At 42.6% G+C, this 144,179-nt stretch overlaps 1 long non-coding RNA gene across 2 annotated transcripts; it reads left to right on the top strand.

The window, feature by feature from the left end:
• The first annotated feature begins 9,248 nt into the window (after positions 1-9,248).
• On the top strand, positions 9,249-81,867 carry LOC112920532 (uncharacterized). Of its 2 annotated transcripts, none has more exons than XR_011995683.1 (4): positions 9,249-9,434; positions 41,871-41,915; positions 62,074-62,223; positions 81,648-81,867. It is a non-coding gene; the product is annotated as an uncharacterized lncRNA (long non-coding RNA). The 2 variants fall into 2 exon arrangements; XR_003235086.2 differs by lacking the exon at positions 81,648-81,867 and adding an exon at positions 62,321-63,202.
• The last annotated feature ends 62,312 nt before the right edge of the window (positions 81,868-144,179 follow it).

Here is a 144,179-nt window from a genome sequence, read left to right on the forward strand (position 1 = left end):
TCTGAATCAGCTCCACACTGCAGACCCAGGTGGGCCATCTCTCCTAATGTGAAGACATTATACCAAGTGTTAGGGAATAGCTGTTATAGTCTATTAGGGCTGCGCTAACAAAAGTACCACAAATTGGGTGGCCTAAAGAACAGAGATTTGTGGTCTTACTGTTCAGGACAGGGGCTGACTCCTTCTGAGGGCTATAGGGGGGCTATTCCATGCCTTTCCCCTGCTTCTGGTCTGGTGGTGTTTCTTGGCTTGTAGATGCACCACCCTAATCTCTGTCTTCATCTTCATATGATGTTCTCCCTATGTGTACGTGTCCATGTCCAAATTTGCCTTCAGTTATTTTTATGTACGTGTAGCAGGTTTGATTAACTTACCTCCGTAGATGGATACATGTGAACTCATCTTCCTTTTCTATAAGGAACGTTTGTGTTCTTTCAAATGTCCCTTCTACTCTGGGGCCTGGTTTCTTAAGCACATTCTGCTCTGATTCCATCACATTTCATGCATCATAATGACCACATTAGATTATTGAGATTCTGATCTATTCTTCCCTGGATAAGGGGATTTGCTTTTGGAGTATGGTAGATACTCTACAGGATCCTCCCAAATGTACAACTAGGATAGTGATTACAGAAGGAAACATCTTTTCAAATACATCACCCACCCAGCTGGAATAAAAATAAGAAATGATTAATGTCTTCTTTTTATTTATTTTTTAGATTTTATTTATTTATTCATGACACACACACACACACACACACACACACACGCACGCACACACACACACACCGAGGCAGAGACACAGGCAGAGGGAGAAGCAGGCTCCATGCAGGGAGCCTGACGTGGGACTCCATCCCGGGTCTCCAGGCTCACGCCCTGGGCCGAAGGCGGTGCTAAACTGCTGAGCCACCCAGGCTGCCCCTGTCTTCTTTTTAAATAAACTTTTTATCTTGGAATAATTTTAGATTTACAGAAAAGTTACAAAGATAGTACAGAGATCCATTCTCAGTTTCTCCTAAGGTTATCATCTTACATCATGGTAGTATGTTTGCCAAAACTAAGATAATAATGCTGAACTCCAGATTTCATACAGAGTTCACAAGTTTCTCTCATTCCTGAATCCAGGCCAGGGAACCACAGTGCATTTATTTAGCTGTCATGTCGCATGAGTGTCCTTCTATATGTCATGACCTTGACAGTTTTGAAAAGTACAGGTCAGGTATCTTGTAGAATGTCCTTCAATTTGGGTTTGTCTGATGGTGTTCCTAAGATTACAGAGTTTAATTTTTATTTCATTTTCTTTTTTTAAAAAAAATTATTTGTTCATGAGAGACACAGAGAGGCAGAGATATAGGCAAGGCAGAGGGAGAAGCAGGCTTCCTGTGGGGAGCCTGATGTGGGACTCGATCCCAGGACCCCGGGATCATGACCTGAACCAAAGACAGATGCTCAACCACTGAGCCACACAGGTGCCCGGTTACAAAGTTTTAAACAAAGAGAAGTGATGCCATAAAATAAATGAGTACGAAGTATCTCCAAGACTTACTGTCAAACCTTGATAACTTGAGATCCTAAGCATTCGTTTTGCTGGACTCATAGGGTGTGTATGACAGGATATAAAATCTAGGGCTTTCTCAAGGTAAGCAATAGAATAGAATAACACTGTCTACCCCTCAATCCTCCCATCCCCATGTGAAATTGGGAGCCCAAGGAACTATAGTCTCTGCTATAGTAAAGACAGTAAAGAGAAATAAGCTCCACCACACAGAAAGGGACCTCAAGAAAACTTGTTCATCATAACCCTAGGTAGTGGGTGGAGGAAAGCGCTCCCCATGAGAACCTATAACCCTAACCCCACTCTCATATGTGCTTTCAGTCAGAATTCACTCTGCATTGGTGGGCTGAAAGAGTGTTACACATGTTAAAATGTAGTATAAAAAGATCTTGGGCTAGAATCACCACTGGGTATATTTAGCATTATTTTAATGTATTTTAATATATTAGTATGTAGATAGATAATTTAGAAACAAAACATATATAATAGTGGTGATCTTAAAATCAATGATAAGGCAGGCTAAAGAAATCGAAAAATTACGAGCCAGAAGATTGATCTAAACAAATCACTCAGTCTGCGGTCCCATGAAATGAAGATTTAGAAAATGTTCAAGAAAGATTAAGAGAAAATATGAATGGAACGAAAAATTTTGTCAGTGCTATCCAACAGAATCTTCTCCAGTGATGGAAATGTCCTGACTAATCACATGTGGCCAGTGGCTATTACCTACTATGTTGAACATTACAGGGTTAACCTCTGTCGAATCAATGTTCTAGAAGGAGATGGTTAGGATGGGGATAAACAATACCCAGAGAAATCATGGCTGAGAACTTTCCAGAACTGTTGAAAGACACTGATATTTATTCTAGGAAACCCCCAAATCTAAGCGAGATAAAACAAAATACACACCATCAACTACTACAGGCAAAGTGTGGAATACCAAAGAGAAAAAATGAGATTTATCCAAAGTAGCCAGTGAGAAAAGCCAGATCACTTACAAAGGGTTGGCCATGAGACCCATGATGGCTTTTCATCAGCACTGGTGGAAACTGCCAGACAAAGGAACAATATTTTCAGTGTTCTCAGAGAAAACTTGTCAGTTCACAATACTTCATCCTGCAAAACTAGCTTTTATGGATGAGGATCCAACAAAGACGTTTACAGATAAACCACAGCTAACAGAGTTTACCACAGAGACTGCCACTGAAGCAAATTCTGGAAAATTATTTTGGACAGGAGGAAAATGGTTCCAGGTAAGAGGGCTGAGATAGAAGTAGGAATGACAAGCAAAGATGCAAATAAACCTAAATAAAAGACTTTAAAACAATAAATATAATGCCTACTTTGTGTGGACGGTAAAACCCAAGAAGTGAAAATATTACAGAAAGACAGCCACAAATGTAAGATGTGAAAAAATGTAAGATGGGTGGGTCTTGATCGCAGTTTAAGAGGTATAATGGTCTTTGTCTTATTTAAAAGGAAGAGCAAACACTAGGGGATATAGACCAAAATCTTTAACTTTCTTTTTTTTTAATTTTTTTTTAAATTTATTTATGATAGTCACAGAGAGAGAGAGAGAGAGAGGCAGAGACACAGGCAGAGGGAGAAGCAGGCTCCATGCAGGGAGCCTGATGTGGGACATGATCCCAGGTCTCCAGGATCACTCCCTGGGCCAAAGGCAGGCGCCAAACCACTGCGCCACCCAGGGATCCCCAAAATCTTTAACTTTCAATCAACCTGAGGCTAACCGTGGAACAGAAAATAAAAATAAAATAAAATAAAATATCTCATCCAGAAGGAGCAATATGAAAGGGTTGAAAAGCACAGTTAGTGACCTTGATCGAATGGACCTGGATAGAGCCCGGTGCCCTGCTTTAGGAGAAAATACCTTATTTTCAAAACACATGAAATATTCATGTGGGCCATGAAACTGGATTTCGAAAGACTGTGCTCACCCATACTGTGGTCTCCCACCACAAATAAATTAAGTTAGAAATAATATATTAATGTGTAGAGAAACCACATTCATTTGGAGATTAAACGTATATACATGACATGCACACAGGCATCCAAATAACTTATGGTTCAAAAAATGAATCCTCCTTAGAATTTAAAAATACTTGAGACTGAATAATTAATATCTTGGAAATCAAAACTTGGGACTTTCCAGGACTTAGAAAGTTAATGCTTACATCAGAAAATCAGGACGGGTCAAAATTACTGAGAGAAACATTAAATTTGAGAAGAAAAAGAATAGCAGAGTGGACCCCCCAAAAGAGTGGAAAGGAAAGAACAGATGATTATCAGTATCACACGGTCTGATTAGGACTCTTACTCATTCAATCATTCAGCCAACATTTATTGAGCACCTGATGTATACCAAGAAGACAGAGTTCCTAACCCTCCAGCTTCTTTTCTAACGGGGTAGCAGGCGGTGCGTAAGAAAATGAATGAATGAGTGAATGAATGATAACAATTTCAAGTAGTGAGAAACACACCCGAAGCTGAAGAACATACAGCAGAGTACAGGAGTGGAGGCTGAGGAGAGGTGGTGTGTTGGTGGTGGCTGTTTTAGGAGTCAGCATTTCTTCCAAGGACAGGAACCCATGTAGCCATTAGGAAATGGAAAAAGCCCACATCCTAAATAATAGAGTGATGATGGGCTCCCAGCCGGATGCCCTCTGCACATGGCCATTTGCGGCTGGGCCAGGGTGGTGGGTAGGGAAGCGGCCAATATGGACACCACGTGAGGCAGGTGGATAATTGCTCCCCAGGTCTCAGGCTCCAGAAACTCTTTGCTGAGCCCTTTGCCCAGCGAGTCTCCTGGCTCTTAGGCCCACATCCTCATGTTACTCCTGGTGGTCCTGCCAGGTTGTAGCCCCTCCAGCCTTCTTTGGAAGCCCCCCATGCTCAGACCCTTGTGTTCATCTGCAAGATGTGAGGGTCAGTACATGCCCCCTGGGCGTCCTTTCAGGGCTCTGATCCCACGATACCAGGAAATTAATCTGTGCTAAGAAATACCTAGGAATGCAGTGAAAAGGGGAAAATGTGTATCCCTCCCAGTGCACACTTAGATGTTAACGATGCTTTTCTACACCTTAGCCCACCCCCCGTAGAGTTCCATCAGCTTTCCAGGCAAGGTGAGGAATGTGGACGGGGGAAAGGCAATGCTAGCATTTGAGAACCAGTGGCCTCCCAGAGAGCAAAGAAGCCAAAGCATAATTGGATCAAGGATCAGCCAACATTTCATAGAGAAGGCAGTATTTGAGAAGGAGTTTGAAGGACACGTAGGAGTTCGGTAGGTAGGGAAAGGCCTTCCAGAATAAGGGAGGGCTGTGAGCAATAGCAAGAGGGTAGGAAAGCGGGTGGCATATATGCCCTGTTTCGGGTCCCCCTGGGCAGGGGCAGGCAGTAGGCGAGTGTCAAGAGAGTGGCTTGCAGAGGGAGTGTGGAGTAACAGCAACTGCACTTTGATGCCAGGGGCTGTTCTGCACCTTCATACCTTTAACTCCCCAGACCACTCCTATGAGACTGGGTGCTACCGGAACCCCATTTCACAGATGCTGAAACCGAGGCCTAAGGGGGACTGCCCAGTGGTAAAGCTGGGGCTGGGAGGCAGGCCTGGCGTAGAGAAGCCCAGGGAGGTGAAACAGGAGAGGGTGCGAGCTGGGGATGCCCGAAGGTGGGAGTCAGCAGGTGCACCCCGGGTCTTGAGTCTGCCGACGGTGGTGGTTTAGTGCCTCTTCGCAGTGAAAATGCTCATAATGAAAGTTCTGCTTGACAGATGATAACGGCTCTGGAGGGAATCATGAGGGGAGATGAGTGTGTACTCGGCATCCTCCCGAATGCGGTCACTGCAGGGAGCGGGAGGGCTCGAGGCTTGTCACCCGGTGTCTCTGGAGTAGGGTGCGGGGGTGCGGTGCCCACTGGCCGGGCAGCTGCTCTCGGACAGACCTTAATTCCCAGCTTCTGCCCGCTGGGTGATGCAGCTAGTCCTCCCCCCCCCCGACATGGCTGATTTCGGGGTGCTGTGATGTCACCGCACGTGGGGCTGGGAGGAGAGGTGTGCAGCCACACAAGAGCATCTGCACCCTGGTCTGGGATATGTCAGACGGTGGGGTTTGGGCCCAGGCCGAGATGCCACAAGGTGGGGTATCTGATGCATTGCCCTTTGCTCCTACATCTTTGTCTCTGACAGGTTTGGGCCTCTTTCCTTTCATGGGAGCATTTGCCCGGGGGGCTGAAGAGAGAAAAGACAGAAGGAGGTGAAGACAACGAGGCTGCAAGAAAGAGTAAAAGTGTAAGAGACCTGCCCGCACCCCCCAACCATGGTGGGCCCGCCTCCTCGCCTGCACAGCTTGCTCAAGACACGGCCCTGAAATGAAAGCCAGAATGCATGAATGCACCCGCCCCTGAGAGGCTCGACTTGCCCCTCCACGCCACGCCCGCTTGTGCCAAACCCGGTGTTTCCATCCAGAGGTTATGGGTGTGCCTCCAGGAATTGGGTGGTGATCAAGAGCACAGTCCTGGATGGGGACGCCCTGGGTGTAAGCACCAGCTCTACCACTTATTAGCTGTGCGGCCTCCGACAGTGATCTGACCACTCTCTGCCTCAGTTTCCTCGTTTGTAAATGGGAGTGGAGGTCTTGCTTCTCAGGGCTGTCGTGAGGGTTCAGCTGTGCTGTGTAGAGGCCTCAGAACAACGCTAGGCACAGAGTGTTAAATGCGTGCTTGTCACTGTCATCATCATCATCTGTATTTATTACGCTCATTTGCTGCTTCTTTCTCTTCCATGTAAATGGAAGCTATAATTAGCATGCACAAGTTACAATTTATTTTCATGTTGGTATGCCTTAAAAAAAGTCTCCCAGGTTTAAAGTAACTTCTCAAGTTGAACATTCCTTTAAAAAAAAAAAAAAGATTTGTTGACTTATTTGAGACAGAGAGAAAGAGAGAGGAGCAGACTCCCCGCTGAGCAGGGAGTGGGGCTCGATCCCAGTACCCTAGATCATGATCTAAGCTGAAGGCAGACGCTTCACTGACCGAGCCACCGAAGTGCCCTTCATGTTGAATATTCCTTAAATATAACTTCTCCTTCCTGGGGCTCAGAGCTGACCATCATAGCCTGGATGCCTTAACCATCTGATATGAACATTTGGGTGGTGAATGAGTGATTAAAGTTTTAACACAGAACGTTAAGTTCAGCATCATTTAATAAATGTGCAGCCATTTCTTGTGGTAGTGGGGGTCTAGAGGATAATCTGGATAGATGGAAGACACCAATAATTCCCAGGCCTCATTTGGCCAGGACTTTATTATCTTTCTCTTGTTAGGCTTTATGATTTTTTTCCTCACCTAGAACTCCAGACAGATGTTTTAATGACTGGCTTTGGACGGTCCTCCTTGTCCATCCCTGCTGTGTGTTCTGGGGCTGCCCTGAGAAGCAGCAGGCAGCCTGGAATATCTCCCCTTTGGACAAAGAGCTGGTGGGCAATTGAAGGTTAACTTACCTCTGAAGGAAACCCAGTTTCACTACCAAGATACCAGGAGAACACTCTCATTTAAATAAAACATGTAGCCGAATCCCGTTCAAATTAGCCAAGGGGTTTGGTCCATGACACCAGGGCCTGGGGATATCAGAGAAAGCAAGTGTCATTTTCCTGGATTAGATGGAGCCAGACACAGTTAATTAATTGCTTACATTTTCACAATCTGGCTGGGATAGGATAGCATGGGGTGGAGTAGGTGGGTAGACTAACCTCCATGCCCTGCCTCCAAAGCCCTGCAATCAGGTTCAAACTTGGGCTCATCTGTTCAACAAAATAATTGAGCTATTCACAGTTTCAGGCACTGAAGATACAGTAATGAACAAAATAGATAAGATGCCCGCCCTCATAGAGGTTAATTTAGAGAGAGAGGCCACAAACAAGTGACATTTATATACATATAATATGATTTCACACGGTGGATCAATGAAGAAAAAAGAAGCAGAACAAAGGGTAGAGAAGGAAGGAAATTCATAACTACATAGATGAGGTGGTAGTAGGGAGCTCTGAAAACTGATGTCAGTTTGGAAGCAAGTCATGGGATGATCTGGGTAACAGGGAATAGCAGGTGCAAAGGCCCGGAGGGGCAACAGAGCCTGGCACACTGAAGGAATGATTAGAAGACTAACATAAGTCGTGACATTTTAGTCATAGCATGATAGTATCTGTCCTCCCACTTCATCCAGTTTTATTTGATGCCTGATTTTCCTACACAGCATCCCTTGTAGTGAGCACCCAGCTTCTGCCCTAGAGTCAGTGATGGACTCACCTTCCTGACGAAGCTATTTTCAGACAGCTTATTGCTAATACTTGGTTCTACAAACGGAAAGTCCTTCAGCCCTCCCAAAGCTTCCAGGCACTTGTTCTTGTTTAATCACATTGAAATACACAATATAAGTCTGATTCCTTTTCCATAAGACAGGCTTTCAATTATTTGGAGACGGGCATCTTATCCCTCCGTGTCGTTTCTTAATAAGCAAGACGGTTCCTTCAACTGTTCTTTGTATAGTTTGGTTTTAAGTTCCTTTACTTTGCTGGTGGATCTCCCTGAAATATATTCCAGATTGCATGCCTCTCTCCTACAGTGTGGAACCCAGAAACAAATGCAAAGATCCGGGCATGACCTGGGCAGCAGAGTACAGGGTGACCAGGCCCTCCTTCATGATAGACTCCTGACTTTCATGGTGCTTTGTCATTTTCAGGTAGTTTTGTGGTTTGTTTGTTTGTTTGTTTTCAACCACATTGCTTTTAATTGAGATTGAATTACTTGTTGACAAAAACTCTCAAAGCTCTTAAGAAACATCAGCTGCCTTTATTTTTTAAAAATTTTGTAAAGATTCTATTTATCCACTCATGAGAGACAGAGAGAGAGAGAGAGAGAGAGAGAGAGGCAGAGACACAGGCAGAGAGAGAAGCAGGCTCCACGCAGGGAGCCCGACGTGGGACTCGATCCCAGGACTCCAGGATCACGCCCTGGGCCAAAGGCAGGAGCTAAACCGCTGAGCCACCCAGGGATCCCCTGCCTTTATATTGAATTTCTCCCTCTACATATACTGTAAGAATTTAGGACTCAGTACTAGACTCTTAACCTTATCAAATCCAATTATTTTCAGATTTTGCCTCTCATTCCAGCCCCTCCCAAATCTTCTTAGACTCTGATTCTGCTATAAAATAACTACATAGTCACACCAATCTCTGTCTCCCGTAGAAGTGGTGAGCAGGCCCCTAGAATGTTCATCTAGCTCACTGATAAAGATATTGAGGCATGCACAGGGCTGTGAACTATTTCCCTGGCAAATCACCAGGACACTAGGAAGCCCTCACCGGTTTTGACATCAATCCATTAATGAGTGTTCTTTAAATATGACTCCTGAACAGTTAATAACCCACTAAAATGTTCTAGCATCCAACCCTTTCTTCTCTATCTTAACCAGAAGTATATCATTAGAGACATCGCCAATTGTTTTGCTGAAGTCCAGATGCCTGAATGGAAATGTGTGTACATTGTCTTTATCTGCCAACCCCCCACCGAGGAATGGAAATGGGCCGGACTAACAGGACTTGTTCTTGTGAGCTCATGCTGGGTCCTATAATCACTTCTTTGTCATTTGGGTGCCTATTATAACATCGCTTTAGTAACACATTCTGGAATCTCGTCTGAGATCCATATCAAGCGCAATCATCCGTAGTTTACAGAATCCATTTTCTACCCGTTTTAGAAAATTGGAAGGATATTTACTCATTTCCAGCCTTCAAAGTTCTCTCAACTTCTTTCCCAAGCAGCATGCCTATCCTGTGTCTGATCTCCAACTGGTCCCAAATACAGCTGAAAGGTATTTTGCTTTTTTTTTTTTTTTTTTTTTTTGGCTTTTTCATTTGTTTGCCAGCCTTAGGTCATTTTGATAAAATTCCATCACTTTTTTTACACACTCCTTTGGTTTGAGTGCTGCTCCACATCCTGTCCTTTAAAATTAGAGCATCCAGAGCACTGCTTTGCAACCATAATTAAATATTGGGATCACATGGGAAGAGTAAAAAAAAAAAAAAATAATGACTTAATGCTGATTTTTTGCCCTGGACAAATTGAGTCAAAATTTCAGGGAGTGACGGAAGTATTTGTTTTGTTTTAAAGTCTCCGCAATGGACAGCCAAAGTTTGGAACTGTAATGCAGTGACACACTAGTTTTGTTTCTGTTTTTGTTTGCTGGGTTTTATTATTTATTTTAGATTGTCTCTTTATCATTGACATCACCTGTGTCTGCATTGTGAGACTTGAATGTTTAAGAGATTCGTGAAGCATTTTGAGTACAATGGAACTTCCTTCCTCATGCCTTGGAATTATGCTTTTCTTTACCTCTGAATTTTATCTCTGAATCATTCTATCTTTGTCTGCTGGCTCACACTGTGTGAGCTCAGTGACCTTTTCCCTAAGACTCCTTTCTCATCGTCTTTGATAAACATTACTTTATCCTGGTAGGTCAGAATTCAGTCTAGGACAGGAGGTTCTCCATTTGCATGCTTGGTCTTTTTTTTTTTTTTTTTTTTTTTTTTTTTTAATTTAGCACGTTTTACACTGTTCTGCTTTTGGCCAAATGAGGCTTCTAGTAGTTGCTTATGAAGTTGAAATCCCCCATGGTTATTAAATCATGCCTATCTGGCTCCTAAAAATAATGTGGTAGGAACCTACTTCTCTTTATACTCATCTGGCCCAATGACCCAAAGTGTACTAGGGAACAAACCAAACTGATCCTCAGGACTACTTACAGTGTGGTAAGAATACAAATTTTAGGATCCTACCTCAGAATTTATGATTTATGAGGGGCTCAAGAAATTGCTTTCTATTTATTTATTTATTTACTTACTTACTTATTTACTTATTTAAAGATTTTATTTATTTATTCATGAGAGACACAGAGAGAGGCAGAGGCATACGCAGAGGGAGAAGCGAGCTCCTTGAGGGAACCCTGGGATCAAGCCCTGGGCCAAAGGCAGATGCTCAACCACTGAGCCACCTAGGACACCCAAGAAATTGCATTTTAAAGGTCCCCTAAACAATTTTGATGATTGGCAAAGCTTAAGAAACCCTGACCTGTAACATAGCAATATCCCTTCTGTTTCTGTTTCCTTATCTCTTTGCTCTTTGGTATGTATCCATCCATAGGACTATGGATTCCCACAAAGATGTCTGTCTTCCTGACAGAGTATTCTAGCCAATCTCTTCCTCCAGCAGGCCTATTTATCTTGAGTAGAGCATATGCTTCCATCAACATATTTCAATTCTATGTCTCCTCTTTTCCAAGCTTGGTGAAACAAGGTCAGATTTATTGCCCTATCTTGTAAGAATTTCTTTCAAATTATCTCCAATCCATTTTGTTACTCACGCACTGCTGACTGGCATAAAATAAGACTTCCAAGATTATAATAATTTTTTTCTGTCTCCCCTGCTCAATTGCTTTCTGGTAAAAAAATTAATAAATAAATAACTGGACACTACTCATTCTTCTTTGCTATAGCTATGTTATATCTGCTGATTTTCACAACAGTTAGTTTAATGAATTTATCTGGGCATTTTAATTTCTCCTCATCTATCCTTAAAGTTTTAGATGTCTTTTCTCCCATTTCAATTCTCTTTCCTTAAAAAAAAAAAAAAAAAAGCCTTTTTTATTATGAAAATGCTCAAAAATACCCCAAAGTAGAGAGACTGATAAATGAAACATGGACATCATGTGGCTTCAACAATGTGTCATTTGGCTCCTCTGGGAAGCAGATATTGAGATGGCATTAGGAGTGCAAAAGCCTTACTGGGGAGTGACATCCATGGAAGGACGTGAGAGGAGGCAGAACTGCCAGATGGTGATGGGGATCCAACAAAGTTTTTCATAATCTAACAAGGAGGACCAGGACTAAGATTGTCTTGAGAGAAGTCTCAGGTTGACAGAAATGGCTGGACCCTTAGACTTCGTCAGTGGCTGGGACCTCCCTGAGAACACTATGACTTCTGGTATAACTAAGTTTGACTTAGTATGATATTCTCAAAGTTCAAGGAATTAACAGCTAGATGTCAGCTGACCACATTCCTCCAAGCTGGGCAAATACACCCTTGTCAAGCTACAGTTGCTACTCTTCCATTTACAATCACAATTGAGCAAGGCTGGACCAAGAGGCGTCTGGGTGGATCACTGAGTCTGCTATTCCCTTCTGTCTCAGCTGTTAGTATGGCAGCTCTATTTCCTCCTGCTGGCCAAGATCAACTACTATTGCCAAGGTGTAACTGTTTTGCTTGCCTGCTGGTCCCTGGGGCGTTCAAAGTGCCCAGGCAGTAGTCCTAACTGGTGGTTTAATGGGACCTTTGGAGATCATGCCTTTTAACAATGAAAAGCCCAGAATTCCAAAAACAGGGGGCACAAAGATTCCCAGTGGGTCACTGGGAATGATGACGAGGAGTAGCCTACTTGCCAAGAACCAAGAGTTGCATCTCTTGGTTCACAAATTTTTCCTATTCCGGATGCAGCATTGTATACAGTCATATGATTCACTATGTATACCACATCCTAGAGAGTCTTTGCAGATGGCACTCCAGCTGCTTCTTCAGCAAGCCATTCCAAACACTTTCTGCAGGGGTCAAACTGGTGAATGAAGTAGAGCTATGGTAGGGACCATCACCCTGCATATCTAGATTTTTTAAGAGAGACACTAATCTGTCACTCCCACACAGTGATGATGATTATTATTTTTGATCTCACTGTCTTGGCTGAAGGAGGAAGGGAAGGCAGTTACAGAGCCTTCCACATTTTTAATATTATGCTAGATCTTACTCCAGACCAAAGTTTTAAAGTGAGGATGATCCCAACTTCTGAATATGTCAATTCCAACTACACCTTTGGGGATTGGAGAAATGGCTACGAGGGTGTCCTTGGGCTCAGGAGACTTACTGTCACCTGGACTTTGGCAAGGAGGTTCATTATTTCTCTATGTCAAAGATATCTATAACACACAAACTGGATGGGGTGGGCTATGCTGCCAATCAGTTGTGATTAATCCAATACCTAATTCCAATCTCCAAAAAAAAAAAAAAAAAAGCATTTAACTGCAGCAAAATAGGCATAACTCAAAACTCACCATTTTAATTATTTTTAAGTAAATTATTTAGTGGCATTAAGTACACTCACATTATTGTGCAACCATCACCACCTTCCATCTCCAAAACTCTTTTTACCTTGTAAAACTGAAAGCCTGTCCCCATTAAATAACTCCACATTCCTCTTAGTTCCTGGAAACTACCATTTTACTTTTGTCTTTGTGAATTTGACTACTCTAGGGACCTCATATAAGGAATCATATAGTATTTTTCTTATTGTGACTGGCTTAGTTGACTTAGTATGATATTCTCAAAGTTCATCCATGTTGTAACATGTATCAGAATTTCCTTCCTTTTTATGGCTGAATAATATTCCAGTGTATGGATATACCACATGTTATTTATCCATTGATCTGTTGATGGGCATGTGGTCAAACCCCATCTTACCATCTGCCTGCTTGGATTGCTCCTGGAACCACTTCTGGGATGAGGATGCTAAGGTGGAGTTAGAAATGCAACACACCTCTGAAAGGCAAAGAGAAGAAACAGAATTGGGTAGAGGAGCTCTCAGACTTCCATGCACATCTGATAGAGTCTCTACCAGCCCCATGGAGAGGCCTGGAGTAAAGACTACCCATTCAAGAGTCCTGTGTTGGGTTTAAATGGCTGAGCCCTTGGACCACAGTCTTATTTAATCATTGGCATGGCCTTGGCTCAAAAACTGAGGTGAACCTGAAAGAGTTAACATTTGGGGGCTGTCTCCGACTACCCTTTTGTAGTTGAGTCAGGTGTTTTAGAAGTAATCAGCATATTTCTGTGTCTGCCCTAGGAAGATTATCAATGTTTTGCCAGTCTTGAGTTATTAAAATACTCTTGATTGGGATAGTGAGTCTCTGGGCAAATTCTTTCCGTCCTGTTCTCATGAAATGTATTCTATCCTCAGCCAAGAGTTCATCATTTTTCCTTAAACCATGGTCCAGCAGTCTAGATCCCACCCACGATACTATCTGCAGAGCCAGCTGCTCACCTCTCCAGCTTCCCTCTCTCCTCTTAAATTCCAGCTAGTAACATGAAGGAACAATGAAAACACCACCTAGGCTTCCAAGTCCTTCGCTTTCTTGTTTCAGATTTTATAACCCTTAAAAATATATTCCTTGTTATTTCAAATGACATTATTAGTACCCTGAAGAACAGTATAGATGGATTTGGTTTGTAAAATTAATAGAGCTTTGAGAGATTTCTGTCACATCTCACCTTCTTAATCCAAGAAATTCCATCATGGCCATTTTCCGAGGACTTCCCTCCACTTCTCCACATCAAGTCTTAGCTCCAAAGCTTGCCTCTTTTGTCTTACACAATTAGGGAATTCCCTTGCATTCATCAAGCATGAATTCCCTTACATTCATCAATTCCTTTGCATTTATCATTGATGCCCTACTGGCCAGATTCCTCATCATTCCAACTTTTCTCCAGAAGTTTGAGCTTCATCTTCACAAGACCAGAGTCTGCAAAGCTCTAATGATGGAGGATTTCTTTCCTCGGCTTTTTCTCTCTCTGCCACTTGTCCCTAATCCTTGTCTCTTGACTCCAGTTTTAATTACTCCTCCTACATTTTGAATTTACTACTTTGCCTTTTGTGTTATCTCTTGCATTTTCTCCAAGATTATCCCCAGTATATAGTGTATGAAGAGATGGTTTTGTGCCCTCCACCTGGTTCTGTTTTGAACACTGGTTTGCATTTGCAGTGAATGCTTCCATTTGTAAATATCCCATGCAGTGGTCACAGGGATAATTTCTGCTAGCTTCCACTTTTTCTGGTTTGGGTTGAGAGTCCAAAGACAAGTTTACCCATCCCAGACTTGCTATCAGAGCTGCTTTTTACAGCCACCCCATCATTCTATATCTCTCATGGGTTCCCTGGTCAGAGGGAATCACTTGGCCACTTTGCATCATCAAATTACCAACAATGACAAATGTTTGTTTAACGTTTATTGAATTGTCAATAATTAACACCCCTCTGCCAGAGCCACCAGATTGTAAAACGCTGAGGAATCAGAGAGAAAAACTCTAAGGATTTTAGTGATTCATTCACCTTCTCCCACATGCCAGCCTCTGCTGCAGTGTCAGATTTAATTTTTGTCTCCCTGGGCCTACGCCGGCAAGAACAATTCTTCTACATTGACTATCTCCACATGCAAAATGGGATCAACATTTTCGTCCAAGTTGAATAATCAATTCTTACAAAAAAGTAAAACAATCAGTTTGACTCTTTTTCTTTCCACTTAGTTGCTGAGCTGGATTGACTGATCCATTAGTGACAGATTCTAAGGTCATGGGAAACACTGTTGGCTCCAGTCACGTCATGTGGTGAGCTCTTCTGCAGGAATCCTGCCAAATTCCGTATTATCCTGCCTAGTGCAGGATGTTTGAATACTTCCCGTGATGGGGAGAACTCCACTTCACTGACACCCTACTGAATCCATTTATTAATAATTCATCCAGGTCAAGTTGTCCTGGAGTTGGTATGGAGACATTTAATGGACACACATCTTAGTTTCACCAAAAAGTGCTCCCTTCCACATAGTGCCCTAGAAAAGAGCCCAGAAATTATCGTTTTGTGCCTATCTGGGACACTTCATTCAGTGTCCACAGTTTTGTTCTGGAGTATGCTTCCTAAGGTCCCACAACCAACCTTACCCCCATCTCAACAATCCCTAGGAGCTTTTCATTGTTTCTTCCAGAACCGTCTGGACTCTATGCATATAATTCTATAAACTCTTCCTTGTGGGCTAAATATCTGGATAAGGACCTCTTGAATACCCACTAAACCCTCCTATATTCATGATCTTCCTGTGAAAAGGGGGCTTGGGGGGGCACTACCCCTATATTATAAAAGGGAGTGATGAGGCTCCCTGACATGATTGCATCATTGGGCCACTGTCACCAACAACCACTGACAGGCATATCTTATTGATTTATTCATCCACCCATTCATTCTCTCTTAGAATTTTAAGGCAACGTATATAATGTATATAGTAAGAAAAAAATTAAAAGTGGTTGTCAACCCCTTGGCTCTTCTCCTCCTGAACTCACACACCACCACCACTACCACCAAACAACATCAAGAGCAGATGCTAAGGGTGAAAAAAAGATGAGACTAAAACCCAAACAGGGAGACGGCTAAGAAAAAAATACATAGAATAATATCCTATACTTTTGTTTATAATTATACCGCAAGTTTTCCTCTGAGCTTTCCAGTAGATGCTCAGTTGGTAATTAACAGGGCCCGTTGATGAGTTCTTACTGCATACTAACTGTTTACTTGGCATAATGTTGGGCAACGAATGACATTTTGAGTTATAAGAGTCAGCTATAAAAACAAGGGTTTCTATTTTTCAACCATTTGATTGGCAAAGATAAGGAAGAGTGGTAACGTCTGGAATGAAGTGTGGGACATAAGCACACACAGGCTCAGCTGTGGGGACAGGAAGTACTGCGGCTTTGCTGGAGGGATGTATGTCATCTTGCATCAAAAATGTACATATCTTGGGGCACTTGGGTGACTCAGTTCTTTGAGCACTTGACTCGATCTCAGCTCAAGTCTTGATCTCAGGGTCATGAGTTCAAGCCTTGTGTTGGCCTGCATATAGTTTTTGGCCAAGAAATTCCATTTCTAAAAATAAATCCTAAAGAAAGAAGTGGACAGATGTACAAAGATACATATCAAATGATATTATCAATGTCTTTTATCTTTTTTTAAGATTTTATTTATTCATTTGAGAGAGAGAGAGAGGGAGAGCAAGTGAGTGAGTGCGGCGGGAGAGCACAAATCAGAGGAAGGGCAGAGGGAGAGGGAGAAACAGGCTCCCTGCTGAACAGTGATTCCCCACACAGGGCTCCATCCCAGGACTCTGGGATCATGACCTGAGTTAAAGGCAGACGCTTAACCAACTGAGGTGTCCCTTGATGTCTTATTTTTTCTAGTGAAAATTAAAAAGAAGTTAAATGGATGTGCTGAATAGAAAACTGTGCAATGATTGAAAAAAAATGTAGCAATATCAACACTGACCTGGACAGACAGACATCCATGATATATATATATATATATCATATATATATATATATGATATATATATATAATTTGAAAGGCTAACAGATTATGTATAGTGCAATCACAGTTTTGTAAAAAATGAAAGCAACTATTGGCAAAAGTATTTCAAAGAATACACATCTAAAAGTTAAGAGTGGTTACTTCCAGATGGTGAGAACTTGGAAGAATTTTGTTCTTTACTTCATACTTTCCTGTATTGTTGTAATTATTTCACAGTGAGAATCCACATTACTTTTATTATCAGAAACAAAAAGATCCCTTGTTTGTGGCTCTGAGAAATGATAAAGTCTATCTAGTTCAGCTTCTTTATTTTATAGATGAGGAAAATGTAGAATAGAGAGGTAGTCACCGGTTTTTATAAGATTTCTGTCCGTTGTTATAATTAGTATTCTAACTTCTGGGTAGTACTGTCAAGGTATATATTAAAGGGGTACTTTGGCCTATGCTCATTAGCATCCACATGACCACAGATTACACTTTGGGTTTTATGCTGGATGAGGGAAGGGGCTCTGGAGATTTGATGGAGTATCATGTTTGTATTTGCACCTTGGTTGACATCCAGTAGCTAATGATCATAGGAATGAAGCATCCCCGGTGGAGACTTGGCCCCTATCCCTAAGGTGCTATGCATTTCTGGGTTGATGCCGTACCCCCCTCAAACAATAATATATGCTTAAGGGAACCAGACTCTGTTTTGTATCTCTATGTCCTCATTCATATATCAATGCAGGGCAATAGTAAGAGCACAGTGGCCTGGAAATAGATAAACTGAAACAAAAATTCTGTCTCCAGTCATGAATATAAAATAAAAGTTAGCCTGGTGTCCCTGCATAATGTGGTCCGTTGGGAAGGTGGCTTCTAAGAATTGATGTGACCAAGACTTAAGAAACTGTCCTGATTCTCATTCTATAAAAATGTGTTGGGTTGGGGTTAGATGGCGGGGGTGGGGGTGGGTGCGGGTAGGGGCAATCTTTAGGTTTCATAAATCTTGGCTTAGAGATACAAGCAATTCTTCTTTTACTTTTATAACACTGGTGAATCATTTATTGGGGCAACCTTTTCATTCTTCCCTTTTAAAAAACGTATCTCCATAAAGCATTTAGGAGTAAATAAACTGGTCTAGATGGGCTGGTACAGGCACCAAGCTTTACTGATAGGACGCTTCATTGTGCCTGGGTTTGGTCTTGGGAATCCTAAAGTTATAGGGAGTTCAAGAAGGTAATTGGCAAAGATGTCTGCTCATGTTATTTTCCTAAGAAGATGACTGGTTATGGGTGGGGCCAGGGGCATGGGCTTCTTGGGCTGAGTCAAGTTAAGACCTGAATATCAGGTCTAGTCCCCAGAGAAATGAGAGAAACCCAGACAGAATGTTGCTTATCTGTGCTCTGAAGGATCCCTGCAAGCTGGACCTATCGATGTGCAATTTCCAGAGTTTGAAAAAAATCGAGAAAAGTCCTTTGAGTTTGTCCTGACCCTTGTAGACCAAGGCCTTGTAGAACTGACCTTGGAGACCTACTCTTCCCACTTCCAAGAACAGCTGAAGCATGGGGAAGATCCCAGGCAGTTTTGTATCTTCTTTGCCCCCACTGCTCCCATGCCTGAGCTCTGGAGAAGCATGCCATTGCTTTCGCAAATATCCTCATGGATCAACCAGCAGAGATGGAAGCGTAACGAAGCTGCGAGCTGAATGGGTTGGAGGCAGTGGAAGAAAGGACGAAAAGATACCTTCCCCCTTTTCTCTCCAAGTTCCACATAAGAACCAGCTCATAATCTCAAGAAAAGCAATCACACTGCACAGTAAAAAGTCATCCTTAGAAAATCAACATCAAGGGACAAGAGAAATACATGAATGTATACACACAAGCGTATATAAATACAGGCACAGATCATATTCAAAAATATTTCCCGCCCATACCTGGTGCTAGCACTTGGCATTTCCTTAGTCATGCACTCATTCATCCATTCATTCATGCATGCATCCACTCATTCATTCATTTATTCATCCATCCATCCATTCATTCATTCACTCATTCATGTATGCATTTGTTCATTTTATTCACTTACTCACTCATTCATTCACTCTTTTGTGTGTCAGGCATTACGTGGCTGGGGACGTGATAGAAACAAACCTGATCCTAACCCTCATAGAATTTTTACAGGCTAGGGAAGAAGGTAGATAGTAACCAAAGAATTGCAGGATAAGTACATAGTTTAAAAATGCTGCGAGTGTACAGTGGAGAGGTACTTGATGCCATGGTTATAAAATAAGTATATTGACCCTCCCAAGCAGGTCCAGGGAAGGAGTGACCATTAGCATTTGCTCCCTTTAGTTCAAGGAACTTATTCCAGTTGAGATTGACAAGGCCTGGCTCAGGTGACACTCAGAAATGAGGGAGAGACAGGTGTCTGATTTGTTGGGTGCTGTATTTAAAAGGCATAGTTTCTTCCTCCAATGGGTCTTTCTCCTGTATGTTGTCTTTACTACTCCCACAAAACACTCACATTTCTGACACTTCTGGTCACCAAATATGTGGGGTCTTCCCCCACACACCAAGCAATTCTCTGTGACACCAGCTGCATCTGCCACAATTTAAGGCAATTCTTTCACCATCTTCCTGGAGTTAGGGTCAGATTCTGCAGGTTAAGGGCTCAGTCCCCAAGACTGCCCTCCCCCCACTTCTAATACCATTCTCCAGCCTGGGCTGTTACCAATCAGCTACTAGGGTGAGGTTCCCACGAACCCCTCCTTAGGTTCAATTAATTTGCCAGAGTAGCTCACAGAACTTGGGGAAACATTTACTTATATTATCAGTTTCTTAAAGGATATGATATTGGATACAGATGAATAGCTGGATGAAGATATACAAAGTGGGGCAGTCCAGGTGGCTCAGCAGTTTGGCACCTGCCTTTGGCCCAGGGTGTGATCCTGGAGACCCAGGATCGAGTCCCACGTGGGCCTCCCTGCGTGGAGCCTGCTTCTCCCTTTGCCTGTGTCTCTGCCTCTCTCTCTCTCTCTCTGTGTCTCTCTCTCATGAATAAATAAAGAAAATCTTAAAAAAAAAAAGATATACAAAGTGATTGGCAAGTGCAGGAGCTTCTGTCCCCATGAACTGGGATCTGTCACCTTCCTGTTCACCCCTTTGCAAGCTCTTTTAAGTTATATATTATTAGGATTTTTTAGAGGCTCCCTCAAGAACACACTCACTCACTCATTCACTGCCCTCTCTGGAGGGGAGGTGGGCTGAAAACTCTAAGCTTCTTATTGTGGCTTGGTCTTTTTGGTGACCAGCCCCCAGCCAGGAGCCATCTAGGAGCCCACCCAGAGTTACCTAAGTGGAACAGAAGAAGCTTCTAGTGCTCTTATCACTTAGGACACTATAAGGGTTTTAGGACGTCTGCGCCAGGAAACAGGGGCGTGCTCAATTTGAATTTTCTATGATTTCACAGATGTGTCCTATGTGTCAGGCATTTGTACCCTTGTCCACTTGAGTCCCAGAAGGCCTGTGAGGTTGGGCCCATTATTCCTTTTTTGTTTTTAAGATTTTATTTATTTATTCATGAGAGACACACACACATAGAGAGGCAGAGACATAGGCAGAGGGAGAAGCAGGCTCACAAGGAGCCTGAAATCAGGACTCAATCCCAGGACCCAAGATCCCTGGATCACAACCTGAGCCAAAGGCAGACGCCCAACCACTGAGCCACCCAGGTGTCCCGGGTCCATTATTTCTAACTGAAAAATGAAAACCTGAGTTGAGAATGAAGGGACTTGTCCACGGCTGTGTGCCTTGTGAGTAATTGTGAGTAACAGAGTTAAGGTTTAAGCCCAGCACATTCTGTAGCCAGTGGGATTGATTTCTTCCCTAGTGCATAGGAGGCATCTGGGGAATCCTTTTTCTTTTGGAGCATTAGGGAGGACGTGGGCACCCAAGGGTCAGAGGAGAGAACAGGATCCCCGAAGAAGGGAGAGGAAGAGGGAGGGTGCAGAATCGGGACTCTCGTGGGTTTAAAGAAAGCATGGACTGCACAGTATGGCCAGTCCTGGCCTGTCCAACTGTCTGAGGGCTGAATGCAACAGCTGAGAGCTCGTGCCACAGGTGGAGCACAGCTGCGACCAACAGAGGGGAGAGTAAACATATTTACCCACTAACAGGGCATCGGCACCAACTCATCAGAAGGGATGGCAGCTCAGAGCCAGAGGGCATTCGGTCAGAGAACTGAGGAGGTTTTCTGGTCCTGGGGAAAGGGGCAGGCACTGGGATTGGGGACGCGGGTGAGGGCCTGTGTCCCTTGGCCAGATACTTCAACGTTTCCACCACTGTGCTGGGCCACCTGTTGAATAACAACAGCCCTGGCTATTACTGCCTTCATGGCAGCGTAGCCAGAGGTAAAATAAATTAAATCAATCAATCAATCAATCAATCAATCAAACAAACAAAACCAACCAAACAAAAGCCAATATATCAGTGTTTCTTTGATGGAGTCTGGCCTGACATCTTGTTTAATCCATAGAGTAATAAGAAGAAACGTAGGCCAACCTTCAAATTGGGGAGATTCAAAAGTCTTAAAAGCAGAAACAGATGATGAGGGCTGGCGTCCAAGGTCCCTGGGGCCCAGGGTGTCCACCCCCCGCGTTCCGGGCAGGCTCCCAGGTCATCCCTCCTTTTGCCCAGCCCCGAGGCCGAGCATGGGCAGCTGTTCAGCCTGCACGCTTGTCTCATAGAGAGTGATTTCCCTGTGTCTACATCCAAGTAGAAAGCAAGAAAGCAGGTTATTTCAGGAAATAGAGGTGAGAACGTCTTTCCGGACGAAAAGAAAGCTCTTCCTACACATCGTGGATATTACAAAATTGTGTCTGTGCCAGAACAGCAGGCTCGTTGTACCTCTGCACCTCCTTCCTCGCCTGGCTTCTCTGGGCGCTGAGCTCATGACCCATCCTGGTCTATGTTTCTGAAGCTTCTTTTGATGCCTCCTCTGTGGCCCAACTCGGACAAAGCTGGAGATGTGGATCTGCATTTCTTTTTAATTTTTTTATTTTATTTTTATTTGTAAAAGTATTTTATTTTTTTTTAAATTTTATTTATTTATTCATGAGAAACAGAGGCAGAAAGAAAGAGAGAAAGAGGCAGAGGGAGAAGCAGGATCCAAGCAGGGAACCCTACATGGGACTTGATCCTGGGTGTCCAGGATCACACCCTGGGCCAAAGGTGGTGCTAAACCGCTGAGCCACTGGGGCTGCCCTAGATCTGCATTTTATTTTATTTTATTTTATTTTATTTTATTTTATTTTATTTTATTTTATTATTTATTTAAAGATTTTATTTATTTATTCATGAGAGACACAGAGAGAGAGAGAGGGAGAGAGAGAGGCAGAGACACAGGCAGAGGGAGAAGCAGGCTTCCTGTAGGGAGCCCAACGTGGGACTCGATCCCAGGACTCAGGATGAGGCCCTGGGCCAAAAGCAGCGCTAAACCACTGAGCCACCCGGGCTGTCCTGCATCTGCATTTTAACTCAGTGATTCTCATGCAGGCTGCCCACGTGTCATCCTTTGAGCAGGGGCTGGCCAAGTCTTTCTGTAAAGGGCCAGATAGCAAATATTTGAGGCCGTGTGGCCCATACTCTCTGCCACAACGACTCAGCCCTGCCAGGGTATTTCGGGAGCCTCTAATACAGAACATAAACAAACGAAGCTGATCGTGTGCCAATAACACTTTATTTACACAACAGGAGGTATGGGGGGGGGGCAGGATTTGGATCCCAGGTTGCAGTTTGCTGACCTCTCTAGGGGATAAAAATGAGATAGTTTAATGACAGTGCTGAGATGTCTTAGCTTCAGCTCCCCCAAAAGCAGAGCCTGAAGCAAAGTCCACTATGCCAAGTGAGTGGCTTAATCAGTAAAAAAATCCCAGGAAACAGGGCTGGGACAGGGTCACCACATAGGGAGGGAGGGATTTGAGGCAAAGATGGCACGAGGACATCTGGGGGCTTACTTCCCAGACCCGGTGAGAAGCCTGATGGAACCGTCTCAGAACGGCTGGCACAAGAGTCCATGTAACAGATGACTCCCATCCACTGTCCACTGAGGTTTGCCTCATGAGTTCCTGACTCTCCTGCCCTTGCAGGTTGTATGTGTGGGCACAGAGTGGACTCGGCAGACAGCCTCAAGTCAAGGAAGCCCGTAGATGGACGTAAGAGGCATGAGATACGTGGCTAGAGTGAGGCATGATGAGGTGGTACCGGCAGGAGACCTACACAGGTGGGTCATCTGGAGGACGAGGTGAGGCCAGAAGGACTTGAAGCAGTGGACAAGCAGGGCCTGCTTCAGTGACCATTCAGTCCTGAAGTCAATCAGCATTTCAGTTCATTGTTCTCAGCAGGAATCTAAGAGGACAGCGATGGCCTCCAGATTGTCATGTTTGAAATGATGCCACACTGGGAGGCCTCCTGGAAACGGCAGCTGCAGAGTTGTCCACTTCGTTAAGGTCACAGCATTAGCTGATTAAAATACATAGACATTTTGGGATACCTGGATGGTGCCGTCGGTTAAGCATTGGACTCTTGGTTTCGGCTCAGGTCATGATCTCAGGGTCAGGAGATGGAGCCCCAAGTTGGACTTCGGGCTCAGGGAAGGAGTCTGCTTGAGACACTCTTTTCCTCTCCCTCTGCCCCTCCCCTCCCTTAAACAAATAAAAATTTAAAAAATTGTAGACATTTTTTTTACTTCTTTTTCAACTCTATTTAATAATTCACTCACAAATATTTATTAAACATGAATCACCACACAGCAATCCTGTAAAACACTTATTGCCGTCCCCATTCTACAGATAAAACTGGGACACAGAGAAGTTCCAGAGCTTGCACAATTTTGCAACTATTTCTTGACCTGGTCTGAGCTGAGGTCCCTCAGACTGGCAGAGGGAGATCTTAAATCCAGGCCTTCTGACACTGTGGTCCTTGTTCTCTCTCCTGCCAGTTTGAAAGGCATCGGAGAGACCATTTGCTTTGGCTTTTCACTCAGTAAAATAGTGTTGAGGGGAATGATGACTTGCCTGCCAGCTTATTTTTCTTTTAAAACGTTCTTAGTGGGTGCCTGGGTGGCTCAGTTGGCCGAGCGTCTGCCTTTGGCTCAGGTCATGATCCCAGGGTCCTGGGATCGAGTTCCGCATCAGGCTCCCTGCTCCACAGGGAGCTCTACTTCTCCCTCTGCCTCTGCCTGCTACTCCCCCTGCTTGTGCTCTCTTTCACTCTCTAATAAATAAATAAAATCTTAAAAAAAAGAAAATGTTTTTGGTATGCATTTATAGCTTTCATTGACTGCAGATTAGAACCCATCTGGATATAGAAGAGGATATTGAGGTAATTGTCACCCAGCCAGAGGGTGCGCCAGCCAGCCACGTACAGGGCATGCATGCACAGGGTTCTTAGAGACAGGCCAGGGCGTGAAGGAGCCCAGGAAGCTGCAATAAAGTAGGAGGGTGAGCCCATAGTGAGCAGAGCTGTGCAGGGGCCTCAGAAGATCTGGAGCCCTAGGATAACCATTGTCCCCTTCCAAAGTCACCTCTGTCGGGCTGGGGAAAGTCCCTGAGAAGAGAATTCTGCTGGAGTCACTCCTGCAGAGTCCTCGGAGCCACACTTAAAATTAGATGGGGCGGCAAAAGGGCAGCTCAAGGGGAACAGTATCTGTGCGTAAATTAATGCCGACCTTGTTGGAATAACGTGCAGTCTTCAGCGTTCGCAGCTGTGGAGTCCCTCGGGAGTTGTCTGGCTACATGTGATTTTACATATCTGACAGCTAAATCAGAGATCCAAATGCCAAATCCGGCACTCAGGAACATTATGTGGATTTGTGACACTCCCAAGGGGACTTTGGATCCATAAAGCAATGAATGGATTACAATGAGGCATAAATATAGCATTTTCATCTGTGACATACAATCCCGCTCTATTATTTCTCACATTGTTATGTGAAGGAAATCTATACCCACTCTCTCAAGTCTCTTCTCACAGAAATTAAAAATTTTTTGAAAAGAGAAAAGAAAAGAAAGCTCTTGATGCATCTGGAATAGACTACGAACACAGCAGGGTGAATGTGAGAATCACTGAAGTTATTTACGACATAGGATGAACTCCAGGATCACACACGTCGTCAGGCAGCAGGGATCCCGGGCTGGTGTGTCAGCTCTGTCACCAACAAGCTGTGTGGCTTTGAGCAAATCGCTTTGCCTCTCTGGGCCTCAGTTTACCTCATTTGTCCAGGAGATTCTGAAGTTCTGTGTGTACACTTTTATGGTGTGGTCAGAAGCAGCCACCGTGGGGTACAGGAGGAAAATACTAAAACTTTCTTTGTATATTTAAAGTGTCTAATTATGAATGTATTTTCATAGTGCATGTTATATATCAGCATAATAGAATACATGGATTGTTTATAAATGAATAAATATGCACCTACAGGGAGGATGCACTGAATAATGCTTTACTGCTAGAAGTATGTGAACAAAATCTTTGGAGGCCACCGATTTAATGGCCATCATCCATGATCATTCCATAGATTGATGGGAAGGCTGCTTTGGATCTAACAGTCCACGATTCTATGTACTTGAAGAGCACTCTGTTTTTCTAGATTCCTCCCATTAGGGTTGAGTACATCAGCTGTCCAAGGAAAAGAGTTTGTGCCCATTTGGTTTGGGTCTGTAGATATGTGGGTTCAGAAACTACACAATGCAATTAATGGACCCCTGAGAATGGTGCCTTCCATAGTCAGGCTCAGTGGTGTTCTATCTTTGCAAAGAATTTTATTTCCTCACATTTGTTTCTTACTATAGAGTTCACGGATCGACTTCAGAAGTAATCTTATTTGTACAAACCAAAACAGGGCAGGCATTGTTTTTCTGTTTTACATGTGAGGAAAGATTTCCAGAAAGGCTCAATGACTTCCCCACAGCCACCCAGCTGGTACATGACGGAGCGGCCACTGAAATTCCCATTCTGATAAGGACTCCAGGGCTCTTTGCACTTATAACCAAGTGCAAATGTGCTCCCTGGATCCCAGGGAGAATTAGGTGACAGTGTAGGAGTGAGCCAGTGTAAATGCAACCCCCAGCTACTTAAAAAACACGCAGAGCTTGGGGCCCACTGTTGGCAGATCAATAGCATCATTCTTGTGTACACAAGACCTCACATTATTCAGGGAGGCCTGGCAGAGAGAGAAAAGCAGATGCATGGGCTCCTCATGCCACCAGCTGTCATGGCTTGCTCTGCTGCAGTTCCTGACAAGTGCTGTTGTGACAGTCTTTCTACACAGTTGCAGGGAGCAGCTTGATAGGAACAGGAGCAAAAAGCCTTGTTTACAGAGGTGTGAGGGAACAAAGAACACACATGTACTTAAGAGAGTGTAATTTTAAGAAGGTCTTTGGTCCTGCCAGGTGTGCTGGCCCTGGAGGATGCCAGGTATGGCCACACCCTTGAACCGACGACCCTGTGCTCCACCACCTGCCACTCAGGAGAGGCGCTTTCCCCATGGCGCTCCTTCACACAATCATGTGATACTGACCAACAGAGACATTTTACCCGTTTCTCCCTGAAATGACATCACTGTTGGTAAGATCCACAATGCTGTTTTGCTAATCATGATGGTGCTGGTGGGGTTGTTATAGAATGTAAATGTTTACTTGCCTGTTTGCCCCTCAAAATTGCAGGTCCCTTGAAGGCTGAGATCTGTCTTGTTCATTTCCCTCTCCTCAGACCTTCCCTCTGCCCCCAAGTCTCATCCACAGAAGACTGGTGATATTTGTCTATTGAATGATTGAATTGTAACTCACAGGTTGGCCATCCCTCTGGGAAATCTCTCTTTTTGCCCTCCATTAGCCTTAAAACAGGACTCAGAACCTCTTAAATTCACCATAAAGGATTACTTTAATTAATATTTGCCACAATGCCTATCACCAGCAAAGGATTACTATCAGAATATGTAAATAGTGCCTATAAATTGACAGGAAAAAAGACAATCTCTTTGAGAGATGGATAGACCTAGGATTGTGACAGGAAATCCACAAGGGGGAAAACCCAAATAGTCCATGAAAATATGAAAAAAGGAAAGCTTTTCCTTACAAGTACTCATGGAAATGCAAGTTTGAAACACTGAGATACTCTTGTGTTCCCTTCAGTGTAAAAGCATAAAAAAACCCCAACTGTACGATTTGTTGGCGGTGGCAGGGAGCAGCGGATCCCTCACATTGTTGGTGTGAGTATAAATTGGTACAACCACTTTGAAGAGCAATTTGGCACCATCAAGCAAAATTGAAATTGTACGAACCCAGCAGCAATTCCACTCCTAAGATAGATCCCAGCAGTCTTCAACCATTTATGCAGAGAATTAAGCCCTAATGTCCTGAGGCATCATCGTGTGAAATGAATTAACTTCTCATTTAATGCATCTAGAATGGCGCTAGTTACATACCATCCGTGGGAACTCAAGAAAATAGTCATTGCAATTACCTTCTGTATTCTGTGGTTCAGAGGAGGAACCCTGATTGAGAAAGGCCTCCCACTTGGCAAGGCACGCGAGAAGGCATGAAGAATGTCAGGACTGTGTGGTTTGAAAAAAAAAAATCAGAAAAATCTAAATGTCTGTCAGGAAGGGAAAAAAAAATGAATCGGGGTATATTCCTGCAATGTAATGCTCTGCAACAGTAGCAAGGGTAGATGACCTAGAACCACTTGTATTGATAAGGATGAATAATAATAATAATAATAATAAAAAAACCTCACAATGAATGAAGAATCAAATTACAGTAAAATACATGCAGTACGATTCCATTTATATGAAATTTTAAAATACACAATTTGCAAAAAATAAAATAAAATGGGCAATTCTCTATCTATTGCTCATATAACTTACATGCATAGGAAATAGTATTAAAAAATGTGTTCAGATGAACCAACTCCAGAGTCAGATGAATGGTTATCCTTTATATTATTTTTTATGTTATGATATAATATTAACGTATCATAATATTTAACCATGCATTAACACATTCTATTTTATATAATATATAACATTACATTATATAAATATATCTTATAATTATATTGCATTATATAAATATATAATATAAAACATAATATTGTATATCATTAATATTGTATATCACTAATATATTACTCCCTTTTTCAGGATGTTAAAGTAGATGATTTCAAGAATGCACCATGTTAAAAAAAATAAATGGAGTATCCACCGCCCCCCACCTCCACCCCAACCCCTGCCCCTATCCATCTGCACTAAAGCAATTGTGTTGAATTGCTTCTCTTTTGGGAGACAGAGGAAATTTTTCTTGGGATGATTTTAGACAGAATCTGATCATTTCACTCTCCAGTTCAAAAACGTATGCTGGTTTCTGAGTGCTGCTGACAAAATCCAAATTCTGCAGTGTGGCGTTCAAAGCTCTCCACAAGCTGGCTCCAGACCACTTTAGAGGCAGTTCTTCAATTTCTCATCTTTAGGCACTTTACATTCCATTCAGATTGGAGTGCTTGCTATTTTCCAGATATTCCCCCATGCTTTTCCATTTCATGCTTTTGCTTATCACATTTTCACTTCCTGAGAACCCCTTCCCTTCTTCTTGTGATTTGATGTTATATACCAAAGTCTTAATAACGTGCCTACTCTTGGACAGAATGAGTCTCCGACAAAGAAATAGTTCAAGATGTGCCTAAAGATTTAACTTATGAATGCTTATTGTAGCTTGTCTCTAATGCTAAAATATTAAAAATAACCTTAACGTCAAGGGATCCAATGCACATGGGACATACCACATAAAAGCAGAGATTCTGGAGCCAAAGGGCAGACTAGCCGGGTCAACTCCCAGTTCTGGAACATTCTGGCACATTCCACCTCTATAATTTTAGCCTTTCTGTTCCTATGTACTCCAGTCTGTAAAATGGGAATAAGCCAGTACCTCCTTCACAGAGTCATTAGGGGGAATCACATACCTTAATATTTGTTAAATTACATAGAACAGTGTCTAGCACATTGTAAATTTGTTTATAAATGGCAAATTCTGGAGATATATCATTTGCAAACTCTTGAGGAGTTTGGAACATCGGTGTCACAATCTAGTGTCCTAACCTGACCACGATACTTGGTCTTTAAACCTAGCATCATACTTAGCACAGTTAAAGGCTTAACACCTCTGTGTTGAATCCAAGAATCGCTATTATACTAGCTGAGTGTTTTTTAATTTTGGGTTCTCAAGTAGTGAATAGGTTTTGAGGGGTCAAGTAGGAAAACCCCAAGGGTTAAAGAATGAGTCTTATAAGGAAAGAGAAAAGGAGCTAGACTCGGATGGAAAACTAAAGAGAGGACCAAAGGAAGAAATCCATTCTGGATTCTGGAGTCACTCACTCTGACTCTGCCACTAACCTGAAGCTGTGGCCTGAGGCCTATATATTCCCCTAACCTCCAATTCAGATTTCCTCTCCCATCAAAGAAGGACAGCAATATCCACCATCATAAGCTCGTTGTAAAGTTTAGAAATGATATAATTAGTAGTTGGCATTACTCCGTGCCAGGTACTGGTCGAAGCTCTTCTCACATGTTCCCATTTAATCCCCTCCAACAGACTCATGGGGGTACTGTTGTAGGTTGAATTTTGTCTCCCAAAAAGATACGTTGGCTTCTTAATCCCAAGTATCTGTGAATGTGACTTCATTTAAACAGGGTCTTTGCAGAGGTGATTCATTAAGATGAGATCATACTGGATTAGGGTGAACCCTAAATCCAATAGCTAGTGTCCTTGTAAAAAGAAGACATGAGGACACAGACGCAGAGAGGATGTCACATGGGGACAGAGGTGGAAACTAGGGTAATGCATCTATGAGCCGAGGAACACCAAGGATTGCTGGCAAACACCAGAAGCTGGAAGACAAGGCAGGATGTTGCCCTAGCGCTCAGAGAGAGCATGGCCCGGCTGAGGCCTTGGTCTTAGACTCCTAGCTTCCAGAACTTTGAGAGAATACATTTCTGTGGTTCTGAGCCACCAAGCTGGTGGTAGCCTGTTGCAGCAGCCCTAGGAAACTAATCCAGATGCCATTTTGACAGATGCAGAGATGGGGGACCAGGGGTAGCCTGATGGAGCACGCGCACAGCTGGTAAGCTAGCTAGGATTCCAAACCAGGGCTGATTCTGGGGTCTGTGCTCTTCATCATGAGATGATATTCAGCTGAGTTCTGGGTTTACTTGGGGAGCACCAAAGTTTTTATTTTCAACTCTTGCGTTTTAATATACTTCACCATCCACTGTCCCGGAGGCGTGATTCTGTGGTAGTAGTTTTGTCACATGGCTGTCTGAAGTTTGACCTCATTATCCCAGCTGAGTTTATGTTCAAATTATGTGATTTTCACAAGCTTCACAGAGCAAGGTCCCCAAGCCCAGCTGGGTACCGCAGGCTGGTACCGAGATGCTTGCTCCGTGGCTCCTGGGGAGAATGCTTCAACAGCTATGCTCCCCCCACCCCCACCCCCACAACCGGAACCACAGCAGAAGCAAGCTTCTACATGCAGAACACTTCATAGCCACTTCCGGGGGGCCTCACTGATGTGAAGAGAGAACAAGGAAGTGGATAAGTGAAATCTGAATTGCGCCGCAAATTCCCTCTTGCCCAGGAAATGTGCCTTCTTTTTCCATCAAAATGATTCCTTGGCTTGCAAATATTAGAAGGATTTTTAGGTTTGTGCATCATCTTCATTTATTTCATTCCTTCCCTCTCTCTCCCCTTCTCTCTGTCTCTGAAGATATCAAATGCATGCATGACCAGAAGAGCAGAGGCAGTCCAAGACTGGATTTCCAGCGCTGGTGTGAGCTAGGCTTCGTTTAACTGGTCATACCTTTGAAGACATGAAAGCCTGCCGGGGAGCCACCAGCGACCTCCCTGGTTCTTTTCGCTCTATGACCTGTAGATTTACTGAGAGCTTCCCTGACCGGAGTCTGCAGCAAACACAGCAATACGATCTATTTGGAAGCACCGGCTCCTCGTTTTCAGATGCAGGGCCCAGAGAAACCCATTCATCCACCTCTATGGGCTCTGGGCCACCACAGGTTGTTATTCAGGTTGATAAAAGCTTCCATCCCCGGGGGGAAACTCCTCCATCCTGGCAACCGTGACCTTGACTCAAGAGTGTAAGCTGAGCCCAGGCACACCTGTACATCTGACAGATGAGCCAGGCACAGAAAAGCCTCTGCTGACAAGCTTATCGGAGAGCAGACACCTGCAAGGGGCGCCCACACCTTTTTTCGTGAAGGCTCCGATGGCAGTTTTGATCCAACAGGTCTGTGCACACGGTCAAAGAGAGATTACTTGGAGATTCACAAAGGAGTTGGATTATGCCAAGCCTGAACGTCACGCTTGGAAGGAAATACAACCACCCATTCATAACACAGGCTCTCTTTGATGGAATCCGTTGTACACTCCTCACTGGTTTTATTCCACGTAAAATACTATCGTTGTCTTGTGAAATGAAAGTGAGGGCAAAGGCAATTTAGACATAGTAAGACTACTATGGGCCTACACGGGAGTGCGAGCTGCATATTTAGCATTCTCTTGAATAGGCCTAAAGACCCATCCTGACTTTATAGACAAAAAGACCTAACTTAGAGATGTTGAGTCACTTTGCAACACAGCATATCTCATTAGTGGCCAGGCAGCATTTGAAAAAGAGTTCTTCGAGGGTTTTATGTCTATCAGCAGCTGTTTCCAAGCAAATCAACCCAGAGAATCTGAGGCCCAGGGGTTTGGGAGCAATTAATTCTGTTTTGGGGTCCTTCATTAGTGGGGCTCGTATTGTTACACATTGGCTCTATGGAGGGTCACTGGGCAGGCGTGACCCTGTCATCCAGGACTCTAGGCAGATGTGCAGAACAGCTTGGGATGACTTGAGTCAAAGCCAGCGGGTTGTGCCTTCGACTCTGAGCTAGTCTGAACTAGAGGCAAATGGTCCCATTCTATCAATTGCTTTTTTCCCCCAATTCTATCAATTTAGAGGCACATCAGTTCACACTTTGAAACAATGCTCCTCAGCTGGGGGCAATTTTGTCACCCAGAGCACATTGGGTAATGTCTGGAGACATTTTTGGTTGTCATAAATGTGAGTGTGCGCTACCGGCATCTAGTGGGTAGAGGCCAGGGGTGCTGCTGAGCATCTTACAATGAGCAGGACAGCCCCACAAGAAAGAATGATCTGGCACAAAATGGCAGTAGTGCCAAGGTTGAGAAACTGCTTTGAAATCTTATCCACTCCATACATGTGAAGTTCTTGGCACAGGGGCTGGCAACAAATGGTAGCTTATTTATCATCATTCCTCTATTTCCAAGCGTTGCTACGTGATGGCTGACTGTGATCCTGAGTAGTTGGTCCCTGGGGCTTAAGGAGGAACTGGATCCTGCCTCTTCTGGGTAGCTGCGCCGGGCACTGGGAGTCAGCACACACCAGAATCTGGCCAACGGGCTGCTTCTCTAATGCTGGTTCTCCTGTTAGCTCGTATACTCTTCATGAATCCTTGCCTTCACTGAAGATTTTTTGTTCTGGTTTTCTTTCTTTCTTTCTTTCTTTCTTTCTTTCTTTCTTTCTTTCTTTCTTTCTTTCTTCCTAATTTTTTTTTAAAGAGTTTATTTATTTATCCATGAAAGACACATAGAGAGAGGGAGAGACATAGGCAGAGGGAGAAGCACGTTCCCTGAGGGGAGGACTGGATCTCAGGATCCCAGGATCACGACCCGAGCCATTGGCAGATGCTCAACCACTGAGCCACCCAGGTCTCCCTGTTCTGGTTTGTAGGTATGTATATATGTATGTATGTATGTACGTACTTATTTATTTTTGTTCCTTTTTTTTTTTAAATGGAGGAGGCAAGGTACATGACTAGCTATGGAGGCGTGGGCTGATCTCTAAAAAGACATTTACCAACTTCTGAAGTTTGGGGGCCATAGCGTCTGTAAAGAGCATCATCCTTGGAATCCAAACTGACTTTTGAATCGTAGCTCAACCCCTTCTCAGAGCTGCTGTTTCCTCATGTGCAAAACAAGAGTGATAATTCTCACCCTCAAGGGTTGGTGTGAGAAGTAATTGAGGTAAAGAGTGTAAAGTGCCTAACCCAGCGGGTGGCATGATAGACACTTACATGTACCCATCTCCTGAAAAGATTAGGACAGGCTGACCTTCCAGGTTTGCTTGCGCTGAGTGAGGCTTGTTGGTTAAAATAGTGACCCAAAGGCTGTCGGGAGGGCTTGCCCACCTTCCTGCTGGTCCCCATATACCCAGGCACTTGCCTGACACGGTTTGATTGGTACCATGGGTTGGGGTGGCCTCTCTAGGGCCCCTAGAACTCTAGGGAGTTCTCAGCAGGGGACATGAGCCACCCTTTGCTGAGACAGATCTAGATGATTGAAAACAGATTCCTGAATCACTTGGGGGAGTGTTCCAGAGGATGTGGGCCATGACCCCGTTCTCCCGCTACTTGTCCTAGGGGGCAGCTGTGATGTAGGAGATGGTATGTGACTCTCAGCTCCACCCACACACTGTGCCACCCTAGGCACATACTGCTGGAACCTCGATTTTTTTCCTTGCTACAATGGAAAATATTGACTACTTTGTGATAGTTATGTAAGGTCCATGATGACTGTGAAGGCAATGTTGATAAGGATAAATGATCAAAACAAAAGTATCTGGCAATTGTGGGAACCTGATAAAAGTTAACGTATTTGCTTTTGTTCTATTTATTTTTCTTTCTTAAGGAGTAGCTACATTCCTCATGCAGGTGAGGATCGGCCTTCATGGTTCTACTTCACCTGCCTAAACATTCCCTCATTACGACCCTTTTGCCCTTCTAGGCAGCCTACTCTCTCCACATCCATTCTCACTGCCCACCTCTATGTCTATGCCAGTAGTGGGCTTCCCACACCAGCCTCTCTCTTTCCATCAAACCTCCCTCTCTTGAAGCACAGCACAGTCTCTTCTCTCCTGGTCACCCCATCTTCCCCAACAGCTTCTCTCACCAGCCCCTGAGCACCAGAGAGTGACCACCGTGCCAAGGAGGACCACCTCACCTCCTGTGGCTGTCGTGGAGGGCCAAGAAGAATTTACAGCCTTCCCCTTTGTTTCAGATGTTTGCATCCAGGGATTTCTACTACACAGAGACAGTTGATGCTCGCTCCTCTCCTACTGTATCTTATAATTCCTTTCTTTCCCGACAAGAAACACTTCTTGCTACAAAATACTACTTAGCCGAATTCAGCATGCCTACGTAGCTCTTTCCCCCTCTAAGCCTCGGGGGCCTTGTGATATTTGAGTTTGTATCTCTGGGCTTTAACAGTCATAAATAGGGTCAGCCGACTTAGCAAACACTGAGCAATGACGGAACCAATGTAAGATTTTTGTGATAACAAACTTCCTTCTTGGCCACCAAATTGCCCACTTCAGAAAGGTCTATACAGAGGACCAAAGGTGTGGATGGGCAGACAGCCCCGCCTCCTCACAGCGTTCCTGAGAATCACACTCGAACCTCTGACATCTGAGGCCCACCCAGCAGAATCCTGATCACAGACACATCTCCCTGTTTTCATGAGGGCCAGAGAACTGGGGGTTCTTTTTCTTCTCTTCTCTGGAGGGTTCCCTGGGTAGAGAGGTACTCTGCCTTCTAGCCATGCATTTTTTTTTTCCACCAGCCAATCTACAGGCTATTATCCAAATTAAATGTCGCACAATGCCCCTGACCTCTAGGGACTCCCTCCAGTCGTCCGGCTCTTACAGTTCAGTCTCTTACCTATTCATTGAGAACTTCATGCTGGCTCTCATTATTCGTCAAGTGGCTTTGTTTATCTAGTCTCTGTTTTGTTTTACTTTTTTGCTCCTATTTTAAGTGCATTCTCCTAGACTGAGGCTTTGCTCTCAGAAGGCACGGATGGAACTTGTCACGGTGTCTTTCCCGGCAAAACACAGGCCAAGGCAAATAGCAGTTGTCAAGTGTTGTGGAATCTGGAGGAATCAAACAAACCCCTCTGTTTCTAACTCATCTTCTTCCAAGGTTACCCTGGTGGCAAAGGCCAGAAGGTAGCAAGGTAACCCTGAGTGGGGTTTTTAAAAAGGAAAAAAAAAATCAGGTGCATCGAAGAGTAGAGGATGGTCGATAGAGGACAGAAGCCCTGCAACCACCCCACCTGCCCCTTCAGCTCCTGATAAAAAGAAACTGATGCCATTCGATTCACTTCAATTGCTCTCCGGGCCTGAAATGGCTCCCTCCCCCAGGCCCGTAGGAAAATTCAATTAAAAGGTCCATCTGCGAGGCAGCAGCTAAAGAGGAATGACTATAGGGAGGCCTACGTTTTCATCAAAAAGAGCCAGTGTCCTTCTAGAACGCCCCTCCCCTCTGTGCTCAGCTCCCCCTCTTACTTATTAGGCCCACCCCTTACCTCGCCACCGCAATTCTGTCCAATTAGGCCAGCTCAGAGAAGAGGCTTTCATCTGCTCCTTTCAAATGCATGCATGTTAAAGACGTGGTACATCCCACAGACACGGGACTTGCTGGGAGAGAGCAAGAAAACCCACAAAAAAAAGCCCGCAGAGGTTGGGGATCGAAAGCCTCCTGGCCCAATTAATCCCATTGCAAAGGCTTGGCTTCATGGCCAGCACAGCGCAGTGCCTGGGTCCTGCAGGCGCCTCCAAACCAAAGGCAGGATGCATTTGAGAAAAGAATCACCATTAGGCAAAGTTTCTGGGCTTCAGTAAGAAGCAAAAGGAAAAGCAGAAAAGGAGGGGTTAAATGGAGTGACACCCCCCCCACCCCACCCCCCCCACCCCCAGAACAAGCCTTGGCCTTCCAGAGCCTTCTAACACACAGGGCTTCTTCCTTGCTTTAGTGTTTGGTTTGGATGGAGGGGAGTGGGCCACGCTGCATGCTGCAGGTACGGTGGTTTGGTGGCCAATGGGTGGGTAAGAAACCCACCATCCCCTGGCTGAGTGCTGTTCTGTCAGAGTTTGCTGAGGCTTCCTGGTCAGGAAGGATGGTCCTTCCAGAGACCCAGTGTCTCCTCCTTCCCACATTGCCTTCAAAATGAGCGACGCTCACGTCAGGGTCTGTGGGGCAAGACTAGCATAGACCCCACGAAGGCCCCTCAGCTCCACATCCAGCAGTGTTCCATTGTCCTCCAAACGACTCCTTGCTCACCATGGGGTCTTCTTGAGCCCCTGTCCCACCTCCTTCTGCAGCCTCATGATTATTTCTGATTACAGAACACAGGGACAAGGGCTGCTGGCCACCTTTCTCTATCAACTTCAGTGAGAAGATGTGGAGTCGTTCTGGTGAGAGAGAGAGTTGGCTTACTAATGCGGGCCATTATTAGCAAGGTGGGGCTGGTCTCCCCCAAGGCCTCTCTCCTTGGCTTGCAGATGGCCACCTTCTCCCTGTGGTCTTTCCTCTGTGTGTGTCTCCGTCCCAATCTCCTCCTTGTGTAGGGACACCAGTCATATGGGAGTAGGGTCCACCCTACTGACTTTTTTTTTAACTTAATTACCTCTTTAAAGACCCCGTCTCTTAATACAGTCACATTCTGAGGTGCTGGAGGGTTAGGACTCCAACATAAGAACCTTGGGGTGGAGATGATGGGACATGGTCCATAATACATGCTTTTGTTCTGCCTAAAAATGATTTGTTATTGGCCAGTTTAATCTTTGTTTCATTTCAGGACTTTTAGGACTTTGAGGAGGCATCAATGTTTCAAAAGACCAGAACTTTGTCAGGAAAGGCCCTCAATAGTGGGTAAACGCACACTCCTACTTTGTTAAGTGTAACATAGAGTTAGGGGCACAATTTATGACTATTATGTAAAATTGGATTGGAGAGATTCCATTAATGAACAGCATTAATTGGGTCAGGAAGGGTCTGGAAGATCCGTTTCCCACTCTGAAGTGGTTAAGAAACCTCACAGGCAAATATAAGTCGAGCGAGAGCCACCCTGCCTCCAGTTCCATGTTCATACCCATCAGGCCCTGTCAATCTCACCAAGACTCCATCTATTCTTCCAATGTGGCCTCACCCAGCGTTCCTGAATCCAGGCCTCTGCAAGGGTCGTTCTCTCTTCCTGAAATGCCCTTTGCGTTCTTGCACTGTGGAGTATGGCGGAAGGAAAAGAGAGAACAAATTAGTTTTATAAACATTCATTGATTTCCCTACTGGGAGAAACAGTGTTTGTACAAATAGAGCCAGTGGCTCATGTTCCTTCCCCCGTTGGCTGGTCCCTCCTCCCCACTCCCAGTCACGAATGACTCACTCTTGAGTGGAAAGACGTAATGATGCATCACCGTGCTGTAGAAACGTGTGCTGCCTTGTGCATCTTCTTAGTCACTGTCCCCTGAGCATAGCTCTTCCCAGGGGTCTGAGTGAAGCTCTTCTGCTTCCAACTTCTTTTAAGAGCCAAAACCACACATGCCTTAAATCAAATTAAGTACACTTCTCCAGTTGTCGGCTAGATTTTCAGTTAGATGTTGGCCTGGACAGATTTGAACTCTTTTATTCTTCTGGGAGGGTCAGTGTCCCAGGGTTCCAGGGAATGCTTGGCCCATGCTTTCATGTGTGATCTTCTCAGTTCTGGGTGAGGGGGTGTACGCAGGCAGGCCTCGGATGACTGTGAGCTTCAGCGTCTTGCTCATCCTGCTCCTCCTACACTCTGGGCCTCAGGCTCCCTGGAGCTTGGCTCCTTCTGTGAGACGGGCCAGTAAAATAGCTAAAAATTTAGGCTCCCTTTCAGATTGTCTGGGTTCAAACCTGATTCTACGCTTTTTAATTGTATGCTCTGATTCACTCACTTAACCTCCCTGGACCTCACTTACTTGTCTAGAAAATGGAGGAGAATGAGAATCTGCTTCGTGGAAGAGCAGAGCATGTATTCTATGCATTCTCGTCGTTGTTGTTAATGTATAGTAACACTGGAAACTCCTAGGTCTCAAATGACTTTAAGATCTTTTGAATTTCAACAAATCATAATTTGGAATGTTTGGAGATGGCATCGGAAAGAAGCAGCATTCAAAACTCTCTGATGTCATGTTCTATTCATTTACCTTCGAGCAAAGCAAGTCAGGAAACCCTTATCTCTCATGAAAGCAGATAACTACCATCTGCTCTGCTTTTAGAAAATAGCCAGGGCCCCAGGTATAGCAAGGGTCCTCACAGTGCTTGCCTGAGACTTAGTCAGGTTATTTGCTGAATCCTTTGGGAATTTGCATGACTGTCATATGTCATACCACGTGGCTTTTGGTGGGAGCAAGAGAGACACAGAGAGGACAGTGGGGCTGTATGGTTATATGATTTGTATGAGACCAGGATGCCTGGGGGAGAAGCATGGCATCTGTTCCTTACCATGGCACCTGGCCTGGCTTGGGAACTTGATGAGGAGAGGACCCAGAAGCTGAAGGAACCATTTTCTTTCTTTCTTTTTTTTTTTTTTTTTTAATTTTTATTTATTTATTCATGAGAGACCCAGAGAGAGAGAGAGAGAGGCAGAGACATAGGCAGAGGGAGAAGCAGGCTCCATGCAGGGAGCCTGATGTGGGACTTGATCCCAGGACCCTGGGATCATGCCCTGAGCTGAAGGCAGATGCTCAACCGCTGAGCCACCCAGGCATCCCTGAAGGAACCATTTTCATGCAAGACTGTATGCTTTGGAAACAGCTAGAAGTTGGCAGGGAAACCCTTCTTGCCACTTTTGTACATATTCCAGTGCTGCTCTGGCTGTTCAAAGGTGATCAGCTATGAGGACAGGAAGATGCCGAAGGGTTGACAGGGACATCAGTCATCTGATGACGGCCATGGTGTGGTGGGTGGGGATGACCCCGAAGACACAAGCCTGGGGGCCAGACAGAGCCTACAGGCTGGCTCATAAGGGACTCCCAGGGGTCTGTGGTGAGCAAGAGGGAGTATCAGATAAAACCCTGTTGGGCTGGACATTCCTGCTTAAGCAGGTCACAGTTTTCAGGGAGTGAAACTTAACATAATTTGAATCCAGGAGCTCTGGCACCCTAGGGACATTTGAGTGACGTGTGTTTCCAGTGACACCATCTTTTTCCTCCAACTTCCCTCTCCCCTCCATTAGAGAGGCATGTCCAGGAGGGAACGCCTGTTATGACAGAGTCTAGAATAAGGAGAAAGGAGGAAGGCTGTGCTGGTTGCTGACTTCATTACCCCAAGAATGTGTTCACAAGCACCTCTTTGTGTATCTGTGAGCCTGACCTTCAGTGTCCATCGTCCTGCTCTTCGTTGATCTTCCCTCTTCCCCTCTGGATAATTAGAACAAAAGACGCAGCAAAGATAAGGAGGAGGGGCTCTCACTGCCATGTAGGGCCAACATTTTCCCTGATTGAAAATGAGACACAGATCTCCTATTCCTTTCCCTCTGGCATTTTGGGTTATCTACAAAATGGCTTTACGATGCAGTAGCTGATGATAATATACTTGTAAAGCCCAAACATGCTTGACCTATGGTTCCATAATCTTGTGTTCAACCTGCACCCAGTGATTCTAAAGTTTCAAGTCATTCACTTCAGGAAACACAGAGTGAGTGCCTGCTGGATGCCAGGAACTATGCTAAATGGGGTTTTTAAAGAAGCAGCTCATTTAACTAAGTTACTTAACTAAGTTTCTCCATCCATAGCTGCCTCTGTGTTCTACGCAGCAGAGGCATTAATACACGCAACGTGATGGAGTAGGTACTGAGTTTATAGAATGTATAGAATGTAGAGGAAAAACATACGCACATGAAGCAAGAGATCTGGATTGCCCATGGTAAGTTCATGGGCCCCTGCGTACGTGAGAATTGATGGCATTTTCTTAATTCTTAATTGAGGTATAATTTACATAGAGTGAAAAGTAGGGATCTTAAGGGTAGAATGATGTGAGTTTTGACCAATGACACACCTGTGCAGCTCACACCCCTATCAAAGTGTAGAACACTACTGTCATCCCAGAAAGTTTCCCTGTGCCCTTTCTCAATCAATACCCAACCCATGTTCATCTCTAAGATTTCTAAAATATCTCTTTACTTAGGTGTACCTCAGAGATATTGTGGGTTTGGTTCTAGGTCATGGCAATAAGGTGAATATTGCAATAAAGTGAATCAAATGTTTTTTTTTTTTTAAGGTTTTATTTATTTATTCATGAGAGACACACAGAGAGAGGCAGAGACATAGGCAGGCTCCCCCCTGGGGAGCCTGATGCAGGGCTTGATCCCAGGCCCCTGGGATCAAGACCTGAGGCAAAGGCAGATGCTTAACACTGAGCCACCCGGGTGCCCCTCAAACGAATTTTTTGGTTCCCAGTGCATAGAAAAGTTATGTTCACACTCTAGTATAATCTAGTAAATGTGCAATAGCATTAAGTCTAAAAAACATTGTACACATCTTAATTAAAAAATACTTTGTTGCTAAAAAGTGCTAAACATCATCTGAGATTTCAGTGGGTTATAATCACTAACCACACATCACCATGACAAGTGTAATAATAATGGAAAAGCTTGAAATATTGCAAGAATTACCAAAGTGTGACAGAGAGACATAGCAAGCAAATGTTTTTGGAAAAATGGAGCCCATAGGTAGACTTGCTCAACACAGAGTTGCTATAAACCTTCAATTTGTGGGAGAAAAAAAATGCAGTACCTGCAAAGCACAATAAAGCAAAGTGCAGTAAAATGAGGTTTGTCTGTATTTTGGTTAATAAGTATCCTGGACACTCATGACACTTACTAAGTGACCCTAAGATTGTATATGTTTGTTTGGTTGTGTTTAGGTAGCTGTATAGTACTTGCTTTGGGTATTCTGAATGAGAGCTTCACTGAGTGCTGCTAGCCATTTCTTCTTGGAGAGGGGATTCATAAAATTGACCTATTGAATTAGGAGGAAATCATCTTTCTCCTTTTGGGTTCATCCAGCAAGAATCCCGCAGCAGACTTTGGTAACTGTATCAACTCAAAGAAATGAATACACTTGGTCACTGCTGAATTCTGACCCTTGGATTTGCTCCTCTTTTATTCATGAAAAAGGTAAAACGTTAACAGGTTGCTCTTGGAAGACAGTTCTCCATAGGTTGCTCATATTTCTGCATGTTTTGCAAACAGAGGCAGGCACAGATTTTGTTCTGAAATTATTTAAAAGATACTTGTAGGGCAGATAGCCAGAGAAGATAGAGATAGTGTCTCATTCCCAAGCAAAAGGAAGATTTGCCCAGTAAAACAAAGATAATGTCTCTGTTCAGGGCAGAGAACAGGATGCTGACAGCCTATTATAAAAGATTCAGACTCCAGAAACCAATATCACACTATATGTTAACTAACTAAACAAGAATTTAAATAAAAACTTGAAACAAGACATAAACCAAAAAGAAAGTAAAAGATTCAGATTTTTCCAAGTTGAAATCCTCTCCTGCAATGCCAGCTTCTAGGTGTCACCTGGCCTTCTGCAGATTTTCCTATGGAAATTGGGGCTCAGGGACCCTGCACAAGAAAATGATGATCCCCTGGATATCAGCTGTGCTAGGAGAAAAACCTGCTCTTTACCTGACTCCGAGGTCTCCTGTCTTCTTGCCAGCATCTAGGATTTTGTTGCAGGCTACCTGATTCATTTGCAGGTAGAGTGAAATCTCAGACTCCTTGCAGTTCCTGACAGCTACGAGTCAAAACTGTGTCTCCAGGATGTTCTGTTGTAGTTAAATCATAACTCAATTTTAACAGTTGGCCAGAGGGGATGCTCATGGGCTAAGAACATTCACTTTGAGTTCAAATCTCAGCACAGGTGTATGAATGTTCTTTCTAAAGCAGAAAGAAGCTGAGCACTTGGCTGTAGAGACAAGGCGTAAATGGCCTGGGTGGGGTTAGCTCCAGCTAACTCCAGCTCTGTCTCCCCCTGTCTGATTCGTCTTCTGCAAATCTTGCTTTGCTTCTTCTTCTTTTTCTTCTTTTTTTTCTTGTTTTTTCTTGTCTTCTTGCTTTGCTTCTGATCAAAACTGACACCACTCTCACTTGGGTTCTCCACCGTTCTTGTTCACTAGGTCTTCTGGGAAAGCAGATCACAGAAGAAGTACTGCACTGAGACCGTGAGTAGAATTTTTAATTTGCACCACAACTTTTGTAGCTTTATTGTTTTGTATACTTGTAAACATAAGACATGGTGATTATAAGAAAGTGAGATTGGGAAAAATCACAGAAAAGTAATATAGAATGCTCGTAATCACGTTCTATAGGAAGCACTGTGAACATTTTGGTTATATCTTTCCAGACATTTTTCTATACATATACATATTACATTTTTCTTTTAGGTTTCTTTTCTTCACTTTTCTTGATCTTTTTTTTTGACATAGAACTCTTTTTTTCCCTTTTAAGAGCACAGTGTGGATGTCTTTTAATAGTTTTTAACTGTTTTTAAAATTATTTTTAGTATTATATGATATAGATGTATCCTTACTCATTTAATCAGTGTCTTTTCTGTGGATGTGTAGGTTGTTTGTCATTTTTTTTGTTTGTCATTTTTCAATATCATACACAATGCTTTTATGACCTTCTTTCTGTGTGTGTGTGTGTCTCTCTGTATTTCTCTGTCTGTCTACCTATCTTTGTACACTAGTTAGAATGTTTCCTTAGAATTTATTTTCAGGAATGGAACTACTCAGTCAACTGCATCCAAATTTTTCCTTGACCCAAGCTTGTTTTCCTTCTGTTCCAATAATCCTTTTTTCAGATTTTAAGATTGGGATGATTTGTCTAGAGAAAACAAATAGGTATATTTCCTCGTTATTGGGTAGGTTTTGTTCAGTTAAAAGAGTAGAAACAAGCTCATACTAACTTAGGAAATGAAGAAAGCATTAGCAGGATCCCAGTCTATTCTTTTGACCTGACAAAGGGACATGTCTGGGCTTTAGAAACAACCAGGAGGGAGAAGTTCAACGCCATGAGACTCTTGTAACCTCACATCTCTGTTCATCTTGATTCTGACGAATTGGCTCCTCTGTTTCTACAAGTGGTAAGCAGGGGAACACATGGTATCCAAGTTCTATATCATACAGCCCCAATTTTGAAAATCCTGGCGAAGGAAATCATTGACCTTGCTTGGTTCTACCATCTGTCATTGGTCTGATCAACCTCGGCCATGCGTCAGTCACATTGCTCTAACGCAGCAGATCCCATGGCAACTATAAAGATGGGGGAGGGAGACATTCTTAGAAAAATCATGCTGGGCAGACAGCTCCTTAGGTATCTGCTAAATCTTCTACAAACATGTGCAAATCCAAAACGTAGTTGAAGATCTATTTAGATTTCTTTCCCCAACCACCTTTCTCAAATTGGAGGTGGCTTTTCAAGTGAAAAATTTCAAATGAGAAAATTTTTAAAGTCACACTTGAGATTATAGCAGAATGTGAGATAAGACAAGGAGAAAGTGTATGGAAGAACATTGTAGTCACACATATGAAATAATATGTGTAGTTACATGTATGAAATACCTCCTTTCTTCCTTTTTTCCAATATGTCACCTGTGAGTCTTCATAAATATCTCATTCCCAGGAAGCACCCTAGTCTGTGAACAAACCTCGTTCATCCTGCCTCTATATCCTTATTTTAGGAAGTAATCCATCCTCTCTCTTCTGGAGACTTCATGAGTTTGGGGATTATAAAGACCTAAACTCTACTCCCAGTTCTATCATTAAACTGGGCACCCTTGGTTGGTGCTTATATTCCCTAATTCGGTTTCATGAACTGAACACATCAAGAGTCTTGCCCCTTCCCTCATTATTCATTCCAGATTGCTCAAAATTTACCTCCCCTCTCCCACCCCACTGTAATGGTGCTCCTGCCTCCACTGTTTGAGTGTATTCAACACCTGGCATCCCTGTTACTCATTTAGAAGCTAAAGTTTATTGCTTTGCCTCCAGGGTGATGGTAAAAATATTTAACAACCTTCATGGTCACTGACCAATTACAATGGACAGGGTGGTGATGGACAGGGTTCTGGGGGAACCTGCAGTGCAAAGCATTCCTGCTTCCGTTGCTGATCCCAGAGTGAGCGAGAGGTCTGGAGCCCAGGGGGAGGAGCCAGGAACACAGTGAGGGAGGAAGACTCTCAGGAGACTGGAGGCAGTTCAGAGGGAAGTATTTCGATAATTGGACAACTAGTATGACAATAACTATTTAAACAAACATAAGTTCTATCAATTTTATTATGATATATGCAATATTTCTTTCCATTTAGGTTAGAAATCCCTTGAGGCCTAAAATTATGTCTCAAACTTCTTGGTGGTCTGTGGGATCCAGCCCACAGTCATCCTGAGATTATGAATGGTATTTCCATGTCACAGTGTTCAGGAGATGTCAGTTTAGGGAAAATCCTTGGTGCTCAGAGATGGGCAGTACTTGACCTTAAAAGTCAGAACTTAAGACTGACCCTTCCCATATGCAACACTTACAAGGATTAAATTTTCTATTTCCTTTGATATCTGGGCCTTTGTGGGACCAACTACCTGAGCAGAACATTGAGAACATCTAAAATATGAAAACCCTGGAAGGATTGCTTCTTTAATGAAGAAGAGGATTGTGAAGAGTTTTTATTTATTACTATTCAGGAAGAAAGTTGAATTGCTAGTGCCCAGAAGCAACTATCACACATTCTACAGCCCACTTTTTCCCACTTGGGGTGTTGGCAATGGTGTCAGAGAGGAAGGGAGAAAGATGCATTTAGAATATAAACCTGTCAGGCAATACTGAGACCCGGAATGCATCCTTTATATATGGGATGTGTTTTGGGGAAATAGGTAAAAGAATATCCATACCACTTCAGGTATATTATGGATATTATATTATACTTTTATGGAGTTGGCCTGGCAATTTTGCCACTACATAGAACATGACTTTCTCACTTGCCACATCTCTAAAAGTAAGACATTGGACTCTGTTTCAGTTATCTGTTGCTGTGTTGCCAAAAACCCCCAAAAGTCAGTGGCTTGCACCAACAACCATTTATTTATTCATAATCTTGCAGTTGAGCTGGGATTAGCTGAGTGGTTCTTCTGCTGGTCTCTCTGGTGTTCCCTCATGCAGAAGCAATCATCCCAGACAGCCCAAGATGACCTTATTCACATGTCAGCCAGGATGCCTTGGTCTGTCTCTGTTGTCTTTACAGCAGGATATTTTGAGTTTTTAACCATAGTGTAGCACTGTTCCAAAAGGAGCGTGCCCCGATGCATAAGCACTTGTGGGCCTTTTCCTGCACTGTGTTTGCTGATGTCCCATTGGCCAAAGCAAGATCTGTGGCTGAGCCCAGTGTCTACATGGGAGGGTATAAGTCATGGAGGCCATTAATGTCGCCATCCATCACAGGCAACATCATCTGTAAAGTTCTTTCAGCTCCAACATCCTATGTTTTCCTGGGGATGTGAGCTCTCATTTTTGAATATTCAATTTAGAAACATGCTACCAGAGCACAAGCAGCCTGGAAATTCCCTACTATCACCAAGATGACAAAATGGGGGTAATTTCCCCCCTTTGAAACACATCACTTTCATTCATATAATCACTTTTAAAATTTTTTAATTTTTGGCTCCTTCAGATTGCACTATGCATTCATTTTAGTTCAATGTCACTTGTGCAAAATGGTAGCAGGAAGGGAAGAGTTAAAGAATGAAACTAGAATTTGTGTGTTTAGGAAATGTTTGCACATCATTCTGTACCCGAAGTGTATTAACAAAATCATAGAATCTATTTTCTCATTCATGATAGCAAATTGAACTCATGCATATGCTTGTCCTCTCTCACTAAATCTCCCTGAAATTTAAAAAAATATATGTTTTAAAAGAATAAAGCCCTAAGTGCATTGGGAAACAGGAAAGGGCACACTCCAATAAAAAGTAGATGGGATTAGATCAGGGTTTTTCTAACTCAGCACTATTGACACTTTGGGCTGGATAATTGTTGTGGGGACTGTCCTGTGCATTTCAGGATGTTTCTCAGCCCTTCTGGCCTCTCCCTACTAGATATTAGTGACAACTAAATGTCTCAACTTGCTAATGCTCTTGGAGGGGTACAAAATTGCTCCCAGTTACGAATCACTTGATTAGGTGGATTGGGAGAATTGGAGCCCAGGACACATGCAAGAGGAGGCTGCTTCAGAGGTAAGAGATTTCCAGAAACATCAGCCAACTACTGCTAGCACAGTTTAAGTGAAGTAACGAAAGGAGGCTTGTCTGTGGAACAGCCAGGACAATCACAGCCTTCTCCCTCCCAGCCCACATCCACTGGCTAGCTTCCAGGGAATGGCTCCCAAACCAAGGCACCTAGAGATACTATTAAAACAAATTGAAGGATCTGGAAGGGAGAATCTCTAGTTTAGATGTTGAAGCTGGAGAGAGAAGCTGAGACCCAGATGTTTACCACAGCATGGAAGGAAAGAAATGGAAAGGCAGCTCTGTTCAGAAATAAAATAAAGATCTCAGCACAAAGGCTCATTTCCTTGAAAATGGCGGAGCCACTAGTCTTTGTACCAGCTCCCCACAGGTATTGCTCGTTTCCACCAAAGCCCCTCCAGTTCAGGGGAAAGACAGAGGAAAGGAAGATGAAATGACGCAGAAGAAATGCAATCCAGCCACTGATTCTGCTGTATTTATTAATTCATTCATAAGTAGGAATGATCAGTATGATTATGAGACATTTGATGACATCAATACATACAAAAGAGAAAAAGATGAGCAAAAATGAATACTAATAGAAAGGTTTTTTTTTTTTTTTTTTTTTTTTTTAAAGGAGTGCCTGGGCTTCTGAGTTGGTTGAACGTCTGACTCTTGATTTCAGCTCAGGTCATGATCACAGGGTTCTGGGGACTAGCCCTCCATCGGGCTCCACACTCAGCAAGAAGTCTGCTTGAGATTCTCTCTCTTTCCTTCTGCCCCTTCCCCAACTTGCACTAAATAAATAAATAGCCCTTTTAAAAAGTTTTTTTTTAACCTTATTAATAATGAATGCAAATTAAAACAGGGAAATGCAAATGAAAACATCTCTTTTGATCTATCAGATTTATTAAAAAATAAAAAGAGTGATAACATCCAGTGTTGGTAAAGCTATGAAGAAATAGACACTCAGATACTGCCACCAGTGAGATGGCAAAGCCCTTTGAGAAGTTACTTTGAAAGTACCCATCAAAATTGAAAGTACCCAAACTCTTTGCCCCAGAAATGCTTCATCCAGAAACTGTCCCACAAAAGTATGCACGTACATGCTCCAAGGTGCATGCTCATGGTAGCACTGCACGTATTATAAAAAAAATACACAACCTGGGTGGCTTTCAATAGAGGAATAACTATGATACAATGATTATGTAGGATATTATGCAGTCCATTAATAGGGTGACACAGATCTGAATGCACTGATAAGGAAAGATGCGTTACTAAGTGAAAAGTGTAAAGCTTGAACAGTATATATTATAATGCCATTTATGTATCAAAAAGATTTCTGTGTGTTCACATGTGCACTCGTGTGCACATACACGGTATATAGAAATACATGAGGGTCTAGCAGGGAGAGGTAATAGGGAGAAGGCCTTTTCTTAATGGGCACATGATACATCTGTAAGCTTAGAAACAACTTTTGCAAAGAAAAGTGAACAAGGCAGGTTAAATCTTACAGATTTCATAAAGATCCTATCTGCTCCCTTTCATTTGAGACAAGGAAACTCGAGTCCCAATCTGAATCAGGAATACCAATGTTCTGATTTGTATTCTTACACTCTTCGAATTGATCACCTTCCTTTTAAGCTACAAAGTGTTTTATGGTTTATTTTAAGCCATTTCTCACAGTTGTTATCTTAATCGTAGAGTTGCTTATTTAACAACCAGTGCTGCTTATAATGTATTTATTTAATACAGTTTATAGAATCACCGTGCCCTTTACAGAGATTCCAGTGTAATCAAAAAATCCTCACATAATTTATTTCTCCAAGCATAGAGTTTCACATGATTTTTAATCACGGTTCTCCTGCAGCAGATCAAAGAGTACGTCGGTTTCGGGGATGAGTGCAAACATGAGGGGAGAGAGGTGGGCAACAGGAGCAAAGTAGAGCACCTGAGGACAGAATCCTGTTCTGGATGCTTTGGGGAGACTGGGCTGCTCTCAGAGATCACAAGAGTGGGTTTTGTGTACCCTTGAGAAAAAAATTGCAAATATTCTTATAAACCAAAGGACCATTAAAGACAAACAAATATGATCCTGTCTGAGAGTGTAGGAGATAAGGGTGGACAAGGTGGAGATTTCATTTCAAAGATCTGGGATATATATCCAGAACTGGCTTCCAGGTAGGTAAAAGCTGAGCCAGACTTTGAAGGGAAAGCTACTTCGGGATGGTAGAGGCTCTTCCTCTCCAGGAAGAAAGTCATATACAGGATGGATCTGACTTTTGGACAGGATCTCAGAGCAGGTTTCTTTCGCCTTCACTTGCTCAATAAGGCTGACTCCAGAAACCTTGTGAATTTGAGCAGAAATGAGCAAACAGGAAAACCATGGCTGACCCACTTGGGAGATGTAGAGACTTTAGTAGATGATTTTTTTCCTAAGACATCGACCAAATTTTTTTTCAAGGCTAAAAATGAACTCTCTTTAGCCTTGAGAAAAAGTAACTCAATATTTTAAAGTGGATGCAATTTCACAAAATTACTTAGAATTTGACCAAAATGTCTAATACTCACTTGCCACCTTTGATCTAGCTTGAAAATTACATTTCTATTTTCAAATGCAAGTGAATTCGAAGAACTCAAGGACAGGACAAAATTGGGTATATTTCAGAGACACTCGCCTCTTCCAGGGGGGACTTCTGCTCACCTCTGTGCAGAGTCTGGTGTCGATGCTGATGAAATGTGCTCATGCAAACATATATGTTCCATGTCATTATGCTGGAAACTTCTCTAAAGAAGATCAGTACAATCCAGGGCTGTCAAAATAGCATCCAAATGCTCCATAGGGGGAAATATCATGTGTTATGGGAGCTTTTTTCATTTTCTCCTTTATTTTCTTTACATTACATGGAATGCTATCAAGACACACTCTTCAAAGGAGTGAGGCTTCTGCTTCCCTGAAAGCATCCTGTTTATTTGGGGGTACGGAGTCTTTGCTAGCTGGTGCTTGTTGCCCTCAGAAGTGCTTTCTGGGTTCACAGGCAGAGAGGAAGTAGATGGCTGTGCAGATGTCACTAGCTGATAAAACCAGGCAACAGCCCAAACCTGCAGATCAATAGGGATGCAGATGGCTGCACCAGGCTGTCTTCCCTGATTTCGTATCCTCCCTGGTCACAGCCTATCACTATGTCATGCAGGTCAAAGGAAAGAGTATGCCTAGGTTTCTCTTGTCCTTGCAGAGCTGACTATGATGAATTTCTAATGAACAAATGAAAACTGTGGGTCTCCACCCCAATCCAGACAATCTCTTCATCAGAGCGTGGACCCAATAGCCTTGCTTTAGTCAGGGTTGGGGATATCTCCAGGCCAGCTCCATGGGTGTGAGACCCCACTGGCACACTTGGATTCCTGACTCTGGCTGGACAGGGAGGGGTACTGGTGGTGGTGGTGGTGGTGGGATATCTTGGGAGGGTTTTGGATGCTTTATCAGAGCTTTCTCGGAGCATTAATGCAAAAGGACAAGGCTCTTATTCTCCCACCATGGCTCTTCATGTTCAATGAGAATTCTCCAGACAGGCCTTTTTTTAGTGCTTCTACCAATGAACAGTATTTAACAGGACCTTCAGAGTGTAGGCTCAGAGGTTCACAGAAGTCTTGGAAGTAAGGGCTTATCTGAGTTCTGGACATCTGTCTTCCTCAGGTGGACGCTGCCAAAACCCCAGACTTGGAAGCATCCAATCATCCTGGAGCCTCCTAGACATTTTATTTCCCAAATAGATGATTTCCACCAATCTGAACAATTTGGACTATTTAATTGAATTTGGATTTATAAACTGGAATTAAAATAAACAAAACTGAAATCTCTCATTTTTTGGTCTACAAAGATATCCTTACTATATAAACTCTACTATTCAGTCAAGTAGATGAGAAACAGGACATTGAGAAGGCTGTGACCTACTCTCATCCACTATTTAACGTCGCTTGCTTGGAAGCTTAATTAAGACCTTTTATCTACCAGTAATGTTCCCTTTCCTGGTTACAGGGTGGAGACTTGTCAGTCCCTGAGCCGTTCTAAAACATCAAGACATGGGCTACCAGAGCCAGCTGGTGGGCAGAGCTGAGATAGTCCTTAAATTTAAAAAAAGGATACTCAAAACTTCTCTTAAAAAGATTTGATCATAATTTTAACTTTTATCGACTTAATATATGTACGTAAATTATAAGGTCAAAGAGTACTACAAGGCACATAAAGAGAAAAGTATTCCAAACCTCTAAAATCATCCCCGTTCTTCCACCCCAAGCAACCAATTTTTAATTCTTTTAGTGTTTAACACTTCCTGTACTTAGTTCCACTTTTCGAATTGCCATGCTTAGTATTTCTTTATTTTTCCAATCTAGATGGTACTTATTGACTTATTGTATAAAAGGATATGGGGAATCTTATATGGAAAATCTTACAGATACTTGCAGACCCACATACTGGTACATGTTCTCCCCACATCCTCTTCCTATGGTAGTACATGGGCACTTTACAATTAGCTGTTTACATCACTATGACTATAGAAATTCTGTTCACAATGGAGATGCATAGACATAGCATGTTTTCTTTCTCCTACTTCCTTTCTCCTTCCCCACTTCTTCTCTTCATCCTCCTTCCTTCCTCGTCTTTCTTTTCCTCTCCTCCTTATTTTTTCTTCTCCTCCCATTCTCATTCTGCTTCTGCTTCTTCTCCTTCCTTCCCTTCCTTCTTCCTTCTACAACTTTCCTGGAGTTCATAATTGTCTGGTTTCCTTACTGTTTACTTTTCGATGTTCTATAAGTAATATCTCTACTAGATTTCTCAACAAAAAAGATCCTTTGATTTTCTTGAAAGTGTCCCACCTGGAGCTCCAGCTTCTCTAGAATTGATACATCATTATTATCTTGCTGTCTTTATCAACCTTCTAGAAAATTTCATTTGCCATCCTCATTTTGGGGAAACCCCTGTTCCTCCACCTCCACATCTTCCTTTCTTAGTTTATTCTCTTGTTGTTTTTTTTTTTAAGATTTTATTTATTTTTTGGTGAGAGACACGGAGAGACAGAGAGAGAGAGGCAGAGAGACAGGCAGAGGGAGGAGCAGGCTCCATGCAGGGAGCCCGACATGGGACTCAATCCCAGGTCTCTAGGATTATGCCCTGGGCGGAAGGCGGCGCTAAACCGCTGAGCCATCCGAGCTGCCCCTATTCTCTTGTTTTGGTGGAGCAGAGGCACCAAGCCATTGAAGGAAGGTACAGTTTCAGGCACTGCATATTTGAAAATGTCTTGATCGTGCAGCTCAAACAGAACTTTTGGCTAGAAAAATTCACTCTCAAAATTTCAAAGGCATTGTTACACTGTCTTCCAGCTTCCAGCTTTGCTGTTGAGAATCCACTAGTGATCCTGGTTCTTGATCCTTTGTAACTTGCTTTGAAAGCTTTGGGGCCTTCAGGGTTGTCTGATTCCTCTGTTTTTGTGTAGCATCTCATCTTACCCTCCTTTGTGTCTGCTATCCTCAAGCTCAAGGCTACTTTGCTTGAATTTCTCCAGAAACTAAACCTTCTCTTTCCTTTTCTGCAGGAGTGGGGAAGTGAAATCACCTGGCGCTGTAAGACTTTCCGTCAGCCTTCCTGCTGGCACCTTGATCACAGACTATTGTCCCCAGAACTGTGAGACCATAAATTTTGGCTATTGAAGCTACTTTGTTTTTGCTACTTTGTTATAGCAATCCCAGAAAACCAGTGTACCGTCTGAAATTTGACCTACTCCAGAAAGGCTTATCAATAAGAATTATGTCTGTGCTCATAATCAGTTTGACCAAATTCAGTTTAAAAAAATAACCATCGATTAGGGCATACCAGTGAGGGTTCCTGGGCATGCACTTCTGCCTGTTAACCCAGCATTGTCACCAGACCCTGGTGCAACAATTCTGTCCCATTGAAGGGGAAGAACATTGTCCTTCCCACTCTGACCAGTTCCTCTGATGCTGGAACAACTGAGCAATCAAGGCTCCCACCTCCTGGAATCGGGCAATGTGTTACAGTGTGCACTGTTCACTGAGCCCAAGGGCTTGGTAGCAGGGCACAGTGAGAAGCTCAGGTGGCTAAGCCATGGTCTTCTTAGGATGGACATGAGCACATCAGGCTATGATGGCACAGTAGGACTGAGTGTGTCTAGTAGGAGAAGTCAAGATCACATGCAAGTACACACATGCAAGTACACACATGCAAGAATGGACAGAAGAAGCAGAGCCAGCAAAGGAGGCTGAGAAGCAGTTGGCAGAAGGGTGGCAGGAAAATTAGGGAGAAGAAGTCTCAGAAGCCTAGGAAAAGGGAGCTCATGGGGAAAGCATCCCATGCCCCAGACAGTTCACAAGATAAAGACCAAAACAAAGACTGAATTTGCAGACTGGTAGCCACTGGCCTTTAGATAAGCCATCTCTGTGCCATGGAAGCTAGGTAGGCATAGAACAAGAGGTGAACCAGAGGTGGTGGAGAGGAGACAGTAAGAGTGGAGATGTTGAAGGGATCTCACGGTACCAGGAATGAAAGAGATAAGGCGGCAGTTTAAACAGGAGGCTGCATTATAAGGAGGATTGTTCTCATGGCTTATTTTATTTTTAAGGTTGAGTAAAGAATGAAATATTTGTATTATGAGAAGAGAGGAGAGATTGAAGCAACAAAAGAGAAGAGATCATTTAGAAAGAACAGCAAGGAGGTTGCCTGGGTAGCTCAGTCAGCTAAGTTGATTTTGGCTCAGGTCATCTCCCGCATGAGATGGGGCCCTACATTGACCTGCATTCTCAGTGGGGAGTACACTTGAGATTCTCTCTCTCTATCTTCCCCCCCCCACACTCATGTTCTCTCTTTCTCTCTCTCTCTCTCAAATAAATAAATGAATAATTTTTTTAAAAAAATCACTTAAACAAAAAGCTCCAAGTAACTCATGGGTTGAAGACATTGCAGTGAGAAATTTTAAAAATACAAAGGACTTCATGATAATGAAAACACTGAATATTAACACTTGTGTAATGCAATGAAGGTGGGACCACAGTCAATTTAAAGCATTAAATGCTTTCAGGAGAAAAGAGGAGAGTCTGGGAAAGGATGCCTTGTTGTTTAGCTTAAAAATTTAGAACCAAAGAGTAAGCCCAAGGAAAGTAGAAGGAACAAGATTATAAGAAATGACAGTGGAAAGCAATGAAGTGGAGGCCATGATTCAATAGAGAAGACCAATAAAGCTTAAAGACAATTCTCTGGAAAGATGAACAAAATAATCTCTGACAATCGTCATCAAGATCAAGAGAAGACAGGAGCATTAGCACTGTGAGTAGAAAGGGACCAGGACAGATGAGCAGGATCAAAATGCTGAGCAGTGAATACATCAAGTTTATGCCAACAGATTGAAAATGTAGACAAAGTGGGCAAAACAATATATTTTGGGGGCATCTAGATAAATGGGATAAACCACTTTACTTTTAAAAAGTAAAGCAATGAGGGGTGTCTGGGTGGCTCAGTCGGTTAAATGTCCGACTCTTGACTTCGGCTCAGGTCGTGATCTCAGGGTCATGAGATTGAGCCCCATGTCGTCAGGCTGTGAGCTCAGCAAGGAATCTACTTAGGATTCTCTCTCCTCTGTCCTTCCTCACCCACTGCTTGCATGCATGTGCACCGTCTCTCCCTCCACCCCCTCCCTGTCTCTCTTAAAAAGAAAGAAAGAAAGAAAGAAAGAAAGAAAGAAAGAAAGAAAGAAGAAAGAAAGAAAGAAAGAAAAAGAAAGAAAGAAAGAAAGAAAGAAGAAAGAAAGAAAGAAAGAAAGAAGAAAGAAAAAGCAATGATAAACCCCAGCTACAGTTCTACAGTTCAGCAGTTACCTCTGGTGAGGGGATAGGATGGGAAAGAAGGATATAAATCAATGTAAATTATTGTCAGTGTTTTGGTTCTCATGTTGGATGAGAGGTACAGGGGAGTTTATTAATATTATGATTAGTTACTTAATTCTTTGGTAATAGGGCCACATGTGGGCCAATGATCAGAGTGTTTCAATCACCAAGAATTATAATGCATCCAAATCTGTACCCTTGACGCCTGAAAAGAAAATTCAAGAAAGAAAGTAGGGTCATTTCCATCAGACCAGGGAGGGTGGTAAGGGGCTGTAGAGCTGTAGTGAGGAAGGAAAATTAAAGTATAGGGTAAACTCAGAGAAGAAAATGGAAGGTGTCAAGTGGCTAGTACGTGACATGTAGTACAAGACGTGTTTCATGGTGTAGAAGGACGCTGTGTTGGACGGTAAGCTGGTATTTCCCCCTCTGTTCAGCTTAAGTGATGGTTCGGCTGTGCAGAAGGCAAGTTATCACTGGCACAGTGAATGGAACTGCCTGCAGGCAGCTCACTACTGCCCTGCAAAGGGTGTGTACTAAGGATCCTCTATTAGCCTGCGAGGACAGCCATAAAACAGTTCCACAGACACAGGGCCTTGAGCAACAGAGATTTATTATCTCACAGCTTTGGAGGCTCCAAGTCCAAGATTAAGGTGTAGATAGAGTTGGTTTCTCATGAGGCCCCTCCTTGGCTTGTAATGACCACGTTCTCCCTGTGTCCGCACACACAGTCTTCCCTCTGTGTCCACATGCTCCCAATGCCTGTCATCTTTTCACAGACCCCATCTCCAAAAGCAGTCACATTCTGAGGTGCTATGTTGAGGTTTGCAACACAGCAGTTTTGGAGAGACAAGATTTAACTCATAACCAATCCAATGGAGAAGCTTCCAGACTCCAGGAGGAGACTGGGAAGAATGAAGATTTTGAGGGTCTGGCATCTGTGAGTTCCCAGACTGTTCTGGTCAAGTATTCCAGGATGAGCATGCACCCCAGAAGGTGAGCAAGAATGAGGGAATACATAAATGAGAAGAGGCTGGAATGGAGATGCTGACCAACTGGATCAGTCCTCCAGGGCACTAGCGCTTTGCCACCAATGCTCTCATCATAGCCACAGTAGCAGAGAACAGACCCGAATTCCCCACGCCCCACATGGATGGGGGCTGCTGGTTCTAGCACTAGGCACTTCTATGGGATGGGACATACTGGTTACATGGGGAACCACACAAGTGACAAACACAATGCGCTGAGCGGATAGTTATTGTCCACAGGGGGCCATTAAAATAACTTGTATCTCAATGAGCTCATGTAAATTTCCAGAGTCCCAGACCTAGTAAGTGAAGGAACCAAAATTCAGTGTAGACCTGCCTGACTCCAAACCCATAGACTTTCCTGGGCATTCATAGAGGCAGTGCTTTCAAGATTTCAGAAGATAATCTTAGATTGTGTGATAGTGGATTTTTTTATGTCAACCTGGCTGGGCCATGGGGGCCCAGATATTTGGTTAAACATTATCCTGGGTGTGTCTGGGAGGGTATATATGCATGAGTTGGTAGACTGAGTAAAGCAGATTGCCATCCCTTTGTGGGAAGGCCTTATCTAATCCCCTGATTGCCTGACAGGACAAAAAGGCTGAGTAAAGGAGAATTCTCTCTCTGCCTGACTGGGAGTGGGTACATCAGTCTCCTGCCTTTGGACTCAGACGGATCGAAATGACATCATCGGCTTTCCTTGACATTCATCTCTCCAACTACGGGTTGTGGGCCTTCTCAGCTTCCATAAGCACATGAGCTTATAATACTTATAATAAATCATAAATATAAATCTCTCCTGTTGGTCATGTTTCTAGGGAGAATAGAGACCAATACAGAATTCTAAACACCTTATAAAGGTGTTTCCACATTATCAATGGGTTGATAAGCTCTTTACAAATTATTCTTGTTAGCACAATAAAAAATAAGCAAGATGTAATTTGATGAAGTATTTCTGCTTTTTAAAATATTTTATTTATTTATTTGAGAGATAAAGCAAGAAAGAAAGAGTGAGAACAAGTGGAGGGAGGGGTAGAGGCAGAGGGAGAAGCAGACTCCCCACTGAGCAGGGACCCCCCCTACCGCCCCGATGTGGGACTTGATCCCAGGACCCTGGGATCATGACCTGAGCCAAAGGCAGACGCTTAACCGACTGAGCCACCCAGTCACCCTCAACGAGCTGTTCCTAATTATAATATCTAATTGAAAATACTGCTGCCCTTAAAAACTGTTCTTTCTTCCAGAATTTCATGGCTTAAGACTGGCTTTTCCCTAAACAAAGGTGAATGCAACAGCTTTTTCCTTTTTCTTTTGATTCCTGATACCAAATACGTGCTGATCAGGTAAGAGAATGAGACAGATATTGGCTGAGCAGCTATTTGGTGCCAGCAGTTGATGAAGTCCTATCACACGTGATCCTCACAAGCATCACCTAATTTACTGTCTCTCTGGTGCCCACCTACAGAGGAGGGGGTGGATGGCATCCATGGAAGGGGGGCAGTTACAGAGGGAAGCAGCTCCTTTGCCAGGAGCTTGCTCCAGTTGGTCAGGATTTTATAACTCTGCGGAGTATCTTTAGCAACCATAGGGCTAGATTCCAAATAGGGCTGGATCCGGATGAACTTCTCAGGGTTTTAACAATCAGACACGTGGGAGACAGCAGCATACCTCGTGCAAAGAATCCCAGCAGAGCCATTTCTCCCAGATGCTCCCCTCTCCATCCTGCTGCGATATCTGGTTTGGAAAGCGGCGCACGTGTTAAGGACCTCCGACGTAGGACGACATCCCTGTAACTGCCCCAGCCCTGTGGTTGTCAAGACCCTGAGGTGTGCATGCCGCCTCGATCATGGCCCTCTTCGGCAGCACTTACAAATGTAGTTGATGAATTTAACAAGAAACACATGTTTTCATTTAAATTACAATTAGCAATTAGAGAGTTGAGTGTGCCCTAGATAGAATATATAATCGTTGTCGAATTTGTGGCATAGCTACTTTACTGTTGCCATTCTCCTTTTATGCTTTGCTCTATGATTTTATAGTAAATTTATGCAGAACCGAGAGAAGCCCAAGCTAAATAAAGCTGCTGGTTTGGAGATATTTGGTTTTTTTAAAAAAAAAGGTCACCAGGCTAGGCCCACTGCAGACTCATTGCCTGGTGTGATTCTTTTTGTTTTAGGGTATGTGAGAAGAGGAGGCATTTTATTTACCCTCTTGGCAATTTAAGTTGGACTATTTGGTGGTGAGGGTTCCCGTGTCACTGGTGTACCTCTTTTTTTTTTTTAATTTTATTTTATTTATTCATGAGAACCACACACAGAGAGGCAGGGACATAGGCAGAGGGAGAAGCAGGCTCCCTGCGGGGAACCCAATGCAGGACTCAATTCCAGGACCTGGGGATCACGACCTGAGCCGAAGGCAGACGCTCAAGCACTGAGCCACCCAGGGGCCCCCACTGGTATACTGAGTCATGACAGATTGACTCTATCTGCCTACTGCTTGGGATGAGTTCCTGAAAATCCAGAAAGGGAGAAGCAAGTGCTCTTCTTCTGGGCTTCAGGAATGCTTCAATGAGAAATTAATATTCACTTCTGCTTTTCAGTTGAAATTGTTAAAAAAAAAAAAAAAAAAACCCAGGCCGTGAAAAGGTGCCAATACATACAACTGGGTGGGGGTGGCGGGACACATCAGGTGCGTTCCAGATGGTGGGGAACCGGCTAATGGAATTGCCAGGGGGGAAATCCATAGGGCTGTAGAGCCACAGCATAGCCACTCCTAAATCACAAAGGGTTTCTCCAGCAGGGCAAGTTGGCAGTCTTAACGAAGCCGTCTAATGAGAAAGTAATTTCTGGAAGGGTGAGGAGCCCCTCCCTCCAAATAAAATAAAATAGAAGGCGAGAGGCATGGTTTATGGTGAACTTACCACTGGGGCTGAGTCCAGTATAGCTCATACCCAAGACACACAATTGTAGGTGGCTGGGAGACCTGAATATATAACTCCTTGGCACCGTCTAAGGAACCACAGTTTTGAAATATTAGCAAACCAGACACAGAGGTGAGGGGAGATTGCTGCTCAGGGATACTGTTAGGAATCTAAGATTTTGGCAGCCTTCGCTGTAGCTGGCGACGGGGAGATGGCCACTGGTCGACACTGGGGAGAATCATTTCTGGATTTCTTTGAAGGGGGAGGCAAGTCATATGGGAGTGAGGGGGATGCAAACAATCTCTGGTTTCTACAAAGCAACCAGTGCTTTTATTTGCACTTCTCTTGTAGACACATAGACCTAGTTGCTCAAAATGACCCAAATGGAGAGTCTCTCCTTGTTTCCCGGGGTTCAATAAGTGTTTCCAGGTGGAAATACTAGACAAAACAAAACAAAACAAAGCACCTCAAGTTTCCCTGTCTGTCGGTGAAGGAAGCAAGTGGTTCGTTGGGCACTATGTTTACCCAACTGCGCTGCTGCGTACGTAGAATAAAACTTGCTGGGGACCACACCGAGCCAGGCTCTACCTTCTGCTTCTGTGCTGTTTTTCATTCCGTGGAATTGTTTGTCTTGAGCATCAGAGACAGGGAGTAAATTTTCCTCCAAGCACTGACAGCCCTCGTGGAACATGTGCATAACGATGGAATTTATTTTGTTCATTATGACTGCTGCATCGCGCCGGGCTTTATTTCACTCCTACAGACTAGTTCTGCTTCCATAAATTATCCGGCTTGCTCTCTGCGTAAATGGCCAGCGGTCCTGGGAGAACTGGCAAGTAATCTCTGAGTTGTCTCCGCTTCTTCATTTTGGTTATTTCTGTGTCATAAAAGTTATGACATATCAGACAGAAGAAGGCTCAAGAAGGCCTCTAATAAATACTTTTCAACAAGCTTGAGACAAATCTAATAACTGAGCCACTGAAGCTTCAAAGAGAGCTCTGAAGGCTTCCCCGGCCCCGAGTGCTCAAAGGCAGCTGCGTCTTTCTGGGGGAAATCGGTGCCCATTTCTGCTCCAAGCACTTTATTTTGTGTGTATTGGTGGAAACTTTATCTTGCTCTCTTGAAACACTATCCAGTTCTCCGGTAATCTTTCTGTTCCTGACAACAGATCTCCCCGCTTTTGAGTTTTTGAAAATGTATGGGCCATGAGTCGAAGCAGTCCATAAGTACAAAAACAAACAGGGACTGCTAAGTTTCTGGACAAAAGTGTGACCCAGGCAGGTTCTCCTTCAGGTGTTCCATATGGATCAAGGCCTCACATGGCATTTTCTTCCCCATTTACCTTTTTTTCTTAGGATCTGGCACAAAGCCCACAAGCCGGGGGGAGAGGTGATACCTTAGTCAAGGTTCTCCAGAGCCTTGCTCTGTTCTCCAGAGCAGAACCAGAGAGAGATCGATAGACAGAGACCCTAGGACCCTAGCATCAGAGGCAGAGAGGGAGAGGGAGTGGAGGGGATTTATTAAAATGAAACGGCTCAAGAAGCTACAGAGGTAGACAAGCCCCAAGGTCTGCAGGGTGAGTTGGCATCCCAGAAGAGCTGACGGTTGAGTTCCAGTCCCAGGCCAGTAGGCTCAAGACCCAGAGAGAGACAGTGTTTTCACTGGAGTCTGAAAGCAAAAAGTCTGAAAGAGCCAGTCTCAAGGCAGTCAGGCAAGAATTTTCTCTAACTCAGGCTACGGTTTACTTTTTGTTCTACTCAGGCCTTCAATGATTGGGTGAGGCCCACCCATGCCCAGGAAGGCAATCTGCTTTACCCCATCTATCAATTCAAAATGTAGTCTCAGCCCAAAACAGTCTCACAGAAACATCCAGAGAAATGTTTTACCAAAATATTTGGGCACCCTGTGGCCCAGTCAACTAAAATATAAAATTAACCACCCTGGGGAGGAAGGGTGACATGAAATTAGGTCCTAGGGAGTATGTTCTGTGTCTCGTTTACCTGAGACTTCCTGGGAACAGAACCAATGGCAGGATAAATTGGGGAGATAGTTGTCTATCTAAAGAGATATTAGGGGATCCCTGGGTGACTCAGAGGTTCAGCGCCTGCCTTTGGCCCCTGGGGTCCCGGGATCGAGTTCCGCGTCAGGCTCCCGGCATGGAGCCTACTTCTCCCTCTGCCTGTGTCTCTGCCTCTGTCTCTGTCTCTCTCTCTCTCTCTCTCATGAATAAATAAAAATAAAGAAATAAAGAAATATTAGCAAGAAATCATGCTGCTCACCCCCTAGCTCCACGTCGGCCAGAAATAGCTAAATGCTTCTATCGTGAAAGGCTCATTTTATTGTGGAAGTTTTTGGACTACTGGATTATTGGTTCTTATGGTCTCAGCATTCCAGGATGGAGTAGGGATGGATTAAAGAGAAGGCAGGGAACAGGGGGGCTCTTCTTTGTCTATGGGGATCTTTGTCTTCATGGCTATTTTTCTACTGCGTGATGTTGCTGCTTTGTATCTATTGGGCAATACTGCGATAGCATAGAGACCTCCACTGAGGCACTCCGAGCCATGAAGCATAACAGTGAGTTCTCCTGGGTAGCCACCCAGCTGGAGCCATGGAAGGGCTTGCTGCCTCCCTGGTGTAGCCTAAGGTCCAAGCTCTAGTCTCCCATTATTGACATGACTTTGGTCCTCTGCTTCCTCTCCCCATTTTCCTCCTGTCCTCTAGATATTTATCTTTAGGGTCAGTCTTGTCTGCTTATTCAACATGAAGACTCATTCCCCTAGCTGAGCCTTGACTTGCAAAGGAAAAGTCTGGCTGTCAGTTTTCTTTAAATGTAGCCCCGGAAACATGACAATCTACTGACTCTCTATGGGGCAAGCATGTCCAGAACTCAAGATCTCAAAGACTCACAGAGATTCCCAAAGACGTGTAAGTAGGGGTAGGGGGTGGGGTGGAGGAGAATGGGGAGCAGAAATCAAAGAGGCAGAGATCAACAGCAATAATTATACAAATATTATGTGGTTATTATTACCATTTCTCAAGCTCGTCCTGTTAAACCTTCCATATATCACATATGACACACGATGCTTTTAGTTATTTTTTTTGTTGATTCGGTGTAATTTTATGAGGCAAATATTTCCCTCGTGCTATGGATCAGGCTAGGGGAGAAGTTACATTTTTCATTCTAGGCACTGTGCTGGGTACTTTAGATACCTTTTCATGAGAATTTACGGCCCTTTCACACAGGTCAAATTATATCCACTTTACAGATGAGAAAGTTGAGGCAGCAGTCCTCTGTTCAGGAATAATGCAAAAAGTTTATAGCTACCAATTTGGTCAACACTACTGGGAAGGGCTCTTAAATACTGGGACTTTGGGAAGTCAGCTTTAGGTTAAGGTGCCCTGGATAGTCCAGTCTCCTCCTGGGGATTCTTCTGGAATTTTCTCTGAATCAGTGTCCCTGGTATCTTCCAGTGTGTGCCCTCAAACCTCTGGGGGTTGTCTGGAAGTTAGGAAGGACAGTAAGAGGGGAGAGAGGATCCACTTCCCTGTAACTCACAGACCCCATGATACACATTGGAGGCAAATGAATGCTAAATGAGAAATTTTATTTTTCATTCTCGCTTTTGTCTGCTGGACTGCGTTACTCTCCCTATGGTGCAGCAATGATATTATATAAAAAAGACTGCATGATTTCCTTTCATCATCACTGAACACTATTTATTGAGTGTCTATGCGGATGTGTTAGTTGCCGTGGAAAATCATGATATCTACTGATTGACACGTTCATAACGTGCACATGAAGCTAGGGCCTCTGGGTGCCTGGATGCAAAGCTGCAAGTTTTGAAATAATAAGTATTTAGGAATTCCTTTCCCAGAGCACCAAACCAAGTCATCTGTCCCTTGCCAACCCAAAAGTCAGAATAAACAGGGCATATTCCCCTCCCTTCCCCCACTTCAGATCTAAGGTGAAACACTAGGCTATTTGTTTCCCCCAAAACCACCACGTGAACTTTTCCAGCAATGGCAGGCAAAGGTATTTCGCTCCCTGCCTCCTCTATCCCATCCCCTTCTCCAATTAATACCAGAGGTTTCAATTATACTGGAAACCTGAGCTCTGGTATGTTATTAGAATCCTGTTTCAGGAAAACACACCTCCCAAGCCCCCAGGTCCTATGGAGATTTTTCCATTCTCTAGAAGCTGCTGGGTTAGGACTGTTATCTGAGATACTTCTCAGGAGTTGGTTTGTTTCTCCTCTTTTCCTAGGAAAGAGCAGGATTCTGAGATGATGGGGTCTGGGCTACCTGGTGCTTAGGAACTTTGGGGAGCTTGAAATTACCCTCCTGGTGGTTGAAGCCATGAACCTCAGCGGACCTGCTTTCCCTGGGTGCACCTGACACTCTTCACTCCCAACCAGTAAGTGTGATGCTCTTGAGATGCATCTTTGCAAAATTAGACTTTTCTCTTTGTTTTTGTTTTTCTTTTCTAATCTATAGTATAATGTTTCTTAAAGGAAAGATCAAATACAGAGGCACCTGGGTGGCTCAGTCAGTTGAACATCGCCTTTGGCTCAGGGCATGATCTTGGGGTCCTAGGATCCAGCCCCGCATCAAGTTCCCTGCTCAGTGGGAAGCCTGCTTCTCTTTCTCCCTCTGCCCCTCCTCCTGCTTGTGCTTTCTTTCTCTCTCTCTCATTCTCTCTCTCTCTCTCTCTCTCTCTCTGTCAGATAAATAAATAAAATCTTTCAAAAAACCAATCAAATATTTTATCTATTTTTTAAGAAGAGTAATCAGGAACTAAGCCAAAGAGATATGAACCAAAGGAAACCACAAACTCCAAACTAGAAAGAATTACACTCATTTGTGAAAAGTATTTCATTTAACTTGAGTAAACACCTGCAACAGGATTGCTTAAATAATCAAAACTCAGCACTGGACACACATAATTTCTTTTATTTTCTAAATAATTAATATCAACTTTGCTTCTTAAGACTCATTGTTATGGACAGACCAGGAAAAAAAAAGGAAAATTTCCTAGTTAAAAATACAATGGCCTTGGGATACTTGGGTGGCTCAGCGGTTGAGCGTCTGCCTTCGGCTCAGGGCATGATCCTGGAGATCCAGGATCGAGTCCCACATCGGGCTCCCTGCATGGAGCCTGCTTCTCCCTCTGCCCATGTCTCTGCCTCTCTCTCTCTCTCTGTGTCTCTCATGAATAAATAAATAAAATCTTAAAAAAAAATACAATGGTCTCTTCATATGAACTTCAGAACCCTCCAGGAACTTTCCAGTTTCTTCTGGTTCAGTCAAACAAACACTTTTCTGGTGATTTTTCAGTCAATTCACAAATAAACTCACCACTCAGCCTTCAAGATGGCCCCCAAGGATCCTCAGCTTCTGGTGGTCACTCTCGTATGTTATTCCCCTTCCACATCACATCAGGGTTGTTCTTGCCGTCGACAGAATATAGTAGAAGTCCTGGTGTGTGACATCTGAGATTAAGCCTCTTAAAACATTGGTGTTTCCTCCTTGGTGTTTGAGATCACCTTCTCTGCAGGAAGCCAGCAGCTGTGTCAGGAAGACACCTAAGCAGCCCAATAAAGTGTGACTTCCTCTCAACCACAGCAGTGACTTGCCAGATGAGCGGAGGGCCTGTCTTCAAAGTGGATTCTCCAATCCCGGTCAAGCTCCCAGATGACTGTCATTCTGGCCCACATCTTGACTGCAGCCACACCAGAGAGCCTAAGCCCGGACCCTCAGCTAAGCCACCCTAGAATTCCTGACTTATAGCAACAGTGCGAGATAACAAAGATTTATCGTTTTTTAAGCAACTAAAGTTTGGAGTAATTTGCTACACAACAATAGGTAACTAGTATAACTCTGGGGATACTCCTACCTCTCCTCCTTGTCTGGCTAGAGACACGGGTTTAGAGCTGAGTGAATGCCAGTGTTGTCTGGTGGGTCAGGCCAGGAGTTTTAGGACCACATTGGTGAAGGCGAAGGTTCTTGGGTCTGTGTGCTAGCCCTAAGATACTCCAAATCAGTTAGATGATCTAAGCAGGGCTGGGGTACTGGTTGGATCTGATCTCTGCCGATGGAGATTCTGTAAATGATTTTTGTGATCCATTCTCTCAGCTCAGGCAGAGCTGGTGGTTCACCATGACTGGTTCAGCCCACTTAGCTCCTGCCAGCACTATAGATCCTTCCTTAGGATCAGGTTGTCCTTCCTAGTCAACCCCTGGTCTAAAAGTTCTGCAGCATTAGAGGTTACTGGTCACTTTGCTGTGGCAACAGCCACCTTCCTGGCAGATTGTCAGCCAGCTCTTTTGGCTCCCTTTCTTGTTTCCCACAGGGTAGGAGACCCTTCTGGATCCTACCATGACCCATGTGCACTAAGGAGGGCTCAGGAGTGCTACCTCAGACTTTCACTCTGACAGTACCACACCATCTTTTTAGCTCTCGTTCAGCAGGTTCATGTTACCACAGGCTCATGTTGTGGAACATTCGTCTTGTGGAGTTCCAAAGAGGGAGCAGGGAGCTGGATCCTCTGCTTTGGGCCTCTCCATTGGCTCTGGCTTGCTGGAAGGTCAGAACACAGATTCTCCATCATTTGTCCCAGTGCCTCTTGCTACACTCCACAAGGGGATAGGACAGGTTCAATTCTGTTACACCTCGCTTTTTTCCCAGCATAGCAAACCTCCCAGGCTGGCAGTCATAGGCAGGAATAACTTCTGTATGTCACAGAAGAAACCTGAGTGAGCCTGCCAGACTCTCCTCTTCATTTGAGAGCTGCAGTGCAGCAAGGAACAAGGCTGCTGAAGATGAGAATGAATGATTTAATATGCTCAAATTATTATCCTAATTGTCCACTAATTTTGATTGCATCAAAGTATAATCCATTTTCCCTCAATAAACAAACTCCACACACACATTCACACACGCATGCACACACACGCACACATGCACAGTTCAAGGTGGAACTATTCCATATTTCCTTTTGACAAGTTCTCCCAAAACAACTAAATCTAGAGGATTAAAATCACCTCCAGATTGAACCTGAACTTTGCTGTAATTCATGCAGTTCCAGACCTTGGTCCCACATCAGACTGGTGTGGGGACAAGCAGAGCCATGATGCATATGGACCTTAGACCCTGGGTTGCCAGGAAAGTGAATAAACTATGAAGGGAACATTACAGCCTCAGTGAAAACCTCATACAGTATAGATTTTGAGGTCTGCTTGTGAAATCCTGTGCGTGGTAAGATGCACCTAAATCAAATTTGTGGAATCCTCCGAAATAGCTTCCCCCCCCACACACACACATCTACTAGGGTTCATTAGAACTGATTTGAGCAGAACAGAAGAAGTAATCCACTCTCCAAGCATAATGCAGTTCTCTGCTTTTTCTCTGCCTTTCTGAGTAATCAAAACACAGTGTCCTTTACCCGAGTCATAAATAATTTTCTATTTCTGTTACTCCAAGCCTTTGAAAGATGTCATCAGGAGAGTGACATAGGGACAACCTAACTCATGAAAGTTAGTATTGATCTGGATGCTCAACAGGAGCCGAACCGAGGGCCCACGTTTCCTCAGGCTTCAGCAACACTTGTGTGTGGATGAGGTCCCAGCAGCAGCAGCACCTAGGATTCTACAGGCAGGTTACAACTGCCCAGATGATGTCCCCAAGACCTCCAACCTCCCCAGCTACATCTGCATGGCTCTAGGAGCCTCACGTACAGACCTGAGAACAGTCTTCCTAGATTCCTTGTCCAGGGTAATAGCTCCCTATATCCTTACAGCTATAAACCTGTGCCATTAATGTAAGACAGCGTTCCCTTCGGTTCTGCTACAGTAAAGAGGGGCAGAAAGCCCCCTCCCTTGTTGTCTGCCATTTTGTCACTGAGGCTCTGAAGCAGAGTCCCTCAGTGAAACCTGCCCTTTTGCCAATCCCTCTTTCTTTAAGGACCTCAGTGAGTCTCATGTCAAACTCTGTCTGCCCTTCCTGTGTTTTTTTCTCTCTTTCCACAAAAACCCATGCACAAATTCTCCTCTGCATGGGAATCCTTTCCCTCAAGACAATCTAATACTCGAAAAGCTTCTCACAGTCTACTGGCCCATCAGGCCAAATCATCCCACAGGATGCTTTTGATCTCATTCCAGGCTCACCTGGAAACCATAGCTAAATTCAGAGAGACAGTAGTTTAGATACGCCTAGAGCCTTTTTTAAGTTGGCCATCCTCTTCCCCAACAGCAAATCCCCCTATGGGAGATTCTAATAGGTTCTAGATTTTTTTCTTCATGCACACCTTTTTTTGTGCCTGCAAATTTTAATTTGATTGTTTGCAAACGTCTAGTTGTATCTGATAAAATCATTTAGAAGAAGGAGCTGGTGGTGGGGAAGGGTGAGAAGAGGGTGTGAAGAGTAGGGGCTTTTGCACCCTGGTTGTATTAGTCATCCTGGGCTGCCAAAACAGATACCTGAGACTGGGGACTTAAACAGCAGATGTTTTTTGTCCCACTGTCTGGAGGCTGAAAGTCCAAGATTGGGGTGTCAGCAGGGTTGGTTTTTTTCTGAGGCCTCTCTCTTTGGCTCATATATGGCTGTCTTCTCTCTGGGTCCTCAAATGGTCTTCCCTCTGTGTGTGTGTGTGTGTGTCCTAATCCTCTTCTAAGATGCCTTATAAGGGCATCAGCTATATCAGACTGGGCCAAACCTATTTGACTTCATTTTGACCTAAAGGTCCTGTCTTCAAATACTATCATATTCTGAGGAATTGGGGTTAGAACTTGAACATATGAACTTTGGGGAACACAATCCAGTCTGTAACACTGGTTGTGGGGGAAGTCAAAGGATGGTGAACACAGTGAAGCAGGGTCTGAGGCCTACTGGGCTGAAGAAATCTCTGTGGGTCAAGAGGCTGCCTTGGTGAAGTGTGTACCATCTTCCCCTATGACCAACTACCAGGTTATTATGGGTAGAATGGTCTGTTTCAAGGAAGGGTTTGGAAAATTCCCTGTGAAATATTGTGCTTTTATTAAGTAAAGTCTTCCCAAAGATTCATGTTCCTTAATCAAACAGATGACTCTCTTTGTGACCACAGTGAGCCCTGAGGGATGGGAACTGATTGGTGCGCATCCATAGCCTCAAAACTCAAGATCAGAAAGATAAGGTGTTGGGAAAGATGCGGAACGTGCAAACCTCTTCATGGTATCAGTATCATTAAAACCATGGGATGTGAACATTCTATAGGGTTTAGAATAAGTGAGGAACAGCAGATGGAAATATGCCTAGACCATATTCTCATTTAAGGACTTGTAAATGTCAACCACAACCTATTGATTTATTCTTCCATCTTTATTGCTTTACGTTACTAAACCTCTGTATGAAATGTAATAGACTGACTTGAGAACTTTGTGCCCAAACTCTAAACTCTGTTTTCTCTAAGAAGACTTTAAAACGTCACCTGCTCACGTGTAGCTGTGGATGGGAGAGGCCTGGGTGGTACATTTTGAGATCCAAGCCCAAGATACTGTTTTGGAAGGGAGGAAGTTGTAGGCTTAAGACATAGGGTCTTACTTGTGGTTTATGGCTCAGACCTTAAGATATACATATTTCATTTTAATTTCAGAATCAATGTAAAAACATTTTTCAAGCACATTGAGTACTTAGGATAGACTGCAGTATTACTATTAGGAGCAGTGAAATACTCATAATGGTATGTACATCTCACAGCCCCAGTGCATGCCGATCCAGTCTTGACTCATTCATTCCATAAATTTTTATTAAGTACTTTCTATATGCCAGGCACTGTGTCCCAAGCCATGAACACAACAGATAGGCTCCTACACCTGGGGATTTATAGAGTGTTAAGTGTCCAGGGTGACATCATAGAGAGCCACGGAGAGGAAGCAGCAAGGAGGACAGTTTGAAGCAGAATGGATAGGGAAGCAGAAGCTGAATCATGCTATGGGAGGCCCCAGAATGATTTAACACATGGGAGAGGTTCCAATTCATATTTTTAAAAGATCATTTGGACTACTGTGTGGAAAATTATTGTGTGAGGTTGATTTTGAAGAAAAGAATGAGCTAGGAGGTAGCAGTGATCCAGGTGAGAGATGACAGAGTCTGGGAATAGGGTGGTGGAGGTGGTGGGCTTGCACAGGGTTGGTGCCAAAGTGAGAATTTTGCCCACAGGTGGGAAGGACTACTTGGAAAAGAGAAAACTGAAATTCACAGAAATGGGTAAAATTTAATTTAGGCTATGAAAGATCTCTTCATGGCAAGGGCTACTTGGTTCTGAAACAAGCTACAGTGGAAAAATAGGTGCATCCTTCGTGAGGGACCCAGGAAAGGGGCTAAAAAATCAGCCACATGTTGAATGATGGAGGGTGGCTCTGTGCAAAGACAGGTACTGGACCGGGAAGTTGAAGTTCCTCCAGGCATAGATCCCAATCTGCCATATTTCATGTGTGCATTGGCCCAGCTCCTTCCTCTTCTGATCATGTTGCCCAGATGATAGTCACTAGCCATAGGTGGCCCTTTAAGTTTAAATTTAAAATTATTAAATTAAATTTAAAATTCAGTCCTTCTGATACACTAGGGACATTGGAAGCCCTTCAATACCACCTGTGGCTAGTGGCTACCTCATTGGTTAGCACAACTATGGAACATTCTGTCACAGGATGTTCTCTTGGACAGTGCTATTATAGAAAGTTCTCACTCCCCAGGTTAAATATCTCTGGGGATATTTCTAGGTCATACCTGCTAATCTCAGTTCCATCTTGCCAGTTCTCTGTTGCTGATCCTTTTGTTTTGTGTATTAATATGACTTAAATGCCTATGTCCAGCCCTCATCTTCCTCCAATTCACAGGTTAAAATTCTAACCCCTGTGATGAAGGTATTAGGAGATGGGGCATTTGGGAGGTGATTAGGTCATGAGTGTGGAGCCCTCAGGAATGAGATTTGTGCCTTTTATCAAAGACCTGAGAGCACTCCCTTGCCCCTTCTACCATGAGGACACAGTGAGAAGATGGCTATCTATGAACCAGGAAGTGGGATCTCAGTAGATACCAAATTTGCTGGGGCCTTGATCTTGGGCTTCTATCCACCAGAACTGGGAGAAGTAAATCTCTGTTGCTTATAAGTCACTCATGCCTTGGTATTTTTTTATAGCAGTGCGAACAGACTCAGACAGGTGCCCTGTCTGCTGTTCAACTGCTCCCCTAGACCATCCTCAGTGTCTGACTCGCCCTCCCCTGGGGTGTGGATCCCAGGTTCTCTCTAGTCCATGTCCCATGGCCACACACCAGAGTCCTATCCACTCTTAGGCCAAGAGCCAGCTCTTGGACCACCTTGGGCTTGGGCTTGAGCCCCATTTGCTAAGTTGAGTAAGCTGCATATTCCAGGAGAGGCTGTGACCCAGGAAGCAGAGCACCTGGGCTGAGGGTGGGAGTCACGTACTTCTGCTCAGTCTCCAAGGAGATTGATTGGATGTCTTAAAGAAGAGTGTTGATGTGTTGTTCAGAGACAGCATCCCAGAGGGGAAAATGGTCAGAGAAGCAATGTTATTTCTTGTGCAGCAAAGAAGTTGGGGCTGCAGAAGAGGAACAATAAATAGAAGAGTAGGTGCAAGGATTTTGTGGTTTCCCTGTACTTTAGAAAGCAGGTTTCATATATATTTCAACACCCGGCATGCTCAAGAATGGAGCAGACATTCACGTGCCTGCAGAACCAAAACACAGCTGGTAGGTCTAATTTTAGGTCCCTAAGCATTGACAGTGTAGCTAGACTCAGCTGAACTCACTGGCAGTCCTGTCTAAACCATGGGACAGCACCTTTCTGAGCCTGGGCTCCCAGGAGGGGACAATGGGGGTGTGCTTGCTCAGGTGTGACATCTCTGGGTCAGGGGATTGGGCAGCCCTTCTCACTGGTCTGCTTCTGGGCCTCAAATTGCTTTGGACCCTTTTGAAAAAGAGCCTTGGAAAGAAAAATATCATAATACCAGGTTTGTCTGGTGGGCTGAATGGCAACATTCTAGAAGATAATGTTTGCCTGGAATAATGGTTCTGTGGAATATGATTCTCCATTTTGCCCAGAATGATCCAAGAAATAGGAGTCCCAGCTGACAGAAGCTTCTTGAACCATGTGGCTTGGGTTTGAATCTGTCGTGTCATCTATTAGTTGTATGACTTCGGGTGAGTCACTGAACCTGTGTCTTGGTTTCCTCATCTGTAAAATGATGCTTCTCCTAGTGTCTACCTCATAGCCCAAGCCTGAAGCATTGTCATAAAGGTAGCTGAGATGATGTATGCAACGTTAGAATGACTCCCAGCACACAGCAAACATTTAGTGACTGTAACTATTTTAATTAACTGATTATTCTGATCTGAGGCACTTAGCATTCATTGATAATATAACAAGACAGCAAAGGGTAATGGCGAAATGTATTTTCTGGAATCGAAGCCCCATTCTACCACTAACCAGCTCTGAGAGTGTGGGCAAGTCAGTTAAGCTCTCCATGTCTCAGTATTTTCATTGATAAAATGAAGTTAATAATCTGGGCATATTAATAGTATCTTTTCCAGATGATAGTTATGAGGATTAAAGGAGCTAATATACGTGAAACATTCAGAAGAATGCCTGGTGTTACAGAGTAAGAACTTGGTAAGAGCTAGCTGCTATTATTATTATTATTATTATATTATTATTATTATTATTATGTGATTATTATTGTATAAAGGCAAAGAGTGTCGTAAAGTTCATTGAAGGTTGAAATGAGACTAAGCCTCGTTTACTCTTGCTCTGAAGAAATCAGAGGGAACTGTGAGATCTTACAGGCACTAATTCAGTTAATCGGCAAATATTTGTAAAACATGTACAATGTGTCCAGAACCGGTCATTGTTGTCAACATCTGATAGCATTGTGCTGGTGAGCTCTTGGGTAATGAGAGTTTGGGTGTCGGTGCCAAACACAGGGGTCAGTCAAGTCCGGTCTGGTTGGTCAAGGCAAAGCATGCCCAACGCTACAGGTATCACGGCACCTCTAACACATCGCCAGTCTCAAACCCAAGAAGAACAAAGAAGGAAGACCTTGTCTTAGACCCTTAAACATCCCTAGCATGATTCCAAGTGAAGTCAAGGCCCAGAACAAGGAGGCAGAAGCAAGTTCTCTCCCACACCTGTGCCTTTCCCTGTCACCCACCTCCCCTTTGCGGGCCTGTGGTATGGGTAGAGGGGACAAAAGAAAGACAGGAGACAGATAATGCCAACCCCTTACCCTCCTGTGTCACCTCTAAGGGTCATTGGACACCTTTGTCTCTGTGTACCCTTAGGAAGCCTCACTGGTGGCAGGTAAAGCAGCGGTGAGACAGAGGAGGCCATGAAGGGCCCTTCCTCACTCAGAATGCACAGTTCTTCCACTTGGCGCCATGTCACCTCTGAGCCTGGCTGAGGCTGAGGAGTCATTCATGGGTCATGATTCGGCCTCACTCTGCGGGGTAGGCCTATGACACCCACTCTGTGAACATGGTTGTGTATATTCTCTGCTGGGTCCTGGTCTGCTTCTCTGGAAACAGGGCCCTGGAGAACCCTCTCCTCTCTGCCTTTTTGTCACCCTTGTGAGAGAAGTCAGCCTCTCTTGCCAGTGAGGCCAGCCTCCCTTTCCAGGGCCAGTGATGCCTCCACCTTTCCCAGGGCTTAGAGCCTTGGTTCTAAAGAGCCAGGCTGAACAGCCAGAAAGCGGTTGGCAGGCATAGAGACCTGTTAGATTCCTGAGCCCATCCTCTGCAGAAGTTAGGGAAAACAGGGGAATGTGTTTAGGATTTCTCTTTCCGACGCAGAGTGGAAGAAAAAGGTCACTTTGCAGGCTCGGGAATGGCCCAGAAACAGCCTTCCTCTCGCTCTCTTTTTCTGGTTGCTTTCAGTTTAAGTCAATTAGACAGAAAACGAGATCCCAAAACCTACAGCCGAACATGCCTGGGGTTCTTATTTATCTATTTATTTATTTATTTATTTGCCTTTTTTTTTTTTTTTCCTTCCTTTCTCCCTCCAGCACCTTGTTCTTGAAACTTGTCTGGTTCAACATTTCACCGGCTTGGTTAAGTATCTTGTAAGGAAATCATTTATAATAAAGCTGGTATGCTTGGGTTTATCATTTCTAAGTGTGGGTCAGGGTTTGGTTCGCTATGTTAAACTCTCCATGCTGCATGTGATTTGTCAAGCTTTGTCAGGAACAAAAAGTTCCGGGATGTGCAAAGCAGGACTGCTTGGTTTCCATGGAGATACTGCTAGTTAGGCTATGGAAATCCTGAAAAGGCCAGAGGATGAGTGACAATACAAGGATTTAGCGGCTGATCTGAAGAGCCAGACTGAATTAATGAGATTTTTCACAGAGCGTTATTAGCCAGGCTAGCACCGTATGGCTCTTAGGCCCTCAATTTCTCAGCTGCAGTCTTGGAAAACAGAAATGGAAAGATTTAATTGCTGTTTTTTTAAACCCTTTAAGATTATTTTAACCTATAACATTTTAAGGTTGTAATAAAAAAAAAGGGGGTTCATTTTTTTTTCCTTCCATCACTCCGTTACTGTTATTACCATGTTTTTGGAGGCAGTTGCCCTTTATCTGTGTGGAGATGGGAAATTCAATAGTACTTATTATATTGAGCAGTTAATTCCCACATACTGTGAACACATTACTGTTCAAAGTAGGTTATCTGGAGTTCCATTTAGAGCCAAGGGAGAGATACCATGTCACTGGCTTTATATCTCCTAGGGCCATATTAATTATTTATTATAGACTGCTGATGTAAACTGTTAACTCTGGCAGGTCATAGTTTGTACACGTATCTATCCAGTGTTGTAGCTTTTTGGAGTTTGGACGCCAATTTCTGAAAACTAGCAATCGGTGCGGTGGGTTTGCGTGTTTAATTCCACAGCGGCTGCTGGTGTCCTTAACGCTGGTAGGAAAAGAAGCTCAGGACTCTTCTTGATCATCATCAAGGAGCAATTTCCCCCCACAGTTTGGGAGGCATGCCGTCAGAAGGCCTTCTTCTCCTCCCTCTTTCTTTGGAAGGACTGAGGCCAGAACTCCTGATTTCAGCTCCTTGTCTATACCCTGCCATCCCCACCACCATCCTGACCCAGGCCCTGGGTACAGAAATTATAGAAATTAGGAGTGTGATTAGCCTGGTTGCATTTTCATTTTCAACGTGTTCCCTGCACAAACTCTTGGGGAAATGTCAGTATCCTTGCTCGTCCAGAATCCCACCAGTGGGGTGCAGAGAGAGCCGCGGGCCAGGCGCTGCTCTTTCTTGCTGGTTTGCAGAAGGGCACATGCCCATATGTTTCTGGGAGATGTAAAACCGTCATGTTGCTGCTGGGTAATCCACAACAAAATCACATGCAGCCACATTCCCCGGATTCCTGTACAGTAGACTAATCCACTTAATCTCACTGTTAGCTTCCCCGGGCGGGAATTTCACACTCTCTTTTGATTTAGTGGTTTGTAAAATCTCTGATTAAGTGCCTTTGCCCTCCTGTTATTGTCTCCCTATTCCCTAAATGATTTTGTGAAGAAGAAATCAGGGAAGTTGAAATAGGGGTCAACCTGCCCTCATCCTTCCCTATCTGGTTTTTCTTCATTATTGTTATTTTTAAATTCTAAAGTCTTTTTCTTTTCCCCTTGATGCTACTACCACCTGACAGTATTTTATTGTTTAAATTATTGAATGCCCCGTCTACCTTGCCAATTTATGCTGGGTCTTCCCAGCTAAGTTGATCCTGAATTTATTCCTGCTGTGGATTTGTGTGTTACCACTTCCTCCCGGCAGGTAAGACTCCTCTGTTCTGCATCTCTTTAATAGGGCAAGGGTAAGATTTCACAGAGCTAGAACAAACAATCCTAAAATTTGTATGGAAACACACTGAATAGCCAAAGCAACCTTGAAAAAAGAAAGACAGGGCTAAGAGCAGGTTGTAATGGGGTCAGACAGACTGGGCCTTGAGACCTGGTTCTGTTACCTATTAGCTGTGTGGTTGCAAGCAAAGTCACTTAACTTCTCTGGTCTTTGTTTCCTCATCTGAAATTGAAGATCTTTTTAAAAAGATTTTATTTATTTATTCATGAGAGACACACAGAAAGAGGCAGAGACATAAGCAGAGGGAGAAGCACCCCAATGCAGGACTTGATCCCAGGACCCCGGGATCATGACCTGAGTCGAATGCAGATACTCAACCACTAAACCACCCAGGTGCCCCTGAAATTGAAGATTAAATGCAATAATATATGCTGTATAAAATACTTATGTGCTACCCATAATACATACTCAATAAATTATGACAATCATAGCTCTCATTCATATGAACATACATATTTTGCACAGCAATGATTTGTTTGTGGGCATTTTGTTAGGCCCTTTGATATGTGTTTTTCTGGTATCTCTGCTTAGATTAAGCCTCTTGAAGTTTAGACCCCAAGTTTTAAAATTCATTTTGTAATTGCTAATTGCATTTAGTTTGTGCTATCATCTGCCTGATTCTCTGACTCTTAAAAATGCTGATCAAAATATTTGGGGAAGTGTACCTTGGGTCAAGTAGTCCCCCAGCCTCCTTACCCATGGTTTCAGTTACCAAAGGTCAACCACGGTCCAGGAGCGGATGATCCTCCTAACAGATGGTGAGAAGGACAGTAGCAGCCTAACTCTGTGTCACAATGCCCACATCGTTTGTCTCACTTTACCGCATCACACATTTTATCCTCTCACATCATCACAAGAAGAAGGGTGAGGACAATAAGATACTTTGAGATAAGCCACATTCACATAACTTTTATTACAGTATTTCGTTATAATTATTCTGCTTTATTATTAGTTATTGCCGTTAATCTCTTACTGAGCCTAATTTATAAGTTAAACTTCATCACAGGTCTGCACAGATAGAGAGAAAAGCATATATAGGGTTTAGTTCTATCTGCAGTTTCAGAAATCCACTGAGGTCTTAGAACACATCCCCTATAGATAAGGAGAGACCATTGGAATAGGTACTCAGCTGAAAAGCTGCCATTTATATTAAGTTTCTGAGCTAAATTTAACGAGGAGCAAAGCAGTTGAATTCATGTCCATCCAAAAGGAGAGGTTCACATTGCCATGCAAAAAAAAAGCCAAATACAATTTTTTTAATTAAGATATTTTGGATGTTGTTACTATTCTTTGTTTTTTCACTCATGGAATTCTCATTAAGACCCATTGGCCTACGGAAAACATTTTTTCTGCCTTTTCTCCGTATCTTCCAAGAAAGGGATATTTGGAGATTTTTTTTTTCTATAGACACTTCTGAGTATAAACAGTCCTACCGTCATGATAGGTTTCCTGGAATTCACTCCAATTGTTCAAATAAAGCCCTAGCCTCTCCTCAGGGCTGGTTGGTGCAGAAGGTAAAACTTTGATTTGGTATCTGGAATGGGAAGCATAGCAGTTTTTCTTTATTTATTTTTAAATCAAATCACATGTGGCTCCGAGCTCCCACCATCTGATTGGAGGGAGGTCTGGAACCAGCCAATGCTGGCCTGCTGGGCTCTGGGCTCTGCTGCCAGGCTCTGGGCTTCATTGCTCAAACACTGCCTTATCTTGGCAAGTTACATAACCATTCTGTGCCTCAGTCTTCTCATTAGTGAAACGCAGATATTAGTTCCTGTTGTGTCTATGGTAGGTGGTTGTGGAAGATTAAATGAAACTGTATATGTAAGTGCTTAGAACAAAGCCTGTTCCATACCAAGTGGACAAAAAAAAGTCAGTGTGATCATAACTTTGATGATTATTAGCATGAGTTGAAAAACTTATGTGATACCAGTAAAATGGAACAGTTGGGTGATCCTTCATCTGTAACTATGACCATATATTGTCATTTGACTCTTGTGTTCCTTAATGCTTTACCCAACACTAATCCTCCGCCTGCCCCCTCTGCCACCCTTGGACACTTGTGTGTGCTCTGGGAATGTTAAGAAGTGGTCATTTAAGGCAAATTCATTACTGGCAGCTCCTCACCTAAGTTGTGCTCCCAGAAGAGAGTCTCCTGAAATGCACAGGTCATCCCCACCAGAAGACTGTTATTCCTCATAGCAAAATGGGGAAAACATCTCTTCTACCCACCCAACTACCCAGTTTCAGAATCTGTCTCTTTGTTCCATCTCTGTTTGTCTCTCTTTCTCTCTACCAATGGGCTCATGGCTTCCCAGAAAATCCAGTTCTGTGGCTTTAAGACTATTCAAACAAAAGTCTGTGAATTTTCCCCTGGAGCAAAAGATGTTCCACCTGCAGAATGGAAGACTCCTTCCATTTCCTATTCTCTTAAAGGTATAAGGTGGTGTGAGGGTGGGATTGGGCTAATTTGTTCTTTTGTGACTGTGCTTGAGTCCATTGCAGAAATCAGAACACAGCTTGGTTCTCATTCAGATTTTGTGCTGACCTGAAGGCAAGTTTTGGACTGTGTGGGTTTGGCACTTCCACCCCTTGGCAGTATGAGCCAGGAGTGTTCTGGGATGAAGAAGTTGAGGCACTGGCAGTTTGGATAGATGTCTGAAACAGAATCTTCGGGAGTTGATGAGATAGAACTGAATATCTGGACCAAAGCCAGTCTATGAAATCTAGAGAAGCTGAAACAGGAGAGGAAGCCAATGGATTAATGGGTCTGGAGGAGCCAGTGTATGAGACAATTTCAAGATGGAGGAGAGAAGGAAGGTATATATGGAAGTATTTCTAGTTGGTGGCAGTGACTTTTTTTATTTGGCATATAAGTCACTTGTTTCCATTCTCCTCTGTGATTACTATCCTCTAGCAGCCTATACATTTCCTTCTTTTTCCTCCCTTATCCCTTGCATGCTTGTCATAAGTGTCTCAGGCCAGTTAGTGCAGCCAGCCTGTTAACTGTAGACCCCTTGAAGATTATCCCAACACCTACTTCTTTATTCAGTCCTCCTGCCCCTAGCATTAGATTTTGAAGGAAAGATTAGTCTCTATTGTTCATTCCTATAGGACAGGCCACATCTCCATGTATCATTGAATTTAGAACCAGGTTCTAACACCAGCTCTTCCATTCCAAGCTGCATGATGTTAGGCAAGTTATTTAATGTCTGAAGGATATGCCTCACCTGTAAAAAGAATCCCTACAATGATTCTTTGAGACACTATCAAGCTTTGGTCCTTATCTTCATTGTCTTGTCAGGATCTAATTTTCTGACTCTATAATTTTACTTCTTCCATTTGGGGGGTTCTGAGAGACAAGAAAATAAATGGAAAACCAATTTTTAGATAAACTAATCAGTACTGATGAATATTCATGATTTAAGAAGTGTTACCTCTCAAAGGAATTTGAGTTTTTAAAGGTAAGTTCCATTTCTTAGCTCAAAAAAATACTGTCTATCAGATTCTGTTATTACTATAGATTGAATGCTTTAACTTACAATTTCCCAAAGTATGCATCATAAGAAAGAGTCCCACAGTCAAAATTTTAAAATTTAGTGCATTCATTTCTGCTTCTGCCCAAGGTGGGGGAAAGGGCCCTGGATTTATTTTCTTTCTGAAATAACAACCGAAAATACACAAAATATACAAAAGAACAATTTTCAAGACTGCCCATAGGTCTCACAGGAGAGACAGAAAGCAAAGAGGTGTTCTGTGAGTGCCCTATCTTACTGTCTCATGAGGACTTCCAGGCAGCAGTGCAGGAGGGGAAACCCAGGCCAAATTGAGGACATAGAGCTGAGGTTGGGAAGGTTATCGTGGCCAGAGCTCACAGGACAGTATGCTAGAAAGGAGAAGGCTGCACAGGGAGAAAACCCTGGGGATCTGAAAAGGTCCCTCCCTGAGTATACAGCAGAGTATACATCAACATATCCAAAGTATCTAAAAATGGAGGAGGAAACAAAAGAATAAGAAAACAGTACCTAGCACTCAAAAAAGCTGGGAATAACTGCTACTTAACTATTCCCATCAGTCATACCGGAAAATCTCCTAATTCATGAGACCTTTGGGTAGAACACTCAGGAATGGTGTCTCTCCTGTGGAAGAGAATAATTAGCTTTAGATAGAGCATAGTTATAGACCTGCCTAACAATTCATACAAATTATATGTGAAAGAATCAAATTGCTTCCAAATAACTGCATCCCAGAACAAAGGTAAAGGTTATTTACATAAACACAAAAATATCCAATGCCTAGTAAGGCAAAATTCATAATGTCTTGCATCCAAACAGAGATTACCAGGCATTTAAAAAAACAGTAAAAAAGATAAAACAAACAACAACAACAAAAAAAAAAACACAGTAAAATATCGCCCATAGTGAGGGAAATAACCAATTGAAACCAATCCAGAACTGATACAAATGTTAGAATTAGTAGAGGAAGACATTAAAATAATTCTTAGAACTATATTATATATGTTCAAATGGAAAAGTAAATTTATGGGAGATATTTTTTAAAGACCCAAATCAAATCTGTGAAGGTAAAAACTACCATCTCTAAGATGAAATAATACATTAGATGGGATTAGCAGCAGATTATACACAGCTAAATAACGAATTAGTGAACTTGAAGAAAAGAACAGGAACTATCTAACATGAAGCTGAGAAAAAAATAATGCAAACAGATGTAAAAGCATCAGTGAGCTCCAGAACAATTTTACATAGCCTAATATATGTGTAATCATAAAGATATTTAAAGAATATCTTTCTTCTTTCTAAGAATATTCTCAGAACATTTATTCTTATTTCATTGAAGTATAGTTGGCATACAATATTAGTTTCAGGTGCACAACATTGTGATTCAGGATTTATATATACTATGAAGTGATCACCATGATACATCTAGCTACCATCTGTCATCATACAAAGTTGCTATATATCACAATATTTATCCTGGCTGAAAGTTTTTCAAAATGATTTTTCAAGATGGGATAAAAACAAAAGACGAAGAACAGAAATACAACCCTTCCCCCTCCAACTACACTAGAATATCATGGTGGATCTGTTGAAAATCAAAGATGTTCAAAGTAGCCAGAAAAGAAAGAAAGACACAATACCACTAGATGAGCCTGGTCATAGTACTGACAATAGAAATTGAGAAACCAGAGGAATAATATCATTAAAATATTAAACATAAACTAATAAGTAAATAGTTTCTCCCCTAGAATTTTATACCCAATGCAATATCCTTCAAAATGAAGGCACAATAAAAACATTTTCAGATAATTCACTGTTGGCAGGACCATGAGAATAAGATACCAAAGAGAGATCATCAGATAGATGCAAAATAACTCTAGAAGGGAGCAGTGTAAAGCAGAAAAGGGTAGAGATCACTGGGAAGGATAAATGTGTGGGTACATCTACATCCACATTGCCTGATTAAAACAAAAATAGGGATCCCTGGGTGGCGCAGCGGTTTGGCGCCTGCCTTTGGCCCAGGGCGCGATCCTGGAGACCCGGGATCGAATCCCACATCGGGCTCCCGGTGTATGGAGCCTGCTTCTCCCTCTGCCTGTGTCTCTGCCTCTCTCTCTCTCTCTCTGTGACTATCATAAATAAATAAAGATTAAAAAAAATGTTAAAAAAAAATAAAACAAAAATAATGTCTTGGGGTATTTAAAACACATGTGGAATTAGCATGAAAACAACAGTGCGAAAGACTAGAAAGGAGCAAATATAGTGAGTACTCGACATCCAGAAAATGACAAAAACATAAGTTGAGATTGACTAATAAATCAAACTTACATATTGCAATCTCTAAGGTAACCACCTGAGTCATAATATAGAAAGATGTAACTAAAACTCTAATAGAAAGAAAATGGAGGGATGGCTGTGTGGCTCAGAGGTTTAGATTTGCCTTTGGTTCAGGGAGTGATCCTGGAGTCCCAGGATCGAGTCCCACATTGGGCTCCCTGCATGGAGTCTGCTTCTCTCTCTGCCTATGTCTCTGCCTCTCTCTCTCTGTGTCTTTCATGAATAAATAAATAAAACCTTAAAAAAAGAAAGAAAGAAAGAAGAAAGAAAGAAGAAAGAAAGAATGAAAGAAAGAAAGAAAGAAAGAAAGAAAGAAAGAAAGAAAGAAAGAAAATGGAATGAAGTGCACTCAATAAACGCTAAAGAAGCGTAGAAAGCAGAGAAAATGAGAACATAGAGCAGAAAGGACAAATAGAAAGCAAATAGTTGCAAGTAATTATAAGCCTACATTTATCAATAATTATATTAAATATCAATAGACAAAACATTCCAATTAAAACAAAAAATTTCAGACTTTATAAAAAATTTGCTGCTTACAAAATCATAATTTAAATATAATAAAATGGAAAATTTAGAAGTATATACCATACAACCACTAACTAGGTAAAGCCCTAATATCAGTAGAAAAAAAGACATTTTGTACAGCCAGAAATTTTACTGGAGATAAAAATGAGATTTTGCTGATGAGGCAAACAAATTCAGCTACTGAAAAGAGGGTCAATTCAACAGGAAGATGTAATAATCCTAAATTTATATGCACCTAACACATAACTTTAAAATATGTAAATCAAAAGTTGTCAGAACCCAAAAGAGAATTGAACAAGTGTACAAATATAGTGGAACACCTTACTACTTCTTAGTAATTGATAAAATAAGTGAATGTATATTTGACTGACACTTCTAAAGAACTTGATCTAATTGACATGTGTTGAAAATTACACCTTCAAAAAAAAAAAAAAAAGAAAATTACACCTTCCAACTACAGAATATACAGCTGTTTTAAGGAATATTTCACTAAAGGACTATTTTACCCAGGGAATATTTCGCTAAAACTAAATAAATACTGGGCCATAAAGAAACATTACACCAAAGGAATATTTTACCCAAGGAGTATTTCCCTAAAACTAAATAAATACTGGGCCATAAAGAAAGTCTTGATGAATTTCAAAGAAGAGAAATCAGAGTATATCCCCATAGCACAGCAGAATTAAGTTAGAAACCAGTCACAGAATCATATCTAAGAATATCTTCAAATGTTTGAAAATTAAGCAATAAACTTCTAAGTAATTAAAGATTCAATAAAGAAAGCATATTGGAAATTAGAAAGTATTTTGAATGAAACAAAGACAAAAATACTTTACATCAAAACTTGTGGCATGTTGTTAAGATAGTGCTAGGATGGAAATCTGTAGTTTTGAATGCATATATAGGAAAATAAGATTTGCCATAATTCCAAACGTAAAACAAATGCCTATCAAGAGTAGAATGGATATATTTATATGGCATATTTACTACAATGAAATATTCATATTATACAGCAACAAAAAAGGGCAAATTCTTCTGTATGCATGAATCTCACAGACAAAATATTGAACAAAAGAAACAAGACACGGAGAAGTACTTCTATATGATACCATTTATATAAAGTTCAAAAATAAGAAAGATGGATCTATGATGATTCAAGTCAGAAGAATCATTACCATAAGGAGAAAGGTGGCTCATAACTAAGAGTCATTAGAAGGTTCTGGCATGATAATAATGTTCTACATCTGTCTAGGTGGTGAATCTGTGGGTAGGTTCACTTTATAAAAATTCACCCAATAGTAATAAAAAAAGGTTGCGAAGCCAATTCAGGTAGGTATTTTGCTTATGGACCTGATGTTCATGCTTGGCAAAATGGCTAAAAAGGTGGATACCACCCAACTATTTATTACACGTTCCTCCACATGTAAGATGATGCTAATCTGAGACAGCTCCTGGGAGCTTTAAATTATTTTGCCATGTGTGCTCTGTTTAAACTACATCTCCCTTGGCTGCACACTAGTCAAGTTTTTGTATTAATTTTGGTCCCTAGCATTCTTTTGCCCAGCCTCATTGCTTGAGGCTGCCAACCAACACTGATAAAGCACAGCATGAAGACCAGCTTAGAAGTGCTGCTTCTTGGGACACCTGGGTGGCTCAGCGGTTGAGCAGCTGCCTTTGGCTCAGGGCGTGATCCTGGAGTCCTGGGATGGAGTCCCACAACGGGCTCCCTGCAGGGAGCCTGCTTCTGTCTCTGCTTTTCTCTCTGTGTATCTCTCATGAATAAATAAATAAAATCTTAAAAAATAAAAAAAAAGAAGTGCTACTTCTTTCTTACACAAATCTACAGTGGGGAAGAGGTGCCACCTTCACCAGAAGGGGAAGGTGAGGGGAGAAAGAAGTCACCAGAATTTCTGGCTTTCACAGAAGCTTCTACCAAGTTATACAAGCAAAAGCTAATCATTGTTGTATGCAACTATGTTCTAGACACCATTCTAAGTACTAGAAATGTATTAACTTATTTGATAACATACCAACTGCCTGGGGTAGTGTTACGAGCTGCATGCTTGTATTGCCCCCAAATTCATATTTTGAAACCTTAATCCTCAATGAGATGGCATTTGGAGGTGGGGCCTTTGGGAGGTGCTTAGGTCATGAGGGTGTAGCCCTCATAGTGAGATCAGTGCCCTGTCGGAAGAGACAAGAGACGGCTTGCTTCCTTTCTCTCTGTTCTCTGCCATGTGAGGTCAGCAACAAGGCAACTGTCTGCAAGCCAGGGAGAGGCTCTCACCAGAGTGCAGCCACACTGGCACCCCGATCATGGACCTCTAGCCTCCAGAATCGTGAGAAATAGGCCACACAGTTTGTGGCATTCTGTTAAGACAGCCTAAAGTAAGACCAGGAGGTCTATTTCCAGGAGGAAATAGTATCAATCCCATGTTACCAGGGAGGCATAAAGCAGTTGAGTAACCTGTCAAAGATCACAGCTAACAAGAGGGGAAGTCAGATGGCAGGATTCTTTCGAGAGCCCTTGTTCTTTACACACCCACCATGCAAGACACAAATAGTCGCCTTCCTATTGCACAAGGCCTTGGCATCTTCACTGTCAGAAGCTCCAGGAGGAGGCCCACGGTGGGAAGAGTTCTCTACAGGACCCAGCTCTCTGTGAGAGGTTGCTTGTGCAACATGAGGAAGCCTCTGGGGATCAGTGTTCAGGCCCAAGGAAGATGAGGGACCATGAGGAACGTCCCTGCTCTCTCTTGGGGTGGAGGTGGCTGCTGAGCAGGGTTGAGGATTTTGTTTGCATAGAAACTAAACACATCACAGGGAAATGTCAACATCGGTAAATTCAGGTTCTGAGTAACAATGACAAACACTTTTTTTTAAAGGGAAGCTTGGCTTTTCTTTAGTGCCGGATGCTGCGCCTGCTCCCACCCTGTGCTTGGCTCCAGAGCCGCCATTTTCTGAGCTCTCAGCAGTAAACTTAATAAAGATTGATATCAGCGACAAATTCTGTCAACTTCCATGCTGCAAAACTTAGTCACTGTGCAAAATGGACCAAGGAAAATAAATAACCCGAGGAATGATGGAGTGTGTAAATATTGATGTGGATGCCGGCTGCAGGGAAGTTGGATGAAGCAAAAACGAGCTTAGTGAAGGCGAGTCCCCTTGCCCTGACCGAATGCAGAGAGGTCTTTCCACGCTGACTTTAACTCTCCGGCATTATTTCCAGAGTAGGAGTGTGTGAAGTTTGTTGTGGGTGAAATTGTAAAACCATGAGTTCCAAAACAATCATTCTAGAAAAAGAAGTTTTTAAAAAATTAGATACAAAATTACTATTATAAACATAGCACTGAAAAAAAAAAAATAAACATAGCACTGTATCCAGAAAAAAAAAAAAAATAGAGAATATGTATGGGAAAAATGGACTGATCAAGAATCCCCACGATTCCATCACCCAAAATACTAGCTAGGAGTATCTTCCAGACTTTTTTCCATGCTTATGTATGCATTTCCTAATTAATAAGATGCAAGTGTTTTAAAGTTTGGTATTTCTGAAATCAAGTTCAATCTATGGGTACATACACTGTGGCAGCATTTTCTTCTCTCCGAAAAGGCCTCAACGACATTAAGCTAATGTTGCTTCCTACACACGATGACATCTTAAAGCCAAAAATACATATTATATGTTTGTATTTCTTATTTTAAATTGAGATATAATTGACATAACACTATATTAGTTCCAGGTGCACAATGCAATGATTCAATTCAGGTTACATATTGCAAAATGATCACCACAGTAAGTGCAGTTAATATCTGTCACCATACGGAGTTAGAAATTTTTTTTTGAGACGAGAACTTTCTGGATCTACTCTCCTAGCTACTCAAGAACTATGCAATACGGTATTATTAGCTGTAGTCACCATGCTGTGCTTTGCACCCCCATAACCTGTTCATTTTGTAACTGGAAATTCGTATCTTTTGTATCTTTACTCATTTTGCCTGCCTCCACCCCCTTTTCTCTTTTCATAAAGTATGCATAACACCAAATTGACATTGCACAAAATCATCTAACACAAAGTGTTGAATAGCTCATGTAACTGGATTAGTGGCATTAAGAATATTTTTCAGTGGCATTAAGAATATTCCCAATGGGGATCCCTGGGTGGCGCAGCGGTTTGGCGCCTGCCTTTGGCCCAGGGCACAATCCTGGAGACCCAGGATCGAATCCCACATCAGGCTCCCGGTGCATGGAGCCTGCTTCTCCCTCTGCCTGTGTCTCTGCCTCTCTCTCTCTCTCTGTGACTATCATAAATATATAAAAAAAAATTAAAAAAAAAAAAAAAGAATATTCCCAATGTTACGTATGGGCACCACTATCTATTTCCTAAACTCCTTCATTGTCCCAAGCAGAAACTCTCTACCCATGGCTTGAGAACTCCATTCTCCACTCCTCCCAGTGCCTGATAACCACCGATCTACTTCCTGTCTCTACGGATTTGCCTACTCATCACAGAAGTGGAATCATACCTCACATAAGTGAAAACATACAATATTTGTCTTTTCGTGTCTGGTTTATTTCATGTAGCATAGTGTTTTCAAGGTTTGTCTGTGTTGTAGCATGGATTAGAATTTTCATTCCTTTTTATGGATGAATAACATACCACATTTTGTTTATCTGTTGGTGGACACGTGGATTGTTTCCACCTTTTGGCTACTGTGAATTATGCCGCTATGAGTATGGGTATATGGTATCTAAGTGAAACCCTGTTTCCCATTCTTTGGAACTGAATACCTCAGGAGTGGAATTGCTAGATTCTGTGATAATTCTGTTTAACTTTTTGAGGAACTGCCTAACTGATTTTCAAAGTGGCTGTACCATTATATGGATGGCCCCTGACTTAGGATTTTTTGACTTTATGATGGTGTGAAAACACCACACATTCAATAGGCACTGTGCTTCAAATTTTGATTTTTGATCCTTCCCTGGGCTAGTGATAGGCGAGCGGCATGATCGTCTCCCATGATGCAGCCAATCTCACCCTGGTCAGTGAGACAACACAAGAATGAACAACCAATTCGCTGACAACCAATTTGTCCCACATAATCATTCCATTTTTCACTTTCAGTACAGTATTTAATCCAGTACATGAGCTATTCAACTTTGTGTTGGATGATTTTTGTGCAGTGTAAGTGTTCTAAGGCTAATGTAAGTGCTCTAGGCTAATGTAAGTGTCCTAAGCATGTTTAAAGAAGGTCAGGCTGAGCTATGATGTTTGGGAGGTCGGGTGTGTTAAGTGTATTTTTGATTTAAGATATTTTCAAATTATGATGGCTTTATCAGTGTTGGCTGATAAATTGCTTTAACCCCATTGTAAGTCAAGGAAGATCTGTGTATTCCAACCAGTGATGCATATGAGTTCTGGGTTTTCCACATCCTCACCAAGACTTGTTACTTTCTGTCTTTAAATATATATAGTAGCCGTCCTAATGGGTGTGAAGTAGCTGTACACACTATTTTAAAATATGGTTTTTCCTGTTAGCAATATATCCTGAATGTCTTTCCAAGTCAGTTAATATTCTTCCATAATCCATATCCATTATTTTAATGGCTGTGTTTATTTAATTATATGTCTGCACATACATACTTTTAAAAACAATCCTCTGTGGCTAAATATTTAGGTTGTTCTTGCTTTATTCCCATTATCAATTATGACAAAATGAATACTTTATGGCTATTTTTTGTATACATTCTCGATTATTTACTGGCAGAAATTCCTAGATATGCTATTGTTGAATCAAAGATACAAATGTGGAAAGCTTTTAATTTCATAATTCTAAATTGCCTTCCCTTTGTTTCAAAAGGAAAAAAAAATCAACAGTGAAGAACTGCCCACACCACCTCACTGCCAACCCCTCAAATTTAACTGGAAAATATTTACATTTACGAGGACAAGAGGAAATAGATATGAGAATCTGGTCAATAAAATAGAAATTATATCCGTCAGCTCTTTTGCCAGATGGCTTGACAATTCTGGAAAGATGAAATTCTTTACAATATTCATCTTGGGTCTGGGGATAAACTTTTTTCAAAGAAGTATGATTACTTTCTGACTCGATTTTCAGAGTTCTCATCTACCATTCTTGCCTGAGATGTAGTAGGGAAATGAAAAGGAGCAAAAGTAGATACTTCACCAAAGTTCCTTTAGCAGTTACTTAAACTTGAAGTTCTGAGCATCTGCTTGAAATTTTCAAACAAGAGGAATAAAAAGAACCTTTTGATAGGTATGTCTAAATTTGTACACATGTCAAATCTACACCATGGAAAATTCTCCAGAGAATTTTCTTACTTCTGAAAAATTGTGTGATTTTACCAAAAGCATAAGATTTCATCCTCCATTGCTCATTAGGGTAGGTGCTGCACATTGACCAGAGGGTAGGTATGTGAGGAGTCATCCTACACAGCAGCCCCCCACCCTTATCTATGGATTCAGTTACCCGAGGTCAACCACTGTCCCAAAACAGATGATCCTCCTTCTGACGTATGGTCAGAAGGTCAACAGTAGCCTAATGCTATGTTGCAATGCCTGCGTCATTCAGTTCATTCCACCTCAGCATGTAGGCATTTTATCATCTCATATCATCACGAGGAAGGTGAGTACAGAACAATAAGACATTTCGAAAGAGAGAGAAACCATAGTCACATACTTTTGTTACAGTGTATGATTATAATTACTCCATTTTATTAATGTTACTATTGTTAATCTCTTACTATGTGTAATTTATAAATTACACTTTATCATAGGTATGTATATGTGGGAAAAAACATGGTATATGGAGGGTTTAGTACTCTCCATAGTTTCAGGCATCCACTAGGGTCTTGGAATGCATCCCCCATGGATAATGGGACACCACTGTAATTAGAATTACCTGCTGTTACTAAGTCACCTGTCTCAGTCCATTTGGGTTGCTGTAATGAAATACCATAGACATCTCTCAGTTCTGGAGCCTGAAAAATCCAAAATTATGGTGTTGGCAGATTTGGTATCTAGCGAACACCTGCTTCCTAGTTCCTAGGTGGCTGTCTTATTACTATAACTTCACATTGTGGAAGGGACAAGGGGGTTCTGATCTCTGGGGTCTCTTTTACAAGGTCCCTAATCCCATTTGCGAAGGTCCTACTCTTCTGACTCAATCACGTCCCAAAAGTCCCATCCCCAAATACCATCATACTGGGGATTATTAGGTTTCAACACATTAATTCAGAGGGAACACAGTCTATAGCATCACCACATTAAAAACAATTGTGGTCCTTAAAGCAGTGGTTCTCAGACTTAAGTGTGCATCAGAATCACTGAGGGCTGTTAAAACACAGATTGCCTGGGCCTGCCTCCAGAGTTTCTTCTGCATGTCTAACAACTTCCGAGGTGCTGCTGGTTAAGGCCCACACTGAGAGAATACTGTTTTAGGTGATGTTACCTGTCACTCACATCCCTCAGAGTAGCTTTGGATGATCATTTAGGTGAGTGATTAAGAGCAAGGATGCTACATGATAAACAAAACAACTATATAGATGGTGATAATCATGATGAAGAGCTACAACTATGTTTTATTCATGGGCAATTTTTTCTTAAGAGAATTATTGGAGTCGTCATCCTCAGAATTGGCATCAACAAAAAACAAACTTCTATACACACACTCCCCCCCCCCCCCACGCATACACACACACATAAAAAAGTGTCAGTCACAGGGTAACCTGGGTGGCTCAGTGGCTGAGGGTCTGCCCTTGGCTCAAGTCATGATCCTGAGGTCCTGGGATCGAGTCCCACATAAGGATCCCCACAGGGAGCCTGCTTCTCCCTCTGTCTATGTCTCTGCCTCTCTCTCTGTGTCTCTCATGAATAAATAAATAAATAAAACCTTTTTTTTTTTAGTGTAAATCTGGATCATATATTGACTTTGATAATTGGGTTTTTCACTGTGCTGACTTCGATGGTTTTAGCAACTAACATTTTTATTTTATGTGTAAATAACACTGGCTTATGGCTTAAAATATTTTCAGAGTTATATCTTTTAGGTCCCCAAATAAAAATATATAGTTCTTGAGGCAAGGATCCTATAGATGCCAAGTACCCTATCACTCCAGGGTACTTGGCATCTAGTCAATGTTCAATACAAGTTGTTGACCAACTCAGGATAAGGGAATCAATCTACAAGGTGCATTGAACCATCAGCATATGAAACAAGGAAATATTCAGGAAGGATGGGAGCTGTCATAGACAGCTACATGTTCTTGTGTGCTCCCTTCCCCATTGGTCCTGGACTTGGCCACATGACTTGCTTTGGCCAGTAGGACCACAGCAGATGTGATGGAAAAGCCCTGATTAGCACTTGCACTTCAGGGTTTGGCCTTTTGAAACGCTTCCTTTTCAAACCCATCTGCCATGCTGTAAAAAAGATTTGGCTAAATCAATGAATTATGAGCATCCCAATGGAGAAAGACCCCAGGGGAAAAGAGGCCATCCAGAAATTTCCAGCCCCGGCTCCCAGGTGAACGCAGTCTCATGAGTAATCCTAGCTCCTGCACTTGGTGCTGAAGAACCAGAAACTGATCCCTATCAAGTACAGACTCCTAAGAAATCAGAAGATTTTGTGGTTACAAAATAATAGGCAGGGGCAGCCCGGGTGGCTCAGTGGTTTAGCGCTGCCGTCAGCCCAGGGCATGATCCTGGAGTTCTGGGATCGAGTCCCATGTCGGGCTCCCTGTATGGAGCTTGCTTCTCCCTCTGCCTGTGTCTCTGTCTCTGTCTCTGTCTTTCTCTCTCTCATGAATAAATAAAATCTTTAAAACAACAACAACAACAACAAAAAATAATAGGCAGGATATTTTTAAAAGCAGTGTATTTTAAAATCTAAACAATAATTCAGTAATCACATGAGACTTCCCTTAGGTCATTTCTGCTTTCCTGATACTTTACGACAGTCTTTTGTTGCAATCTGGGAGAAACTACTGATGTCAGGAAATTTTCACTCATTTATTTATTCACTCCAATAGTCTCCTGTTGACCTTCTATTATAAGCCAGGCTTGGTGTGAGTAGAGAGATAGGGAGGCAGGGAGACACCAGGAAGCCAATGATCCCAGGGGGTGTGTAGAAAGTGCCCCAAAGGGCAGCGTGAATGATGTGGGCAGGATAGAAAGGAAGGGAGTTTTGAGTCAATTTCCCATGACAGCCCATCCCAGAGGGAAAGATTTTGCTGGCTAGTGACTTCTACAGAACCCTGACTTGGGGTGATTTAATTCCAGGTAGCTTTATAAAATTCAGGATAGAAGGTAGACATTAAAATAAAACAAAACTGTAGGAGTAGACAGGAAGAAGGTACAAGCTTTTGTTATTTATTTCAAGATTTCAAATACAGCTACTCACCAGATCTGAACCATCCTTCCTGGCTTCCTTAGAGCACATCCTGGACATGTGGCCAAGAAACTGTTTCCTTCCATCACCGTGACAGAATGCCTCCTGTGACAATACAGTGCACCCCCCACCCCCCACGCTCACGCTGAACGTCGGGGCTCAGGCTCACACATCCCCGTCCCTGCCCCTGTCACTAACAACCTGGGAATTGCTGGGAGAGAAGCCTGGCATGTGTGGGAGCCACCGTAAGAGAAACCGTCCCAGAAGAGAGGCGCTAACTAGGTGAAGACATATGACTCTGAGCACTCTTTCCTAATTCTAATGGAAGGAGAGCCTGGCATTGAGCCAGGAAACAGAAAAGGCATGAAAGGAAGAACTAATTTGGAGCTGGCGAAGTGAATGTTTTCTGGCTTATTTAAACACATAGATATAGAATTCAAACAGGGAGGAGGAATCTGACTACCAGATGGAGCTGCTGCGTGAGGCGGGATGTCAGCAATGGAATCGACAATGCCCAGGCATGAAAGGAGACATTTTGACAGCAGGGAAGCCATAGAAAGAATGAAGCTTGGTGGACTGGGTGGGTTCACCTTATACTCAGTGCTTTATTTCCATCTAAATCCCTTGGAGGCAGAGGTGGGGGTTATTGGGTTGGTCCTATATTAAAGAAAAACCATTGCAATCCAACCCATCAAAGACCTTTGGGGCTACTAGGAAGCAAGTCAAGTGGACAGCTAATAGGCAGATATCAAGACCCACACCAAACATGGATTTCTTGGATGTCCATTATGAGGCAGGCACGCCGTTGGCATCCAGGAATCTATCAAGGAGCATGACTCAGATTCCCTACTCTCAGGGAACGTCCATTCTTGTTGTCATTTAGTTGGTCAAACACATGGAGGTTCATGGAGCACAGGGGAGGTCAGAAGGATAGCTTCCAGTGTGGTGGGGTGCTCCTGCAGACCCGGCTCAGAGTGCTCTCTGTAGGTCACTCACTCTGTGACCATAGGCACATCTCTGACCCTCTCTTTTTCCCATTTCTAAATTGGCAATGGCAATATATACCTTATAGGGTCATGTTGAGGAGTCACTGGGGCAATGTTTGGTGGCAACTAGTTGTTGGAGGGTAGAGGAAGGGCAAGGCTGGGTAGAGGACACAGGCTTTGAACTTATGATATTGGCCAAGTGGAGATAGAGACTCCTGTGTATGACAGCTCAGAGGGAACGGGGTTGCCCATGGATAAAAATGTGAGAATTAGAAAGACAGGAAAAGTCAACCAGAAAACTCAGAGGGAAGAGTCAGAGAGAGCAAGCATGCCATCCACCTCCAGGATAGTTTTGTAGAGTCTGGAATTCATTGCCTTTCCCTCAATGTGATTTCATGATTCATGCTTCTCTTGATGTGATGTCACACGTTCTGTGATGTTTATGACACTGCATTCCAGGGATGGTATACAGAGCCATGTCCAATGTCAGGAAGCTTGGAAAATAGTTCTTGGTTTCTTTTTAACTCTTTCCATAAACCTAGTGACCTAGTTTGATGAAGGCTCAACCTGGCCAGACCCCAGGCCCTGCATCTCTTCCTTCTCTTCACCACTTCCCCCCTGCCCTCAGGCAAACTGTCTTGCCTTTATCTCACACATGGACTGTGCAAAGAAGTGCAGGGTGATTTCTGTGCTCAGCTAACTTGAGAAGAGAAAAAGCGTGTCAGCAAAGTAAAACACTCCAGGAAAGTCAGGAATCTCCGCAGGCAGGAGCCACCTCCTCTCTTCTCCCTGTGAACTGTCATCTCAGCAGGGGGAATGGAGGTCCAGGCAAAGGCCATGATTGCAATGCCAACAAATGATTGTCCAGAAGAGAGCCCCCTCTTTCTCTCCCAGTCCCAACTCCAGCTGGATTTTCCCCCTTGAGCTGTAGGTCAAGCTCTCTCTCTATTCTTTGCATAAATTAAATGGGCTACTGAGAGCTACTTGCAGCTGAGGGAACTACTCTCTGGTTGTTTATGGCTTTTTCCTCCTGCACTCCACCCACCATCAGTGAGGCTGAGTCCTGCTTGAATTTATAGATTGGCAGCAACTTGAGAACACCGGAAAATAAAACCTCTCTTAATTGCCCAGCTACAAACGAAGGGGATCCCAGTTACTTGGCCCAAGGATGGGTGGGAATGGGTCAGGGGAGAGGGAATGGAAGAAACGTGTGTGACTATGGTGGGATGAAGGGATAGTGGGACAAGCCAGGGTTGAAATGTCCTGCCAAGTTTTGAGAGGGTCAGCAAACTTTTACTGTAAAAGGCCATAGTAAATAATTTGTTCTTCTCATGAACCATCTGATTTCTGTTGCAACCTCTCAAGTCTGCCTTGTAGGGCATAGTTGCCCATAGACAATTGGGAAATGCTTGGAAATGACCATGTTCCAAATAAAGATGGTTACAACAACAGGTGGTGGGCTGGATTTGGCCCATGGGCTATATTCTTCTGACCCTGATATAAAGCACGTGCTTTGCCTATTGCCCCTTCCAAAGTTCTAGTTAACTAGCTACGTCCTGGACGGAGACCAATGTGCCTCCCTGCTCCTAAACCTTTGTGTATCTGTGCCTTCTCCACCCGCCTGGGCCCTTTTACAAACCTCAAGTGTTGGAATTGGCCATTCATCTTGACGAGGTATGGCAAAAGTCAATGTGGATCGTGATTACAGGCATCATGATTTTGTGGATAAATACCCACCGCTGGCAGGAATGGGACAGGTAGTTAATGTAGGTGCCAAAACTCACCTCCTCTTGTCCGTTAAGGGGGGGTGTAAGGGCACCACGTAAGCAACTTGGTTTAGAATCATACAATTCTCCTATTTTCCATCTCTTTCCTGCAATTGGAATGTTGACACTTTGACTTTATCATCTGTATTTCTTAGCTTTCCTTTTACATTTTCCATCACGGTATATATTCCTTGTGCTTTCAAGGAGAGTTCCTTGGCCTAAGTCCAACCCATACATGCCTTCTTTGGCTGTATCCATGCTGCCATTTTCTTCCATGGGGACCTTTTGTCAAGCTCGGGAGTGGGATATGGTTAAGGCTGGACTTGGAGATAGGCCAAGTTCAATTCAACCTCTGCTTGTAATCACAGGCAAGCTGCTAACCCTCTCTACCTCAGTGTCCTCATCTGAAAAAATGGGCTTAATAAAAGCACCTGTCCCATAGTGTGAGAAATACATGAATACCTTGTGTGGGGTATTTGGTTCAGTGGCATATATGAACCCATGGTGTTTCTATACCTAGAGCTCCATCTTCCTTATTTTTCCTCACAAGATTTTATATAGATAATACCTTCCCTGTTTCTTCACTTATATGTACCGTAATCAGTTTAAGCCCCAACTATTCTAATCCTTCTGCATCAGGAAGTACTTGTATGCAGCTTGCAGCCCTTTACAGCAACAGCAGCTTTCGTGGGTCTGGTTGTGCCCAGGTGAGCTCACAGTCCCTTGAGAACACCTGCTACAGTTTGGGAGTGCTGTGTATGTACTTTTAGAGAAGGTGGTGAGTTTAGGAAGGAGGCAAGGTATAAGTCCCTAATAGGAGCCCCAATCTCCCTAAGATCACTGTCCATCATTCCATCAGAAACCTCTCTGGTTAGGTTTAACTTTAATGCCTCACAGTGAACCTGCACAGGGAGGAGGCATTCTCCAGGGTGGCTATCCCCTAGCCTAAAAGGAGCTGCTCTGACCTAACTTCAATTTCAATTAGGGCTTCTTCTGCCCAGATATTAGCGCAACTCACACCTTGAGCCCTTAGATATCTGGACACCAGTGTTGAGCCATTGCTGTGACCTTGGGGTCCTCAGGATTATCCTCAAGCTACCAGGAATGGGTATGGGGGCAAGAAGAATTTACAAAGCTTTCTCCAACCTCTTCTCTCACTGCCACTTTTACCCACTTCACAGCCCCCAGATTTGAGCTGCTTATCTCCCACATTCCCACCAAGAGAACCACTCCAGGTTTTATGTCGTTATCATTGTTCTCCTTGGTTCCCAGAATCCTTCTTTCTCTCGTGTCTGCCATTTCACTAGTGTTGGTAGCAGGAGAACACATGCTATGCTAATTCCCTATCTTAGGGAGAAGCAGAAAATAGAATCATAAAGTCCAAAGAAACTGAAATGCTGTCCAGCTTTCTGTGCTAGGTATGAATCTTCTGTGACTTCCCAAAGAAGACATCATCTAGGCTCTACCTCAACAGCTCCACAACAGGAAACAAACATGAGACGAACCTGTTCATTTTTTCAACACTTCTTACTAAAAAAAAAAAAATACATGCTGAGAAATTCACAAGTTGTAAGTTTACAGCTCTATAAACTTTCACACAAAACAACACACATCCAAATAATAGACATCCCAATTTTAGCTTTGACAAGTTAGCCATTTGAGTCATTCTGCAGGCTCAATTTCCAGGAGTATTTACTGGAGCAAGTAACCTAAGTTATTTTTGCCTGGGCCCAGCATTGTTCAGCTCGAAACCAGGAAATTAGGTTTTATCCCAGAATTGTTTAGCACAGCAATGGGAAAATATGTTAGTTTGGGTTCTTATGGGTTTGCAAAATTTGTTTATACTACAATTTAAGCATGCAGAGGAAATATGGTTTTAATATTTTGCCTATAACTGATCTGCTCTTCAGGGTGATCTGGTTAGTGGGGAAATAATAATGAAGTCAGAGAAGCAGCCCTATTAGCTAATACTTAGCCTCTCTGAGTAAAAATGCCTAATCTAGACAATTTTTCATACTTCTATTTCTCTCTTCAGGTCCTCCCCGAGATGGTGTCTAGGTGTATAAAGGAAAGAGCATAACTTGTATATCTTCTTGGTGGAGGGGAAAAGGGACAGCTCAGGGTTTTCTGGTTACCATGGTCTCCAGAGCAATGATCCTTGGCCACCTGCTTGCTACCTACCCTGTTGGATTATACAACTAATGTTGATGATTATCACTTGGTTTAGGACTAGTGGTTCTCTGTGGATGAACTGATCTTTCCTCAGCATTAGCCATTTATAACACAACTCTGATTCCCCATTTTATTCCTCAGGGCAGGTGGGCTATATTTTGTGTGTGTTCATTATGTCTGGGCTGCTGTAACAAAGTATCACAGACTGGGTGCCTGATAAACAACAGAAATTCATCTCTCACCATTCTGGAAAAATGGAAGTCCAAAATCAAGGTGGGAGCATGATTGGATTCTGGTGAAAACCCTTTCCTGGATTGCTGGCTATTAACTTTTTAACGTGTCTTCACATGGTAGAAGGTGTAAAAGGATCTGTGTGGGGTTCTTTTTATAAAGGTACTAATCAATCCCATTTATGATGGCTCCACTCTCATGACCTAAGCACCTCCCAAAGGTGCTACCTCCTAATACCATCATATTGGGCATTAGGATTTCAACAGGTGAATTTTGGCAGTCACAAACACACAAGTGGAAGCACTGCCATGCCATAGGGACCACCAGCTTAGACCAATTGGTTCCATTCTGAGCTTCTCTACTGTCAAACAAAGACCGCCTATATGAGAAAAGCAAAGTTATTTATTCCAAGCTTGCTATAGCATGGGAGTCAGCCATTATGCATTTTGGCAGACGGAAAGGCAGGCGCAGAGTGGGGAAGTTTTATAGCAGCGGGGGTGGGGGAGGCACGGGGGAAGGGGGAAGTCTTCACCTATGATCTGATTGGAGGCTGCAAGCAAGCTAACTAGTGGTGGGGAACCCTATGTGATTGGTTAGGGGTGCATACTTAGCTTTCTTTGCTCGGTTGTAAGTTGGAAGCAGGGATGAAAATTAGGGAAGTTGTCAGTAATTAATCAAGTCTTGCCATTCAGGATCAATTGTTACGGAAAGTATTGTTCAGCTTCCTGGATTATCACTGGAGATAGCAATCTGGCTTCCTGGAAGGCAGATTTATAGCAGGCTGCCTCCCTAGGCTGATTATTGTAGATAAGGGGTTGGTTTTCTAGGCAGATTGCTGCGGATTTGGGGTCAGGGTTCTCTTTTTAAGAATGGTCTGGCCATTTTCCATTTGTATATTTTGCCTCCAACTGTCAGGCAGGAACTGACAAAACCTCCCAGAAGTGGGCTAGATCCTGTCTCCACCCACACCCTATCCACCTACCAATGCTGGGCTCCTCTATTTTATCTTAGTGCTCTTGCAGTTTGCATCAATTCCTTCCAGATATTCCTAAATTAAATACTCCCTTCTATTCTCTTCATTCTTCCTCTCATCAACTCCCAGGACAGGAAGGGCAGGGCATTCCTACCCTCTCCTGTGGCATGTCCTCCTCACAGAGAGGAGCAAACATCAAGGCATCAAGGCCTCATAGTACCTCCAGGGACAAACTTTTCTTTCTTGTTTTTCTTTCTTTCTTTCTTTCTTTCTTTCTTTCTTTCTTTCTTTCTTCCTTCCTTCCTTCCTTCCTTCCTTCCTTCCTTCCTTCCTTTCTTTCCTTCTTTCTTTCTTTCTTTCTTTCTTTCTTTCTTTCTTTCTTTCTTCCTTTCTTTTGATTTTATTTATTTATTTGAGAGAGAGAGAGATAGAGGACAGAGACAGCACAGCAGGGGGGAGGGGCAGAAGGAGAGGGAGAAGCAGACATCACCTTCCCACTCCCTACTGAGTAGGGAGCCCTACACAGGGCCTGATCATGGGGTCCTGGGATCATGATCTGAGCAGAAGGCAGACGTTTAATTGACTGAGCCACCTAGGTGCTCTGGGGACAAACTTTTCTACCTGCAGGAGAACTCTAACATCCTGGGTGCCTCTAGCTGGTGCTTAGTAAGCCCAAGGAGAAGATAAAGCAATTCAGAAGGGCTTAAAAAAAATCCGTCTTCTTACAAGACTATTATCTTGCTTCAAATCAGATTTTGAATATCAAAAGCTGAATATCAATTCTTTCCTTCTTTTTGCATACCACATGTGACCTACCCCACAGACCTCTGGGCAAATGACCCTGAAACCAATTAGGAAGAAGGACCTATACTTGCAAAGTGAAAGAGAAAATTACATTAATATTTTTTTTCAAAATATGGCTCCCATTACAGAAGATATTCTTCTTTATGTTCACACAGAATTCTTTTGTCCCGTTTGCTTCCACTGGCTTTCTTTGGGGGAACATAGGTTAATAGGGAGAAATGAAGCTATTTCTTGTGCCCTGTTTGGAAATGATCTCTTCCTCTTCATTTTAAGTGCTGGAGTATAAAGTCTCTTTTATCCTTTTAGTACAGGGCTCCATCTTCTCAAAAGGGTCTCCACTGGCTTTTCTATTTCTTCCCTACAATTTGAGTTCCCCACCCCCACTTGCTTGAATCTTAATGGGAAATAGATCTGCAATCCATCACTTTTAAGGATCTTGTTCACAGGGCTCCCCACTCACCTCCCCCTTTATAGCAAGCTCTCTTTAAAGTTTGTGTGCGTGTGTGCACGTGTAATAATAGGCCCTCTATCCCTTCCCTGTCTTGATCGCTCTTACAGACTGCATGTAATAATAATTTTATATCTGACTTTGGCTGTTACTTCATTCCCTCTAGTTCTAACCCATTATTTTACATTTTCAGAGGCTCATTATGACTCATTGGGTAGCCGAAGAAACATAATGAGTCCAAGATGATTGCACATGGCGGTGCTCCACAAATAGATATTAAACAGCTCATGAAATCTATAAATGTCCTTACTATCCTGGGTGCATTATAAAGCTATGAATCAATAATTCAGGCAAGTTTTTTTATGTCTCTAAAAATCTAGCTTTCTGGACTTTTTTCTCATGGAAATGGAAGCTAAATACATATGGAGAAAAGAAAGCTAAGAGAGAGAAGGGGAGGTGGATAGAGGAAAAGATGGAGAAGAGGAATAAAAAGAAAAAAGAAGAAAGCAGAAATTATTTTAGTAGTATACACCCTTCCTCACAGTTCCTTGACGGTTGTCCACATAAGGAATAAGCAATGGTAGGCACAGAGTATCTGCTCAAGAAGCATTTGTTGAGTGAGCAAATAAGTTTTATGACTGTTTTGGATTGAGTTTATACATTGGCTTTGATAATAATCTTTACTGAATATTTATTCTGTACCTGGAACAATGAAATTTATCCACTCATTAATCCTTAATATGAGGAGGAAACTAATATTATACCCAGAAGCCAATGATGGAAGAGCTATATACAAGCTGAATATGTGATAAAAGCTAAGAATCAAAGGAAAATCATTAGTACACTGGGGAAAAAAAAAGTGAATGAAGAGTAAATTGAATAAGATCCCCCTTTAGGAGTTCCTCTGTTGACAGATGATCCCACCATCTACCAACTTGCCAAACCCAGAACTGTGGGAATGATTCTAGAATGTTCCACCACAAAAAGTTCCCCATCAAGTTCTCAATCCTTTGGCATAGTTCTCATATACACTCACTTCTATCCCACCACTGTGGACAAGGTCCAAATTGTCACTGATTCTTGCCTTGATCATTATATACAAACTTGCCAACCAATCTTGATGCTTTCTTCCAAACTGCTGACCAGAGTAATCCTCTAAAATATAAACCTTATTATGTCATCCTTTAGTTTAAAAATCTTTCCGTTATTCCCTATTATCTGCAAGATAACATCCAAGCTCATTAACAGGACATATAGAACCATCTGTGAGCTTGCCCTTCCCTGGCCTTCCAGCCCCATCCGTTACTGGCCCCTCTCCTCACTGGTCTTCCCTCCAGTCATCTTGAACATCGCACTTTCCCTGGGACACTCTCATGTCTCTGAACATCCACATTTTGCTCTCTGAAGTTATCTCTTCCTTCTTATCCTTTCTTTAAGATGGCTACCTACAACACATCTTTCAAGATTTAACTTTGTTTTTCTCTGGGACACTTTCCTGTTCTCCTGTCTTACCCTTCCCTGTCTTCATCTCACTAGCCTCCAACTATTTCCAATACACACATCTCAAAAAGGGATTTCATGCCTCTATCAGTCAGGGTCCCAGCAGGAAACAGATGGCACCCTCTGATCCACCTAAATTCAAGGAGGATCTATTTACAAGGCACTAATTACAAAACTGTGGGTAGGGTTACATGGAACCCCAGGAACTAATGTAAAAGCTGGGCTGGCTGACAATGCAGAGCTGCCAACCTCACTAGGTCAGGAAGGAAAAGGATAAAGAGAGAGAGAGAGAGAGAGAGAGAGAGAGAGTAGGTCAGCTGAAGACGAGTAGTGATTTTCTATTGTGTCATCTTCCCAGTAAGGGAAATAAATATCCCTGACCTCCCTTTCTCTCTCCCTCTGATCTGAAATGGTCTCCAACAATGGAAGCCAACAAGAAGCCAGAGAACCCTGGAGCCTTGCTGCTCTGGCCCATGGAAGCCAGCCTCCAGGGAAGAGCAAAAGGCAGTAGAGAAGAGGAAAGATTTTTCCTCTATCCTCTTAAGTTCTGTGGCTGGGCCTGGGAATTAAACTGACAAAAGACAGATTAACAGAGAAAAGCAAACAAATTTTATTTGATAGTAATATATTTACAGAACACAGGAGCCTTCATAGAAAAGAAATGGAGAGCCAAAGAAGAGGATAGGTCTGAAAGCTTTTATACCATTTCCACAAAGAACAATACATTGTGGAGATGTGCCAAGATGAAGAGAAAAGAGGTCTGGGCTGGGGTGGTAAATAATGAGAAATTGACTAAGAGAACATATGGGGGAAACTAATGGATGATAATGGTTATTTTTGTAGGTTTGTTTGATTCATGTCAACTCTTCACCTCAGGTGATAGAATATTCACCTCTTTCAGTACCGAGAGGCACCACCCTCATGGGAAATGTGTCCTACTTTTAAGGTTGAAAGGGAAGATAGGCGAGCCCTTCCTACATCTTCTATTTCTCAAGTGCTTTCAGCTCAAAACAATCAATATGTCAAAGAGACATATTTCAGGGTAGCCTGTTTGGATCCTCTTCAGTGGGGGGAAGTGTCGGGAATAGATCTGGAAGGACATAGTACCCATCTTTGGTGTCCTACAACGTCCCCTGTACATTCTGTAACCCTGTCCCTCCTGCTGGACTCCAATCTTAACTGCTCGATTCTCCAACAAGTTTGCTTGTCTCACATCTCTATCCCAGCACCTGCCACATAGACTCGGTAGGTGTTCTCTAAAATGAAGTAACAACATCTCAATGTATTCGGTGCCAGAATTGTTAGAAACAAAACTTAGAGGCAATTTATCCACTCTTCTTATTTCCAAAATGGAAGAAGAAAAGTAGGAAAAGAGAAAAAATAAAATAATAAAATAAAATAAATTTGGACCAAAAATGAAAGAAAAAAAAAAAAAGCCTAGAGGTAAATGGACTTGCCCAATGGTTGTGATTAGATAAGTAGTACATTCAGCACCAAATACCATGTCTGCTGATTCCCAGGCTCCCTCTACTTCCTTCTGCTGTTCCCTCTACTACTCAATTTTAATTTTCAAGTTATTGACTGGAAGGAGAATTCACACGAGTTTCCCATAAAACCAAGAGTCTTATGTTTTGGCAACATGAGAGAGACAGAGAGAAGGTTGGATCTGCCTCCTTTGAGTCCTCTGCCAGAAGCAGACTCTGAGTTCTCTGGATAAGCAACGCTTTCAAAGCCAGCGAAGTGCCAGGCGCTGGAGTCCTGAAACGAAGCGCCGGGCTCGCGAATAACGCATTTACACAAACTACCCCTGGTGGTGGGTGGTGAGGGTGGTTTTGCTTTAACATCCTATTAGCACATGATCTTCAGTTTCCAAAGCCTTTCTTGGTTCCAAACCTACAGGTGGTGACGGTGGGTGGGAAGGAGGTTGGGTAAGATGCTCTTCAGTTGGGAGGCAAAGCTGTTGGCGCCTCCTCACTTGATGATTTTGCGATTGGCTGTTGTTGCTGCCCCTGCTGTTCCCTCCTTGGGAAAAGCAAGCATTGCTTGGGAAGTGACTGTGAGCCAGGAGCGCAAGACACACAGAGCATCTACTGTAGAGGATTGGAATCATGCAGTTATGTATCTGTCTGTAGGGAACTGGGTGCTCTTTGAGGGCAGAAGTCGTGTCTTTTGTTTAGGTAACCCCAGATCCTAGTCAAGTGTCTGACACATAGTTGGTGCCACCCCACAGAATGGTGAAAACACCGGGAAGACTGAGGACAAATATTTGGTGGTGAAGGACTTGACTCTAAGGTCTCGTATAAGTCTTAGCAATGCATTGTCCCCTCATCTCTCTAAGAGAGGTGCATCTATCCCTGTCGTGTGGCTGGTGTGATGATCCAGCAAGATCTGGTGCTGGAAATTTCAGGTGACAACCAGCTGTTAAGGTTGAATACAGCTGAATTTTCTAGAAGCCATTGGTTGGTTGTAGGATTTTGGGCAAATTAGACCATACACATGAGCCTTAGAGTCAAATAAGAAGGTTGGCAACTGATGTATCCAGTCCTTTACCTTTTTGAAATTCTCTAAAATGTCCCTGCTGTCAAACACCTCAATTTTTGTCTTCCGGAGGGTAGAAGCCAATCCATGAAACTGCCACTAAAAAGGGTAAGGTGGGGGCACTGTGTGGATTTGTGATCATAACCAGTCTTGCCACTGGCCAAAGAAAAACAGCATTGACTTGGGGAGTCTCTCAGAGGAGATGCAATATTGAAAACCATCCTTCCTTCTCACATTTTTGAAAAAGAAAGAGGAAGGTAGAGGAACCATTACATTCTGTGCATCACTTCTCTACTTACAGAGACAGAATTTCTAATGCATTTTTTTTCTTTCCTGGAGGTTTAAGGGAGAATTCCCACAGCTGGAGGAGTGTGGAAGTCAGGGGCTGTGCAGGAATGCAGGCGCGATGGCGAGACTGCGCTTAATTCATTAAAATGTGTGGTTTGTGAAAAACGTTTTGCCAAAAGTGAGCTTTGTGGGAAGGAAAAGGCAGTGGGGATATGCATGATGGGGGGGGGGGGGATGGGAGGAGTGAGAAGAGCCAAGAGAGAAGGAAGTCTTATTTGTTGCTAAAGGTTGAATCCCACATAAGAACACGTGGTGAGCCAAAGCAAGGAAATTAAAATGCAAATCGGGGGAGTGGAAATATATTAGGCACAGATATTATGTACTGGCATTGTTATTGTCCTGCTTTTACACTAATTGTGAATATTCTCCAATGACTTGAAGTTTCAGGAAGCTTCTTTTGAGTTACCCTCCTTTCTCATTTTTAAATCTCTTCTCAAATGAAATGGCAGTAACATAAAAACATTGTATTTTTATTCCTTTCTGTAAATAATATGAATTATTTAAGAAACCAGCTGCATTAGTTAGGGTAACACTGGCTACTATAACAAAGAAACCCAAACTTTAGGGGTACCTGGGTAGCTCAGTGGGTTAAGCATCCAGCTCTTGATGTCGGCGCAGGTCATGATCTCGGGGTCATGAGATTGAGCCCCTGGTCAGGCTCTGAGCTGGAGGTGGAGCCTGCTTAAGATTCTCTCTCTCTCTCTCAAAAAAAAAAAAAAAGATTCTCTCTCTCTCTCTTTCTCTCTCTCTTTCTCCCTCTGCCCCCCACCTCCAAGTTCTCTTTTTCTAAAAAAAATAAAAATAAACCCAAATTTTAGTCACCTAACACAGCATGAATTTATTTCTCATTCCAGAATGGTCCAGTGTAGTTATTCGCAGGGGGAACACAATTTTGTGCTCTGCGAGATAACTCAAGGATTGAGGGTCTTGTGGCTGTTATCTCATAAGAACCAGGAGTCTTTAGGGTGTCCTCATGGAAAGAGAAAGTGAGAGTGGAGAAGCTAACCCTTCCTCTTGATTGCTTGGCTCAGAATGACAAATACTATGTCTATATATATTCTATTGGCCCAACCCAGATGTAACAGGGTGCTGGAAATAGTCCCTGACAGCTTAGAGGTACCCCACCAGCACCATTTTCCTAGGTAAAGAGGAGCATGAATTTTGACAGCCTTTACTGCTCTGCCCATTTATCTTCATCACTCTTAGATTCTAAGAAAAATAACAGCACTTCCTTGTCCATTGAGTGTAACTTTTCCTCTCAAGATTTCTGAAGCAGAACCCTAATCCATCTCTCCTGTGAAACCCATGATTCAAAGGAAGTTCCCACACAGTCACTACCAGCTTCATTACACATCTGCCTCTAGGCTTTTCCCGATCCTTCTCCACCCCTGCTTGGAATCCATTTCCTCTCATGAACCTGTGCCCAGACCCTGTGGTTTCTTCTGCATTCATTATGCCTCCACTTGTTTTTTACCTTGAGGGGGTCTCCTCCTTCAGAGATTCTTCTTTGAAAAGCTTTGTCTCTATCAAAGGCATTCCAACCATTCCTAAACCAGTGGGAAGACAGTTCCCTTAAGAAATCTCTTGACTGGGATCCCTGGGTGGCACAGTGGTTTGGCGCCTGCCTTTGGCCCAGGGCACGATCCTGGAGACCTAGGATCGAGTCCCACAAGGGCTCCCAGTTTCTCTCTGCCTGTGTCTCTGTCTCTCTCTGTGACTATCATAAATAAAGAAAAAAATTTAAAAAGAAGAAATCTCTTGACTTTCAGAGCCCCCAGATCACACCTTGAATATCTCTGACTGTAGCCACCGGTAACCAAAGGGTCCCCTTTCCTCACTTTTAAGTCAGAGTCAATTTACTTTTTAGACATTCAGAAACTGAGGTCCAGATAGGTTAAGGACTTACCTAAATTTTCACAACTAGTTTGTGAAGAACCAGGCCTCAGATCCAGGAGTTTTGATGCTCCACTAGCATTGTTTTCATGCTATCTTGTAGTCTTAGAGCACACAGCATGTGAGTCAATGTCCCCGACATCTAAAACCCATGGAAGAGAGCCTGAAGTGAACACATACGTGTGCTACATGTGATTGTGTCAGCCTTGCATTTTTCTTCACCCATCCAAATCTCTTTATTTCTTGAGACATGGATATCATTTTAGGTTCCCACAATATTTTCATTAGGGCATGGTTGGTAAGTGACTAGTCAGTAGTTGATCCTCTTTCTTTCTTTCTTTCTTTCTTTCTTTCTTTCTTTCTTTCTTTCTTTCTTTCTCTTCCTTCCTTCCTTTCTTTCTTTCTTTCTTTCTTTCTTTCTTTCTTTCTTTCTTTTCTTATTTGACATAAAAGTTAGTACTGACATAAATTTGTAATAGCGTCCAAAGTACCTAGAAATAACCCTATCAGATACATACAAGATATCAGTCAGAAAACCTACATATTACTGAAAGAAATGAAAGAAGGGCTACATAAATTTAAAAAATACACCACATTCATGAATTGTAAGGCTCATCATTGTAAATAAATAAAACCTCTCCAAACTGATCTGTCGAGGCAATGTAAGACCAATTCAAGCCCCAGGGAGTTGTTTTGAGGAAATTGTCAAATTGATGGTAAAATTTATATGGAGATTCAAAGTTCCAAGAACGGTAGAGATAATTTTGATGAAAAACAAATGTGAGGATATCATAACTCACTATAAAAATGCACCAACTTAAACAGAGTGGCATTGGTCGTAGGCTAGAAAAATGGACCAAGGGACAAGATAGAAAATCCAAAAATATATTATTCATGCATGCAAGGTATTCTTGATATATGACACCATAGAGCTGTGGGTGGGGAAAGGATAATCTTTGTGACCTTGCTTTAACTGGATATACATATAGCAAATAACGAATCTTGATTTCTCCCACATACTGTACACAAATGTCGATACCGAATGTGAAAGGCAAAATAATAAAATTTCTCAAACAATTTGGCAATTTTTTTTTCCATGAAGAGCCAGATAGTAAACATTTGGGGCATTGAGGGTCATATAATCTGACACTATAGAAAGAAAATAGTCATAGAAAATATGTAAATGAATGAGAGTGACTCTGTCCCATCAAAAGTTTGTTAACAGAAACAGGTGGAGAAATAGATTGGACCACAGTCTGTAGTTTGCCAACCCCAGTCTGAAGATAATAATGCAGAGTATTTTTATGATCTTGGGGTAGGAAGAGAAGATTCTTAGGTGGGCACAGGAAATACTAATCATAAAGGAAAGGATACATTGGATTCCTTTACATTTAAGACCCATTCATTAATAAAAATGATATTAAAAGAGGGAAGAGACAATCTGTAGAGTAGAGAAAGTTATTTGCCATGCTGGGACTCATATCCAGAATATATAAGAGATGTAAATCTATAAGGAAAAGACAACCCAATCACAAGACCAGATACTTCACAGAAGGTAGCCAAACTGACGATAAACATTTTAAAAGGTACTCCACCTTATTAGTCATCAGGAAAATGAAAATTAAAACCACAATAAGGTACCACCACATCCCTACCAGAACGACCACACAGGCAGTCCCCAGCTTACAGTGGTTCGACCCGTGATTTTTCGACTTTACCATGGTGCGAAAGTGATATGCATTCAATATAAACCATTCTTCAAATTCTGAATTTGGATCTTTCTCTGGGCTAGCAACATGCAGTGTGATCCTCTCCATGTTGTGGGGCAGGGGTGACCACAGTCAGCCCCGAGATCGCTAGGGTGAACAACTGACACACTGACAAGCACTCTGCATCCACACAACCATTCTGTTTTTCACTTTCAGTACAGTGTCCAAGCAATTACATGACATAGTCAACACTTTATTATCAAATAGGCTTTGTGTTAGATGAGTTTGCCCGACTGAAGGCTAATCACTTAAGTGTTCTGAGCACATCTAAGGTGGGCTAGGCTGAGCTATGATGTCAGTAGGTTAGGTGTATGAAATGCATTTTTGACTTCACAGTATTTTCAATGTACCATGGGTTTATTGGGATGTTAAGTCGAGGAAGATCTATAATTTAAAACACTGACCATACCACCGTTAGAAAGGATTTTGAGCATGTACACTGCTGGTGGAAGTGTTGGAAAACCTTTTGGCAAATTTCCCTGACATGAATGTATACATACTCTCTGACTTAGTGGTTCCACTCTTGGCATATGGCACCCTCCTCCATTCCAAAATTTGTACCAAATGACATGCACAGGAATGTTCATAGCAGTATTATTCATAATACCTTCAAACTATAAGCAACCGAAACATTCACCGAATGGACAGTAGAATAGATTAATATATTATGGCATATTTATAGAATGGAATGGAATACAGAGGATTGAAAATAAATGAACTCCTATTATACACAAATACATGGAAACTCAAATTTGATGTTAAGTAAAATTATATTTTGTGAAATCCCACTGAGCTATATACTTATGATCTGTGTACTTTTCTGTATGCATGCAAAAATAATGCATTCAAGGATTAAAAATCTATTGGATGAAAAACAAACAACCCCTTTTCCCTGCCAAAAAAACCCCACCACTCCTCTTCTAACTACATCTTTCAACCCCCAGAGGAGAGCAAGATAAAGTAGCTACATAGACACTCAGGTAAGACTGGAAAGCAGCTGGACGAAGAAACATGACTTGGAAACACCCACACAATAAAAGACCCTGATGGCTCCAATATATTAAACTTAAAAGGACATCTTTTAAGAAAGAATAGTGTCTGGGGACACCAGAGGGGTTCATCGCAGAATTACCAGGTCAAGAGAATGAGGTCATGAAGTCAGCCGAACTGTAATGCTGTTCTATTCTAGCAACTGCCCCACATTGGTCTCTCTCTTTCCTGTCATTATGCAATGAAATTTCATAGAAAGCGATTCTACTCACAGGACTAGTGGCTTTCCATACCAGGTGGTTTAGAGTGAGTTTTCCCTAAAGTCAGGATCCATTGATTGGATGTATTTGGGTCTCAATTGTTTTTTAATATGCAGTAGCTGAGAACTGTATTCCTGAGTTCTGGAGTTTTTATTTTCCTAAGATAAATAAAGGGAATTCTGATCTCCCCAATCAAAGTAGGAGAATAATTAGTCTATCTCCTTCATATTTGCCTCTTCTAATCCTTGAAATCTTAGGAGGTCCATAATTAAGAACTCCTAAATTCAGTTATTCCACAGTAGCTAGAACCATTATTGGTGCTGAGAACATTCTTTGGCAGATGTACAATTGTTCTTCTGTTGGTGTCCAGGGGACGCTGACTTTAGTGCCATGTTTTCATAAGCTTTGGTGGTTGAGAGGATGCCGGCAGGATGGCAAGCAGAGGAAGTTTCAAACATGTCATCTTGAATGTAGCTTAACAGAAAAAGCACAGGCTTTGGAGGCAGACAGATCTCGGCTCAAATACAATGTCCGACAATTAGTAGATGCTTGACCATGCACAAATAACTTAATCTCTCTTAGATTCCATTTCCTCAATTATAAAGTAGATAAGATGATGTTTATTTTACAGAAATGGTGTATGTGAGACCTAAGACAATCTATTTTGATTATTGTCTGAGTCAGTCATGATCCTTAGAACCATGACTGACTCAGACAATAATCAAAATTAATAACCATGGTAGTAATTTGTCAGTGGCACTTCCTATGTACTGGGCACTGTTGCATGTGCTCTCTATAAGTCAACTCATTTATTGTCACAACAATCCTATGAGATAGGTCCTGTTAATATTACCAATTTATAAATGAGAAGTCGAAGCCCAAAGAAGTTAAGTAACTTTCCCCAGATCAGACAACTATGAAATGGCAGAGTAAGGACATGGACCCAGTCTGGCAGCAGAATCTGTGTTTTTGTCCCTAGCATCAAACTGGTTTCTTGACTGTTTTTTTTTTTTTTCCTTTCCTTTATTTATTTATTTATTTATTTATTTATTTATTTATTTGAGAGAGTGAGAGAGAGAGAGAGAGTATGAGAGGGAGGAGGGGCAGAGGGAGACGCAGACTCCCCCCTGAGCAAGGAGCCCAATGTGGGAGTCAGTCCGAGGATCCTAAGATCATGACCTAAAGCCAAAGGCAGACAGTTAACCAACTAAGCCACTGAGGCACCCCTGGTTTCTTGCTTCTAAAGTTGAGGCAATAAGGCACGCCCTCCTTGCTTAAAGAAACTCTCTTTTTGTGCTCTTTCTCACAAATCTTGATGGCATCTCTACTTTTCAGTCCTAAAAGAGAAATAAATGAGGTCCCTGTGTGTTTTTCTCCATTTTGCAACTCCCTCTGGATCTTGTTTTCACCTCCACAGTGAAAAGCTATAGAGAACAGGACTGCTTTGATCCACTTCCATGTCACGGGTAAGCACACACTGAGCGCCTACCTGTGGCATTCCAAGCACTGTCCTGGGAGTCACACTCCACATACCAGCACTGGGGAATCAAGACTGGAGAACACGCTTTGGACAATCAGTGGGCCCTGCCCCTTCCATCATTTTAGGAGAGGCTTGTATGAATCCAGAACCAAACCCAACCCTGAGTGTGCCAAGACACCCTCGCCAGCCTGGATTTGCTTTGCTGGTTTGCTCCCCAAACAGCAAGTACATTGTTCCCAACTCCTGGACACACTTGCCAGCAGCGGCTCATGACCTTCCAGAAATTGCTTTGCTTTTATATAGCAGGCTTTAATTTTAACTCCTTTCCCTTTTTTCTTAATCAAAAAATAATTAAAACACCATAGTGAGCTTAGAACTCACTCACTCTGATTGGCGAAAAAGGAAAGAGAAGAGAAAAAACACATTTCACCGTTTGCTGCACCTGGGTTGGCAGTGTCCTCAAGGGCTGTGCCGAGGTTGGGATTCAAGACCATCTCTCCTCCAGCCCAAACACTTTTTTTTTTTTAATTTAAATTCAATTTAGCTAATATATAGTGTGTTATTAATTTCAGGGGTAGAATTTAGTGATTCATCAGTTGCATATAACTCCTAGTGCTCATTACATCCTGTGCCGTCCTTGATGTCCATCGTCCATTTACGCCATCTCCCTACCCCTTCCCCCTCAGCAACCCTCAGTTTGTTTTCTGTTGTTAAGGGTCTCTTATGGTTTGTCTCCCTCTCTGTTTTCATCTTATTTTATTTTTTCCTCCCTTCCCCCATGATCCTCTGTTTTGTTTCTTAAATTCTGCATATGAGTGAGATCATATGGTATTTGTCTTTCTCTGACTTACTTCACTTGCCATCATACCTTCCAGTTCTATCCATATCATTGCAAATGGCAAGATTTCGTTCTTTTTGATGGCTCAGTAATATTCCATTGTATATCTATACCACAACTTCTTTATCCATTCATCTATTGATGGACATCTGGGCTCTTTCCATATTTTGGCTGCTTTGGACATTGCTGCTATAACCATTTCTGCTGAGCATGGGTGTACCTCACTGGGCCCTCCTCAGAGCTGAGGGGAAAGGCCAGGTCCTGAGGGACACACCTGAAGGATTTGCTACAAACACAAGGCAAATTCTGTTCAAAGCCCTCCTCTTCCTCACTCTACCACTCTCCTTCCTTTGCAGTTTCTCCTTCCCTTGACAGATTCAGACAGTATCCTCTCTAGGAATAGAGCTTTGCATGGGTAGCCATGCCCCAAGCCACCATTAGGAGTCATAGCTGAAACCAAGTGCAAGATGCAAGAACTGGGATTTGGAGAGCTTTTTTGACACTCCTCTTCTGTTTCTTATTTCTCCCACAAGTCCTGATATCAGTAGTGTGTGCTGAGACAAAATTACCCATAGGACTTCTGAGTGTTTGCCTGTAGGCTTCTAGGCCAAGCTTGTATCTTCAGAATTTTTCCAAGGTTGGGCCAAGAGCAACAGTGATTACAGCAAACCTAAACTCTTAGAGATCTGGAGGGAGTTTCCTGGCATGCATGTCAGGCTGAAACAAATGCTGATGCTTCTTCTACATGAGGCATGCTTGGAGTTTTTATAAAAGGCAGGAAGGATAAGATTGAGGAACTGTAGTTCTAATTTGCACCGTTTGCTCCCCTCCCTGTACCTGGTCCTCTGATGCCCTCTCTGTGGAATGGTAAGAGTTAATTCCAAGGCTGGCAGGGCTGGGAGGGAGGACAGAGCTGGAAACCGTGGGGTTTCCATACAGCTTTCTCGAGCTACAGGATTGATTTTCTGCTGGACTTCCCAAGTGTCAATGAATCTACAGTTCTCCTTCCAGGAATTATTAGACTCTGGGGAGACAATAAGAAAGGAACTAAAAGTATTTTTGAGAAGTTTTCCAGAGATGGTGAATGCCATATAAGGTCCCCATTGGCTTTGATTCTTTGCTAAGCTAGAGGGAAGAGGAAATACGAGGTGGTTGTGTGGTTGGAAGCTTTGGCCAGGGCCCATGTTTCTCTGAATTAAGACTGAGGAAGCAGAATTTCCCCCAGGGCCCTGGAGCTGACTTTGAGTTGAGATCTTCCAGAAGATTCTGTGGAGTAGGAAAACAGTTGCCTGTTATGCTGGTGCAGCAGGATGATAGTCTTTCACTCCAAGTGTCTTAATGAGACAGCCTAGGAAGGCTGAACTTTGAAAGGACGAGAAGCCATCTGAGCTGAGGGGAAGCTGTGCCGTTGATTTGGGGGTCTCAGAGCAAGCATTACCTCTCGTGCCTTACCTAGTGTCTTAGGTTAGATTCCCCAGAAGCAGACCCAGGGGATTCATTTAAGAAATGTTCCCAGGAAAAACCAGCAGGTGGTCTGAGAAATGGCCGCAGAAAACAAGGATGCCAGGTAAAGGAGCACAATCATGAAAAGCTCCAGGGAGGGAAGTGGTGACTGAGAGTCTCTCCAGAACATTCCTGTGCCCTGTGCTGTGGTCCTGACCAAAGGCCAGGAGAGCTTCAGTGTTACTGTCCCCTCCCATCTGTCATTCACTGGTTAAGGGCTGACATCCCTGAAAAGATGCAAGTTCTCATCATTGCTTTTTCTATAAGCAGACAGAGTAGTTTCAGGACCCGGAGGGTAGCGTTCCAACAGAGACACAGGTGCTGTTTGGCCCACTTGAGCTGGGTGCATGGAGATGATAAACACTCCTAAGCAGTATGGGCAGAGCACTGACTGCAATGCTGTATCCTGTCCAAACTCCATAGCCCTTGGCCAGCAGATCACCACTTGAGGTCAGGGGTATCCAGAGCAGATACAATTATCTGTGAGAGAAACTCTACCAAAGCAATCTGTGGTGGCACAGGCACAGCAGGATCTAGATGGTCACTGTGGATTTGTGAGTGCCCAGACTCTGTCACTGATCCCAGAGTTACCATCAACCAGTGGTCCTCTGGGGTTGTGACCTTCATCTTGCCTTAACTTGTTCTGGCTCACGTTCTTCTCCCCCTTGGCTGCGTGGAGGCCAGGTGGTGGGCTGGGGAGGGCTGTTGCATTAGCTGGAGAACAGCAGCGTGCATCTCTGCGTGCTCCTCTATTTGCCACATCTAAAAGGAATGCATTAAGCCAGATACCAAGGAATCAGCATATCTTTCTAAACCTTGTCCATCCCTCAGTCTGGAGTTCCTCCAACAACGTAGGAACCATCTGGATTATAGATGTCCAGCCAGCCTGCTCCCATGACCCAAAGTAGTGCCTGGAGCTCACAGTCATTATAACTGAGCACAGCACCACAGGCAGGTCTCTGGAGGCACCACTCTTGTCCTGCAGAGGCAAGAAACAGCTTCTTGAGGCCTGAAGCTCGGCTGTTAGCCTCTTGAGTGTGACTTATTTTGTGGGGACCTGCCAGCCTGGAGGGGAGCAGAGAAATGAGATGAAAAGCCTAGTGTGGGACCAGTTTCACCTCTTCCTACGGCACTGGGGGGCTGGCAGGGAGAAAAACATGAGGCAATAACCCAGAAGCACAGCACCCAAAGACGGGTTGTATGCAGGTGCCAATCCTGCTGGTTGTGCCAGGCCACCGTGGAGCCTCTAGATCCTTGTCAAGCCTCTTCCTCAGACTAAAAATAATCACTCACATATAAACAAACGTAAATATATTTTTAACATGCCTCAGAAAACTACCTTCCTGTTGGGTTTCAGGGCTCTCTCTCTGCGAATCAACTGGCAGATCATAAAAGCAGCTGCAACCTGCTTTGGAACTTTCCACCAGAGGCGAGCCGCTGTGACCTCAGGTGACATCTGATTGTGGGTGCCAGAGTGACTTTGTGTTGAGAGATTAGAATCTCTAACTGCTTTATGGTTTCAGAAGGCAAAAGAGGCCAGGGCCGGGGAGAGGGGAGAGAGCTTAAAACCTCAGGGTGAATGCTACCAGAAAGCCCTTGCATTTTGAGGGTCACTTGTGTGGCTTCCTGAGGAAAGTTCCAGCAGTGAGAGCACGAGGCTGTTGCAACATTAGCCAGCGGAAACCAAGGAAGCCCATCACTCCGCCAGCCAGCTAGCTGAGTGATGGAGATGGTATTTCCCCCGCCGTGTGGGCAGGTGGAGGTGGGAAAGAAACGGACGAACCGACAACAGTTGGAGAGAATTTGGCAATATGAAAAATGTATTTTCTGTTAAAGGCGTACACACAGCAGATGACCCCTGAGTAGTGGCCTACCTCTAATCAACTCACACTGGGTGTTCCAGCCAAGGTAGTTTTTCTAATTTGCTTATCAGACATCTCCTACCTTTTCTCCGAATGGGTCATCCTTCCATGAAAGGAAGAGATTGGGTCAAATAAGGATTTGCATTGGGAGAACGTTGTGTGCTTTTCAAAGAGTGATCCACACCCCTGGGGAGTCAAGGACAGGAATGATTAGGAAACCATGCAGGATAAAGAGACAGAGACAGAGACAGAAGGCAGGAAGACAGGTGCCCAGAGTCCCATGGCTTAGAGCTAGTCAAGTGGCAGAGATATTTTGCTGGGCATCAAGGTTAAGTTGGTTTGACATCCAGGCGCTGCTTTGGCGATGACCTAATGCTTCCTATTCTTCTGAAGAAATGGTGGAAGCTCAGTCCAATCAACCAAACAAGAGGCTCTGCTCAGGTGGGCAACTCCAAGTACATTCAGAGTCTCCTGCTTATGCCTTTAGAGGTGATTGGGAGCTTTCTTCCCTTTGGCCTTTGGGTAATGACTGGACAAGGTCATTTCTCTGCTCGTGGGTAAAAGAGGAATTCCTCTCATCATGCCAACCTCACCCCCTTCTCATCCAAGGAGAGAGAGTAGAGACGGGGCGAGACCAGGCCTGCCCAAAGATGGAGTTTCCAACCATGAGGTCATGCTGGTTCACTATCTAGGACTGAAACCAGAGGGCTCTTGGCAGTGGCCTTGCGGGAAGAGAGAGCCAGGTTTGAGATTTTATGTTTGGCCTGGATGTTTTCCAACCCTAAACTCAAATGAAAGCTTTAGAAATGTTACATTACCCAAGTGTGCATGTGTATATGTTGGGGTGAGGATGAGGGGAGGTTAATCATCGCAGGGGAGGGGGCTGCCATACAGCTTGGCAGGGACACCCCCATCTACAGCAGACCCTCATGGTTCCTTTAAAGAGGAGGCATCCTTACCACCCGAATTCGTGGATTCTGTGCTGCAATTCCACAGCGGTCCAGGCTTGTGACTGGAACACCCAGGCTCCACTCCTCTGCTTGCTCACCTTCCTTAAATCTCCACCTCTCTGACTCCCAACTTCTCCAGGTGGAAATTAGAGGCACGAGTCCGAGAGCAAGCATCTTTCCACTCAAGAGCACGGTCCTAGTGTAGTCAATGGCACATGTGATTTCTGAATATGTCTCACCCGTGCTTCCAAGACTGATTTGCAAAATGGGAAATGCTGAGAGGCTCACTGCAGCTCGTTTCTGTTCTTTCCAAAGGACTTTTCCCCGTTTCAGGCAACCGGCTCAGCGGTGAGCTGTGTGAATGTGTGTGTGTGTATGTGTGCGTGTGTGTGTGTGTGTCTGTGTGAAAGCATATGTTTGCAAAACAGATGAAACATTTGCGTATAATAGCATTTTCACAGCAGTTAGTATAAACAAGGAAAAACTTATCTTCTGCAAGTGATTAGGAGTGGTTTTTCGTGGGTGTCTGCGAAATGACAGATCGTGCAATTTTCAGAAAAAAAAAAAAGTGTGTAGGAAAAAAAAAACCTACAGGCAATAATATTTTGACCTTGAGGGGAGTAAATATGCGAGCTTGTTTATAGAAAATAAACTCCTCTCCAAAGTTTACATTCGGAAGAAACTTGGTTGCTTGCTCATAAATTGAGAACAGGATTGTTGATCGCTGGGGTTAATGTTCTTTTACAAAAGCGAAAAAAATTGTGTGTAATTAGATTAAGAAGAGATTTCAGAAGAAAGGGTGAGGATTTGAGTAATCGTGGAATCAATACAGGCCCATTTTGATTTTATTAGCCAGCTATTAGCACAGTCTTCGGCATTTTATGAGTGACACGCAGCGTTGGGATGTTGCTGTGGAAAGTCATTTGTGTCCGCTGTCTGGACTAATTGAGCGACAATAATAAAACGCTGTTTTTAGATAAACAATGGGTGGCGGAGCTCCATCGGTCCCTGCAGGGAGTGTGTTTATGCCTTTCAAAGAGCCACTGGCTGAGCTCACATGCCACAGTCATTTCACAGAGGAAAGTCAAGTCGTTTAAATCAACTAAATTGAACACAGTTTTGAAATGGAAATCAGTAATCCCAGTTTGGAGCTGCCTCGTCAATGGGAAGCTAGAGGCGCAGATTGCCTTCTGGTTCTCTCTCAAGCCTCATTCAAAGGAAGGAGGCCCCTGAGCAACGTAGATTGCGAGTTAGCAATACAAGGGAATGAAATATCACATGTCGTATGTTTTGGGTGGTGTGTGGGTGCCGAACAGGCCGACATGAAGATATCATCATAAACCCCAGCTGCCTGCTTCAGCTCCCTCTCTCCTGCACAGAAACAAGATGAGCCCCAGACAGACAACCAGAAGGCTCCAAGGAGGATTGAAATGAGTGACTTGCTGCTCCCCATACCCAATGGGAAGGCTTATGGTCTTTAGGAGCATAAGCTCTTACTTACTTTCTCTCTCCCCCTCAAAATGTGCTCCTTCCTTCTCCCCTTTGCCCTTCAGATTAAAGAATGTCTAGAGGCAAACATCTATTTTGTGTAGAGATTAAGATCTCTGGTTACAAACTAAGAACAGAAAAGCATTGGCAGGCTGGTCTCCTTAAAGTCCATTAGCTTAACATTGGCTCATCCAGCCACCAGGCTCTTGTAGCTGCCAAGGGGGGGCTGGGGATGTCTCAACACCTCCCTCTTCTCAGCTGTCTGCTTTCCCCAAGCTGACTCAAACAACCGCACAATGTAGGTAAGAAAAGGCGTGCTTCCTTGGCAGACACAGTTTGAGATAGGTTCACTACACCTCACAAACTAAGTTGCTCCCCGCCAACTATGAAGTTTTGTCATCACCGCTGAGCTTGGGAGAGCTGGGTGCAGTCCATTGACGTTTTCATTCAGCAGCTCTTTCTGGAGCACCTGCTAGGCACCAGGTCTGGTGCTGGTTGTGGAGGAGGCATCCTCTCAAAAGACCCAGCTTGTGAACCTTGAAGCCTTTTAGGGACACGGAAAGGCAGGCAAGCACAATACAATAGAATATTGTTCTGGTGAAAATATTGTTCTGGTGAGGACACTTGTGGCCTCCTGTGTGTCTTAGTCTGCTAGAGCTGTTATAACACAGTACCAAAGGCTGGATGACTTAAACAACAGATATTTATGTCTCACAGTTCTAGAGGCTGGAAGTTCAAGATGAAGGGTCTGATAGATTCGTCTCTTGGTGAGATTCAGGTCCAGGCTGCCTTCTTGTTCACACCACACTGGGGGGGGAGAGGAAGATCTGATGTCTCTTCTTCTTATGGAGGCATGAATCCCATCATGGGGGCTCCAACTTCATGACCCCATCTAAACCTAATTATCTCCCAAAGGCTCTACCATCGCAGTGGAGGTTAGGGCCCCACATATGAATTTGAGGGGCTGCAGGTGTATCCAGTTCCTTAGCCAGTTCTCTTTAGGGTCCCACCTTATACCTCCCCACCCCATTTCCCACCCTTGTGCCAGGGCAAATTCCCTTGCTTCAGGATTGCTGAAAACAGTGTCCTTTCTGTCCATTCCCTGGGTCCAAGCCACTGTGACAAATTAAAAACACCCCCCCCCTTTTTTTTTTAAATATTTTATTTATTCATTCATGAGAGACACGGAAAGAGAGGCAGAGGGAGAAGCAGGCTTTCTGTGGGAAGCTCAATGCGGGACTCCATCCCAGGACCCCAGGATCACGCCCTGAGCCAAGGCAGACGATCAACTGCTGAGCCACCCAGGCATCCCTAAAACTACTCTTTACACAATCTCTAATTGATTACCCCTCTGAGTCCTGCCCCACTGGTACATTGTCCAGGACAAACAGCCAAGATTTCTCCTCTTCCTCTTATTACCATTTCCTGGCTTGGCTTTCTCTAACTTGGACACATTGTAGTATTCACTCAAAGATGATTTGCAGTGGTTAATTTTATGTGTCAACTTGGTTAGGCTATGATGCCCTGGTTTTTGATCAAAGACCAGTCCAGACATTGCTAAGAAGGCATTTTTGAGACTTGATTACCATTTAAATCAGTAGACTTGAAGTGAAGCAGATTATTCTCCATCATGTGCACAGGCTCTGGGGACAGAGCATGGAACCAAAGCAGATAATTCTCAAGCTTTAAAATCTAATGGAACTTCCTCTGCTAGGTTTCAAATTTGCTAGGGACCCCATAACACCTTTTTTTTTTTTTTCCAGTTTTTCCCTTTTGGAATGGGAATGTCTAGCCTCGGCTGGCTCGGCCTTTGTATTTTGGAAGCAGATAACTTGTCTGCTTTTACAGGTTCACAGATGGAAAAGAATTTTGCCCCAGGGTGAATCATACTCCGAGTCTCACCCTTACCTTATTTAGATAAGGACTTAGAGTTACTGCTAGAATAGCTTAAAACATTGGGGGGGTGTTGGATAGGGTGAATGTATTTTGCATGGGAGGACATTAATTTGCAGTAGGGTGAGAGGGTGGACTGTTACGGATTGAAATGTGTCCCTCCACCAAATGTATGTGTTGAAGTCCTACCCTCAGAATGTGACTGTATTTGGAAATGTAATTTGCAGACATTATTAGTTAAGATGAATTCATACTGGAGTAAAGTAGGCCCCTAGTCCAATATGACTGATGTTTTCATAAAAAGGGGTAATTTGGACAGATGCACCACACATAGGGGAGCATCATATGAAGATCGGGGCATGCTGCCATAAGGCAAGGAACTACTAGAAGCTGGGAGATAGGCATGCAACAGATTCTTCTCTTAGAGCCTTCAGAAGAAGCATGGCTCCATGACACATTGATTTCAGACTTCTAACCTCCAGAACAGTGAGAAGACATTTTTGTTAAGTCGTCACTTGTAGTACTTTGCCACAGCAGCCCTAGCAAACAAAGAGTGCCATCCCTTGTCACCTCTGCACTACACTCTCTCCTGGATCATCACCTGGAAGCCCCCTTGTCAGACACTCCTATGTCATGTAGGGGTGATGAGGTGGCCCTGCCCCATAGCCCCCAGGACTTTGGCTCCCCTGGATTCCCTGCTCTGCCACTCACACACATATCAACATGTGTAGGAAGCAGCCACACTGTGATTGGTTGCCCTGGTTCTGAGTACTGCAGCACTCTTAAAAAATTGGTTAAACACTAGTTTAACCAAAAATTAAGCCTCAAATTGATAAGTGGCTTAAGTATATTAATATCCAAAGTACAGAGATCACATTCCTACTGAAACACCCATTAAGGTAAAAAAGCGTTAAAGGAGGGAAAAAAAACATATAACCTCAAAAGTGATCTTTGCCTTTGTTGAAAATGCTGGCAATATTAGGTCCAGATTACTCACTCAGCTTCTTATATTAACTAGGTCTGAAAAGTAAAAACCCAGGGGGCACCCAGCTGTTTCAGTCAGTAGAGCTTGCAACTCTTGATCTTGAGGTTTTAAGTTCAAGCCCCACACTAGTGTGAAGATTGCTTAAAAAAAAAAAAAAAAGAAAGAAAAAAGAAAAGTAAAATCTAATTTATTTCTTCTAGTGAATGTCTCTAACGAATTAGGAATACAGAATAGTGTAAGAGGCACCAGTTTGGGAGTTTAGGACCTAGGTTCAAATTCTGGCTAGGTCTCTGACCAGCCACACAATCTTAGGTAAATGACTCGGTAAGTCTTTTGAGCATCATCTTTCTGTTCTGTAAATGAAAACCAAAAAAGCCAAACTCAGCCATGTACCAACTTTCCCTTTGGGTCCCTTATTTTCTTAGGCCTCTGATTTTTGGAAGGGAGGGAGTATGTTAGCGTGAAATACCCAAGTTCTGTGGTAAGAAGCCATCATGATTTATATGAGGAAGCTTTGCTGTGCCGATGCCCCGCCATGAAGAATGTGAAACACAAGAGTCGGGCCAGGAATGGCCGTCGGCTCCCAGAAGAGCACCCATGTTTTGTGAGGCTTTGACTTCATCAATTTGGGAGTCTACCTGAAGGTGTAGAAATCCTACAAACAAATACAGAAGTAGGTCAGGGCCTTGAAAAAAGTTTGACAAATCCAACCAAGCCCACTTGGGACACTAGAATTGGGCCAGAACCTTGGGCAGTGGACAGAAAAGGGAAAAGGAAGAAGATTAAAATAATAACACAAGGGATTCTAGAACGCTCATCTCAAGCAGATCCAGTATGACTAGAGTGCCCATCAACGTCCATATTCAGGTGTTTGTGACCACTAGCAAGATTAAACGACTGTTGTTTTTGTTGTTTTTTCTTTTCCTGTGAACTGCCCAGACCTAAATACCTGCTCAGATCTGAAAATATTTTGTCGCCCTATTTCTTTCTTAATATGATGCTAAGGATGGTTGCTTTCTTATGAAACTGTCACGTGTGCTCAGGGCCCAGCGCTGGTCCAGCTGTGGATCGTTGCCCCCTGGTCACACTGAGTCTGTGCAGACCTAGTGAAACCTGTTTGCACGAGCCTGGGGGCCGTCCCTTCCTGCAGAGGAAGGAGCTGAGAGCTGAGAGCTTGACCCGTAACAAAGCCCAGGTGTGGGAGGAAGGAGCAACTCAGACATTCATTCAGCTCTTACTGATTGAAACATGCCTAAGCCACAAGCACAGATCTGAAGCCGTTGAGGTCAGATGTGTTTCAGAATTCAGTGCCCCAGAGTTTAAAAGAAAATATGGTGCGTGAACCGAATATTACGTAACATCCCAAGGGGTCTGAAATAACACTCTGTGATTCAAATACGTTAATATTTCCACAGCCCTGTATCAGCAAAAGATATGAATATTCACACTAAATGGGATAAATGGAGCTTTCTATCACTTCACTTCACATCTTGCCACCAAAGTGGTTATAAAAATCTGTTTTCAAAGCCTTTTGGATTTGAGAATTATGGATATGAGACTGTGGAGCTGGGCCAGGCACCAGGCAGTGTCTCAGTGCTGGGGAAAGAGCACCGAGGACCTCAGACCAGGTGCCCGCTGGCGCTGGTGGGTCCTCACTGGGCCACGTCAGACGCAGGTATCAGCCCGTGGGGAGAAGGCAGGTTTTAAAGAGAAGACCACGCCGTGTTCTATTAAAGCCTTAGAAAACAGTAGAGGATAAGCTTGAATGTTTTTTAAAAAGTCTCCAACAGAAGATCACATAGAGAATACTGAGAGCAGCCGCCCCTCCTACCGCCCAACACACACACACACACACACACACACACACACACACACACGCTCCTGTCAACAATGGAAGGCTCAGTGACTCTGGTGTCCTGAGGGCCAAGGACCTCAGCTGTGGCTGGAGCCTGAGTGCCTGACAGACCGGGCAGGCCACAGCTGACGCCTGCCCTGCAGAAGCAGACCCCCTTGGGACGAGACCCACTTCAAGTGGTGTGTGTGCAACTGTGTGTGTCAGGGTGGGGTGACAAAGGGGCATTGTGGGACCAGTAGCCAGAGGGTTTTCAGATTTCAGTATTTTCAGAGGGCCTGCAGATACTGTCGGTTATCAAAATACATAACTCTGTGTGTGTGTATATATACATGTAAACACACATATATAAACTTGTATAAACACACATATAACTACACAGATAAATTTGCATATATATATTTGTGTATTTGTATATACAAACTGTTGGAAGAAAACTATTTCTCTACCCACTTAGGTTTTAAATGGTCATGCCCTACAAATTAACTGGCAATAGACAGATGAACAGGAGAAAAGACAAGGCTTATTTCTTATGCATTTGGGAATTTTCAGTAATGGGTAACTTACCGAATACTTAGAGGTAAAGGTTTATATACCAATTTAATAAAAAGTGTGTGTGTGTGTGTGTGTGTGTACGCGTATGTGTGTTTGTCTTGGGGGGGGTCTTAGGGCTTCATCAGGAACGTATGGAAGGTTCTGTAGGGTTTTTCTTGATGCTAAAGAGAATGGGCAGTCTGGCTTCTTTCTGGAATTCATAGGAAGCTCCCTCAGAGGGGGGTTGGTGACAGCTGTAATTTTTGGAAGGCTCTGGTTTAGTTAAATATGGGAAATTCAGATAAGATCTCAAATATTTTCATTTTAAAATAATTTTTATGCCCAAACCCCATGATGCCTTGTATATATATAATTTATATACAAAATGTATGATATATAAATTAAATGTATGTATATGTGTGTATATACCTACACAGATAGATAGATGATAGATAGATAGATAGATAGATAGATAGATAGATAGATAGATAGATGATAGGGAAATGGATAGATGATAGAAAGAAAGAAATGTTTCTAGTAATTAACCATGAGTGTGTCGATCCTGGAGGGTGGGTTATAGCATTTCTACACCACAATAGAGTCAGCCTTTGATGGGGGCTCTGCATCACTACTTATAAAATCTCCCCGTGTTTTCTCTCTCACCCTCCTTTGCCCCATCCCAGGATCCTGGCTTGCTCACCCCCCCACCCCACCCCGCCGCTTCCCGGGGCCTGTGGGATCAGGACTCAGAGGATAGCTGAGCAGGTGGGAAGGTGGTGTGTAGGGGTTGGGGGTCAGTAGAGTAGCTTGCTGCAGGCCTTCCAGTTACGGTGGGGCAGCACTGGGCTCTTAGGTCCACCATGGATTTTAGACGAAACCAGCTCGATGTGGCTCAAGATCATTATCCTCCAAGAAGATTTCCCAGGGAATCTCAGAAACACCAGCAGGGAAGGGAGGGCTTTGGGGGGTGCATCTGCTCCTGCGTCAGCAGATGTGCAGAAGAGCAGAGGACACTGGGCTGGACATTTACTGGCATCCCTCGGGGTATCCCTGGTGAAGATAGCTCTCCCACAGAACCTGAGACCTCTCTGCCGCTTTCCGCACTGTGCCGTCCCTGGTGACTCCCCCACAGGGCTCCCAGAGGTCATTCTGAATTTTTCCAAGAAACGGCTTCAGGACATTTCTCTCTCCTTTTAATCTTCCCCAAGGGCAGCCTGTGTGGACCACCCCTGGCACTCTGCGTCTCCATCTTATTTCTGGGCCACAGAACATTCCCACCTGCACCACCCACACTGACCTGCCCCACAGAGGGGGGGTTCAGGGATCCCCACATTCCACAGGCATCTCACTGGCCAAGGGGAAGACTGTCTGGAGGCTGATGCATCGCTAAAGAAAAGGTGAAGAAATTTCTGCAGAACAGCTCTGTGCGAGAAGGGAAAAGCAGCCCTGGTCCGACTTGTGGCCAAGTCTCTCGTGAGTGTTTTGGTTCTCTTGGTAGACTGCTTTAGCTACTGTTTATCCAGCACAGGGGAAGTGCTTTGAATAGATGTCTTGGCTGACACGGATCCCTTCGCTCTGTGAATAGGGCGATTACCAAACAATGAAGCTATTACATAAGGAGCTGGGAGCTGGCTGGAGCCAACAAATCTTGTACTCTAGCTTTACAGAGCTATAATTATCCAAAGTTTTAAAACACAATGGTATCTGCTGAAAGGGAACATCTGGGAGGCAACCAAGCCATCCCAATTAAATGAATGATACACATCCCGTGGATTGCATGACTCCGTGTTAACCGGGTGGCGATTTTTTTCAATGTCACTCAAGTTAACAAATGTGCTGAGAGGTTTAAGCAGAGCAAATGCACAGGGCAGGCAGGAGGGGGGTGGCCAAATCAGATCAAGAAGAGAGATCCACTTTAGAAGATCAGCTACAAATTGGCTGGAGAAAGCGTTCCAGGCTGCGGTGGTGAACACCAATCAAGAAGCAGAAGTGCTTTATGAGCTTTTCCCCATATGAAACCAAAAGCTTTTCCCAGTTGTCATTTCACTTCAGAATAGACCCTTTTAACCTCCAGGGGACCCCAGTGGAAGAGGGGGGGTGGGGTGAGGCTGCATTAGTGGGAAGGCGCTGGGGCACACCTTAAAGGTGAGTGGAAATCAGTTGCTACGAGAGATTAGAGCCTTTATCCAGAAAACAGATTTGGTCCAGAAAGTAGCCTTGGACCCTACTTTGAGCACAAAGCTTACAGTGTCTTGTCTTCCGCAATGATCTGTCCCCAAACTAAGCATGGTCCACATGCTTCAGGCTCCGACACATTTTGAAGATCTACAACCTAAGTGAATGTCTCTACCCCACCTGCTCCTTATGTTGGGGGGCAGTTCTTTCAGGTAAAAAAAAAAAAGAACAACAAAAACAGACAAAAAAAAAGCTCTCATTTATCACATTATACCTAAAACCATATTATAATGTTGTTTTGGTGGAGCTAGAGTTTCAGCTGAGGGCAAGGTGGGAGTTGTGGTTGGAGATTTTTCTTTCTTTCTTTCTTTCTTTCTTTCTTTCTTTCTTTCTTTCTTCTTTCTTTCTTCCTTCCTTTCTTTCTTTCTTCTTTCTTTCTTTCTTTCTTTCTTTCTTTCTTTCTTTCTTTCTTTCTTATTTTTTTTAAAGATTCTATTTATTCATTTATTTTAAAAAGAAAGAGTGTGCATGAGCAGGGGGAAGAGAAAACAGAGAGAGAGAAGAGAGTCAGAGAATCTCAAGCAGATTCCCCACTGAGCTTGGAGCTGATTCAGGGCTCCATCTCGTGACCTAGGATCATGACCTGAGCAGAAACCAATAGTCAGATGCTTAACTGACCAAGCCCCCCAGGCGCACTAGAGATTATTCTTTCACTTGTTCTTCCTCGCCATCTGCTGGGGGTGGGAATTGGCAGGGAGGTTTGGTGGGGGGTTGGGGGTGTGCAGCCCCCCCCCCCCATACACACACAAGAGCTTGGCTCAGCTCTGAAGACAGAGCCTGAAAGCCATTTGTGTCATGATGGATTGATGATGCAGCAGGCTGGATGATAGGCAAATCAGGAAGGTTTTCTCTGGCAAATTTTCCAGGTTTTCTCTCCTTGCCATTCCTGGTCTTATGCTAAGCCCCCTACTTCAGGGGCCCCCTCCATACCCCGTCATTTTTTCTGGTCTTCCCTTCTGATTGTCTTACGCATAGGCATAGCAAAGCATGCTGACAAGCGCTTGCTAGCTTTCACTTACTCCACGAGGTGAAAAAGTTGAAATCTCTTTGTCAACTTTCCCATAGATATTTGTATCTTAATTGCAGGAAAAGCAATATTAGTGAAACATGAAAAAATTAATAATTAAAAACAGTTACCAATTAACCCACCACCTTAATATTATCTGAGCCAGCCCTGGGCCATTTTGTTCTCTGAGCCATCACATGCCTTTTCTACCCTGCTTTGTTAGATACTCGCCATTTCTACATTCTACTGGAAAAGGTAATACCATCACCATATCTATTACTTTTACTGTCTGTGAAAGATCTTTCTAGAAATCTTAAACTCTGATGCACAGCACTATGAACTGAATTATGTCTCCCAAAAAAATATGTATGTTAAAGCCCTAATCCCAACTGTGACTGTAGTTGGAAATACAGCCTTAAAGGACGTGGTGAAGGTTAAATAAAATAATAAGAGCAAAGCCTTAATCTGATAGGACTGGTGTCCTTATAAGAAGGGAAAGAGATACCAGAGCGCTCTCTCTCTCTCTCTCACTCTTTCTCTCTCTCTACGCAAGAAGAAAGGCTAATAAGACATAGCAAGAAGGTAGCTATCTGCAGACCAAGGAAAGAAGTCTCACTAGAAACCAATTCTGCTGGGATCTTCATCTTGAACTCCCAGCCTCCAAAGCAGTGAGAAGTACATTCCTATGGTTTAAGCTACGAGTCTGTGGTACTTTGTTAAGGCAGCACAAGCTGACCAATACACACTGTGTTTGAGTTGAAAGGAAAGAAAAAGAAAAAGCAGACCTTGACATCCAGGAGCTGGCCCCAACTTTACAGTTCTCTGTTGAACATAAACAATTTCATAGAAATAATTAAACCAACCAATTATTTCACAGAAATAATTAAACCGCAAGGCTCCCATATTGGATCAGGACAAAGACAAGACCACTCCATAACCCTGTCTTAAGCAGGTAAAACATGAACATCATCTGAGCCACAAAAACAACCAAACATCTTTCTATCCTGGATAATAAGAGTGACTGCTGTTTCTTTATTAATTAGAGCTTTAGCCTACTCTTTCTTGTTTCTAGATAAGATTCATTCTTTAATTACCTTCATTTCCCGACAGCAGCCAATCCAGAGCAAGCAATCCTTCCCAATCCAGCCAATCCTCCACTTCTTTAAAATCTCCCCCCAAAACACCTAACCCAAGCCCAAATCCTATCATAAGTCCTGTCTAAGACTTACTGAGTTTCTCCATGGTTCCCCATGGGCACTGAACCCAGCTTGATCAACTATAGGTGTGTTGTGTGTCTGGTGGTCACTGTCTGAAGGACATTGACAAAGGTATGAGTGTTTGTATGGCTTTTAATAAAAATATTTAACATTGCATGTTATTATGAACTGAATGTTTGTGCACTGCCTCCATTCATGTGTTGAACTTTTAATCCCCAGTGTGATGGTATGTAGAGGTGGAGACTTTAAGAAGTAATTAGGTTTAGATGGGGTCATGAGGGAATTCCTTTTTTTTAAAAAAAAAAAAAGATTTTATTTATTTATTCATGAGAGACACAGAGAGAGACAGAGACATAGGCAAAGGGAGAAGCAGGCTCCATGCAGGGATCTTGATGTGAGACTCAATCCCAGGATCCTGGGATCACGACCTGAGCCGAAGGCAGAAGCTTAACCGCTGAGCCACCCCAGGCATCCTGTGGGAATTCCTTATGATGGGATTCATGGCTTGATAAGAAGTGGAAGACAGGGAGCTCTCATTCTCTTTGTGTATAGGTATCCAGGAAAAGCTATGTGAGGACACAGCAAGACAGCGGCCATCTATAAGCCAGGAAGAGACCTTTCACCAGGAACCAAATCTGTCAGCACTTTGATCTCAGACATCCAACCTCCAGAACTGTGAGAAATAAATGTCTGTTGCTTAAGTCAGCCTAATGGTATTTTTTATAGCAGCTTGAGCAAACTAAGATACTTATCCCGGAAGTTGATAAATTTTTCTTGCTTTAAAAATTTTTTAGCGCAGCCTGGCCAGTAATTTGAATGTTAGGATCTTTTAAAATGAATTTGGTAGTGTGAAATGCATCTTGTTTAAATCTGTATGCTTTATTAGTTTTTGGACTGATCATTTCCGGAGGTATTTTTTTCCTACTCGTGTTTTCCCTTGTTTATCAGAAGGTTGATTCCTGTATTCAATTACAGAAAAGTAATTTTTGTCTCCTAGTCAAGGAATTTCAGAAGTCTGTAAGGTAAGAGAGGTATCTGAAGGATTGTGGTAATATAAAGTTGTCTTTTACTTCTACTTCAGAAATCAGATCATGGCCTGGTATTCAGGGTCCTCGTAATAGCAACAGTATTGCAGGCTCCCGACCGTATGGGTTGGGATGATTTGGGCTAAAAGTATGAGAAAATCTCAACCTAAGCAATGAGATTATTTCTTTCACTTAGTAAGAAGTCTAGAGATAGGGGCACCTGAGTGGCTCAGTGGTTGAGCATCTGTCTTTGGCTCAGGTCATAATGTCAAGGTCCTGGGATCGAATCCCGCATCAGGCTCCCCGTGGGAAGTCTACTTCCCCATCTGCCTATGTCTCTGCCTCTCTCTGTGTCTCGCATGAAGAAATAAATAAAATCTTAAAAAAAATAAGTCCAGAGATAGGGCAGACCACAGAGCTGGTTGAGTCAGCCACTCAAAAATGTCCTTATGCGTCCAGGTTTCTGTCTCCTACGCCTGTTATCCTTAGTTTATGTAACTGATGATGTGGTCATAGTTGGCATTTATAGCTACCTTCTTCCACTACCCGTTCTGTGTTCCCTTGGCCTTTAACAAGTACCTCAGCTGGTTGTGGTTCTTTACCTGGTGGAGTGAAACCATCGTTCACAAATATGGGCGGCTAGTAGTGTTGCTTGGATTGAATTGTTGTAATTTTTCATTGACCTTAATCATAGGGCATGGCAATATCAAGAGACTCCCTAAAGGGAGCTCTTGTCTTCTAGACATATTTTTCCTTATCTCCATCATGGAGTAGTCATCCAATTTCCCCTTAGTACTCATGATCTGTCACCCCAGCCAGCACAGTAATTTCCTTCTTTTTCTTTTGATTCAGGGGCATGAAATGTTTAGATGAGCCAGCCAGTACTCTTAACTTCCAGTTCAATAGCCTTCTTGTGTATCTTCTGGTGGAAGCATTCCTCCTTTTGGAACTAGGACCTTTAGGCCAGCAGAGCATAAGGACAAGAGAAAAAGAAGCAAAAATTTTGCTAGCCAGTCACAAGGGATACTAGTGAGTGGTGCCACTTCCAATCTCACTCTTTGATTCCTGTACCCATGAATCCTGTCTTTGGGAGACACAGCATCATACATTAGACACCGATTCAGGGCACACACAGGAGAACCTTGGCCTGCAAGGTATTACCATCTACATGGTGCTATCACTGAGTCTTCAAAAAAGTCATTACACCATTCTTTCAAACCAATTGCTCCAGGATGGTGGAGAACATAATAAGACTAATAAACTACATGAGCATGGGCCCATTGTCATACTTCATTTGCTGTGAAGCAATTTCCTTGATCAGAAACTATGCTATGTGGAATATCATGACTGTGGATAGGCATTCTCCATCTTCATGGATGGTAGTTTTGGCAGAAGCACAGAATGCAAGGAAGGCAAATCCGTGCCTGAGTATCTATTCTAGTAAGAATAAAATGCTGCCCTTTCTATGATAGAAGTGGTCACATGTAACCAACCTGCAGGTACTTGAGCCATATTGGGGACTCCATGTGGGTCTCTGCTATTAACAGATTGGGCACTCAGCTGTAGCCAGGTAAGTCTTAGAGAGTGATAGTCTATGTCACTGAGCCCCAGGGAGAACCTCTATCCATAAGATCATGACTACTTTCTTCATGAGCCCATCATGATGATGACAGTGATAACTAGAGAAAGAAGAGGCCAACTATTATCCACAAAGTGAGATATCCTGTCCATTTGACTGTTAAAATCCTCCTCTGCTGAGGTCACCCTTAGGTAAACATTTAGGTAGGATGCAAGTATCTTCATGTTTCTTTCCCATTCAGAGAGGTCTATCTACATACATCTTCTCCAAGTTTTCTCATTGCCAACTTTTTTTATCACGTTCCTTCCAAGTCCCTGACTATCCAGCCAAATTATTGGCCACAGTCCATGTATTGGTATTTAATCATATAGCTACACATTTGGTTATTTCTCTTCCACACAAGTGAATAGCCCGATGCACTGCTCAAAATTCTGCCCCCTGGGAAGATTTCTCTTTACCATTGCCCATCAGGGATGTCCCAGCAAGGGTCTACAGTGCTTCAGCTATTCACTTTCTGGTGATGCCTGCATATCGTGAAGAACTGTCTGTAAACCAGACTCAAGTCTTTTCTTGCACTAGGAGATAAAAGGCAGTGTAGCAGGAATGGGGTCTATAGATATTTTTTGCCACTTTTTCATGGAAATTCCTTGTGTCTTAAGGACCTGCTCAGGCCTAATCACATATCTATTGGATGACTGAGTACTTCTGTGCACATTTAGGTTTGTGGTTTGGTGGGTCAGACAAAACCTGGTTCATGATGCGCAACCCAGGTAACATGGAAACTTGTTCACTCTCTGCTAAGGCCAAGTAGAGGTTAAGAGTAGTTATCTGCAGAGGGTGGCAGGGCTTTGCTTTAAAATCCTAATAGTCTGCACTGTGATTCTTTAATGGGAGCCTGCCAAAAGCTCCCAACAGCATTTCTATCTGCCACTGACACTTCAAGCATCGTTGAATTCACTGGATCATATGGCCCAAGTGACAGAGCAGCTTGCACAGCAGTCGAGATGTGTGGCAGAGCCTTCTCCTATTCTGAGCCCCACTCAAAGCTAGTGGTTCTTTGGGTCACTGTGTAAATAGGTCAGAATAACATACCCAAATGAAAAATACATTTCAAATCCAAAGAAGACCAAGACATTGTCCTTTTTCTTGGTTGTAAGAGAGGCCAGATGTAAGAATTTAATTTTCATCTTGGAAGTGATTTTTCAATACGTCCCACATTACTAAACCCCTAGAAATATCACTGAGGTAGAAACTTGCAGAATTTTTGTCAGACTTACTTCCCACTTCTGACACGCAAATGTCTGACCAGTACATCTACAATAGTTGCTGCTTCTTGCTCACTAGGTTCAATCAGCCTAATGCCATCAATATAATGAACCAGTGTGATATCTTGTGGAAGGGAAAGGCAGATAAGATCCCTGTGAAATAAGTTATGATATAGAGCCAAGAGCTGATACACCTCTGCAGCAGGATAGTGAAGGTGTATTGCCAGCCTTGTCAGTAGAAAGCAAACTGCTTCTGGTAGTCCTTATTGACAGGTGTGGGTAAAAAAGTCCATTTGCCAGATTAAGTTATGTACCATGTACCAGGCAAGGACTTTATTTGTTCAAGATATGGCTCTACATTAGATATCAGCAGGAATTGATCAAGCTTACAATAACCCATTGTCATTTTTCAAGGCTCATAAGTCCTCTGCTCAGGTCTAATAGGTAAGGTGAATGGAATATGCTAGGGATCATCATTCTTGCATTTTTTAAGTCCCTGAGGGTGGCACTAATCTCTGTAATTCTTCCAGGAACACAATATTGTGTTTGGTTTATTATTTTCTGAGGTAGAGGTATTTCTAATGTTTTCAAGTTGGCCTTTTCCATCATGAGCCCTCACTTCATAAGTCAAAGAACCAAAATGCTGAGCACATCTATTCCAATTATGAATTTGGAACTGGGGAAATAACCACAGAATGGATTCAGGTACGTACCGGGCCCACTGTGAGACAGACCTGACTTAAGACCCTATTGATCACCTGACCTCCTATTCTGACTGGTGGACCCCAGTGACATTTTGGGTCTCCTAGAATCAGTGTTAGTTCAGTGTCAGTTCAAATGTCTTATTATTTCCTTTTCTATAGTGTACATTTACCCTGGTAAAAGCCATGTATCCCTTTGGAGAAGGCTGGGAGAAGGATTAACCATATAAACATGTGAGATTCTTTTTTCAGGGGACCTGGCTTCTATTTTATTCAAGGAGTTCTGGTCTGTAAACTGGCTCAAGTCTGGGAATGGATTAGGGGGCCATGACTCTCTGCTTTAGGATTCAAGTTAGACTTTTGTTCACTTAATGTAGTATCTACCTGCCTATAGAGACCCTGGAATGTTTTCCAACACCACCAAGCATTTCTCCAGTTCATGGCAAACATCAACTGGGTGTCCCACAATTCAACTCAATTCTGACATTTTCTATCTAGAGATAGCTTCCGGTCGTGCAGGTTGAAGAGCTCAATCCCACAAGACTGTTCCCACTCCAGAAGCCGTTTGTAAGTGCAGCTTGTCATCTATTACTCTAACTAATTGGCTGTAAAGCAGGGGTTCCCATATCCCTCTCCTCAGTTTCTTGTTACAGTGGTTCACAAAGCTCAGGCAAACATTTACTTACATTTAGCAGTTTATTATGAAGGAGACAGATGATTAGCCAGATGAAGTAGTTCATAGGGCAGGGTCCAGATGGGTCTCGAGCAAGGAGCTAGGGTATGCCACCCTCTTGGCACATGGATGCATTCATTAACCTGGAAGCTCATTGAATCTTGCAGTTCAAAAGTTTTATAAAGTTTAATTGTTGGCCCATCCCATCCCATTTCCCCGTAAGTCAGTGGATGGGGCTGAAAGTTCCAACCCTGTAATCACTTGGCCTTTCTTTCTAGTGATCAGCCCCAGCCTGAGGCTATCTAAAGGCCCACTCCATATCACCTTATTAACATAAATTTAGGTGCGCTCAAATAAGAAAAGACCTACCAGGTTCCTAAGGTTTTAGGAAATCTGTACTAGAAACCAGGAAGAAATATCAATTATAGTTCTTATTATTTCACATAGATCAAGTAATAATTTAGTACGCTTCCTATCTAGTTAACATCTAGAAACATCATAATCAACTAGCCAACACCATAAGTCTGCATGAGTCAGACGATCCTATTCATTTTTCTTTTTAGGATTTTATTTATTTGTTCATGAGAGACACAGAAAGAGAGGCAGAGACACAGGCAGAGGGAGAAGCAGGCTCCATGCAAGAAGCCTGATGTGGGACTTGATCCAGGGACTCTGGGATCATGCCCTGAGCCAAAGGCAGACACTCAACCGCTGAGCCACCCAGGCGTCCGACCATCCTATTCATATTGCTGCTTTGATTTTGCTGTTCATTATGGTAATCATGTCTACCTTGCTTTTGGCAGTTGAGTGCCATCACTTGGCTCCTGCCACCCTGCTTTCAATTACTTCCATTACATTTAATTTTCTTAATTCAGTGGCTACCAATTCTTTTTTTTTTTAATTTTTTTATTTATTTAGGATAGTCACACACACACAGAGAGAGAGACAGAGAGAGGCAGAGACATAGGCAGAGGGAGAAGCAGGCTCCATGCACCGGGAGCCCGACGTGGGATTCGATCCTGGGTCTCCAGGATCGCGCCCTGGGCCAAAGGCAGGCGCTAAACCGCTGCGCTACCCAGGGATCCCTTTATTTTATTTTATTTTATTTTATTTTATTTTATTTTATTTTATTTTATTATTTTATTTTTATTTTTATTTTTTAAAGTGGCTACCAATTCTTATGGTTAAGGTCCGACCTACATAGAAGAGTGATCACAGAGCTTTTCAAGAATTCTCGAACTTTCCTTTTGGATTTACTTTCACAGTCATGGTGAAAGGTATGTCTTTTCTACCCTTTAAGAGTGGGTGGGTAGGTCCTAAATGACAAGTCCACTTTAACACTCCAATTTCCCTTCCTCTACCTCAAACCAAGACAGGTATGGCATTTATAACTTACTCACTGGGGGCCACCTTTGAGTCCATGTTTCAACAAAGCAACCACGCTTATTGTGAGAACTGTTTCTAACTCTAAGCTGCAATATTAAATGCAGAATCTCTGTTTAGCAAGCTCATGTCAATGTATTTGGCTTGATCCAACTTTATGTTCTTTTCCCCCATTTTCCCTCACCCTTAAAAGCCCTTACCATGTGTGTTTCCTAGATTTATGTTCGTATAAATCAGAAAACTGTAGTTTTTTAGAGTGTAGCACACTTCCTTATGAGTCACACTTTATACATCACCTTTAGGGCTCTGCTGGATCTTGAGTCTTATTATAGGTCTAGAAGTAAAAGCGGGGTGGTAGGGGTGGATCCTGAGGAGAATCAGCATTGTCTTGAATGGTAACTGCCTCTGCCAAGGCCGATACAGTTTCCTCAGGCAATGCAGGGCTAATCTCCCTGAAAAGGAGCAAAAGAGATGGAAAAAGTCACTTCCCCAGGGGATGGAGAGCTCTCTTTCACCACCAAAGAAGGTTCATCAGAATTTAGAAGCTCAATGTCCTCAGCTTCATCAGGGACTTCCCATATGTCCCCATTCAGACTTTCAGAATCCCATTCCTTTCTTATAAATGTCCTCACTTGCACTATAATTCAGCCAGTCACAGGATGAGATTCTCTGTTTGATTTTCAACAATCTCAGGAGATAAGGGTCTCCTAGAGGGCACACAAAGAAGCTTCCAGGTCATTTATGTGTTTCTTGAGCTGGGAATTTGAACCACTGAGCTCATCTTCTTCTGTCCCCACTTTGCCCAGGGATATTAGGAACAGCCAGCCAATCTCATTGTATTTGTTAGCTTACTGAAAATGTTCAAAATGATCATATACATGGTCACTCAGCTCCCTGCTTCTTATAAGTGGTTGAGCAGAAGCATCCCATGGAAATGTTTTATGTATCTCTATTGCCAGATCTCACCATGAACTGTATCAGTACTCTCTTAACTACTAAAAATACAATCATTAGCACTTTAAAATCTAATCAGATTGGAGAGTCAATTCTCAGAACCAATTGAGAAACCTCATTCTTAAAAATTCTATTCCTCTAGCACCACTTTCAGTAGTGGTGATAGTTATACAGCATTGTTAACATACTTAATGCCATTGAATTGCACACTTAAAAATAGTTCAAATGGTAAATTTCATGTTACATGTATTTTACCTGAGTGAAAATATAGTTACAGAGAAAAAGAAAAGAAAAGAATATTTCAGGCCTGAACTAAGGCAGGAAAGTGGCAGTTCAGAGTTCAAAATCAGAGCTCAAATCAACAGAAAGTGCTAGTACATTTGATGGCTAGATAGCAGTAAAAACTCAAAAGAGTTTTAGAATTTTAAGAAATAAAGTATGAATCTAAGGCTTTCTATTTTTAATTTTACTTTAATACTTCTTCTTCTTCTCTTTCCCCTCCCAAGAGTTTGATTTTTTTCTAGGACTTAGTCAAAAGTCTTCTCAGGTTTTGGACCTGTGATTCCATGCTAATTTCCACTTTTACCATAACATCTGCAATATGATTTTCTCCTTGGTAAAATTAAAAGAAAGACTCAACATTAACCCACTTCTCCAAGTATAATTGTAGGGAACATCATATAAGGTTCACAGAGGTTTCTCAAATGTGCCTTCTAATGTAAAGTCTAAAGTGTGCTAACAAGTTTGTTCCACCAAATGCCTATTGGGTTGCAGTTCAGGCTTACATCTTTGCTCCTTTTTCACCTAGCTCCTTTTGCCTACTTTTCCAGTGATCATAGAAGTAACCATAGGTGGTGATTTGAAGTCCCACACTCATTGGTACCTGCTATTCTGCTCTCTGTTGTCTCTTCTGGGCTTGGTATACATGACTGTAAGGAGGGGGGAGCCACAGATCTTTTCTTCTGATATCCAGGAATCTGCAAAGTGTGCAGGGAGTGTCCAGATTTCCCAGACTCGTGCTAGGTGTGCCTTCTGTGTTATGTACAATTGTTCCCAAATGCTTGAGGGTTGCAAGATGACTTTCTTATCCTGAAAATCTATTAAAAAAGAGATTCTTCACTCCTCTCCACCCCACCTCCAGGCACTTCATATGGCAATTAGCACCCTGCACAGCCCCTCCCCATAACATCATCAATTTTTTGCCTGCATTGCATCTACTTCACAGCTCGAGACATGCCAAATCACACACGTTCTACATACTCGTTGCTAGCAACAAATCCATCTTCCTAAGTGGCCAAGCACAGGCTATATTTGGAATGTCAGAGCACCTCACTCCTCCCTGGCTCATTTCCTTTAGTTGAGCTGACTCCAAGCCTTAAAGTAACCTTATCTATGCTTCTGTCTTGGTCCTGCTTCTCAAGAGAGAAACTCTGGATCAACTCGGCAAAACACAAAGTGGCACAAAGACAGAGAAGCAATCAAGCTGTTTCTCATCGACTTCTGTTTCTTCTGAGAATGAGGATTATTAGTAATCCCTACCTTATGGGACAAGTGTGAATACTTAATGAGATCATCAAAATATAAAAAAACTGTCAGGGAGAGGCAATTGTAGATCTGGTGTGTGTCTATACTCCATACTTAAATACTGCTGGGTATTTCTACACCTTTTCTTGTCATGTCTTTTTTATTGAAGTGAAATTCAGATAATATCAACTTCACTGTTGGGGCACCTGGGTGGCTCAGTTGGTTGAGCATCTGACTCTTGGTTTTGGTTCAGGTCATGATCCAGTGTCGTGAGGTCGAGCCTCGTGTTGGGCTCCGCACTCAGTGGGAAGTCTGCTTGAGATTCTCTCTCCTTCTCTCCCCACTCCCACCCTCTCTCCCTAAAATAAATAAATGATAAATGCATCTTTAATTTTTTAAAAAATCAACTTAAAAATAAAAAATCAACTTAACTGTTTCAAAGTGAATCATTCAGTGGCATTTAATACTTTCACAATGCTGTGCAACCATATTTTTTATCTAGTTCCAGAATATTTTTATCATCTCAAAAGGAAGCCCCATACTCATTGTACTCATTAAGCAGTCATTTTCCATCCCCTACACTCCTGCCACCCAACCCATTGGCACTTGCAAACAATACTCTACTTTCTGTCTCTATGGGCTTATCTGTTGTGTATATTTCTTATAAATGGAATCAAACTGGTCTTTGTGTTGGACTTCTTTCATTCAGTATTGTTTTCAAGGTTCACACATGTTGTACTTTACCCCTTTTAAAAAATGATTTTGTCAAGTGTCATTAACATGCAATGTTATATTAAATTTAGGTGTATAAAAGAATGATTCAACAATTCTATACATTTCTCAGTGCTCATCAAGATAAGAGTATATTTTTTAAAGATTTTACTTATTTATTCATGAAAGAAACACAGAGAAAGGCAGAGACATAGGCAGAGGGAGAAGCAGGCTCCCTGCAGGGAACCCAATATGGATCTCAATCCCAGGACTTTGGGATCACAACCTGAGGTGCAGGCAGATGCTCAACCACTGAGCCACTCAGGCGCCCAAGATAAATGTATTTTTAATAGCCTTTATTTATTTCACCTAACCCCTACCCACCTCTGCTGTGGTAATCACCAATTTGTTCTCCAAGAGTCTGCTTTTTGTTTGTCTGTATGTTTTTTTCTTTGTGTACTTCACAGCTGAGAAATATTCTACTGTATGGATATACCACAGTTTGTTAGTCCATTCATCCTTTGTTGGAAATTTGGATTGTTTCCATCGTTGGCTTTTGTGAATGATGCTACTATGAACGTGTATGTATGTGTATGTTTGTTTGAGTACATGTTTTCAATTCTTTTGAGAAGGAGTGAAATTGCTGCTCACTCTCTTTTACTTATGTTTCATCTTTCTTTTTTTTTAATTTTTTTTTTTAATTTATGATAGTCACACACACAGAGAGAGAGAGAGAGAGAGAGAGAGAGAGGCAGAGACATAGGCAGAGGGAGAAGCACACTACCTGTGGGGAACCTAATGTGGGATTTGATCCCAGGACCCTGGGATCATGACCTAAGCCAAAGGCAAATGCCAAGCACTGAGCCACCCAGGTGCCCCATGATCTTATCTATTTATACATTTAAATTCATTTTAATTATTGTGTTCCCTGTTGGTCTGTTTGCTGCTTTCTTTGTAACTTCTGGAGAAGGCTGCTAAGTTGGCCCTGCTGAGACTGCCCATAGGCCTTGGGATCCCTTTGCCATTCCTGTGCAAACTAGCCTGATTTCCAAGGGCTGGCATTGGATTCTTTGTCAGGAGCTTGCCCTCCAACTGCCTGAACCCACTTAGTCTATAGGCACAGAGGACTAAATGTGGTTAACATCTCTCAGGGGAAACCTTTAACTAAAGACCAAATGCTGTCAGGTTATAAATACCCCAGTTTCTTGCCATTTGGCCAAGATAATTTTGAAGCATATTTTATATAGTTTTCTAGAGTTTTCTTTGGCTATCAAGCTATAGGTACCTGCCATTATGGGGCCTTAATAATCTACCCTCTATTGGCTGCCTTCCCTTCTCCATCTCACTTTCTACTTGTGTTTCTGCATGTGTTCCCAGGACCTCCTTGTTATGGTCTGAACTGTGCCGCACCCCTCCCCAATTCATATGTTGAAGCCCTAGCCCCCAGTACCTCAGAATGCAAACCTTATTTGGAGGTAAGGTCATTAATGAGGTGATTAAGTTAAAATGAGGTCATGAGGTGAGACCTAATAAGAAGGGGAGATTTGGATGCACACATACACACACACACAGAAGGAAGACCATGTGAAATCACAGGGGGAAGGTGACCATCTACAAGTCAAGGAGAGAGTTTGTAGAGGAAGCAATCCCATCAGCACCTTGACCTCAGACTTCTAGCCTCCAGAACTATGAAGAAATACATGTCTGTTGTTTAACACATTCAATCTGTGGTACTTTGTTATAGCAGCTCTAGCAAACTAGCTTACTCCCAATAAACTATTTGTCCTTGAATTCTTGGCTTCGGATCTGTTTCTGTGGAATCCAAACTAAGATTCAAAGCTTACTGACTTTTCAGCGTTTCTTCTCTCCTTATGTGCATTTGAAGCTATAAATTTCCAAGTAAAGCTATAACTTTGATGCACACTATTTGGTAGCATAAAGATACATATTTGTAGTATAATGATAAGCTTTGACGTGTAGTGTTATCATTTTATTTGAAGTATTTTCTGTTTTTCATTGTAATTTCTTCTTTGACCTATGGGTTATCATAACTTGGAAGAGTCTCACACTGGCCTTGTATATTTTCCAGCCATGATATGTGTCACTTCTGCTCCAAACTCAGTGGCCAGGGCTAGCTATGGGGCTCCACCCAGCCACAAGGGAGCTAAAAGCGCAACCTACCATGTGTCTGGGAGGAATGGGGAAAACCACACTATCTGGCTACCACATAAACCAGGCTGCATTGGATATCCTTCTACAGATTTCCTCTTGCATATGTGCCAGAATCTCTTCAAAATAAAGGATAAACATGGGAATGGAGTTTTAGGTCATCCTATAAACATACCTTCCATTTTACTAGGAATTGCCAAGCTGCTCTCCAAAGTGGTTGTGCCAATTTTCATTTCCTCCAGCAGTGTGCCTGCATATTGCTCTGTATCCTCACAATACATCAAATTAAAAATTTTTGACAAATTGGTAAGTGTGAAATAGTATTATGTTGAGGTTTTAATTTGCATTTCTCTAATAGGTTGGTCAAATGTCTTTTATACCACTTGTCCTGTAGTCCATCTCTAGTTTATAAAAAAAATAATGGTTCATTCTCCAGTGGATTATATAACAATCCCCTAAAAGTAATCCATGCATTTGAGCAAGACTTTGAGCATTTATTTAAGGACCAAAGTTGAATTTAAGAATGAACTTTATCAGGGTTCTGCAAACTTTTCCCAAAAAAATCCTAATAGTAAGATTTTTTTGTTACTTGTTTTTTTGTTTTGCAGGCCATATGGTCTCTGTCGCAACTCTTCAGCTCTGTTGGTATAGCATGAAAGCAGCCTTAGTCAATATAGTGTGACTGTACTCCAATGAAATTTTACTTTTGGGCACTCAAATATGAATTTGATATCATGTTCATGTGTCACAAAATATTACTCTTCTTTTGATTTCCCCCAACAACTTAAAAATGTAAAAATTATTCCTGACTCACAAGCTGTACAAAAATGGACAAAGATCCATATTTGGCTTGTGTGCCCCAGATTTTTGACATCTGAACTATACCAAAACTTGACCCAAAAGACCTAGAATAGAGTAGAAGGCATCTGCCTCCTGTTAATGCAACTCTTACTGCATTCAATGTTGAGACTTATGATCTTGGCTAGGTCTTTCAAGAATCTTTCCCCATTTTTGTACTTCAAGGATTTTCTTAGATGAATTTCATGAGCACAGCTGGGTCCAGTGTTCCCCAAAGATTCATTTTGCATTCTGGCTGCACAGCTGCTTCACGCAGCAAAGGTCAGGGGCGCAAACCTTGCAATCTTTGGATAGCCAGACCCTACTCATCTCTCACCAGTGGTTCAAAAACACCCATATTACCCATTATCTAAATACACTTTTAAAGTGCTTTATGAAATGATTTGTCCAGAACACCTAACACTGGGCACCATGTTGTACAGTGAAGAGAAAACTCAGTAATGACAATGAATATTTAGTCCCAAAGAAGATAGAAGCTTAAGAAGGCCATGAGATTCTTTTTTGGAGGGCTGTCATGTGTTGAAAGGGATGAAGTGATTCTAGGAGACAAAACAGAGAACTGGGAAGAGCCGAGAACATTTTTTGTGAACAGTTCCCCAGAGCTGATTTTGGACAGATGTAAGTTATGTAAATATTACACAAGCCTGAGACTCAACCCAGGGATCTGACTTTGTACAGCTGATATGATGGTGCCTCAACATCACTACACTTGATTTTCTCTGAAATGCTCTGAAGTCTATTCAGTACATAATCGAACATTTGCTACTGTCTCATTTTGGTCAAGTAGAAACTGATACTCTCAAGAATGGAGAATCAGATGAGTATTGTGGAATGTCCTGGCCTTGTCTCTTAATAGATGAGATTTTCCTTCGGATCTATCCCTTAACAATTTTGGTTGAAACCAATATATTTGCTGATTTTGTCAACTCAGGACATTGCAGAATATAAACTTATGTACCACATTTTCAATAGATTGAAAATCTATTGAACATTTTCAATAGATTGTTTTCAAGGTAAGGGCATAAGAAATGTAAAGAGACTAACATCAGGCAATTTTTTCTTTCTTCTTTTACTTTTGTTACTGAGAACATTTCTATCAAGAAAGACAATTGTCTTTCATTTAACCAGATCCAGAGAAGCTATGTAACCAATTTTTTTTAAGATTTATTTATTCATGAAAGACACACAGAGAGAGGGAGAGACATAGTCAGAGGGAGAAGCAGTCCCCCTGAAGGAAGCCCGATGCGGAACTCAACCCCAGGACCCTGGGATCGGGACATGAGCCAAAGGCAGATGATCAACCACTGAGCCACCCAGGTGCTGCTGTAAACAATTCTATATTCATAATTTACATTAGTAACAGGGGACCTTGTGCAAGTAACCTTAAGCAGTTACTAATAAAGACAAAAGCTGATGACTTTCTGAAAGAAAGGAATAGAAACTCTTGAGAGTACTGTATCATGGTCATGTTTCTCTGTCTAAAGATTCCAATTGTCGGGATCCCTGGGTGGCGCAGCGGTTTGGCGCCTGCCTTTGGCCCAGGGCGCGATCCTGGAGACCCGGGATCGAATCCCACGTCGGGCTCCCGGTGCATGGAGCCTGCTTCTCCCTCTGCCTATGTCTCTGCCTCTCTCTCTCTCTCTCTCTCTCTGTGACTATCATAAATAAATAAAAAATTAAAAAAAAATAAAGATTCCAATTGTCTTTTTAAAAGAGTTTTCCCTCCTTTTGGGTATGAGTTATCCACCAAAAAGAAAGAGGGAAAGAAGCAGAAGATACCTATAGTATTTCTGTGATATTTAGGTAGATCCAAAAATTAAAGCCTTCCTTTTTCCCATCCATATTTGATCCCAATTTACATTTTTTTGAGGTAAATAATTTTAGGTTTCAGTAACCCGCTACAGTATATAATACCCAGGCTGTTAATGAAAGTAGCAGTAATTTCTGTGATAACCATTATAATGTTATTTCTGAACTCCATGCACACTAGTATCTGTTGAAAGATAAAGCCAAACAAGCATTTAAAACCTGGAAGTGAATAAGAAAGATCTATTCATCCATGGGTTATTTATTGAATACCTACTCTTTCGAAGGCATTGGCTTGCCACTCTGGGAGATGAATAAAAAATCAGAGGAGAGAGGATGAATAGAGAAAATATAACTGATTAAGGAAGGACTGAAGAGGGGTAGTCAAAGATTCTTCTGTGTCTCAGGTGGTTCCAAAGGCAAATAGAATCTACAGATCAATTTCAAAGACATTTGTTCTCCCTTCCTCCAATTCAGCCTCACCATGGCTCCATTGTGTACCTTAGAGACTCAAGTTTTAGTTATATTTCAGAGAGGAGACCAAAAGTTATTCTTTCCTACCACCAAAAATGGAAATACGTATCTTATTCTAATCCTTTGCTTAGGTAAATGACTTTCTTTTCCTCATATTAAGGTTAAATATTTTTTATGGGGCTCTGATTAAATACCTCCTAAAAAAGCAGAAATCTAAGAGTATGTGTTGGGAGAAGAGAGTAGGGGGAGTTTTGGCAGTTTGTTTCTAGTATTAAAGTGCAAAATTTCTTATGTAGTAATTTTCACATTTGCTAACTTCTGAATGAATCTAGACTTTGTTGCCTAAGAATTTATTTTCCTCATTAGTATAGGGTTTGGCTCTCCAGAAGATTTTGAAGATGAGTAGGTTTTCAACCTAGCTCACAAGCTGCCAAGCAATGATAGTGTTTTATATAAAAAATGAAAAAGTGAGGAGACTGTTCGCAACAGAATTGACTCGATAATTAAAATATTCCACATCTAATCCATTTGCAGTAGAAGATTTTTGCATTGTTTTATTTTATCTGAGGGCATCTCCAGCCATGGTTTTTGGCCATCTGCATGTAGTTATGGAGTCACTGTCTCTGAAGATATTCTTTCCTCTTTCCTGAGCTGGTGAAACCTAGGGGAATCACTAGAATCAATCTGACTTTATTTATTTGGATGTGTTTCACAGGGAATCTTTTGTATCAACTCAGTCCCTCCCATCGAAATATCCATGGGAAGTTCGCATAACCTCATTTCCCTCTGTTAATGTTACTGAGTTAAGCAAGAGACAGAAATATTCTTAGAAGATATATGGCTTCCTCTTAATCAGAGCTGGCCTAGAGTGGAGAAACAGAGCCTCTGGGGACAAAGCAAGACACTCATGAACTCTGGCCACTGTAAGACAAACAATGGGGACCTTATTCTTAATTTAGTTTCTAAGCAAAGGTTTTCCTGATGACCTTGCTCCTCTGGAGCAATCACACTGCCTACTGATGGATTAGCAACTTGCTGTGGCACCGTGAGTTCCCCACTTTGCCCCTTACCTTCCATTTTCTCTCAGAATATCTGGCTATTTTTCTCTAATTAACATATCCTCCATAATTCTGCACAATAGCAAAAATTAATATAGCTTCCTGCCTCTTAAAACTTGATCACAATTCGGCTGAAAAAAGAGTTATTTTGGGCATGGACAGAAATGTCTCCATGTGGTGTCCTACCTAGCTATTATCCCAAAATTGATCTCATTTTAAGGACAAGTCAAGGTCTTTTGTGCTTAGGAAGCCACAGCCATGGTGACTTACTAGATGTAGCTATTGTTTTGTACAAGGGCCCTTGAGCCCTGAGGGGTCCACTTGGCTTATCTGAGGCAAGAACTCTCACCAAAAGAACAACGCACCAGCTTCGCCCTTCAATGAGGTCTTCACAGCGTCACCATCATTGCCTTATCTTGTGAAATGAAGACAGTCCCCTGTTAGAGGATTTGGAAAAGAGGGAAGAAAGAGGAGCGCGCAGAATGTGCAGAAAGATAGAAAGGAAGAGAAAGGTGGTTCCTCTTGATCTCAACTGCTGATGATTTAGAAGAGCACTGGCCCAATTCCACAGCTGCCTATGGAAGCCCTAAGTGCATTGAACTATCATCTCTCTTCCACCCGCAAAGAAAGAAAATCACCCACAAAGAACAGTATGCATGCTTTGCATATATTACACCATCTTTTGATGAAGCCAAAATAGCCAGTTTTTTCCCCATTGTTGGAACACAACTCTGTTTCTTTTTTCTTTTCCTTGTGTGTGTGTGTGTGTGTGTGTGTGTGTGTGCCAGATTAAGTAGTGAGTATGTATTTAGGGGCCATGTTATGTAAAAAATATGATTGTAGTGGTTGTTGATTTTATCCAAACATGCGGTTGAATGTGTGTAATTTGAATGTGATTGTGATGTGTCCCCACTGAAAAGCAAAAAGTTATGGGGAGCTCTTTTTCTCTGTCCTGGAAAACCCTGGCAGGCTATCTATGATACTCTAAACTTGATACGGTCACAAGGGTGGATGACAGACAGAACTGCAGTTCCCTCCTTCCCAGGAGATAGATGCCTGGTATTCATTCTGTTAAATCTGTTTCATTCTGAAGATCTATTGGCTTATTCATGGCTCCCCTTTCTTTCTCTTATCCAAATGCCCTCCCACTCTAATTATTTGCCCAGGAGAGGTCAACATGTAAGCACCTAGTAAATCATTTAAGGCTTGGATTTCCATTGTAGCCTTGTGACTTCCTATGTGAGCACTTTATATCACAGAGAAGGGAATCTGGAGGACAGGGCCGATAGCTTGGAGAGGTTTCTGTTGAGAGGTTTACTCAGATAAATTTTCTGCTTCCACTTCTCACCCCTTTAAACACACAGACATCCACAGAGATGAACTCTATTTTCATTGGTTGCTGCTGCACACAGAATGGAGACAGCAAGGCCAATCTATATTTCTCTCACAAAATTTTGGGAGTGGCATGATATATGTTAAAGGGGAAAAAATGCATGTAAATATAATAGGATAATGTTTTGCATATTGTGATTTGTCAGGATATGTTGATTAACTAAAGTAGACCAAAGTAAATACCATAAATACTTCTCTTCTGCCAATATGCTTAGAAGTGGAACTTTGTTTTATTAACCCTGTCATTTTGCAACATCTCCACATATTAATCAAAATTTTGCATAATCTACAATACATATTTTACATTGGGATAAGGTAGCATTGTGTTGAAAAGACCGTCACAATTTTCTGATCAATCCCAAGGCCTATATAATTATTAAACCTGAAAAAATAAATACAGATGGGTGACAGAATAAAAATTAGAGGTTGAGATAATTTTGCCCAGTACAGATCCTGTTTTCAATTAAGATTTGAGATATTGTTTCAGGGAATTCCCAACCAAGACAGAATGAAATAAAAGCCACATGAGCAAAACAAGTAAAGAACTATGGGAAAGCAAAGAAAGAGATGGTCATGTTTGTGAGAAAGTTCTTAGAAAACTTTCACAGAGAAGATAATGTTAGGGCAAAGGGTATGGACCCTACTGGTTTTGCCTTACATGGTACCTAGAGCCAAACTTAACAATTAGTGGATTCTCAATTCTCAATACATAGTTGTTGAATTTAGTGGAAAGGAAGATGAGAGATAAGTTATAATCTTGGGAAATATCCATATTTAGATGGTAGGATGAGAAAAAGAAAGAAGATAAGAATATTTTAAAGAAGTAAAGAGGGAAAGGGATAGAAAATCACGTACAAAGACAATGCCAAAGAACTTGTTGGATAATATTCTTTAATTCTGTAAAACAGTGCTATTCAAAGTGGTCCTCAGACCAGCAGCATAAGTATCCCCTGGGAACTTGCTGGAAATGCAAATCCTTGTGCCTAGCTCAGGTCTGATGAATTAGAATCTTTTGAGATCTGTGTTTAATAGGCTCTCAAAGTGATCTTTATGCACACTAGGATCAAAGAAACAACTTTGTAGCATATTTCTGGGAGATGGGTTGCTACTGTCAAAAGTAATTTTTCTGATTCTGAAATTTTAAGAATTTGGTTCTAGGATCTCCCTAGAACTAAGTTACAGGGCAACTGTTATGTTAAACTGCTGAAGATTAAATTATATTTAAACTGTTCAAAGTAAACAGTTTATGCCATGTTTTATTTCTTAAAATCTTTCTTACAATGCCTCACTTCAGTTAGAGTGAGAGGGAAAACAATGTTAAAGTTATCTAGTTAACCATACCTAATGACCACTCAGATCTATTTTTTTTTTAATTTTTATTTATTTATGATAGTCACACACACAGAGAGAGAGAGAGAGAGAGGCAGAGACATAGGCAGAGGGAGAAACAGGCTCCATGCACCGGGAGCCCGACGTGGGATTCGATCCCCGGTCTCCAGGATCGCACCCTGGGCCAAAGGCAGGCGCTAAACCACTGCGCCACCCAGGGATCCCCCACTCAGATCTATTATTAGATAATTCCATCACCTCTGTCAGTTACAGTCTCAAAGAAAATTTTAAAATATTTTGAATTGAACAAAAATAAAAATACAACATCTTTAAATTTTTTGGAGGAAGATAAAGCAGTCCTTGGAGGGATGTTCATAACATCAAATGCTTCTATTAGGAAAGAATAAAGACCTCAACTCAAAAATCTAGGCTTCCACTTTAAGAAATTATGTGTGGGGGGAAGAAACCCAAAGGAAGAAGAAAGAAAGATATAATAAAGATAAGAACAGAAGTTAATGGAATTTATAAAGGAAAAACAATAAAGAAAATTAATGAAATTAAAAAATTGGATCTTTGAATAGATTAATAAAATTGATAAACGTCTACTTAGGCTGACAAATGGAAGAAGGAGAAAGGACACAAATCACTACTATCAGGAATAAAGAGAATACATAATTAAAAAGATAATAAAGGAATATTACAAAGAACTCTACAAAAAAAAAAAAGAACTCTACAAATATAAATTCAACAACTTAGACAAAATGGACCAATTCTTTGAAAGACAAACTACTAAAACTCACCCAAGATGAAAAAGGTAACCTGAATAGTTTCATACTTACAAAGAAATGGAATTTAAACTTTTTCAACAAAAAAAAAATCTTCAGGCTGAGATAGTTTTACTCTTAGTTTTGTTTGACTTTTAAGAATGAACTTTTGCAAATTCTACCTAACTTTTTCCTGAAAATTAAAGAGAAAAGCCTACTTCCTGAGGCATTCTTTTAGGTCTGCAATACCCTAATATAAAAGCAAACAAAGACCATTAAAAGGAAAGAAAACTGCAAAAGAATATCTCCCACAAACATGGATAAAAAATTCTTAAAGAAATATTAGTTAATCAAATCTGACAATATGTAAAAAGACAGTACATAATAATCAAGTGGACTTTATCCTAGTAATTCAAGATTGATTCAATATTAGAAAGCCAAATAAAGTAATGCATCATATTAACTCACCAAAAAAAAAAAAAAA

Source organism: Vulpes vulpes, chromosome 12, assembly GCF_048418805.1.
Source record: "Vulpes vulpes isolate BD-2025 chromosome 12, VulVul3, whole genome shotgun sequence".
Classification (NCBI taxonomy): domain Eukaryota; kingdom Metazoa; phylum Chordata; class Mammalia; order Carnivora; family Canidae; genus Vulpes; species Vulpes vulpes.